Source organism: Hibiscus syriacus, unplaced genomic scaffold (assembly GCF_006381635.1).
Source record: "Hibiscus syriacus cultivar Baekdansim isolate YM2019G1 unplaced genomic scaffold, ASM638163v2 tig00000329_pilon, whole genome shotgun sequence".
NCBI classification, from domain to species: domain Eukaryota; kingdom Viridiplantae; phylum Streptophyta; class Magnoliopsida; order Malvales; family Malvaceae; genus Hibiscus; species Hibiscus syriacus.
In genome coordinates, this window is record NW_024061782.1 from 183,644 (window position 1) to 327,822 (window position 144,179).

Here is a 144,179-nt window from a genome sequence, read left to right on the forward strand (position 1 = left end):
ACACTCTTAAGTGTGAAAGGTTTATTTCTTTCTTGCTCCAAACTTCCTCTGGTATTCTGTCATCCAAAGGAACTGAGGGCCCACAGTTAATCAGGTAAGCTGCAGTGTTGATAGCTTCAGCCTATAGAAATTTGGGCAATCCGGCATGTATCCTCATGCTTCTAGAACGTTTATTCAGAGTTCTGTTCATACGCTCTGCTACGCCATTCTGTTGTGGTGTCATGGGAACTATTGTCTCCATATTGATCCCATTGTTTGCGTAAAATTCTCTGAATCTTCTATTTCTGTACTCTCCTCCATTGTCAGACCTCAACCGCTTAACTTTTAAACCAGTCTCATTTTCCACAATGGCCTTCCATTTTCTGAAGATATCAAAGACTTCTGATTTTTTCTTCAGAAAATAAACCCACACCTTCCTTGTAGAATCATCGATGAAGGTGACATAATAAAGTGAGCCTGCAAGAGATGGAACTAGAGATGGTCCCCATACATCAGTATGAACCAACTCTAACTTTTCTGCCTTGGGTGTCTTGCCAATCTTTGCAAAACTGACTTTCTTTTGTTTGCCAAAGATGCAATCCTCACATAGTCCGACATCTACATTCTTTAGATCTGGCAGCTTCCCTTTTGACAAAAACGTCTTCATCCCTTTCTCGCTCATATGGCCGAGCCTTTGGTGCCATAGGTTTGATTTTCCATTAGCATCTGCGGTTGTAATGATATTCTCTAAATTTGAGGTTACATAGAGAGGACCAGTCTTCTTACCACGAGCAATGACGAGTTCTCTTTTGGTAATCTTCCATTCACAGCCTGAAAAGGTTGTGCTATATCATTCTCTATCAAGTTGTTCAACAGAAATCAAATTTCTTTTGAAGCCAGGAATATGTCTCACTCGCTTCAGCGTCCAGGTGGTCTGGTTTGGCAGCTTTAGTCGGATGTCTCATTTTCTGACGATCTTCAAGGTTTCATCATCAGCTAGATGAACCTTCCCAAAATTATCACTGACATAGTTCTCTTTTAAAGTGACCCTTCTTGCCACAATTATAACAGATATAATCTTTCTTTCCCGTTCTGGATTTGGATCTGCCACGATTTGAATTTCTTTCTGAAGTTCTCCCTCTAGACTCTGTGTGCAAGGTTGAGGAGGTTGATGCTTCACCCGATTCTCTCCGTCGAATTTCTTTTCTCAATACCAGATCCCGAACATCGTCGAATTTGAATTTGTTGTTTCACAACGAGCTGCTAACTGCTGTAACAGTAGCATTCCAACTGTTTGATAGAGATGCTAAGAGTATTAAAGCTCGAACTTCATCACCAAATTCAATTTCCACGAAACTAACTGGGTTGTGATTGTGTTGAGTTCATTTAGGTGTTGAGCCACTGATGCCCCTTCTGCCATCCGCAAATTGAACAATTGCCTCATCAAATGAACTTTGTTTGAGGCCGATGATTTCTCATACATATTGGAGAGAGCCTCCATAAGACCCGTCTTGGTCTTTTCCTTTGCTATGTTGAAAGTAATATTGTGGGATAATGTTAGTGGGATAACTCCGAGGGCTTGTCTGTCGAGAAGAGCCCAGTCTTCATTCTTCATGCCCTCTGCTTGCTTTCCTGAGAGAGGTTGTTATATATTTTTCTGGTACAGAAAATCTTCAATCTGCATCTTCTAAAAGCCAAAGTCTGCACCATCGAACTTTTCAATTTTCACATTCCCTTTGTCTGCAGCCATCGCTCCCACTTGAATCTGGCTTCTTTGGATCGTTCTGATAATTTTTCGCGAACTGTCGTGTATTAGAACACCTCCGTCGACAAATTCGTATCGCCGAAAAAATTTCACTATTTACGAAATTCACTATTCACGTGAATAGTAATGAATAGTAACCTCACAAAATTGACAAAATTCACAACCAAAAGCTCTGATACCAGTTGTTGGGAAATAAACTGAAAACATGTAATTTCCCTATAACCAGATTAGTGAGAATGCGAAATAAAAACGAAAAAATAATACCCGAAATTGATAACGGAGTTCAGCCAATTTTGCCTACTTCTCCGGACTGCTGCAGATCTTTTACTAAAAGGAGAAAAATTACAGATGTTTACAAAACACTCACTACTCACAAGAAAGCTCTCTAGTATTAAGAGAAAGAAATGATTTTGAGATCTTGGGATGATTTTGAAGCTAAATGGGCTAGGGTATTTATAGTTGAAGCTTAAAGACTAATCTTGTAAATACCCTAAACTGTGCAATGGCTAAAAATTAATTAACCCTATTACATTTTAATTAAAAAATTAGGGCACCGAATTTTTGTTAAAAACGTGCATAGGCGGTGCCCCTCCCACCATTATTGACTTTATAATTGTTGAAAAATTCAGCCCCTGCCCCCTTTGTTGAAAATCCGTGCTGATGCCTTTGTTGAAAAACAATGTCCCCACTTTCTAACTTTTACTTTCAATAGATATGGTGTAAATGGATTAGTAAGTGTATATCTTCGACATCTATTTCGGTCTTGGTAAATGGAGTCCCTACCGAGGAAGTTCCAATGGCCAAGGGACTAAGACAAGATTGTTCTCTTTCTCCTATACTATTTAATTTGGTAGGGAAATTACTTAATTTAATGTTGGCTAAGGTGGTCTCTAAATGTCTATTTTGTGGTTTTTCGATCGACAGTAATGAGGAGTCTTTTATGCTTTTACATGTGTAATTTGCGGATGATCTAATAATTTTTGTGTGTTTGTCGATCAACCAAATAAAAAATGTGAAGAGAGTTTTGTATGTGTTCGAAGTGATGTCGAGACTTCAGTTGAAGTTTTCCAGAAGTAAATTATTTGGGATTAATACAAATGAAGAAGTGGTTAAAGAATGTGCGTAAAATAATTGTTATGCAGTTGGTACTTTCCCATCTGAATACATTGGTCTCCCACTCGAAGCAATGAAAAAAATTGAGCAACTTTGTGGGAACCAATTATTTAGAAATTCCACAATAGATTAGCTGGCTGGAAAGTAGCAATACTATCCTTGGCTGGAAGACTTGTTCTACTAAAATCGTTCTATGTTCTCTTCCAACATAGTACTTATCGATTTTCAGAATGCCTTCGAGTGTTCACAGGAAGTTAATTTCCATAATGGCTAGATTTTTAATGGGGGGTATGGGGAGCAATGAAGGATAGGGTTCATTGGATAAAATGGTCAAAAATTTGTAAGTCAAAAAACAGTGGGGGTTTAGGAGTTATGGATCTTAATCTAATGAACAGAGCTTTAATTGGAAAATGGTCTAGGAAATTATAGAGATTCTTAGTGGAAGAAATTGATTTGCAGCAAATATAATCTTAAAAGTAACGCCTTGATGCTCAGAAATAAAAAATTCGGACATGTTTCTTGGATTTGGAAGGGAGTTGTTAATAATCATTTTAAGAATGATAATTTTGGAACTAGTTTTCACAATCTTCTTCAAATTAAAGTGGGAAATGGAGAAGATATCTTATTCTGGCACAATTTCTAGATAATGGAAATTCCCCTAAAGAGTCTGTTTCCAAGACTCTTTGCCCTTTATGTCAATCAAAATAGAAGAGTAGCTGAGTTTAGAGAGCGTGGAAACAGGGGTTGGGTATAGAACGTTGAAATGAAAAGAAACTTGAGTGACTGGGAGCTGAAGCAATGGGTTGAATTAATGTCAATGATAAACAACTTCATATTTGTGGGAAATATCAGACTGTTTAATTTGGAGAGGAAATGGTGGAGGAGTATACACAGTTAATTCTTACATCTGGGCATGTTTAAATTCTGGGAAAGCATACCATTTTTGGAAAATCTATCTTTGCAAGGGATTGGTTCTACCGAGGGTGAAGACTTTTATATGGTAAGTAGTGCATCAAAAGCTGACTGTAAGGGCAAAACTTATTAGGAGAGGTATTCAAGGGATAACAAACCCTCTCTGTCCTATGTGTAAGCTTGAAGTGAAAATTGCTGCGCATATATTTTTTCTTGCAGAATATATTGGATGTTGTGGAATAGCTTTCTGCAAAACTTGAAAGTATATGTAGTTCTACATGAGAACATCTTAACCTTTCTACTAGCTTAGGAGGATTTGATGTTACGATCATCTATTGAAAGGTTTATCCCTGGGGTTGTGTTATGGACGATATAGAAGAGACGTAATGCTATTATTGTCTTCGAAAAGGAAGAATTAAATACAACTCAACTATTCTTCATAGCAAAATTTAGATTAGCATCTTGGTTTTCGGCTAAATTCCCCAAAATTCTTATTCTGATGGACTCCTTCATTGATGACCCTTCTATAGTGAATCTTTGTTCAACTCCAAAGGTTCAACCACCACCTCTTTTATCATGGATCCCTCGACCTAATGGTTTCTTCAAATTAAATGTGGATACAACAGTAAATAGCGATCGAAAAGCAAGCGGAATATGACGTATTCTCCGAGATAACTCTAGTTTTGTACTTGGGACTTTCTCGGAACCTTTAGGGCCAGGTCCCCCTACCTTGGTGGAATTGATGGCCATTAAAAGCAGACTTTGTTTCTTTGATGCCTCTAGCTCTATGGGACAATTGATCATAAAAAGTGATTGTAAAAACTTTATGGAGTGGATAAAGAATTTAGATGGGTATCCTAGTATTTATGTTATAATTACAAAGGAAATAGCTAATAGAATTAGGAATAAATAGGGTATTCTTCGCTGAATAGTTAGACCAACAAATTTAGAAGCAGACACTTTAGTTAAGGCAAGAATTGGTTGATAGAGAGGTCTTTTTAGGGTTAAAGGAGATGCTGATGTAGAGTTATAAGGTTTTTATACACGGGGATAGGTAATCTGTTACATTAAGCCTCTTATACTATTTTTTGTTATTCAATGAAACTTAAGTATTCTTTTCTTCCTTCTGCTTTTTGCTAAAATACTCCTTAGTGTTTTAGTAATTGTGAAGGGTTTCTTTTAATGAAACTTCCAATTCTTATAAAAAAAAAATAATTGAGGTGCCAAACATGTAGTTTATCTTTATTTCTTATTGATAGTGCATCAAATAATACTTTATAAAGTAATTTAGTATATAAATTTATGTTAAAATTAAAAAAAAATTACAATCACTAAAAGTAGTAAGACAATAATAGCATAAAATGTTTAAATGAATGAAAATTTTAGAATTTTGAAGGATTGATGGAAATTAAAAATCATTATAAATTGTTGTTAAATGTATTAATGTTGCAATTAAAAGAGGTTGATTTTATAGTTAAAAATACAATTTTATATACTATATGATATTCATAATAATAAATCTAAAATATCAAAGGTGTTATCTTACATGTGTATTTCACTTGTAAATTAAATTTAGTATCATTAATGTTTTGGCATCTCTGAAAAAATTTAATGATATATCGTTAAAAATTAAACAGTGATGTTGATATGTCACTATAAGACATTGTTATATTATTGTTGAAAAAAATAAAAAGTATCACCTTAACATTACTGTTAATTTTTTAACAACAAGATATCAAATTGAAACATAAACTAAATATTAAGTATAATTTTGAAAACAAATAAAAAATAAATATAAAAAAGAACAAAAATAATAGTTTAAATACTAAACTTATAATTTATCCCACAAAATGTGCGGTTTGTGGATAGTGCGCGGCAGCAACCACATATTATTTTGGGTAAATTACATGTTTAATACTTAAACTCAGTTTTGGACCGTTTAAGTATTTAAATTTTTAATTTTTTTTAAAACTATACTTGACGTTTATTTTTGTTTCATTTTAGTACCCATGTTCAAAATTTAATATTAAGTTTTGAATTTTTTTGAAAGTTTAGGTATTAAAACTGACCAAAATTAATAGTTTAAGTATTAAACACATTAATTTTTTAACAATGGATACTAAAATGAAACAAAAACCAAACATGAAGTATGGTTTTAAAAAATTAAAAGTTTATATACTAAAATGGATCAAAACTTATAGGTTAGGTACTAAATGCATAATTTACTCTTTGTTTTCATATGGACGTCAACGAAGCACGACGTGGAACCACACATTCTGGTTCAGTAAACGACAAACCTATCCACCAATCACCATCGCTCTATACTTAACTTCAAACTTGATACTGAAATGGAACAAACTGCTGCTGCTGTTCTCAATTCTCTGCTACTATGAAATTCTGCGTATGCGAGGCTTCTTCCACTTTGACTCTACCTTCATGTTCATTCCCACTGAACAACAATCTCTCCAACAAATACCATCGCATTGCCTTTTCCACCCCACCCAAGACTTGTTCCCTCACAACCACTCACGCCAAAAGAGCCGCTCATCCCGGTGGAAACCAGGAGGAAAGAGATAATAAACCACAGAGGAACAAGAGGGTGCACTGCGAACTGGAAGTGCTTTCTTGGAGGGAAAGACGAATCAAAGCCGATATTTCGGTTTCCGCTGACATTGATTCCGTCTGGGATGCTCTCACTGATTACGAACGTCTTGCCGATTTCATCCCTAATCTTATTTGCAGGTTTTTCTTTCCACCCATTTCTCGCCTTCATCCTTCCAGTATATTGAATTATTGATCATATAATGTTCTTCTCACAATGGACCGAGTTGGTGCGGATGGGACTGTCACCTTCTAAAAAATTTAAAAATTTATATATTTTATATATTTTATTTGTATTTGTTATTGAAAATTTATTTTTGTCACCCTAAAATTTTGTAAGTTCCTCAAATTCATCCTTTAACATAGAATTTTGCGTTGGTCATTGGTTGTTCTATATATTCTATGCCGCCATTGTGAATTTGATGAATACCAAAGATTTAAATTGGGATTGCAGTCATGTTGCATTCATCCCTGTTGCATATATAACGGGATGATATTTTGGTCTGATCGTGAATTCTTTTTAAAAGAGTGGATCTTTTCTAAAAAATAAGTTATTTTTTATTAAAAAAATTAGAATAGCGGAACAATAGCAACAATAGTAGCCTGTTATTGCCGCAATTAGCCGCTACCTCATATATTATGGCTGCCATCCATCGCCATTGATGTAATTTTCCTTCACACTGTTATTTTTTGCAATAGTGGTTTCAGCCCCTGCTGCTATTTTCTGCAATAGCAGTTTCAGCCGCTGCTGCTATTCTATTACCCGGCCGCTATTTGAATCCAAGATGAATACCCTATATATGAAGCCCTTGAAATCTTATAAAGAGAATGCGGTCTCTCCTTGAACTGTGCTCATAGTGTACATAGAAATTCAGCTCCCTTTTTAGAGTATGAATAACTCAGTTGTAGAACATGAATGCTTCAGTGCTGTGGTTATGTACTATTATAGTTTAAATGAAGTGCTGTATTTGTTAATTTTGATTAGATAATTTCTTTCACTTTTACTCTTGTTGCATGCCATAAAGCATTGTGAAGTGTACACGAAATCGGTTTCCTACAATCATTAGCACTCCACACCTTTACTTGAAGTTAATATCAGTTTGGATCAAAATTCTTTCTTATCTCCGTCTCATTCCCTTGTCTTTTTCTTGCTGGAATGAACTTTTTCTGGTTGATAGTGGACGGATTCCTTGCCCACATCCTGGACGAATATGGTTGGAGCAGAGAGGTTTGCAAAGGGCATTATATTGGCACATTGAAGCGCGTGTCGTTCTTGATCTCCAAGAAATTTCCAATTCAGTAAGCATCCTAAACCTTATAGTTCATGTTGTTGAACTTGCAGTAATACAAATGGCTGTTGTTTTTTGACCTATTTTATCACTTATTTAGTTTTAACACATTTGGTTGCATAATTGGCCACAAGGCCTTGCTCTTCTCAAATTTTTACCTTGTAGGCTAGAAGCTATCCTTGTATAACATCTTCCATTTCCCATGAATACTGCTATCTCCATGAGTCCATGTTATGCACATGAAATCAGTAGAAGTCATGTCTGCAGCTTTTTCACTATAGATTTTTCTTCACACCTATCATCATGATTATGTTTAGCTGATGGAAAGGAATGAATCTGAATTTTGGAGAAAATATTTGGGATCTGCTTGGCTTAGGAGTAAACAGAGGGGGTTTGTCTATGCCATCCTCTATGCACTGACATTGTGTGGTCTTTAAGCTTAAAATTAATAAAAAAAAAATTAATAACACCTTGGATTCCTCTACCACTCATGAATCCTCGATGATTTCTTATATGATATGCTATCCATGAAACATTTCAAGCTCCTCTTAAGTCATAATATGACAAATTTTGAGAAAATATAAAATTAACTTATAACAATGTGATAATGCATGGACTTTGAGTGAATAACGAAGGATGAAGAATGCTCATGAAGGAAAAGCAAAGCTTAAGCTCAATCTGAAATTTTGGAGAATGCTAATGCTCATTATGCCACTAAGTTGATGGTTTAGTAAGTGACACTACTTGAAATACGAAGTAGGATATTGATCTGAAATTGGATCATATTGCAAGTTTTCTTCCAAAATTTATTGATAGAAAGCTCTGACTTTTAATCTGTGCAAAGCATTTTTCTAAAGAACTATATTGGAGACCCTTGAACTGAATGAGGTGGTTGGCTTTCATGAAAACATATGGATATGTTTTTGGCTTCTATGTGTGTGAAATGCTGTGTGGAGTAGAGATATATGTAGATTTATTTCTTTGGATTGTTAGTTCTGCAGAACTGAATTTGACCTCGTTTCATTTGTCTTGGTAGCTTTAATTTTCACAAATGACTTTCTGTATTCTTTAATACCTACAAGCTTTACAAGTTGTTGCTTGTAATTCAGTCCAATGGTCGTGAACTCCATTTTTCCATGGTTGATGGAGATTTTAAAAAGTTTGAAGGGAAATGGTCGGTCAAATCTGGAACAAGGTAGCATCAATGTTCTCTATTTCACAGCCAAAATGTTTTGGAATTCTTGCTTTTACCATATGATGTAAAATCCATTGTTCTCTTTGACATTATTGTAGGTCTGGTACTGCAATTTTATCATATGAAGTTAATGTAATTCCGAGATTTAACTTCCCTGCCATATTCCTGGAGAGGATTATCAGCTCTGATCTTCCTTTGAATCTTCGAGCCTTGGCTTGTCAAGCTGAAAAGATTTTTCACGGGAATCAGAAAATGTCAATAGCAAAAGATTTGGTTAGAGCATCTTATCCTGTTCTTTCTTCACCTTCCATGGACTCGGATGGTGCACTCTTAGGAAAGGAGAAACCACCACCAGTAGACCTAAAAATAACCGGATCTCTACCGTCTTCAAGTGAGTTGAACAGTAACTGGGGTGTTGGGAAAGTCTGCAGAATTGATAGGCCTTGCATGGTGGATGAAGTTCATCTTCGTAGATTTGATGGCTTATTGGTAAATAATTGATTCAAGACTGTTCTCATTAGGCCTGTAAACGAACCGAACATTCAGTGGACGTTTGATGGGAAGCTATCTTATTTATTAAACGAACAAACTTGAACAAGATTTTTTGTTCGTTTAATTAAATGAAAGAACACAAACACAGGGCTCATTCGCTCATTTATGTTCATGAACGTTCGGTAATCCGTTCGTTTATATTTCGTTCAAATTTTTCTCATATGTATTTCTTTTCATTTCACGATAGATTGAAAAAATACCCTAAATTGTTTAAATTTATGTTTGTTTATGTTTGTTTCTGTTCGTTCGTGTCCATTTATGTTCGTTTATCATTTTAATGAACGAACAAGAACAATCTACATTCCTTAACGAACGAACACGAAAAAGAATTTTTTTTCGTTTAGTTGTTCGTGTTTGTTCATTTGTTCGGTTAAAGTTAAACGAACGAACATGATAATACCCTCATTCGTGTTCGTTTGGTTCTTTTACAGGCCTAGTTCTCACAGGGTTCCCTGTTTTCTGGAAGCCACTTTCGTTTTAGCTATTGCTGATATAATGACTTATGTTTTAGCTGTTCCTGATAAAATGCTTTTGGGGTGAAGGAAAATGGAGGCGTCCATCGTTGTGTTGTTGCTAGCATAACTGTAAAAGCTCCTGTTCGTGAAGTTTGGAATGCTTTAACTGCATACGAGAGTCTTCCAGAGTAAGTAATTTTTATCCTTTTCCTTGAACTCCAGTCTAAGGATCTAACTGCTTTTTTCTACCTGAACTTGTTATTTTTTGTTTTGAAAGCAACTGAACTTATTTTTAAATTCCCAAATCTAGTGGCATTAGTTACATTTCAGTCCCAAAAGCTATAGGCCGTAGTTGTTATAATCTGTTAGTTTAGCAGCTTATTACACTTAAAAAATTTCATTCAATAGTTTTGTTAATTAGGTCTTGGAACTCCACTTTTTAGCACTACTATTTCAATGTTGGTTTGAGGCACAAATAATTAGAATAATCTAACCTAGAAAAGTCCAAAGTGATGTAGGACACTTGGGGAAGTACAGAATAAGGATGTATAAAAGGTAGGTGCAGAAAACTAGGGATATTCTACCATAGGGTTTAGGGTGGGAAAGAGATGATTTTAAGGAAAAGCATGCTGGAAATATGGGTGGCAGCAGGGCTAGAATAAATCTGTGATGAATTGTTCTGTTTAGCAAAGATGAAAGAAGGTTATGCATACCGTCTTGTGTTGTGAACAGTAGCTAAAGTGTCCTAGATGTAGAAAGAGGAGAAAAAGGAGAAGAATACAAATTTGTATTTGAAACGCATATGTTCTGTTTTTTAAGGTAATTAGAGGGCCTTTGGAGGATCATGTTCCTATACTTATGTTTGATATGTTGTTGGACATGATTATTTCATGAAAAATGAAGAGTTTGAGCAACATAATTTCCATTTGTCTTGGTAGAGTTGGAAAACTATACTGATTGGGTTATTGGCTAATTGGTACTTGGCCATGAGAAGAATCATGAAAACTATTATTTCTTTTTCCTATCTTTGAACACATTTTTTTCATCTTTAGAAATATATGTAACTATTTAAGTAGCAACTAAAGGAGTGAACAAGGCTCGGATTATTCCAGAACTTCATGGAAGTGATGAATTACTGTAGCATTGACAAGGGATTTAAATAGCGGTTGGGTAGCGGAATAGCGGCCCGTATATAACAGTAGTAGCGACGGCCGAAACCGCTATTGCAGAAAATAGCGGTGTGAAGTGGAAGCACACCAATAGCAGTGGATTAAGGTCGCAATTTAACAGGTAGTGGCCGATTGCAGAAATAGCGGGCCACTATTCCTGCTTCCACTATTCTATTTTTTATGAAAATCAACTCTTTTAAAAAAAAATTCATGACCGCGATACCTGCAATGACCGCAATAGCATCCGTTATGTCTACAACCACAATAAATGCAATGCGACCGAAAACACGACTACAACCACAATTCAAATCCAATTTAAATCCCTGGCATTGACTTCTAACTACAAGGTACAATTCCCTTAGACCAAAAGGACTTCTTTCTAGAAGAAGAATTCATGACTTTGGCCTTTTTCACTCTGAATAGATTAACTAAGAATACCACACTATTATCATGACATGATAATGTTTTCTCCTAGCATTCATTATCAATTTAGGAATTCACTACTAATAAAGGGAGAAATGGCATTGAAAAAGATCACATATATTTATATTCAAAGCTGTATTTCATTTTGTATGTGAACTAAGCGACCTCAATGGTAAAAGAATTATTGTTATTCCTTGAGGTCTCGGGTTCGAGTGTTATGTATGCCTCGACTGAATTGAAGGCAATCAGAGTTGGGTTTCTGTTCTTCTTATCGTCAAAATGGGGGTTAAAGGGTCGTTTGATTCTGGAAAATGATTGCAGGAATGCTTTGGAGTGGATTAAGAGTCCTTCTTCGTGTCCCACTTGTTTTGAGTCCATTGTTATGGAGATCGTGTCTTTTGTAATGATTCAAGAGGTGTTATTTTGTCTTATCCTGAGAAGTGCTAATTTGGGAGGTGGATGAGTTAGCAAAAAAAAAAAAAGTGATTGGCTGATGTTAGGGAATAATTTGGTCTAGTCTAGGTGGTTTGATTCTTGTAATAGTGACTTTTATGATATGGTTGTATCTTCGTGGGTTGATTTAAACCCGTTCTTTTAATAATACTTGAGGTATTCTTTTCCTCTTACTCTTTTTGTCGGTCTACTTTTATTGTATATTGACAACTATGAAGGGTTTTTTAATGAGACCTCCAATTCTTTTAAAAAATTTATCTTAGGAGTATGAGATTTTAATGTCAAATAGTTGAGAGTATTCAACATATTTTATCTTATATTCACCCCAGATTAAAAAGAAAAAACATCATTCTTTTTTGAAGCATACATTAGCCACAGAACTTATTAGTTACCAATTACTACACGTTCTCCATTGCTCCTAGATTGATGATAAAAGAGAATAATTTAGATTAAATAAATCCACAGCATTCAATTATTTATATCATTCTAATAGAATAGTTCTTTTGTGTTCCTGTTTTTTTCCTCAATAAGTTTCATTTTGGCAGGATTGTTCCAAATTTAGCTATCAGTAAAGTCTTATCACGCGAAAACAACAAAGTTCGCATTCTTCAGGTACGAGTAAGATTTATTTATGAAACGTTTTCACTTTTAGGGTGCCATAGTAAACGCTTTTAGATTCTTGAAGTGCCTGTTAATCCTCAATGTGTTTGCTTTGATCTTGTTGCATTGGTTATCATCTTCCTAGCCTTAGATAAACATAAAGTACAAATCAAACCACTTTCTAGTTTTTCCTTAATTGTCTGCAAATCTTAATGTGCTTGGTTTGATCACGTCACACTTTTTATGAGCTAAATTAATTGCAGATTTCTTATTATAGTAGGGTGTCACACAAAGTAAGTCACTGCTCGGAATACAGGGCTTGCGCTTCAGCAAGCCACTGCATTTTGCTTCTTATTTCAACACATCACAAGATCTCCCCCGAGGAATGTGCAATATCCCGAAGTTGACCTTCTATCAACCGCCAATCCACCATAATCTGCACTGGTGTAGACTTGAAGTTGTAAACCTCAATTTATTTTCAACAAAATGGCTCTCCCTGATGTGCTTTAGATACTGTTAGACGTGGGGAAAGCTACTTGTACATGAACTTATTTTGGATTGTACATAAACTGGCCTATCAAACTAACTGCATGTACCATATCATATTGTGTGTGAGACAAATAAATGAGTTTTTCTACCAGACATTGATATATCACCCAATCCACTGTAATAGCCTTTTCTGCTTCCCTAAGTTCAATATTAGGATCAATGGGAGAGCTTGCTGGTTTGTATGCAGTATTACCACTTACCAGTATCCTTGAGTAGATCGAGTACATAACTTTGTTGAGAAATGAAAACTTCCTTCTTGGATTGAGCAGCCTCAATCCCAAGGAAGAAACTTTGTTGAGAACTGAAAACTTCCTTCTTAGAGTGAGCAACCTCAATCCCAAGGAAGAATTTTAGTCTCCTTAATGCTTTAATCTCAAACTTCCCAGCTAACCTATTACTCCTTATTACTAGGTTACTCCTCAGCTAACTTCTAGTTACTACTTACAATGTCTGATCTATTTGACTTTGTTTGTAACCGTGGCTAACATAGCTCTTGCAAGTCTCCCAAACCGTGCTTTTGGTGATTGCTTGAGGCTATACAACACCATTTTGAACTTGCACACGGTATTGAGTAGCCACGTTCTTATTATATGCTGGTGGATATGCATATAAATTTCCACTTCAATTTCACCATGCAAAAAGCATTTTGGACATCACCATACCTTAAGTATGATGTATTTGTCGTAGTTCTATATTTAGGACCGCTTCAGCTTTGGCCTCGTAACTATGGTGCTTTTAAGAACCATCATGAATTTGGAGATCTTTATTAGCTCAACCGAATACGAAGCAAGTTTAGTCTCTAGCCTATTTTATGATGTAACCTATCCTTTTTGCAGGAGGGATGCAAGGGATTGTTGTATATGGTACTTCATGCTCGGGTTATTTTAGATCTGCATGAACAACTTGAAAAAGAGATCAGTTTTGAGCAGGTTGAAGGGGATTTTGACTCCTTTCAGGGAAGATGGCTTCTAGAGCAACTTGGAAATCATCACACACTACTGAAGTATTCTGTGGAGTCAAAAATGCACCGAGATTCCGTTCTTTCTGAAGCTCTCATGGAAGAGGTATGTCAATTATGCACTTGTACTGTATTCTGCTTTCCTATTTTCATCTATTGTGTTAGATTCTATGGTTAATGTATCCATAATCTTCCCTTAACATATTTGGCTTTTTGTTTCTTTATTTGTACTTGAATGTTTGTCATTTACAAATAGGAAAGAATCTGCTAACAAATAAAAAAGGTTTACTCTTCTAACCTCGTAGGTTATATATGAAGATCTACCATCCAATTTATGTGCAATTCGAGATTATGTTGAAAAAAGAGAGGCTGAAAATTCCTTGGAAACAGAAGAAGATCGACTGCTTTCAGGGCAGCAAACTTCCTCCTCCAGCAATGGCAATGAAACAACATGTAGTGATGCTGCTCAGTCGGATGCGGGTTCCAGTGGTGCTAATTCACTTAGACAAAGACCCAGAGTTCCGGGCTTGCAAAGGGATATTGAAGTCCTCAAAACTGAGCTCCAGAACTTTATATCCGAACATGGACAGGAAGGATTCATGCCGATGAGAAAGCAACTTCGTTTGCATGGAAGAGTGGATATCGAGAAAGCAATAACACGCATGGGTGGATTTAGAAGGATTGCATCTTTGATGAATCTCTCCCTTGCATACAAACAACGCAAACCAAAGGGCTATTGGGACAACCTCGAGAATCTGCAGGAGGAGGTGAATTGTTTTCGATACTAATTCATGTGTTTTTCCTTAAACTCAGCGTTCTAGCACTACACACACGTCCAGCAATCAACCAAATGAAAATTCAGTAAAATATCATATGGCTGAAAGTTAATGCAATACAGAATCATATGTACAAGTTAATGGTGAGGAACTATGTAATTGTCCTGTTTTACCCTACAGATTGATCGATTCCAGAGGAGCTGGGGGATGGATCCATCATTTATGCCCAGCAGAAAGTCATTTGAGCGTGCAGGTTTGTTGAAATTCATTCAAAGAAGCTTCACTGTTAATATGAAATATATATATATATATTTGATCTTATGAACTCTGTTGTATTATGTATAGGTCGCTACGACATCGCACGTGCTTTGGAGAAATGGGGCGGCCTGCGTGAAGTTTCTCGTCTATTATCGCTCAAGGTGAGAAAGAAGCACCGGAGCAGACAGGCGGAAACCAGTGCCAAGGAAAAACCGATGGAGAACATAGCAGCAGCAAGTAGTGGCACAGAAAGTGAAGAAAAGAGTGGGATATTAAAACCATACGTTTCGCAAAATACACAAAAGTGGCTCACAAAGCTAAAGGATTTGGATATTAATTGGGTTGAATAATTTGTATGTATTTCTCTACTTTCATTTTCTTCAAATACATAATTAATTGAGCTGAGCAATCTTGATGGTGGGGGAAGAATATTCTCCTTATTAGCCTCTTGTATACACCCAAAGTTGAAGTTAAACTATGCGTTTGAATTTAAACTTGATCATAAAAAGTAGGGTAAACTATACGTTTAGTATCTCAAATATTAATTTTATTTTGTTTTGGTCAAATAACTATTTTTTCAAAATCATTTCTAACATTTAGTTTAAGTTTATTTTGATCATTAATCGTTAAAAATTAATAGCTGCTTGCATGATTTTTTTTTTCAATGATGATGTGATATTATCTTATGATGACATAATAATATCATTGTTATTTTTTAGTAGTTTGTGATCAAAATAAAGTTAAAACTAAACATTATGTATTATTTATAAAAATTAATGATCAAAACAAAAATAAAAGTAATAATTAACGTACTAAACATATAATTTACCCGAAAAATAACAATATCAGGATCATCTGCCTGTTAACTTCTTTTTATCAAAGCTTACTTTTATTATTTCAAAAGGGTTATATAGTTATGAAAGCACACCTCTCACACGTCTTAGTCGCACAAACCATGTACGCCCATAATAGGCTGGCACTAGCTGTCAACCACTCCCTTTAACCAATTCACAATTATCCCTCAACTTAGGTCACTGCTCATAACAATATTTTTATTCAACATTCACCCTACTAAGGGGCTGTTTGTTTACGTAAGAATGATTAAGCATTGAATGATTCAGAGACTCTCAATGGTTTGGCTCTGAATGTGACATGTTATTTAATAATTGGCTCTGAATGATTCAGAATGTACTTCTGTGCTGAATCATTCAGCACTGTTTTGCTGAATCAGTCAGCACTGAATCATTCAGAGGTGCGAAACAAACGCGTTGAATGCTGAACGGTTCAACATTCAACGCTGAATGATTCCATTAAGAGGCAAACAAACAACCCCTTAATCAAAGCTCAAGAGCTAGTATTGCTAACAACATTTAATTTTTACTGAAAATAGGAAACTAAGACTTGAAAAGTGGTTTAGTAAAGCCATCTGCCAGATGAAATCTACAAGGAACATAATTGACATGATTCGAGTATTTTCAATTTTTTCTCGAACAAAATGAACATTAATTTCAACGTAATTAGACAAAGCATGAAAAATTAGATTAGCACTCATAACTATCATACTTGTTCTATTACTCCAAACAGTTGGAATATCACCACAAATAATCCTCGTATCGCCAAGTAACGCTTGCAACCATATTAGTTCGGACACCACATCACCCACCCCACGATATTTAGCCTCTGTTATAGATCGAGAGACAAACTTTTATATCTTCGAGCACCGAGAAATCAAATTATCACCAATATATATACAATAGTCGGATATAAACCTCATACCATCGGAATTGTTTGTCCAATCAGCATCTGGAAAGACACGTAACACAAGATCACTCCCAGAAGAATGAAATAATAACCCATAATCTATTGTACCACTCATGTAACGTAAAATACATTTCGCTGCTAACCAATGTAGCTCACATGGTTGAGACATGTATTAAACAACGCAACCAACACTAAACGAAATATCAGGCCTGGTATGACTTAAATACAACAAACCACCTACCACACTTCAATATTGTTGAGGATCGTCAAGAGGACGACCGCTATCACGAGATAACTTAGGCATGGAAAGCATTGGTGTAGGAGCTGCTTGAGCATTGCCCATATCCACACGTTCTAAAAGCTCATGGATATACTTGTGTTGACTTAACAACAAAGCCCCGTCACAACGATCAACTTCAAGACCAAGAAAGAAATTCAAGTCACCAAGATCCTTTAATGGAAATTCCTTGCCAAGAATACACACAACATATTCAATTATATTATCAGAATTTTGCAATGATAACTATATCATCGACATAAACTAGGATGTACACACAACGAGCACCATCTCTTTTAATAAACAAAGACACGTCAGCTTGAGTACCAACAAATTCAATGCTAACTAAAAAATTTAGAAGTTTAGAGTACCAATTTCAAGGAGCTTGTTTCAACTCATAGAGAGTCTTATCTAATTTGCACACCAAGTGTTCCCCAGTAGTCGACCTTTTTTCAAAGCCGAGCGGTTGCACCATGAACACATCCTCAAACAACTCATCATTAAGAAAAATATTATTCACATCCACTTGTCACAATTTCATTTATTTTGAGCCGCCAATGACAACACCACATTCACAGTAAAAGATTTAACAAACAGACTAAACATATCACGAAAATAATGATCGGGAACCTGAGAAAATCCTTTTGCAACAAGCCGAGCTTTGTAAAGAGCCACCAAGACATTCGAATTTCACTTTATACAAAATGACCACTTACAACCAATTGGTGTCCTATATGTTGGCAATAAAACAAGCTTTCATGTGCCATTATGCATAAAAGCCTCATATTCGTCAACAACTGCAGACTTCCAGTGTGGTGAAGCAAGTGCTTCCTTGATCGTGGTTGGTTCTACCTCTTCACGACGTTCCTTCATTGCACAAAAAACATGAGGTTTGAAAACCCCAAGCTTACCCCGAGTAACCATAGGGTGAGTGTTTACCATCGCCCAAGAACGATCAAAATCATTGAGCTCCGTTTCAGTCACCAAGGGAGTTGTTGCCTCATTACCCAAACTTGAATGATCTTGACCACACTCCAACAGAGGTACTTCCACCGCACCAGCCTACTCGCCATGAACAATCTCAACACGTTGTTGTGCAACCAATAAGGGAGTTGTGTCCATATACTCACCATGCACAGTCTCAACACATTGTTGTGCAACCAAAAAGGAAGTCGTATCCAAAAGCTGGCCAAATCCCACCGAATCTGCTGGTAGAACCCTAGCAGGCCTACACCACCAGACCATTGTCTAAGCACCAACGAGGATGCAGACATCGGCCCAACCAGTCCACTAGTCCATCATTATTAAGATCATGTCTAGGGAGAGACACACCCAACGAAATAGTGGGACAACAACCTATGTCTTCATTATTCGCACAAGAGGGATCCCCAACATCACACTAATTTATTCCACATTGATTCCCAGATTTCAAACTTGGTATTGTTGAATTATGTTTTGATATAACAAATTTAAGGCAAAAATGTTTTTGGACTTGAATTGAATTTATTCAAAGTTTTAAAAAAGTTTAAAAAATAATTCAAAGTCCATTAAATTCGGATTTGAGCAAAAATGCTAAAGTGTATGGATACACCCTACAGTGTATCCATACATTGGTGTACCAATACACCATGCAGTGTATCCATACACATATGACTATTCAAACAACGAATGTAATTAGTGTACCGATACACCCTGCAGTGTATCCATACACTGGTGTACCGATACACTCTGCAGTATATACATACACCCTGTAATGTATCCATACACCCTAGGTGCAACGGCTAGTAACGACTAGTTTAATTTGAATTTAATAAAGGTGTACTGATACCCTATGAAGGGGTATCGATACCCCATGTTATGGGCAACCTATTTTTGCAGAAAAATCATCCTCAAACGGCTCTCAAACATCCCCAACGGGTATATATGACTTCAAACACATTCCAAGCTATAAATACAAGTTGAGGACACTTGAAGAAACACAAGAGAAGAGTTTTTCATTCTTATTTCATCTTTCTCTTGAAAATATTTCTGTTCTTGTGAGCTTAATTCTTTTAAACACCTACCTTAGAGAGGTTTTCTTGTTTACATTTCCTTTCATTGTAAAAAGGAAAGGTTCTAGCTAAGTTCGTGTAAAGGCTAGGGAAAGGTTCTAGTTTATCCCGTGAAAACTAGGGAGTTGTAAAGGTTATCTCTTTGTCCTTGAAAAAGAAAGAACAAATTAGTGAATTTGTTGGAAAATCCTTGGTGAAGAGCTAAGGTAGTGGATGTAGACTTGGTTGAGAAGTCGAACCACTATAAATCGTTGTGCAATTTTCTATATTTCAATCTCCTTATTCCCTAAACATAGAAATCATTCCGACCCCTCTTTGCAAACCTTATCAGTTGTCGATTCGAGCTTCCACAAATCCCAACAATTGGTATAAGAGCTTGACTCTTTAAAAGGCTTAACATCCTTGAGACAATCCTCGAAGAAGCTCTACTAATTTCCGACGCAACCGATAAAAAGATGGCTTCAACCTCCGGTGCCTATTACATTGACGATTCACCTATTATGGATTCGTAACCGGTCAACAAGCCACATTTCTTCAATGAAGAAAATTATGCATATTGGAAGAATAAGATGATGTACTTTATTTGAGCCTATTATCTAAGAGCTTGAAACTCAATCATAGAGGGTTACTCCACTCCACCCGGTGAATACGACGATTGGAGTAATAAAGAGAAGAAAAAGTTTCAGCTTAATTCTAAGGCTATCCATATTCTATTTTGTGCTTTAGGCCCAAATGAATATGAAAGAATCTCATCTAGTTCTAGTGCCAAAGAGATTTAGGATAAGATCTAAGTCACTCATGAAGGAACTGACGAAGTGAGGGAATCAAAGAAAAGTCTTATCCACCATAGCTACGAGAACTTCAAGATGAAACCCGATGAAGACATCAAAGCTATGATGGATAGATTTTCTGTGATTGTCAACGATCTCAGGGGATTTGGAAAAGTAATCCCTAATGAGAAGCTTGTAAGGAAGATGATTTACTCTCTTCCAAGTTCGTGCCAATCGAAGTAGACGACTATTATCGAAGCTAGAGACCTAAAGTATCTCACTCTCGATGAATTGATTGGTTCCCTTCTCACTCATGAGATAATGTTAAAGGAATAGGAAAAATATGAGAATAAGAAAAACAAGAAAAAGAATGAGGTAGACATTACATTCAAATCCACCAATGAAAGTTATCAAGATTCAAGTGATGAAGTAGATGAAGAAAACGATGAACAAGAAGATGAGATGGTCAAGCTCTTAAAAGATTTAAAGAGATTCATGACTTCCAAGGAAGTAAATCATGAATCAACCAAGAAGAAGAGTCCTCCGGTGTGCTTTAAATGTCAAAGAACGGGGCATGTCAAATATGATTGTCCCCTTCTAAGAAAGAAGGGATCATCTAAGAATAAGGCATATGTGGCAGCTTGGAGTGATGAAGATGAATCAAATGATGATGAAGTAGTCAACCTATGCCTAATGGCCACTCAAGAAGATTTCGAGGTATCTTCTAACTTAAATGAATTTAATTCAATTACTTTTGATGAGTTACAAGATACTTATAATATGTTGTATTTGGGATTTGATACCATGAATTCCAAATATACGAAATTAATTTCAAAACTCAAAATTGAAAATAAATCAATTTTGAAAGCAAAACTTGATTTTGAAAATCAAAATGAAATTTTGAAAAATGATTTAGAGCTTTCAAAAATCAAAATAAATGATTTAGAAAAAGAAAATTTTGATTTAAAAGTTAAGCTTGAAAGCTTAACAAAAGAAAAAGAATTAATTTCTAAAAACAACTTATTATGTTTAAAAATGGCAAAATGCTCACATTGCTATTATCATGGTAATAAGGAACATACTTGTCCATTGAAGAAAGGAAAACGTTTTAAAATTAGACAAGTATGGATTCCTAAGGGAACAAGGGGCAGTGTACCTAACGTCCAAGGATCCAAAGCAATTTGGATACCAAAATCGAAATGAATGTCTCTTGTAGGTGTGTGGGAGCAATGGTGATGGAAATGATGATATTCAAGATGCTCTAGCCACATATGAAAAAGGAATGGGTAACCTCTAGGCTTAATGCTTTTAATTCTGGTTATTTGGTTGCTCATTTGATTTTAAGCATGCATGAGTTTTGGTCTTAAATGATTATGCATAATTGTTTTATTCTCATGTATGTTAGTTTTATGATGAACAATTTAAAGTTTTAATGATTTTTTAGAATTTTTCGTTCATCATAATAAAATTTTGGTCAAAATTGGTTTTAATGCAAATGATATCTCTCTAACAATTGATATCAATTTTTCAAATGTTTTGATTTTAAATATTTTAATTTTTTTACCTAAATTAGGATGTTTATGCATGTGGTTTTAATGAAAATGATATCTCTCTAACAATTGATATCAAATTTTTCAAATGCACAACATTTTTGAAAAGCTTTATGCGTATGACTTAATCTCAACAATTGATATTGCATAAAGTATTTTAGACTTGGATATATTGAATTTCATGAGCTACTAACATGTTTATTATTCTATGTTGAAATTCAACTTTGTTTAAGTGTCAAACTCTAAAAGTTTAATTTTGTTTGGAATACATTTATTGAAGGGGAGCTTTGATTTTTCAAATGATTTTTAAATGTCAAATTTACTACTTACTCTCCAAAGTTATTTTGAACTTTAAATATTGAATTATTTTTGATATAACAAAAAAGGGAGAAGTTTGGTTTGAAAATTTCAATTTCTTAATGAAAAAAGATGAGCTTAACATTTTCATATATTTTCCAACAATTGGTATCTTCTTAACAATTGGTATCCTTTTGTTAACAATTGGTATCTTTTTCATTAAACATTTTATTAAGGGGAGTTTTGCAAAAACCTATTTTTCAAATGTTTTGTTATATAAAAAAAGGAGGAGATTGTTGAATTATGTTTTGATATAACAAATTTAAGGCAAAATGTTTTTGGACTTGAATTGAATTTATTCAAAGTTTTAAAAAGGTTTAAAAAATAATTCAAAGTCCATTAAATTCAGATTTGAGCAAAAATGCTAAAGTGTACCGATATACCATGCAGTGTATCCATATACTGGTGCACCGATACACCCTACAATGTATCAATACACCTATGACTGCTCAAACACCGAATGTAATTAGTGTACCGATACACCCTGCAGTGTATCCATACACTGATGTACCGATACACTCTGTAGTATATCTATACACCTTGGCTGCAACGGCTAGTAACAACTAGTTTAATTTTAATTTAATGAAGGTGTATCGATACCCTATGAAGGGATACCGATACCCCATGTTAGGGCACCCTATTTTTGTAGAACAATTATCCCCAAACAGCTCCAAAACATCCCCAACGGGTAGTTATGACTTCAAACACATTCCAAGCTATAAATACAAGCTGAGGACACTTGAAGAAGTATGAGAACAACTATCCAAGCAATCAAACACAAGAGAAGAGTTTTTCATTCTTATTTCATCTTTCTCTTGTAAATATTTCTGTTCTTGTGAGCTTAATTCTTATAAACACCTACCTTAGAGAGGTTTTCTTGTTTACATTTCCTTTCATTGTAAAGGAGAAAGGTTCTAGCTAAGTCCGTGTAAAAGCTAGGGAAAGATTCTAGTTTATCCCGTGAAAAACTAGGGAGTTGTAAAGGTTAACTCTTTGTCCTTGAAAAAGAAAGAACAAATTAGTGAATTTGTTGGAAAATCCTTGGTGATGAGCTAAGGTAGTGGATGTAGACTTGGTTGAGAAGTCGAACCACTATAAATCGCTTTGCAATTTTCTATCTTTCAATCTCCTTACTCCCTAAACACAAAAATCATTCCGACCCCTCTTTGCAAACCTTATCGGTTGTCGATTCGAGCTTCCGCAAATCCCATCAGGTTTACCATAGAAATTAAAAATATACCTTCATAATAACTCGGAAGCTTCGGAAAAGATGACTCTTTGTCACAATTAGTGGCGAACGGAAACACCAAGTCATAAAAAACATGTCATGACAAATAAACTTTCCTATCGTTTGCCAAAGAAAAATACCATTTGTGTTTCGAGTTATACCCAAGAAATATGCAAGACTCCGAGAGAAAATTAAATTTATGAGAGTAAAATGGTCGAAGACACGGAAAACAACGACAACCAAACACTCTCAAATGAACATATGAAGTCACAACACCAACCAACTTCTCATATGGAGACACAATATGAAGAACGTTGGTGGGTAATCGATTAATTAAATGTATCATCGTCATAACCGCATATGACCAAAACCTCAAGGGTAGTGAAGCTTAAGCCAACAACGTGAACATCATATCAATAACATGTCAGTGTTTTGTGCTCAACAATACCATTCTGCTGTGATGTATGAGGACATGTTATTAGATGAAGCACTCCACTATTTTGAAGAACATTTAACAATGATTGAAATTGACCACCCCAATCACTTTGAACGACTTTAATGGACACACCAAATTGCACATGAATCATGCATTGAAATCGAAGTAAAACATTCAATGCTTGATACTTATCTCGTAACAAATAGACCCAACAAATGGACCCAAACATATCATGAACAAGCATCCACAAACAACACATAATATTTGAAACCATTAGAAGAGATATGTGGAGGTCCCCAAAGATCGGTGAACACTAATTAAAATTGAGCATCATAACGAGATTGAGATTCAACAAAAGGTAACCGATGACTCTTCTCTATTTAACAAGCAATATAATTTTTTTATTCAACTCATTTGGAAGCGCAACATTACATGTTTTACTCACTTTCATCAACACCTCATATGAAAGGTGTCCTAAACACTTATGCAATACATCATAGTTCATACTAGGAGCACAAGTCAAATTAGCTTCAATTCTATGACTATTCGATCTAACCTCACTTATATAAAACTCATACAAGCCACCATCTTTATGTCCTCCAACAAAACAACCCCGATACCTTCGTCGCGAACAATACATTTCCGAGCATATAACTCCAAGAAAATGCCTGTAATACCCTAAACCCAAATGAGCCTAAAGTGCCACATTTGGCTACCGAGGCAACCCCTGATTTTTAAAATCAGTTCATTTATTTTCTTAAAAAAATATTGTATGGTATCATAGATAAAGCATAAATAATGTATAAAATCATTTTCTTAAACCCAAGCATGCTGAGGATCTGGTACTAAGCAGTAGGTCCATGCATGATCTAGTCAAGTGCTACCTACTTAAGGCTTAGCTATTATATTTTTGAAGTATGGGTCTCTAACCCTAATGTTTGTATTTGTTATACATTATCAGGAAGCCATGTTTATTCTACTGTGCATTACCTGAATGCGATACTGAAACTACTGTATATTGTCTGAATGTAAGATTAACTCTGATATGCATTATATGAATACAAGATTAACTCTGGTATGCATTATTTGAATGCAATACTGATTTTACTATACATATACTAATATATGATACAACACAAAAAACAATAATTTGTGGCTGACACGATGGTGCAACTAAGGGATTTTGCATCTTGGAGCTCACGCACCCTCTAGCACTGTCGAAGCACCATCGGGTACTCCTGGGTGAGATCCAGAATTCTGCATCGAAAACGTAAAACCACCAACTTACTCCATCGAGTTTTGGGACATTTGGCGCCCAGTCGGTAATGAAGTGTCGTAGCACTGACTTGGATCCACTGACTTGCAAACAAGATAATCGCCCTATTATTAGAGTAACTCGGGTGCCCTCGCTGTTTCCCGAGTGTCACACAAAGGCTAGTTTTACGACATTCCTAACTGTTACTATTTTAGTTGTTACTATTACTGATTATGTTTCTAATTCTGTTTCTATTACTTAGTTATTACTGATTATCTATACCGATCTGGTTATACTCTAATGGTTGATATTTTAGCCATTCTCTAACTCTAGGGAAGCCTCTACACAATTTGAGACTTCAAGACGATTACTGCTTTTACTGTTTACTGGCTAGGGTTTTGATTGGCCCAATATCTGACTCAAGTTTGTTTCTGGGTAGTGATGCTTTAATCGCTAATCCTACGCTTCCCCCTAATTTTCCCTCGAATTAAAGGAATATATGAACGTCCAACATTCTCAGGCACTCTTGTGGTATACGACACTATTGTCGCATAGTTTGATTACCTATTCATACCTCTCATCGGTACAACCTGCACACTGGTCCTTCAACTATATCTGTCTGATATGTGATCACTGAAGATGCTTGGACATGTTATACTTACTGTGGTTACTCTGGTTGTAATCCACTTTCACGAGTGTATTTGGGCCCCTTTGGCTATTTGTATCCCTCACGGACTAAGTCTTATCTTTACATACCATCCCAAGCTCTTACGGACCTTAATCGGATCGAATCTCATCATTTTGAGTGTGTAGTATCGATACTCTAGGGTAAGCTTCGATACTCTTGTAAATTATCAATACTAAAATGGATTCTGACGCGGAAAGTATCGAAACTCTTGGAAAGTATATATACTATTGACCTGAAATCCTTAAATTTTACCCTAATTCATCAGTATCAATACTGTTCATCCCAGTATCGATTCTCTTACCCAGAAATGGGTATTTTAGGCTCGGGAAACACTTGAAATTCACCCCAAATGACTTTGTTTGAGTTCTAAATTGATTAAGAAGTTCTAGTAAGTTATTTAGGGTCCTTAGGTGTCTTAAAAACATATTTTTAACACCTAAAATGTGATTTAAATGAGAAATCAAATATGAACCCTAAAATCCTCAACTACTCAAATATTAGCAAAAACTTGTAATTTATGGAATATAAATACTCCAAAGGATTAAAAATACACTACCTTGATGATTGAACCCGAAATTGAGCTCATTAAGCTAGAAATCACCCCCACCAAGACTTGAATGATAAAACCCTCAACTTCCACTTGCTAACAAAGAACTCATGGCTTGAATGGTTAAATCCATGTTGCTTAAGGGGTTAAGAACGAAAATAAAACTTGAAATAGGCTAAAGAGCTTACCTTTGCTAAGAAACTTGGAGATGAGGGAGGAAGAGAAAATGAGAAGATAGGAAAATAAAGAGAAATAGAGATGGAAAAGATAAAAAGTCTCAATCTTTCCAAAGGGAAAATTACACTAAATGTTCTTCCTCATATTTATGAAATTCACAAATCTCAATTTTATGCTTAATTGGGCTCCAGTCTAATCCAATTAAGCCCAACAACTAGAAATATAAATTATGTGGGGTCTACTTAGTTCTCGGATAAACCCGAAACTACTAGCCTGGAATTTGGGACGTTACAACACCATTATCTCTAGCAAGCTTAGACAGTGAAAGAAGATTCTTAGTAGTATTCAGAACATGAAGCAAAGAATTCAATTGCAAGGCATGAGAAGAAGTAGCTAGAGTAGAATGACCAACACAATTAATACGTAACCCATTATAACTAGCTTACCAGCACCATAGAACTCCGAGCTATCTTCAACAATCGTAGCATCGATCGTAAGGTGACGTGTAGCACCGGAATCAACACACCACTTTGACCGAGACTTATCACCCTTACAAACCGAACCATATTCAACAACAAGAGCGGTAGACGAAGACTCGTTGCAACCACAACAACGAGTAGTGGAATTGAACATAAACAAATTTACCGATAACTCTCGAATATCACCACCCGAAGAACCAGTCGTAATAGTCGCATCACCAACACCTGAAAACGATTGATTGAACCTATACCAATAATGATCAACAAGATGCCTAAACTTCCCACGAAGTTGGCTTTGAAACCAATTTCGACCACGACCTCATCCACCAGGCGAACTTGAAAAAGCTCGTCCCTGACCAGAGAATTGACCACGACCAGCATGCGAGCCATTGGGAGAAGGTAGATCAACAACACCTTGATAAGAATCACCAGGAGAATTCGTAAGCGTCATTTTGGCCATTTTGGCAGTAAACTGCAGACCATCCAGTTGATCAAACGTCTGCTGTTGAATCTTAGTATCAACAAGCATGGTAGTAACACGTGCAAGGGAGAAATGCTCTTGACTGGTCATGATAAACACAACAAATGATCAATACTCCAATGGAAGACCATTAAGAATCATCACAACCTATTCGTACTCTGACACCAGAGCTCCACAGGCAGCCAAGGGCGCCCAAGGCATCACAAACCTCCTTGACTTGAGTAATATACGAACGCATATTATGATCTCTTTTGCAAATCAAATTGAGCTTATAATGTAACCTCATAATTGTTGTAGGTGATTTGCTCGCAAAAAATGCAGTCTCCCTCGACCAAATCTCCCCCATTGTTTTTGCGCTGACAAGATGAGTAAGGAGCGAAGGGTCGATCGTCGACAAGAGCCATGATGCAAGAGCGCTATCCTGGACGGCCAATGCCTCATACTCATCATTGTCTACCACATCACCTCCATCAAGAAACATCATCGCACTTGGCGGATGGACGCTGCCATTCCAGAGCTTTTCCAGCTGATGACTTTGAACAGAGAGGAGGATCTGTTGCTTCCACAAGAGGTAGTTAGATTCGTCAAGGATAGTACTCACTCTCTTATTAGTGAACATATTGCCACAGGGAGCAGCGCCAAAGGTGGCCAGAGGTGACATCTGCATCATCGGAGAAGAACAAAAAAAATCTTCCAAGAATGTTAACAACAAGCTGATACCATGTTAACTTCTTTTTTTCAAAGTTTATTTTTATTATTTCAAAAGGAGTACATCAATATGGTACAAAACCCACCTTCTTATAGTTATGAAAGAACACCTCTCATATACGACTTAGTCACACAAACCATGCAAACCCATAACAGACAACCAGCTAGACAATCACTTCTTTTAACTAATTCACAATCAACCATCAACTTACGTCACTTCTCATAACAATAATTTTATACAACACTGCCCAAGTCAAACCTGAAAATGGTCTGAACAACTTGATCATGATGAACAACGCTAATTTTATGCATAAATTTAAATGAGAAAATAACTTCAGTGATCGAAAATACCTTATAATATACGATTTTGATCAAATTTTTTTGGATTTGCGAAAATAACCAACAAATTCACAACGCGGTTCTCCAAAATCGCAACGTGATTCTCCAAAATCGCAACGTGGTTTTTAAATTCGCAACGCAAATTTCGTTTTCGCAACGCTAATTACCGATATAGGTAAACACGCAACTCAATTTCCAAATTCGCAACGCGATTCTCCAAAATCACAACGCGAATTTAGCAACACTAATTATTGATATAAGTAAACACAACTATTTGCAACTCAATTTTCAAATTTGCAACGCGAATTTCATTTTCACAACTCGAATTCACCAATTTCGTAACTATATTACCGATATAGGTAAACTCGGTAAAAAAAATCTGGTAAAATTGGAGAAACGCGAATTTAGAGAATCGTGTTACGAATTTGGAGAAAACACGAATTTAGATAATCGCGTTGCGAATTTAAAAACTGAGTTGTGAATAGTTGCGTTTACCTATATCGGTAATTAGCGTGGCGAAATTCGAGTTGCGAAAACGAAATTCGCGTTGCGATTTTGGAGAATCGCGTTGCAAATTTGAAAACTGAGTTGCAAATAGTTGTGTTTACCTATATCGGTAATTAGCATTGCGAAAACAAAATTCGCGTTGCGATTTTGGAGAATCACGTTGCGATTTTGGAGAATCGCGTTGCGATTTTGGAAACTGTGTTGCGAAACTGGTGTTCGTGTTGCGAATTTGTTGGTTATTTTCGCAAATCCAAAAAATGTTGGTTAAAATCGTATATTATAAGGCATTTTCGGTCACTGAAGTTATTTTCTCAATTTAAATCTACTAAAAAAATAGATGATCAAGTTCAAATCTACTTAAAAGTAAACATATTATTCATTTTGTAACCCAGAGTTAGATTCGAATATACAAATCTACAATATGCATCTATATAAGTATGAGTACTCTACAACAAATAATGATTTAATATTCGAATTTATAAATTATTTAAATCTATATTAAGCAAATCTCTATAAATATCAGAATTCACAATCTAAATTTTGGTCTCTGTCTGAAACATTTGAAGGGTTGAATAAGCTGTGACGTGACTATATAAATTTAAAAGCAAAGATTAAGCTGATCATCGTTGGTTGGACAAAATATTAACATTGCACCATCCACATAAGAATTTGTAATTAAGTAAAATTATAGTGATGATTAAGAATACTATACTCGAGTAAAACAATTGAAGTAACTAGACCTAGCTCATATTTGTTTAGCAGGAACTTGAGTTATGCTGTTGAGTTTGTTTATCAGTAAACTCGTAACTAGAGATTTAAATTTCGATTGTAGTCGTGTTTTATGTTACTTTGTATTTTTCGTTATTACATACATATCGAGTGCTATTACAACCATGCAATAATGGTTATAACAACTTCTATTCCGATAAGGACCCATATTTAAATCCTTACTGGTAACAACAATCATGGTACTTATCGTCTCTCTGTTTGCCCATTCATGAACCCTGATATAAAACTCAACAGCTGCTATCAGAAAATGAACACCCTGAATCGGACTCAATACATGGATCATGGCTTTCAGTGTTGTCAATCGAAGCTCATCGGCCCTCTGCAACCATAGTACTAAATTACGGCCATAACGCAGCGTAACGACCGCATTGTAACATTTTTGGAGTTTATCGCGATACAATATTAGCGTAACGCGTTACGTAATATTTTAGAAATAGCGTTTTTTTAAATAAATCACACCATCAGCAGCCGTTACGCGTTACATAACGTCCGCAGTGTCCGCAACCGCATCCGTAACAAACACTGCAATAGCAATTTGATACACCATAAGAGTTAAGTGTTCACTCATCACTTGTTATAAAGTTGTCATCAGCCAAAACTAATAGTTCTTTGTCTTCACACTCCTCTACTAAACCGAACTCAATTGATTTTTCAGAGTTATGCTCTTTAAATTCTCTTTTGATTTTATTTTTATCATCGAGGAAGGTGCTTTAAACTTTCTATGAAGTGCTATAGATGTGGACCTTCGGCGCATATAGAAAGGGATTACCCTAGTTAAGATGGCGATATCTAAGTTCAACTTGGGGGAGCAGTTCCAGTGGTTCAGCTTGGCGGAGAACCTACCCAGAGGGGCGTTGGTTCTATACTTGGGCAGGAGAGTAGAGGAGTGGATAGACCTATTCCTGATTCGACTGTGCGTGATTCTGATTGTCAGATCGCAGAGAGGCAAGGTCAGGCTGTTGATGTGACAAATGAGATGCCATGTATGTTCTCAACTATCTCAGTTTTCATGTTGCTTCAGTGGTGTCAAGTGAACTAGGTAGGAAAAGTATTTGTGTAGAAAATCCAAACGCGAGTATCCAAATGCCTAGTCGGTGGGTCTAAGTGGAATAGACAAGGTTACATTAGTTATTCTTTGAGCGCTTGGGTCAGACTCGATAGTCGACCTAAAGGAAGTTGTTAGCAAAAGTGTTGCTTTGACCTTAGGATTGCGGGTCCAAATATGGAAGAATATGTGGTTATTCATTGTTGAGTTAAAGGTCAACTCTAAGAAAATATTGAGCCGCAAAATCCTCCACCCTTATGTGTTTCCTTAGGGGAATATATGTGTGGGTTGTCTAAGTTAGATATGAGACTTTAAGGATGTTTTTGCATTGCAAGTAGGGAGTTTGTGTGATCGACCCACAGGGATTTAGTAATTCCAAGTTCAGTATTGGAGATAAGGATCTCCATAAGAGTGTTAAGAATACCCAGTTTACTCTTGCCAGTATAGCGATCACCTTATTTGCGAGAAATATCATGATATATCTTAGCTAGTGCCAATACACTTCAATTGCTAACTAGGCTCAAATTCCCCAAGTACTCAAGAGGAGTAAGTTAGCATGGTATATGTTCCGATGCAATAGTTCTAGAATTCCACTCTAAGTACTAAGGGTACTATATGTGAAGGGATTGGTGAAACTGTGTGCATCTTGTCAATTTGGCAAGGGTAATGCACATAATAAAGGGTTATACACACTGGTACTTATTATGGGGGTGTTAAGGATTCATTTGAGCATGGATTTGTATAAAAATGATTATGAATCGATCTTTATTTTTATAGATTAGTTTTCAAAGATGACACATTTCATCTTTATTTTACAACTTCTGGTGCTACCTATATTATTAAGTTGTTTTTAAGGAAGTGGTGAGGTCACATGGTGCTCTTACATCTATTATTTCTTCTAAGTATGTTAAATTTAAAGAAATTTTTCGTAGAAATGGAAATTCAATCGATTTTTTTAACACTTATTGTCGTAACCGGTTTTCGTCCGGGCACGAAATATTATACTTTGGCGGGAAAATTGATGTGAATAAATAGTTTTGAAAATAATTTGGGAGTCGCCATCGGCCTTTTGGATCAGGTAGGTCGAATACCTAAAAATTATTTTTTTTTAAAGAGTTTTAAGAAAACATCAATAAAAAAATAACTGATCTGCGTTTAACCAAAAATTCGTTCTTTTTAATAATAAAAGGGATTCGTGGTCGGTTACGTTTAGGGAAGGATTAGCACCCCTACAACGCCCAAAATTGGTACTTTTTAATTATAAATTGTCTCTATTATTAAAATTTTAAAAATTCAAAAATATATTTAATTTATAATCCTATTATTTCAAAATTATATAAAAAAAATATTTATTTATTTAAAAATATCAGAAAAGAACTTCTATGTGCCTTAAGACAGCTCTTTTCTTTGATATTGATAAATATTAATTTAAATAATATTGTTTAATTTTAAAATACCAGAACAGGACATCCAGTTGTATTAAGACTGTCCTTTTCTTCGATATTAAAAATAAATATTTAAAAATTTAATTACTATTTATTATATATATATTATGAATACATAAAAATATTTAAAAATATTTAAAAATATAAACAAATAAAATAAAAATACCACTAAAACAATATATTTTAAAAGCAGTAAAATAAATGAAAACATATAAAATAAATGACTAAATTACAGTGAAAATAAAATTAAAATCTAATTCATAATTAATCGAAATATTAGGGATTAAACATGCTATTTCTTATTTTATTTATTTAATGACTAAATAAAATATCTAAATTAGGATATATAATAAAATAAATTAAAATATAAACTAGGGATTAAAATATTATTTATTAAAATTAAGGGATTAAATCTGTTATTTATCCTAAATATATTATTTTAATAAAAAGGACTAAAATAAATAAAATTAAAATTTCGAGATCAAATTAAAAGTATTATAAATTCAATTTAGTGACTAAAATGTAAAGTTTACAAGTTAGGAGGACGGCGGACGGGGTTTAACTATTATCTAATTACACGCATAGTCCTTCCCGAAACGACGTCGTTCGGGAAGGCCTATATAAGGTCCAAAACCGAAGGGCCAGCTTCATTTCTTCATTTTTCCTCTCTCTCTCTTCTCTGAGAGAGAGAATTTTTCTCTTGCTTCTCTCTAAACAGAGAGAAGCCAGCCGGCCGGCCACCGTCAACCGGTGTTCTTCTGCCGCCGGCCACCGTCAAGTCCGCCGCCGGCCACCACATCCGGTGGCCGGAATATTTTTTTTTACATTGAAACGTAGATCGGAACGTCCTAATGACGGTTCCGATGATTTTTTCCTTTAAATGGCTCCCGATCGGAGCAAATCTAAAAAATATACCTTCGGTTTTTCGAAGGTTTGGTGAGATCCAGTGGTCGGCTTCCTCGGTAGCTTTTCTCCTCCTTTTTCTTCTATTTTTGGTTGCTGGTTGTGGGATGTTGACTGAGATCGTTGGTAGTAGTTTGAAAATATATTGTTTCTCTGTTTTTTTTTCTTTCTCCGGCTCTGTGTTCTTCTTTTTTTCTGTCTTCTTTTTCTTTTTTTTTCAGGTTCGGGTGGTGGCTTTTATAGCCACCACCGGTGTGATCCTCAGACCGGTCCGAAGAGTGAGTCTCGGTGAGTCACCGGACTACCAGTGGTGACTCACCCCTTAGCCATGGTGTATGGAGGGCAGCTGGGTCTTCTGGAGTCTTTATTTGGGACGTGGCAGCGGCGGAGGTTGCGAGAGTAGCAGCGGCGGCCGCGTGGCCCTAGGGTATCATACCCTAGGATTTATATCTGGAGCCATCTGGACCGTTGGATCCTGCCAGATCCAACGGCAGCAAGCTGAGGTGGCTGGGATTAGGGTTAGGAAACCCTAACTGAAACCCTAAATGTTTTTTGGGTTTCAGTTTGGTTTGGGCCAGAAAATTGGTTTGTAATTAATTATTTTTAATAATATTTATATGTATTTAATATTTAATAATAATAATAATGATAATAATAATAATAATAATAATAATAATTAATTAATATGGGTAAAAATTAGTATCTTCAGCTGCCCCTCTGCTCTTCTTGTGTTAACAAGAATAGGGCAAAGATGAAAAGATAATAAAAATTTTTTATCCATTTGGCTTCACTTGATCATAATGGAGATATTGAATAAATTCTTCTCTTTCTTCAGATGAGTTCTTCTCATTATGAACTTTCTGCTGGGGATGATGTTGACCTTTCTTTCTGTGATAGAGTCATTCAAAAGGTTGAATAAGCTTTTGATGAGTTCTTCTCATTATGAACTTTCTCTAGAAAGGCTGATGCTAATCTATCTCCTTCTGTGATAGAATTATGCAAAAAGTTGAACAAATTCTTCTTATTATGAACTTCTTCTTTCTTCTTCAGATGAGTTCTTCTCATTATGAACTTCTCTGAAAATGTGATCCATCAATTGATGAATTCATGTAAAAGGTTGAACAAGCTCTTCTCATTATGAACTTCTTCTTCCTTCTTCAGATGAGTTCTTCTCATTATGAACTTTCTCTGGAAAAGCTGATCCATCTAATGATGGATTGAGCAAAAGGTTGAACAAGCTCTTCTCATTATGAACTTTCTCTTCCTTCTTCAGATGACGAGTTCTTCTCATTATGAACTCTACCTGGTAATGTTGATCCATCAAATGAATTCAAACAAAAGTTGAACAAATTTTCTCATTATGAATTTCTTCTTCCTTCTTCAGATGAGTTCTTCTCATTATGAACTTTCTCTGGAAATGTCAATCCATCAATGATAGATTGAGTCTTTGCTAAAATCTTTGAAATTCCTGTTAAAAATTCAACAAGAATAAAATGAATGAAAATGCATCTATTTTTGCAAATGCCTAATATGATGCATGAATGTTAAGTTGTTTGATTTCAGATTGGTGAATTGAGTATTTCTTCAATTGTAAAAGCCCAATAGATCTTTCTTCTTCAAATCAGAGAATCTATCCTCTTTGACAAATGTAGATGTAGATATTATGTCACAAAACCTCTTGAGAATAAAACTAAATAGTATAGGCTCTTGAAAAGCTTGTATTCAAGCAACATGTTGATTCTGATAACAACTCATTTGATTATGAAGTGACCTTTCAAGATGATTTCACAGATATTGATAGTTCTTTTAATACCGAGAAATCTTGAATTCTGATTCTGATGAGGAGAATAAACTGTTATACTTGACAAAATGGGATTCTCAAAGGCTGAAGCTTCAATAGCCATGTAGAGAAGTGGTCCAGATTCATCATGTGCAGAATTGGCAAATTTTATATGTGCTGCTCACATGACTAATGTTACTGACACATTTCTTCCGGTACAAGATGGGAAGCCATTATGCAATGATCCCAATTACAAGAAAAGGCGAAACTTGGGCTATGATTTTTTGGGAAAGGAATAAGCAAAAAAGCTTGAAAAGAAACTTCTTAATGAAGACGATCAGGCAGTTCATCTTTTAATTCCAATGATTGGTTCTGTAGTTCTTACCAAACCAGATCAAATAACTCAAAGAACACTTCTAGAAGATGCTATTGGCAAATTCATCTTCTAAATTCAATGATTGTTCTGTCCAACCAGATCAGATAACTCAAAGAACACTCCAGAAGATGCTATGGCTAATTCATCTTCTAAATTCAATGATTGGTTTGTCCAACCAGATCAGATAACTCAAAGAACTTCCAGAAGATGCTATTGGCAAATTCATCTTCTAAATTCAATGATTGTTCTGTCCAACCAGATCAGATAACTCAAAGAACACTTCCAGAAGATGCTATTGGCAAATTCATCTTCTAAATTCAATGATTGGTTCTATCCAACCAGATCAGATAACTCAAAGAACACTTCCAGAAGATGCTATTGGCAAATTCATCTTCTAAATTCAATGATTGGTTCTGTCCAACCAGATCAGATAACTCAAAGAACACTTCCAGAAGATGCTATTGGCAAATTCATCTTCTAAATTCAATGATTAGTTCTATCCAACCAGATCAGATAACTCAAAGAACACTTCCAGAAGATGCTATTGGCAAATTCATCTTCTAAAATCAATGATTGGTTCTGTCCAACTAGATCAGATAACTCAAAGAACACTTCCAGAAGATGCTATTGGCAAATTCATCTTCTAAATTCAATGATTGGTTCTGTCCAACCAGATCAGATAACTCAAAGAACACTTCCAGAAGATGCTATTGAGTCTCTTTCAGTTAATGTTTGGACTAGGATATCACAATACTTATTTGATGTAGAGCCAGAATTTGTAGATTCGAAGCATTTCCATGCTGCTACACTAAAAAGGGCTATATTCATAATTCTGCCAATTAAGAACAGATTTTCTCTTATTCTGCTTCCTCCATGTGCTGATGCTTTTCCATTGACAAAGAAATGATGGCTTTCATGGGATCCAAGAATAAAGTTGAACTGTTTATAAACATGTACAGGAAGTGCCAAATTGACAGAAAGGATCTGTAAGGCTCTTGAAGCTTATGACAATGAGCCACCTTCGAGTATCCAAAAGTATGTTCTTGATGAGTGCTGAAAATGGAATCTAGTATGGGTTGGAAGGAATAAAGTTGTTCCACTTGAACCTGATGAAGTGGAAATGCTTCTAGGTTTCCTTAAAAACCATACACAAGGATATGTATAGAGACATGTTTCCCATTGATATCAATGTCTTGTCTTTTTACTGGAATCAATGCTACAAAGGTTGCCTTCTATTGTCTTAGTATATCTTGAAAACAGATGTGCAAGAACTGAATGGTGATCGGTTGGAGCAATTGATGAGTAGATTTGTCAAATTCGACCTTGTTGTCGGTTATATCTAGCATAACAACCTTATTGTTCAAGATGGTGATGATTTGCTTACTTTGTATTCCATGTATTTAAAAGATTAACATAAAGTGATATTAAGAAATCTTTAAATTATTTCAAAATTATGTTAATTCATAGAAGAATAAATTGAATTTTCGAAAATAAATGAATCTCAAATAAATTGGACTTGAAAATATAGAATTGTATTCAAAGTTATGGCAAGCATAAGAATGATAAAAATTCAAATGTCTCAACAAATTATAAGCATAAGTATTTCTAAAATTAATCAAGTTGACACAATTTAGAGAAATGATGTAAGCTTTGTCTGGAAAATCTCAAACGTTGTTGAAATGCTTGTAGATGTGAAGTTTCTCTCAAACTGTCAAAATCTTAAGAGGGTTCAATTGCCAGATGCCTAATATCAACTTGCATTTGAGCCGCCTTTTCAAGTTTTCAACTCAAATCCTTCCTTGGTTACAAGATGCCCTTTGCGGGTTTTCACCTTGACCCTCCTTTTCTTTTTTCTTTTTTCTTTTTTTCTTTTATTTTTTTCTCTTTTTCTTTTCTTTCTTTCTTCAAGCATAATTTCTTGACAGAATCTGAGTTATTGGATTTCTCAGAATTTTTCCATCCATTTCTGCCAAGATCAACGCTCCTCCGGAAAAGGCCTTTTCACAACGTATGGCCCTTCCCAATTAGGCATCCATTTCCCACGGAAATCTTTATGTATAGGAAAAATCTTTTTTAGTACTAGATCACCCTCTTGGAATTCTCTTGGATGTACTTTTTTGTCATGAGACTTCATCATCCGTTTTTGATACATCTGTCCATGGCAAATAGCTTTCAATCTTTTCTCCTCAATAAGGTTCAATTGATCAAATCTTGCTTGGATCCATTCAGATCATCCAATTTTATTTCTCTCAATATTCGAAGCGATGGAATCTCAACTTCAATTGGTAAGACTGCTTCCATCCCATAGACTAAAGAAAAAGGCGTTGCCCCAGTAGATGTTCGAACAGTAGTTCGGTATGCATATAGAGCAAAAGGTAACTTTTCGTGCCAATCTTTGTAAGTTTCAGTGGTCTTTGTAATGATTCTTGATGTTCTTATTTGCTGCTTCAACTGCCCCATTCATCTTTGGACGATATGCCACTGCATGTTTGATCTTAAACTGTGCACAAAGTTCGGTTATCATTTTGTGTTCAAGTTCAGAGCATTATCTGTAATGATCCTTTCTGGTAGGCCATACCGGCAAACTATCTCTTTCCTTATGAATTGCAGACTGTGGATCTTAATATTGGTATATGAAGCAGCTTCAACCCATTTGGTAAAATAATCAATTGCCACAAGGATGAAACAATGTCCATTCGATGCTTTGGTGTGATTGCTCCAATGACTCTATTCCCACATAGAAAATGGCCAGGGTGCTGTCATTACATGTAAAGGAGATGGGGGTACATGAATATTGTCTGCATATATCTGGCATTTATGACATTTCCTTGCATAATGCAATCTGTGTGCATGGTAGCCCAATAGTATCCATATCTCATTATTTTTCTGGCCATGGAAAGACCATTTGCATGTGTTCCACATTCCACTGTGTACTTCTTCAATGACATTTCGAGCTTCGCTGGTATTTAAATCTCAATAGCATTTGATCATTGCTTCTTCTATACATAATCTCGCCATCAAGAAAATATCCAGCAGCCATTCTTCTCAAGGTTCTTTATCAATTTCTGATGCATTTGGTGGATAACTTTGATTTTTGATATATTGCAAGATATCATGATACCATGGTTTACCATCTACCTCTTCTTCCACACTATAACAATGTGCAGGAATTTCATAAACTTGCATTTTGATTGGCATCATATCAACTTTCTTAGTTGCTTGAAACATAGCAGCTAATGTAGCCAAAGCATCTGCCATTTGATTTTCTTCTCGAGGGAGATAATTGAAGGTAACTTTCTCAAATTCTTTCACTAATTCGAGGGTAAAATTTCGATATTCCAATAATTTGGGATCTTTTGTTCCCATTCTCCTCGTAATTGATACACCCACTAAAGATGAATCTCCATATATTTTGAGACATTTGATTTTTCTTTCTATAGTGCTTTCAATCCATGACACAAGCTTCATATTCCGCCATGTTATTGGTGCAAAAGAACTCCAGTCTACTTGTAAAGGGATAATAATATTTTCTGGAGAAATTAACACTGCCCCGATTCCTCATCCCAAAGCATGGATGCTCCGTCAAAGTAAAGCTTCCAAGTTGATAATTCATCATTTGTTTGACTTCTTCATTCAGGATATGCACAACAAATCTTCATCGGGAAAATTGAAGTTCAAAGGCTGATAATCATTTGATACACGACTGGCCAGAAAATCAGCTATTACACTTCCTTTTATTGCTTTTTGGTTGACATATACAATATCAAACTCAGAAAACATCTGCCATCTAGCCATTCTGCCTCTCAGAGCTGGTGATTCCATTAAGAATTTCAAAGGATCAAGTTTTGATATCAGCCAAGTAGTATGGTATAGCATATATTGTCTGAGTCTTCGAGTAGTCCACACCAAGGCACAACATAATTTTTGTATTGGTGGATATCGAATTTCACAATCAGTAAATTTCTTGCTCAGATAATAAATAGCTTTTTCTTTCCTTCCAGATTCATCATGCTAGTACACTCCCATCGAATTTTCGAAGACCGCAGTAGAGAATTAATGGTCTATCAGGCATTGGTGATACTAAAATTGGGGATTGGATAAATATTTCTTAATAATATCCAAAGTTTCTTGACATTCTTCATTCCAGACTTCAGGATTGTTCTTTCGAAGTAATTTGAACACTGGATCACATTTGTCAGTTAATTGAGAAATGAACCGAGATATAAATTTAATCTTCCCAAAAAGCCTCGAACTTCTTTTGTATTGGGTGGTGGAAGATCTTGAATTGCTTTTACTTTATCTGGATCAATCTCGATTCCTTTTTTGCTGACTACAAATCCCAAAAGTTTCCCAGAAGTTACTCCAAAAGTGCATTTAGCGGGGTTGAGCTTTAATTGATATTTCCTCAATCTCTGGAAAAGCTTTCTCAGATTTTGAATATGTTCTTCTTCAGTTCGGGATTTGGCAATCATGTCATCCACGTATACTTCAATCTCTCTGTGATCATGTCATGAAACAAAGTTACCATGGCTCTTTGATACGTTGCCCCTGCATTTTTCAATCCAAATGGCATCACTTATAACAGAATGTGCCCCACATGGTTATAAATGTTTTTTTTTCCATGTCTTCAGGATTCATTTTTATCTGATTATATCCTGAAAATCCATCATAAATGAAAACCATGCATGTCCTGCAGTATGTCCACCAATGTGTCTATGTGGGGTAATGGAAAACTATCTTTTAGACTAGCTTTGTTGAGATCTCTGTAATCCACACACATTCGAACCTTCCCATTCTTCTTTGGTACGGGCACAATGTGGCTACCCATTCTGGATATTTAGATGCCTGTAGGAAAACTGCATTGATCTGTTTCATCACTTCTTCTTTGATTTGTAACAACATTTCTGGCCTCATTGTCTGAGCTTTTGTTGGACCGGTTTATATTCTTGATTGATTGGAAGCTGTGTATCACTATATCTGTGCTCAAACCAGGCATATCTTGATAAGACCAGGCAAAGATATCTTTGAACTCTTGAAGGAGATTTATCAATTCTTGTTTTATCTGGATTGTCAGAGTAGTACCAATTTTCACCTCTTTTATTTCTTCATCTGTTCCCAAATTCACAGTCTCAACCTCTTCTTTGTGGGGTAGAATTTGTTTGTCTTCTTTTTCTACCAATCTTAATAGTTCAGTAGGAACATCACATTCCAGTTCATCCTCACACCCATTGATTTCTTCCAGACATATAGGCTGCTCTAAATTTATCACTGGATTAAATTTAGGAATAAACATGCTATTACACGGTGACACCTGCAAATTTAAGTCGGACATATTTCCGAAAGAATATAGTAAATTTATGAAATAAATAAATGTAATAAATGTAAAGAATGATTGCCATCTGAAAATTTTAAAGAAAATTCCTTATATTTAACATAATTTCTTTTACAAGATAACAAAAAGTTTTCATATTTTTGAGCTAAACATAAAGATTAGTTCTGAATATTACTCTGCGTTAATATTAAAAACTATAGGAAGATCTTCAGTGGTCCAATTGGTGAGTGTTTCTCCAGGAAAACATGGGCGAATCCTATCCAAGTATTTGCCAGTCTTGTTGTCATTTATGATCATGTTGATAAATAATCCATTCATAGCTTCTTCAACTATGTCCTGATCTTTCGTCAACTTTTCTTCTTTAAAGGCTTCAACAAGCTGCTGTTCTACATTAATTGTTCCCCCTGATCTGAATATGGTCTTCAACTGTGGGAATGACATGTGTTTCCAAAGGATTTCTCCTCCTTTCAATTTTGCCTTTCTGTCTTCACATCTTCTTTTCATCTCTTTGTTCTTTTGCTGAAAATTGGGCTTAAACCCCAGCCCAAAACGATCTTTCTTCATCTTTATACTGATAGGAACTGAAATCCCTTGAAGATTCTTTCCTAACCCTTTCCCAGCTTTAGCTTCGATGCCTAAAGTTTGTTGTACCGTCATCCTGGTCCAATCAGACAATCTGGGATATGGAATTTTGCTTCCTTCTGCAATAAAGGTTGCATTTACAAATTCAAGAGCTCGGAAAGAGCATTCAAGAGCATCATCATTGGTTTCGATATATGGAACATCGCTTGTTACAGATGCAATGATTTCTTCTTCAGCACCTACGCATATTAGTTGTCCATCAACAACAAATTTCAATTTCTGATGTAATGAAGAAGGAACGGCTCCTGAATGAATCCATGGCCTCCCTAATAGACAATTATATGTAGGGTGGATGTCCATCACCACAAAGTCAATATTGTACACGAATGGTCCAATTAACAACGGTATTTCCATTTTCCCAAGCACCTCTTTTTGAGTACCATCAAATGCTCGCACTACATTCTGATAACTCTTCATGTGTGATTGATCCAAAGGCATTCTTTGAAGTGTGACTAGAGGCATTAAGTTGAGAGCGGACCCATTGTCAATCAATACTCCTGGCAACACATGACCATGACAATGTGTCGTGATGTTCAAAGCTTTTACTGACCCCATTCCGCCTTCTGGTATTTCATCATCCGTGAACGTTATGTAATTGTTAGCGGCTATATGTCCCACAATTCTGTCAAGTTTATTGAGGGATATATCTTCAGGGATGAATGTTTGATTGAGAATTTTCATCAAAGCATTTCTATGTGGTTCTGAATTCATCAATAGATCAAGAATAGAAATTCTCGCTTGTTGTTTGTGTAGTTGTTCAACCACACTATACTCACTATGTTTCAAGAATTTCAAAAATTCTTGAGCTTGTTTTTCTGTCACAGACTCATTGAATGCTGGAAGGGATTCATCCTCAAATACCTTCTGAGGTATTGACATGGCTTTTCCTTTTGCTTTCACTTGTTCTGAAGCATTGGATGTTTCGGGAGAGTAATATCTCCCACTTCTCGTAAAGAAACCGACTTCGCTCACTGCTTCAGACTTCGATGTTGTACCCAAACTCTGTATTTTCTCTTCTGTTTTTTCTAGAGAATCAGATCCTCCTACCATTGAAATATTGGTAGAATAATTCCAAGGTACCCTGCGGGTATCTTTGTATGGAAATGGTAGAGGAGTGGTGATAACTACTTTCGGCTTTATTGGTGCAGGAATCGTCGTAGATGATTTCACATTAATGATCACAGGATCATTTATTCTTTGATTAGGTTTAGAATCCTCTGATGAGCAAACATCATCTTCTTTTTTCTCTGGTTCTTCTTCAAAGAATTCTATTTCTCTGTTGTTCATCAATTTTTGCACCAAATCCCTAAATTCAAGACATAGTTGGATTTTATGCCCTTTCTCCTGATGATATTCACAATAATTCTTGCCTTCATTCTGCTTTGGCCTGAATTGTTGTGGAATTATATCGGCTAAAGAGAGTTGTTGGAATACCCAAACAAACGGAGATTTAATTTCAGAAATGTCACTTTTTGCTTTCTTTCTGTTCTCTTCCTGAATTGCATTCACGTTTTTATCTTCATGATTTGGCAATGGATGATTTAATGCAGATGGTGTATTGAATTCCAACTTCCCAGTGTTGATCAAATTTTGAACCACCCTTTTGAATGCCAAACAGTTTTCAATAGAATGACCCATGATTCCTTCATGATAAACACAGTGTGCCTTTGTATCATACCAAGGAGGGAATGGTGGTTGCATGGGAACCAAAGGATAGGGCCATATGACATCTGCTTTTAACAGTGAATCATAGATCTCAGCATATGGTACTGGTAAAGGTGTAAAAGACAACCTTTCATTTTCCTTTCGAGATCCTCTGGAATCTGCTCGATTAGTGTTTGTTTCTTCTTTCTTAACCCTTGGCTGGGTTATTGTAACACTTTTCGATGAATCCTTGCTGTAAGAATTGGCATTGTTGACTTCGTTCTCTTTTTTCCGGTACGTAGGTCTTTTGGAACTAGACCCTTCATTTGATTCAATTTTTCCACTTTTCAAGACATTTTCAATGAGTTCTCCAGAAATGACCAAATCTGCAAAATTTCTGGTTGCATTCCCCATTAGATGATTTAAATAAGGAGCCTTCAATGTATGGACAAATATTACTGTAGCCTCTTTTTCTGACAAAGGTGGTTGAACTTGGGCTGCTGTATCACGCCATCTCTGGGCATATTGTCTGAACGTTTCATTATTCTTTTTCTCCAAATTTTGGAGAGTCCATCTATCAGGGACCATGTCTGTTACATGGCGGTACTGTTCTAAGAATGCTTTAGCTAGATCTTTCCAGGATCTAATGTTGGCTTTGGTCAATTGAGTATACCATTTTAAAGCCGGTCCTGTCAAACTATCCTGAAAGCAGTGAATTAACAATTTCTCGTCCTTCACATATCATGACATTCTTCGACAAAACATAGTAATGTGGGATGAAGGACATGTAGTACCGTCATATTTATCAAATTCGGGGGCCTTGAACTTGATGGGGAGGATTAGGTCTGGAACCAAACTCAACTCACTAGCGTTAAACCCATAGAATGATTCAGTTATTTCCACAGATTTCATTCGTTCTTCTAAGCTCTTGATCTGTCTGGTCAGTTCTTCATTTACTTTTTGTTTCTCATTCAGCTCATTCAAATCTGGGATCAAATGCTCAGTATTAAGATCCCCTATTTTCACATCGGATATAAGCGGATTTTTGCTTGAAGATGCAGGATTCACTTGTTGATCTTCATGTGGTTTGGCTTCTTGTAATGAAGATGTACGAGCATTGATTTGTATAGGTGTAGTACCAGAGTGATAAATTGATTCTGGTGGAAAACCTAGAGGATATATGGGTTCTTGGTTTAAAGATACAGGATTTTCATGCATTTTTCCAATGATAGCCTGCCTTTTAAACATGTCCTCTATTTTTTTTCATCATACTGTCTGTGAATTTGCAATACTGGCTTCAATTTTTTTCCAACTTCATTCTCATTTCTCTTCTTGTTCTTTATGATGTTGTTCCTCAATACGCTGTATTTTATCCTCCATAATTCTCTTAGTAGCTTGTCTAGTGCCGTAGTGATGTTGTTTCTCTTTTGGCCAGAATAACTGTGATTGAAAAATCTTTGAATATTATTTTTTCAAATTTTAATTAATGAATTTTATCTATAAAATAATTCATAAAGAAAATTATGAAAAGAATGATGAATGTATGCAAAATGTATGTATGCAAAAAAGGTATTGATCCCAAAAAGTTAACTGTCATAGAACACTTTCATCGGCATACAAAAGTTTCTTTATAATAGTTCATACTACAGATAGCGTAGCTTTCCTATTAAGCTCTATAACTTCTTTCATTAACCATGACACCTTCTTTCCGCACTTAGAAACTGGATCAACGTGATGCTCAATTATTTTGGCTTCAACAGCTAATTCCCCAACATATCTAGCAACTTCGCTCATTTGTACCATGGCCTCGAACACCATATTACTTCTTTCTTCACTTCTTTCAACATAGAAATCAGTTGCTTTTTCCATTGTTCATTCGTTCCTTCAAGAGTTTGCTCTAACTCAGTGATTCTGACTTGACAATTGTGCAGAATTTTTCAAGATCTCTAATGCGTTTTCGCAGTGAAGCATTTTCCTCATTACTTTCTTTGAGATCATTAGGTCCTAGACGAACCTTTTCTTGAAACAATGATTCTTCAAGTTGCAAAATGTAAGCATTAAACTCTGAGTTTTTATTTCTAGACTGATCCAGATCTTCTTCAAGTTTTTGTTCGTGCTTCTGCGTTCTTTGATTAAGCTTCTGGATTTGAACATTCTTGTTTCTGCATCTTTGCATCCAATTGCTAGCCACTTCCTGCTCTCCTCAAGTCTGGTGTTGAAATTTTTTCTTTCCAGCTCCCATTTTTCTTTTTCAACATTGGATTCCCATCTTTTGGCCTCTGACTTCAATTCAGCAATCAACTGGTTCATTTCAGATTCAAATCCCTTGAACATGATATTTTCTCACCTTCAAATTTATTAAAGATGTCATTCTTCATTTCTTCTAAATCTTTGGCTCGATCCCTTCTCTTTGCATTTCATTCATGATCTCGCGATGCTCAGCCTTGTGTTTTATAATTCGCTCTCTTCTGTCGACCTCAAAATCTTCCATTTTTGCTTCCTTTCTCAAGGCTTTTGAGTAGACGGCTTCTTTCTTTCCTTTCAGATCTTCACTCATCTTTTCTCGATGTTCAATTCTCTGGTCATCTGTATTGTTGCTTGGCTTGATCCTGATGCTTTCCGGGATTTATATAACTCCTGTAATTTTTCTGTAATGCTCTGAATTCATCATCACCTTTTTCTTTATCTTTTCTCAACATTGCACATTGTGATGAATGAAAGTCAATGTCAACCCCCAACATAGCTTTATCTTGTCTCATTTGCTCTAATTCTTTCGACCAGCCTTCTCTTCTGCTTCAAACTCACGCTCTCAAGATTTCAATCTCTGACGAACCACCTTAATGCGATCTTCCATAGAGATATCCTCATTTTGATCTGGTAGAGGAATATTTTCGTTTTTCCTGACAGATCTCCATTCTTCATAATCAGGAGTTAACATTTCTTTTGCTGCTTTAGCTCGGATGCAAAAAGTTGTTTTCCAAGCTGTAACAGCTTCCATGATACTTCTTTTATAATTTTTGCTATGGAATGCGAACTCAGATGACTGTAATCCAGCAGTGACAGGTACAAATTGACGACCTTCATACTGTCTTATAACCAGAAGTGGTGCATATCCAATTCCTCCCCATAATCCGAGTAGCATTATCCATTGTAATCTCCACATCTGTAAAAGAATTCCCTTTGGATTTGCCACGGGGCTCGCCAAACAATGTCATTGCTTTGCAGATTTCGAAAGGCATTAATCCACATATCTTTCTTAATTTCTTTCGGCCATTCCTGCTCCAGAAATTCTTTTAATGGTGAGTAATCCGTATTAAAGCGTCGGTATGAAACTTTTTATGTCCTCCAGAAATGACTACGGATCCAAACATATAACAACTGGGTACATCCTGAGAATCGTCCACCTCCTAGCTTTCTACAAGCATTTAACGATCTGAAGGTCTCTGCTAGGATTGCAGAAGCAGGATTAATCTTTTTCGGTAGCTGTTCAAACAAATCTACCACTGCAGCTTCAACATATCCCAATACTTTTGGGAAGATGACCATACCATACATACCCAGAGCAAATAAATCGAACCGTACTTTAATATCTGGATGACTCTGAATAAGTTCTTTAATGTTGGTCCAAGCAATGCCTTCGCTTTCGCCTTTTTGTTTTGTACGGGATGCCACCCATTCTTCTCGTACACCGGCAATCTTTGCTAATTTAACTCGAAAGGGTTGAGTTTTAATTGATTTTGAATAGATTCGATTCTCCAAAGCCCCATCTATATGTAGCAAAGTTGTGTACTCTTCAATAGTAGGGACCAAATCCTCTTTATTGAGAGTGAAGCAATTGTACCCTAGATTCCAGAATTGAATTAGGGCTCTGAGTAATTCATCATCAACTTCGACATAGAGCAAATATGGGATGTCTCCGTAAATCTGATAAAACTGCAATTTTTTGTTTGAATCCCAACTTTCCCAATGCTTCGCAAATCTTGCATATCATTTCTTTTAGCGAAACTGGAGCATAACTGGCCAAGTCAGATACATAATCATCCTGCAGACTGTCTCCTTCTTGTCTTTGTAAGTCCTCAGCCCACTGTCTTACTTCTGAGTTCAGAATTACTTGATTTGAACATTTTTTATCCATAGATGAAGGCTTTCCAATGAGACAATTAACACAAGGATCAATGTCTTTTATCCTGTATGATGCTATGCAAACAGAAAAATAAAGAACACACAAAAAGAAAATAAATTAGTTTACATAATAAAGAAATTCAATAGTAACATTTACATAAATATTTTTTATTTAAACATGCTTTTCTAAATTTAAAATAATTTAAATATACATGTAATTTAATCAATAAAGAAAATAAATAAACAAGAAAGTTAGAATTCATTTCTCCTGTGTGTACCTATTTTAGACAAAATTTGGCATGACTTCATCGGCAGAGTTTCTAAGGTTTTTTATATGCAGGGTTTCAGATCTAAGAATAAAGGTACCCGAATTGTCCTTGTTAGTGCCCCCTTGGGTTGCTAACCCTCAATCCTAGTCCATCACAGACTAAAGTGGATCGAGTTCAATTCGAGGGGATACATTTCTCTATGCCTGACACGGAGAATAAATTCTCACGAAGACATAGAGCATATGAACCCCGAAAGTTACTTGCTAGGTCTGACACGGAGAATAAATTCTCACGAAGACTCGCTTTCACTCTCACTTAAAAGGGACAACTCAATTATAGAGCTTTATGTTATGCAATGCAAGTGTTTGTGTGAGGAGAAATGCTCAAACCTTTGACAGAAAAAATAAATAATGAAATAAAATACTTGCAAATAAAAAAACATAAATATTATGAAAATAATAAGTAAAAATTTTGAAAAAGAATTAAAAATTAAATATATGAACTTTTAATTTTTAATTAATAGAGACAATTTATAATTGATTTTAAAGTTTGACCGTCCCCAGCGGAGTCGCCAAGCTGTCGTAACCGTTTTCGTCCGGCACGAAATATTATACTTGGCGGGAAAATTGATGTGAATAAATAGTTTTGAAAATAATTTGGGTCGCCATCGGCCTTTTGGATCAGGTAGGTCGAATACCTAAAATTATTTTTTTTAAAGAGTTTTAAGAAAACATCATAAAAAATTAACTGATCTGCGTTTATACCAAAAATTCGTTCTTTTAATAATAAAAAGGGATTCGTGGTCGGTTACGTTTAGGGAAGGATTAGCACCCCTACAACGCCAAAATTGGTACTTTTTAATTATAAATTGTCTATATTATTAAAATTTTAAAAATTCAAAAATATATTTAATTTATAATCCTATTATTTCAAAATTATATAAAAAAATATTTATTTATTTAAAAATATCAGAAAAAAACTTCTAGGTACCTTAAGACAGCTCTTTTCTTTGATATTGATAAATATTATAATAATATTGTTTAATTTTAAAATACCAGAACAGGACATCCGTTGTATTAAGACTGTCCTTTTCTTCGATAAAAAATATATTAAAAATTTAATTACTATTTATTATATATATATTATGAATAAAAATATTTAAAAATATAAACAAATAAAATAAAAAACCACTAAAACAATATATTTTAAAAGCATAAAATAAATGAAAACATATAAATAATGACTAAAATTACAGTGAAAATAAAATTAAAAATCTAATTCTATTAATCGAAATTAGGATTAAACATGCTATTTCTTTATTTTATTTATTTAATGACTAAAATAAATTATCTAAAATTAGGATATTATAATAAATAAATTAAAATATAACTAGGGATTAAAATATTATTTATTAAAATTAAGGGATTAAATCTGTTATTTATCCTAAATATATTTTTTAATAAAAGGACTAAATAAATAAAATTAAAATTTCGAGATCAAATTAAAAGTATTATAATTCAATTTAGTGACTAAAATGTAAAGTTTACAAGTTAGGAGGACGGCGGACGGGGTTTAACTATTATCTAATTACACGCATAGTCCTTCCCGAAACGACGTCGTTCGGGAAGGCCTATATAAGGTCCAAACCGGCTGCCCTAAGGCCAGCTTCATTTCTTCATTTTTCCTCTCTCTCTCTTCTCTGAGAGAGAATTTTCTCTTGCTTCTCTCTAAAACAGAGAGCCAGTCGGTCGGCCACCATCAACCGTGTTCTTCTGCCGCCGGCCACCGTCAAGTCCGCCGCCGGCCACCACATCCGGTGGCCGAATTTTTTTTTTTTTTACATTGAAACGTAGATCGAACGTCCTAATTACGGTTCCGATGATTTTTTCCTTAAATGGCTCCCGATCGAGCAAATCTAAAAATATACCTTCGGTTTTTCGAAGTTTTGGTGAGATCCAGTGGTCGGCTTCCTCGTAAGCTTCTCTCCTCCTTTTTCTTCTATTTTTGTTGCTGGTTGTGGGATGTTGACTGAGATCGTTGGTAGTAGTTTGAAAATATATTGTTTCTCTATTTTTTTTTTCTTTCTCCGCTCTGTGTTCTTCTTTTTTTCTGTCTTCTTTTTCTTTTTTTTTTCAGGTTCGGTGGTGGCTTTATAGCCACCACCGGTGTGATCCTCGGACCGGTCCGAAGAGTGAGTCTCGTGAGTCACCGGACTACCAGTGGTGACTCACCCCTTAGCCATGGTGTGTGGAGGGCAGCTGGTCTTCTGGAGTCTTTATTTGGGACGTGGCAGCGGCGGAGGCGGCGAGAGTAGCAGCGGCCGCGTGGCCCTAGGGTATCATACCCTAGGTTTATATCTGGAGCCATCTGGACCGTTGGATCCTGCCAGATCCAACGGCAGCAAGCTGAGGCGGCTGGGATTAGGGTTAGGAAACCCTAACTGAACCCTAAATGTTTTTTGGGTTTCAGTTTGGTTTGTGCCAGAAAATTGGTTTGTAATTAATTATTTTTTAATATATTATATATGTATTTAATATATTTAATATAATAATAATGATAATAATAATAATAATAATTATAATAATAAATAATTAATTAATATGGGTAAAAAATTAGTATCTTCACTTTCATCCACAATAGATGGACTTGAATCACATGTGCTTGTTCCTTTGTCACTTGAAACAGGAGAGAGTAATGATGAATAGTTTTTTTTTTTGGATCATATATGATAATTTAACTTATAATTGACAGATTTTAATGTGACCTAACTTAATAGAGACCGTTTTTTAAAATAAAATAAAAAAATTGGATGCGAGTTAGATTTAGGTCAGATTTTATATGGTTAGGCCGTTCGGACGACGGGTAAAAAACCTCCAACTCGATTCAAGGGTATTGTCTAACTTTTTCATATAAATTTATGAATAATTCTTATAATACCCCTTACTATATAGTTTTTTTTTAAATTAAGTCATTATTTTATGCCAGGTCTGTTCGATTGGGTTTATACTTCAAAAATTCGAGTTGATCAAATTTATGGGAAAATATACTTTCGGTCGGATAAAAGGTATATATTTTTTTGGGTTGAGTTAGATTTAGATGAAGGATATATATTTTTGAGTCGGATCGAATTAACCAAAAAATAGATACAATCTGACTCAACCCGACCCGTTGTCATCTCTAAAAGCAAACAGTGAGAGCTATACTATGAAGCTAATCTACATCGTCGATTAAGTTTTCAAGGAGAATTAGCTCCGTTGCATTCTAGACACACACACACAAAGTTTCCCAAAGCTCTTATAAAAGTTGAAGTCAAATTTTGGGCCATGTTTGGTGTTGGAAAAATACTCTCTATGGCTTGTGTAATCAAGTTGCCTTCAAATTGTATATCATCAAGATTTTAATGTTTCAAATTGTGTACTTTTAATATTTGAAATGGGTAATCAATATAGGTGTTTTTTTATGAAATGGTGAGACAAGTGAAAGTACTTGGATTGCTGAACAAATGCAAAGAATTGATCTAAAAATTTGTGTTGAACTGATGACAGTTTCTTTGTCAGAGTCCAAGGGAAAATGACACAGAAGCTTAATCTAAATTTTTTTATTTTATAATTTCAGTTTTATTTTAGTTAAGTATTAGATATGTTGAGCATTAAAGGTATTGGTTTTCATGAGGATTAAATTTAAGGTTAAGAATAGGACTTGCAAGGAAAGTAACTTTGTATGCAAATTTTTTTATAATATATGATAGTTTAAAAATTTTAAGAAGTGATTTCCCTTGGTCGCCCCTTGGATCCATCCTTGGAGGTAGAGTTGGTATGGATAAGGCATTTATAATAAAGGAGGTTTCCAAACAACATGTAGTGTGTTGAGTGCCACCCCCATATTTGCATAGGAACCATAGTGCTCTTATCTGTTTTGCAGCAAGCCAAGCCATCATACACCAACAAGTAGTGTGTGAGTGCCAACCCCATATTTGCATAGGAACCATAGTACAAAATAAATGTCATATAACCTTATTCTTCCTTGTCCTCAATCTATCACCCCAAAGATAACTTCCCTATGTTAGATGCAACCTTGCATGCTCTCGATTCCAAAGTATTCGAGCAATCCAATAGATCTAGAATAAATCGAATCAAGTGACTTTGTAGTTAAGGGTTGTTGTCATCCCTTAAGGTCTCGGGTTAGAGCACCACTTATACAAAGATGTATGAGCGTTCATTATAAAATGATTGTGTCTTTTGAACATATATTACCTTGTAATATAATTCCTTATGCCAAAAGCATATCAAGGTACCGCACTGGTAATTTATCATGCTTAAGCTAGTACAAGAACAAATGTCATACACAATAGTGGATCCATATTTGATTTTTTTTTCCTCGGCAAATATAATTTTAAGGATTTAATCAAACTATCCCCAAAATCTAAGTTTTGTGTCTCGTTAAAGTCCCCCTAAATCTATATGGAAGAAAATAGTACAACACAACTAGATAAAACACAACTCAAAGAAATACAAATTTGACATCCATCGTCCAAATAAAAAAACACCCTTAGACATCTAACTCAACCGGCAACAATAAAAATACTTCAACAACAGAATCGCCCATAACACATTTCATCATAAGTTGGCCCTTTTAAAGCTTTAATTCCTCCACAATAGCCTCTGCTCATCAATTCCACAAGGGCATATACATTATTACTCAAGGAGCAAAGCAATTCAACCAACGATAAGCTCCATTATCCAGTAAAACACTATTTCGGATACACTAACCTCAATCTAAAAACATACTCTTGATCCACTGCCCCCTATCAAATGCTCTGCGATCTTAAATTTGAATCCATCATATCAATTCATATCTTCTTAAAATACCTCTTATTAGCACTCTTTCTTGGTTTTCTTTGATGTTTTAACAAAACTCAATATCAAATGCCCATCTTCCACCACTGCTTCTAAACTCTTGGAAAACAATCTAAATCTTCTAATGAGCAATTATCTCCTAATTCAATGACAGTCCGGAAAGCATGTAAAATCAGTTGTACCCCAAAAGGACTTCTTCATTACTATATACAATGTTTTATATTTGACATCTCAGTTTGGCTAACCTAACCATTTATTCATATTTCATTATGTCATAAATACAACTTACTCATAATTTTTAGGGTGAACTACACGTTTAGTATTTAAATTATTACTTTTGTTCCATTTTTGATGCCTAAACTTTATTTTTTTTTCAAACCATACTTAATATTAGTTTAGGTTTCAATTTGTATCCCACCATTAAAATTAACAAAACTATGATGTAGCATTTTTCAATGATGACGTGACATTAGTTATGGTGATACGTCAACATCACCGTTAAGTTTTTACGGTGAGGTACCAAAATAAAACATAAACTAAACGTTAGGTATAATTTTGAAGAAAAATAAAGTTCAAGTATCAAAACGGAACAAAAGAAATAATTTAGGTACTAAACTTGTGGCTTACCTTCTTTATTCGAAATGTCATATATGCACATGTTTACATCAGTATGAATACATTGTGGGAGTAAAATTTTGACAATTCCAAAATCACCATTAAATAAAAAAATATTTATTAACCCGGAGGTACCATACTAGCATATGATTTGAGCTGACCATATGAAATACAGAGGAAAGGCTAAGCATGAATTTTTCAATGTTCAACGGTTTTTGTAACATGCATCATGGTTCTCTCCAGTTCCTACGTTCGGTTTTTTGAGTAAATACCGTCTTCATTTAAATACTAATGGCATTAAAAGCACGTCATGTTTCATAAAATAGAATTCGTCAAAATAGAACTAAAAGGATTGATCCTCTAATGAACAGACAACCATATTTGGATAGCAGTTGGTACAAGGATGCTTCTAGGGCAACACTCTACCTGACTGTTGCTTTATAGCACGTATACCAAGGTATGCGTACCAGGACATTCCACCGATGGCCAACGCACCAAAATACTGGTTGTGCCAGGATTTGAACCAAAACATAATAGTTTTCCAAGGAGGATCACACAAGTTTTGAATTGTCCAAGAACAACAGAGGAGATGGCAGATGTAGCCCTTCAAAAATAAGAGCACACAACAGATGAAGTTAAAGAAAGAAAATTGCCTAATATATAGAGTATAACTACTCACTCCTATGGAAAATAATTCTCCATCCTTTTTAACATATTTGTGGCAAAATTGCCCCCAATAAGATGGTAAAAAGAATAATTGGCTGGTCTGAGTACATGAGAAATTATTTTCTCGAGTGGGTTGAAATGGACAGTGAATGGGGAAGATATCTGGAACACCTGACGTCTTCAAGAAACGCATGAAAAATGGGAATATAGCAATTCCTTTCTCTGGCTCTTAGTTTCTTTTATTTAGACCGCTCTATTTGTATAAATTAAATTCTAAACACTACTTTCTATAAGAGTGGAGCTCTTCTAGAAAGTATTCTTTTTATATTTGATAAATGTTTTCTGTTGTTAGAATTTCATTTTGATTATGTTTTTTCAAATAGAAATTTTGACATAAATGTTTAAATATTGAATTATTAAAATAATACTATTTAATTATTAAAAAAATAATATTGTTCATAATTAAAATATTATTTCCAATTTTTTCAAATATAAATATTTGTTCAATAGTATTCAAAATAGAAATACTGAAAATTACAATATTAAATATTTGATATTAATATTTACTTTTTTTTTAAAAATTTGTATTAGTATACTGATATTTGGCTAAGTCAAGTCTCAATCTAAAATACTATGTTAAATCCAGTTCAACTGTTCAAGTCGAACAAAGTTTACGGTTCCGAGAGTAGTCTCCTCATCACCTCTTTAATCTTTAGGTAAATTATTCGTTTAATACTTAAATTCTTTTATTCTTTTTAGTTTTTAGTACTTAATATTTTTTAAAATCATGCTTAATATTTAACTCATATTTTATTTTGGTACCCACTGTTTAAAATTTAATAGTAATATTGACATGTCACCAATAAGATAATGTCACATCATTATTAAAAAATAAAAAAATTATCATATCAATAATTTTGTTAATTCTTTTAATGACGATGTACCAAATTGAAACATTAATTAAATTACGTATGATTTTAGAAAAAAACAAATTTAAATACTAAAATAGAACAAAAGTAATAGTTTAGGTACTAAATGTATAATTTACCTTTAATCTTTTCAAGAAAAACTTAATTTTCAGTTTAGTACAAAGGAAAAAGTTATTTTCCTTAACAATCAATTTTCTGTCAAATGAACTTCAGAAAATGCAAAAATCATTTTCCCAAAGTTATTTTTGACTTTGACACATTTTAACACAGATTTGTTGACCTAGCCAGCCATGAACACTAGTTTTTGCTTTCAACTTTTTCTGTGTTAAAGGCAACCCCATTAAACAAAAGAGATGAAATCAAAGCAAGTCCTAAACATCTATGAGAGCAAGCTGTAGCATGGATCAAACAGTTAATAAATTACGGGTAGCAAACAATCATCCCTAGGGCACTGCTTTGTTGAGCCTCCTGATTATTAAAAGTTATAAAATAATCTTCCTACCATAAGACATTGCTTTGTCGAGTCCTTCAACTATTAATGTAATAAATGATCATCCCGACTATTCTATATTTTAAGCTCGTCTTTTTCGTTAAAATTTGATGACAGTCTAAGTTTGACGTTAACCTGTTAGCTGAGATATGATAGTTATTTGAGACTTTGAGATCAGATTTTATTATGTCAGTCAATATGTTAATGCCCAACTCAGACTACTGCAAATTTTAATAGAAAATGACAAGTTTAGAACATATGAATAGTTGAGTGACTATTTTATAATTTTTAATACTTGAGAGACTAAACAAAACAATATCATATAGTCAATGGATCATTTCGTAACTTTTAATATCGGATGACTTGATAAAATAACGCCTTATAATCGACATTTGTGTATTTTACCCTAAATTTAAAACGTAGCTTAGTTGTAACTACCCAAGTGTCAAGCACTTGACCACTGAAGTAAGAAGCCGAGAAAAGCAGACATGAGAATACTGATGTATTGCTGAAGCTCCAATGGAATGCAAGCACACCAGGAGGATCCAAGAAAGGAATCATAAAACCAGAAAAGCAAAGTGATTGGTTGTCTTCCACATTAACCTGTAAAGCAAATTCACAACTTCCGGTGAGAAATTGTGAAAAAATTCAGTAACATAATTAATATAATGGAAGAGAACGATGGACCGTAGGAAGGGCGTGCGGGGACGGTTACTCTATGAAAATTTTAATTTTTTTTACTCGGTAAAAATATGATTTTATTTAAATTAAAAGACCGAGATAGGGCCCTCATTAAAACCTCCTAATCCTAAGTGAGGAAAAGTACACCCTATCAAGGCAAGATAACTACAACACAACTCGAAACATAATCACCCAACAACAAAGCTCAACAGCAAACAATAACAAAAACTATTAATCCTCCTCATGGCAATCACGCGAGCACGAGAACAACACTACTGACTCAACTTCCCTTCTTTCGCCAACTGATCCGCTAACCTATTCCTTCTCATGGGACATACATAACCTTCACCTAGGAATATTGAGACAGTTTATCAAACTCATCGAAAGTATCTCACCAACGCCAAGGACGGGTTACAAACCATCAACGCCACTTGGAATCTGTTCAACTTACTTATCCTTGAATTGAAAAGAGTTAAGCAATTCACCTTGAAAACAGGCTCACTTAGCGGACAAAGCATTTGAATGAAGTGTGTAGCAACTCCAAAAATTTTCATCTTCCAACTACATTGTTGCATTCGAACAACAAAAATAATGTTGACACTATTCCCCAATAATTCTTCAACTTTCAACTACACGCTGCTTAGACTTCAAAGAAAAACATCCTCAAACCCCCAAAACCAGCTTCAACAATGGCTACATGATCCACTAATCCCCCAATAATCCACCCGCTTCAGCTTTGGCTTACTCCATAGCAGCAATCGACCCAAAACCAGCTTCAGCAATGGCTACATGATCCGCTATTCCCCAATAAATCAACCCACCTCAGCTTTGCTTACTCCAAAGCAGCAATCGACAATTAAAAATGCTACAATTACCACATAACCAAAAAACCACAGACCACAAAACCTCAATATACAAACTTACCCTCAACACTAAACCCCAACTAAGAATCCTTACACACTTTTATCACTACACCACCAGAATCGACTTTGCTGACAAAACAACCTCTTGTCAATTGAAACATCTTTAGAGCCTAATAAATCTCTTCAACAACAAAAGTTCATTCCAAAGCATTACTTGCTCAGAAACGATACACAGTCCGAATACACAAAAAGAAGGAAACATACCAATTTAATGCTAAGTTCCCTGCGCTTCCAACAGAACTTGATTCCTAAATTAAGAAACGATATCCACCCAAAAGCGACAAAAGCCAGACTCGTTTAATGCCTCAACATCACACTCATGTAGCAACACATCTCTACTCTAACTCCTACAATAACAGCATCAAACAATATACTTTCCTCCCACCTTAAACGACTAACAACCTAGAGAGGATTATCATCACAGAACTACTAACTGCCGGACCCTAACACCATTCAAACCGCTTTAGTTTATTTTTAACAATGCTAATTTCTTCACCACGTCAAGCTCTTCGCGATTATTGGATTCCTAGATTTTTTTCCCAAGCCAAAGTTTCCTCGGCTTCTTTTGTCATGGTCCTAGAAGGGGAATTAGGGATTAGGGGTGAAGAATTAGGGATTGGTGATGAGAGAATGGGGGATTGAGAAATGGGGAATTCGAAATTACCTGGCTCTTTATCTGGTGCTAGCGTGGGCAATTGGACTAAGGAGGATACTGGGCTAAGGAGGACATCTGAGCTGAAGGAAGTTAGAAACAATGATGAAATCGGGCCATAGCTGAGCTGGACAGGAACGATTATTTTGTTAGAAAGAATCTTACAGCTGTAACTAAATAATTGAGCAAACTGAGCAATATATAGAATGTAATGGAAAAAAAATTGAAGATTATGAATGAAAATACTGGGAACTTCTTTCTGTAACCTACTTCTTTTCTCTATTTCTTCAACCCTTTCTCGCCATTTCAGGTGGAAACCTGACATTTGGTAATCAGATTCTGGTTAGTGATCCTAAGAATTTTTCACGCTGGGTAAGACAAAGAAAATGCAGAAGACTGGAACCACAGAGACACCAGAACAATCAGTGGAAGCTGGGAATGAAGAGACCTTACCATCTTGGTGGGCTGGTCAGAAAAGTGAGCTGGAAGCAAGGATACAACATTGGAAACTGGAGTGATTGAGAATAGAGATATTTGCAGAGAATTTTGCATGGTGAGCCAGGCAGCTGAGGAAAAGGATCACCTTTGTCTGATAAAGGTCGATTGGCAAGCAGCTGTAGATCAAACTAAACAGGGAGGTAAGCAACCATGCTTAATAATAGTTCTTATGAGCATGAGAAATACACTTTCAAGAAAGATGAACCTGGAATATTATCATCTAGACCTGCTGTTATTCCTCAAAATTGTGAAAGCTACTTAATAATATTATGGATGTGCAAAAGTTGAAAAAGAAGAAATACAGTGGACTTAGGGAGTCATCTATTGGTGGAGAGGGTCAGTCAATTATGTTTTCAGGCCTAAAATAGAAATTCAGATGTTTGATGGAACAAACCCAAGAGGTTGGGTAAGAAAATGTCAGAAATATTTTTCCATCTTTAGGTACCTGAATTCAGAAAGTAAATATATACAATGTACTTAACTGGAAAGGCTGAGACTTGGTTTGATGGTTATATAACCCAGAAGCAAAGGTGAACTGGCATGAGTTTACAGCAGATATATGTCATCAGAGATTTTGTGATCAGAATTGTAATGCATTGTGGAGAAGTTTAACAATGATCAAAAGAACTCTGTAGAAGAGTATCATGAGAAGTTTGAGGGATGAGATCTTATATGTTTAGTACAGCCCATTCTTGGAGGAGGGTATTTTGTTTCTAGTTTCCTGAGTGGATTGAAAGAAATTAGCACAGGGTTAAAATTCATAATCCCACAACTTTAGCCACTGCTTTTAGATTGGCTAAATTAGTTGAATTGACCTGGGAAGTGGAAAGCAGAAACTGAGGTTTCAGCCTAGAGCAGTATCTACAGGACAAACCTCACTACAAGGTCCCTACTACTAATTGGAACCAATCACAAAAAGGTACTGCCCAGAATTTGAATCAGAGTAAACAATCATTGGTAGAATATAGAAGGACACATGGACTATGTTACAAATGTGGAGAAAATTTAGTCAAGGACACCAATGTAAGGTCAAGCAGTTAATTTAATGGAGAGTCAGAGGATATAGGAGAGTTTGAAATTCTGGAAACAGGAAATAATGAGGCTATGGCAACAGATCTTGTAGAAGAGCTGGAAATTTCTATAAATGCTATAACAGGGCAGACAGGCCACCATACATTGAGGATTCTAGGGCACATATCTGGTAAACCTCTAACATTCTCATAGATAGTGGAAGCACACACAGCTTTATAACTGGTCAATGGTCCAAAAAAAGAGTGGAATTGGAGCAAACTCATCCTCTGACCATTACAGTTGCTAATGGTGAAAAGTTGTACAGTTCAGCCATGAGTAAAAAGTTAAAATGGGGAATGCAGGGATCTCAATTTGAACATGACTTCAGAGTTCTAACTCTAGAAGTGATATGGTTCTAGGAGTGGATTGGATGAAAGGTATAGTCCATTACTTATGGATTTCAATAATATGACCTTGAGTTCTAAAAAAGATGGGGAAGAGATTACTTTAAGTGGAAAACACAATTCACCTACTGTCAAAGTGATATCAAACAGTAAGTTGCTGAAATTGATGGGAAAAAACAATGATATATCAGGGGAAATTTTTATGTTAAGTGGAGAAGTTAGTACTAATATGGTACCTGTTGAATTACATAGTTTATTGGAGGAGTATTCAGCTGTTTTTGAGGAACCAAAAGGGATGCCACCTCCAAGAGAACATGATCATTCTATTACACTCAAAGAAGGTACAGAAGTAGTGAACATTAGGCCCTACAGGATGCCCTACCATCAGAAGTCAGAAGTGGAGAAACAAATTAAGGAAATGATGTCCTCTTCCATAATTCAGACAAGTAAAAGCCCATTTGCTTCTCCTTTCTTGTTGGTAAAGAAGAAGGATGGGAGTTGGAGAATGTGTATTGATTATAGGCAATTGAATGCCTTGACTATAAAAAACAAATTTCCAATTCTTGTAGTGGAATATTTGTTGGATGAGTTGACTGGAGCAGCCTATTTTTCTAAACTGGATTTAAGATCAGGGTATTAGCATATTAGAATCACTTCTGAAGACATTCATAAAACAGCATTTAAGACTCATCATGGACACTTTGAGTTTAAGGTTATGCCTTTTGGATTAACAAATGCCTCAGCCACTTTTCAGGCATTAATGAACAAGTTATTTGGTCCTTATTTAAGAAAATTTGTATTGGTTTTCTTTGATGATATACTCATATACAATTCTGATCTAAAGAACCATGTGATGCATCTTAGAACTGTTTTGGAAGTCCTCAAGCAGAATCAGTTGTTTGCTAAAAGAACAAAGTGTTTCTTTGGTCAACAGGAGGTGAAATATTTGGGCTACATTATTTCTAAGCAGGGAGTGGCTACTGATCCAGCAAAGATACAGGCAATGCAACAATGGAAGCTGCCAAAAACTCTTAAATCCTTAAGGGGTTTCCTTGGGTTGACAGGGTATTACAAGAGATTTATTAAAGGTTATGGAGAGATTGCTAAGCCTTTGACTACTATGTTAAAGAAGGACCAGTTTCAATGGACAGAGGAAAGTAAAGCTGCTTTTGAACTTTTAAACAGTGCAATGTGTCATGCTCCTGTCCTAGCATTACCTGATTTCCATAAAAGTTTCTGTTTGGAGACAGATGCAAGCTCTAGAGGGATAGGAGCAGTTGTCTCAAGAAGGCAGACCAGTGGCTTATTTAAGCATAGCTCTGAGGCCTAAACAACTGGATCTATCTATCTACGAAAATGAGTACCTAGCCATACTCATGGCTATTTCTAAATGGAGACATTACCTAGAAGGAGGGTCATTTATTATTAAAACAGACCATGAAGCTCTTAAGCATTTGCTAGAACAGAAATTAACTATTTCAATACAAAAAAGGGGCTTACAAAATTATTGGGACTGGATTATGTTATTCAGTACAGAAGGGGAAGACACAATTTGGCAACAGATGCATTATCTAGAAGAGATGAGGAGGAAGTAGAGTTACAGCAAATAACTGCTACTGTTGTCATTCCTACCTGGGTTCAAGAGGTTGAACAGAGTTATCAAAGTGATTCCCTGGTTGCAGAAATGGTGACTAAGTTAGCTATTTCCAGCCAAAAGGCAGTTGACTGGTCTTATTCCAAAAGTATCCTAAGATACAAGGGTAAGGTTTATATTGGGAACACTGGTTCTTTAAGACAACAGATTCTACAAACTCTACATGACTAACCTCAAGGTGGTCATTCAGGTATACAAGCTACCTATCATAGGGTGAAATCTTATTTTTATTGGAAAGGGATGAAAAACATGGTTAAAAACTATGTGCAACAGTGTGATATATGCCAAAGAATAAAGGATGAACATGTGTTGAAACCAGGATTATTACAACCTCTTCCAATTCCCCAACAAGCTTGGGAATTTGTTACAATGGATTTTATTGAAGGTCTCCCTACTTCTAACAGGTATAATTGTATCATGGTTATCATTGACAAGTTTACAAAGTATGCACGTTTCCTACCCTTGGTGCATCCCTTTACTGCAACAGATGTAGCTAAAATTTATTTGGACCAGGTTTATAAACTACATGGGCAACCAAAGATAGCTCTATCTGATAGAGACAAAATTTTTACCAGCCTCTTTTGGACAGAATTAATGAAGCTCCTAGGAACTACTGCCCTATTTACTACAACTTACCATCCAGAAACTGATGGTCAAACAGAGAGATTAAATCAGTGCTTAGAACAGTATTTGCGTGGGATGTGCTTTATGAAGCCTACTAATTGGAGTAAGTGGTTATCACAAGCTGAATGGTGGTATAATACAAGTTTCCATACTGCCCTGGGAACAACTCCATTTACAGCTTTGTATGGATATATTCCCCCTACTATGACATGGCTAACAGACTCTAAAGTGGCCAATGTACAACAATTACTACAAGAGAGAGATAGTATGAATACGTTCTACAAGACTAGCTAGATAGGGCACAGCAACGCATGAAACATTATGCTGATAAAAAGAGAAGTGATAGAGAGCTTCAAGTTGGTGATGAAGTTTACCTCAAATTACAACCTTACAGACAAACCTCGGTGGCCCTCAGAAAAAATTTGAAGTTGTCTGCAAGGTACTATGGACCCTACAAAGTCATCGAAAGAATTGGGTCAGTGGCTTATAAACTGCAATTGCCTGACAGTTCAAAGATACACCCTGTTTTTCATATTAGTTTGCTAAATAAGAAGATTGAGAACAAGGTATTTACCTCTCGAGATCCACCAGAGGTCAATGCGGATGGACAGCTTCGTGTTTATCCATCTCTGGTATTGGAAAAACGAATGATGAAGAAAGACAAGAAAGCAGTAACTCAATTGTTGATCCAATGGGCGAATTTGGGACCAGAAAGTGCTACCTGGGAAGACTTTACAGTGTTGAAGTCACAATTTCCTGACTTCGATCCTTGGGGACAAGCATCGACTGCAAGAGGAGGTATTGTCATGGTCTTGGAAGGGGAATTATGGATTAGGGGTGAAGAATTAGTGATTGTGATGAGAGAATGGGGGAATTGAGAAATGAATTGGGGAATTCGAAATTACCTGACTCTTTATCTGGTGCTAGCGTGGGCAATTGGACTAAGGAGGATAACTGGGCTAAGGAGGACATCTGGGCTGAAGGAAGTTAGAAACAATGATGAAATCGGGCCATAGCTGAGTTAGACAGGAACAGTTATTTTGTTAGAAAGAATCTTACAGCTGTAACTAAATAATTGAGCAAACTGAGCAATATATAGAATGTAATGGAAAAAAATGAAGATTATGAATGAAAATACTGGGAACTTTCTGTAACCTACTTCTTTTCTCTATTTCTTCAACCCTTTCTCGCCATTTCAAGTGGAAACCTGACATCTTTATACGCAGCCAACCATCTTCCTTTTAAATCTGAATCAGATAACGACCTTCCTGATAAATCTGAGAACTCCAAATCTTTTATCTTCAATTTGAGCTTCTTAATCGCTCAATCCCTTTTTCTTCTAGTTTCAATAGAACTTGATCTTGTAGTTTCAATAGAAACCCATACCTTTTCGATTTTTTGTTTTTTCTCCACTGCTCTAATTCTTGAAAGATATTATCCAAATCATCCGTGACAAAATCAACTTTGCTCGTTCCCGCCAATATAGAATATTTAGGAAGATTTTCTTCAAGTCTTTGATTCTTCAACTCATCACATTCTGAAACCCACAAATTCTTCCCAATGACTTGCTTGTCGTTAGATTCCTCACCTGCCAAACCCACGAAGCCCATGCCCTTTATATCCTTAAGAGCTCTCGATTTGTAATGGTCTATTATTTCTTTTTCGTTATCAATTGGACCCACAAGTTTGTTTTTATCTTTTGGCCCAACTGAACCAACAACCACCTTTGAAGTCGCACCAGCCACTCCTTTTAGATTCCGCACGTGATTCATAACAACATTAGTTGCAGAAGAAACTGTGCCTCTACCCATATTGAAACCAGCGTCTCCAATTTTCAAGGCACTAATCTCGACATTCTTGCCAGCTTCTCGATTGTTTTCAAAGGTCTTCTCAAGAAAAGCTTTAACCTTCCTTATTGAACCTTCGACTCTTTTTGCTTCAGCTTCAAAAGGACAGCCTGACTCCCCACCAGACTTGGATCGATTTTTGCTACCAAGTTTTTCAGTTGAAAGCCCTTCTTCAGAAGCAATCACTTCGTCGACCCAACTTGAATCTAGCTCGGCCAACCCAATCTTGTCTTCATCCTTTGACCTCTTTATGGATTCTCGATTTCCATCAGCTCGAAAAGTATCCTGAGCCGCCATAATAATTCAGCCACCACTCAATTCTGTTTCATTCGATGGCGTGTTTTCTCGGGTGAATGAAGGTCATCATTTCTATTAAATTCATTCCCAAAGCAACACGTGGTTAATGTAGCATCCCTCACCTCTTCAGTTCTCTCAACTTTAGCCGATGACGAGCCAGAGTTATCCTCTTCCGATGAGCTCATTTGGATACCCTCCTTTTGATCATTCAAACCTCCCTTCATGTTTTGTTTGATTCCCCATTGATTTGATATTTCGACATCATCTGAGATGCCAATTTCCAATACACGAATCAAGTGAATATAACTTCCAATTTCTATCTCCAATGTTTCATCAATCCTCTTATCTTGGATTGTAGGTATCAGAATCGATACATTCTCACAATCGATGGAATGATCTTCATTCTCACCTAAAGATTCAAAATTTCCCATAATTCCTTATCCTTTAGAGAATAATATGATTCCAGCATTGTAATGGGACACCCGAGGCCTTAATCCAGGTCGCCCTCTCTTTCTTATCCATCTATTCTGATTTTAACATGAAAATTTTAAATTAATATATATTTTAAATATTTTCTTTGTAATTTCAATTGATAATATGTTTTGTCTCCTAGAATTTTATAAGTTCAACCGACTATTAAAATTTATAAAATGATCATCTGATTATTTATATGTTCTAAAATCATCATTTTCTGTTAAAAAATGGATGATTTTTTGAGTTTGACTATAACATGTTGACTGAGATATGATAAAATCATATTTTAATAACGTATACGAATATTGTTATTGCCTCAAACACTAGCTCTATGACATAATATTTCAAACACTGGCTCGACGACATAATATAAGCGAACAGTCGATCTACAAAATACAACTCAAATATTTTTGAGATCAAATTTTATCATATCACAGTCAACATATTAACGTTCAACTCAGACGACTGCCAAATTTTTATCGAAAAATTATGAGTTTGAAATATATGAATAGTCGAGTGATCATTTTGTAACTTTTAATAGCCAGTGACTCAACAAAACAGTGTCCTATAATCGAGAGACCGTTTTGTAACTTATAATAGTTAGATGATTCAAAAAAGTATCGTCCCATTGTCGAGGGACCAATTGTGTACTTTACCCCTTTTTTTCTATTTTCCCCCTCTTCCCCTTTCTCGCAAGCTACATTTATTCTTGACATCCCTCTCAATTTAAAACGGCCAAATAAGCTAAGAGGGAAATGAAACATACGCCAATGCCGTCCAATTTTGTTGTTGTTGCACATTGGACCAAAGTATTTTATTGACTGCACTAGGTATTATCCATGCCAATGCTACACAAGCACCAAAGAGGCTGAATTGCAAATCAGCGACGGTTGCAATGGCAACCCCAACTGATACAACTGTTAATGCAATCACCTGAAAGATTTCATCGGAGGAAATTTTAAGATAGAGATCAAGAATTAGCTTCTCGTTTCATATCAAGAATTAGAAACGGAAAATCACCTTTGAGAAAGCGATTCTCTTCTTGTACCATATAAATTCTGCTAGGACAATCAATGGAGTAATGGCAATCTTAGCCATCTGATAAAATCCCACACTGAGGAAAGCAAATGAATTCATCTGTAAACTCAGTGTCACCCAAGAAACTGAAATTCGTAACTTAATATTTCGAGTTAATTGTATCATATGTCCTAAGTTTTAACCCTCATTTTAAATTAGTCTTTAAATTTTTGGATATTCTAATTTTTCTCTAAATTATGATTCATTTTAAATTAGTCTTTAAACTTTTAAATATTCTAACTTCATCCCTAAACTATGACCCTCTTTCTAAATTAATCCCCAAACTTTTAAATATTCAAATTTCATCCCTAAGTTGATATGTTTAAAAGTTTGAGAAATAATTTAGAATGATAGTCATAGTTTAGGAATGAAATTGGATCATTTAAAAGTTTAGAGATCAATTTAAAATGAGAGTCATGCTTTAAGGACATGATGCAATAACTCTAATATCTCACCTATTGTACTTCAAGCTGACATTAGCAAGGCCAGTGGACACAGAGTTAACCAAGCCGAAAGCAAACAAAGATGAAGGGGTCAACAGTGATGAAGGAGATGCAGGAAGGATAGAAAAGAATTTCAAAGTCGCCATTAATGCCCAGCTCACACCATAATGAATAACAGTCAGAAGTACCGGGAACTGGAACCCAACATTTTTAAGAACCTGGATGAACAAAACATGGTGGAGCATTGAAATGTTAGAATGCTTCTACATCTATAACATACAATGCAGGAAAAGACTTATCTTACATACACAAAATTAAGAACACAGACCCATTTGTTCATGAAAATGATGCCAACAGCAACCACTAAGTTGAAAGTAAGAGCAGCAAGAGGGCCACAAATCCGTCGTTGTTCATGCTTTACACTTCCGGATGAAGGCAACGTCTCATACGAAGAAGCTTCACTGTACTTTGGATATCTACCTTTTATTCCAAAGGCAAATATATTGAAATGTTCAAAGATTTATAATTTATAAATTATAGAATTTACAAATGTTAAAAAGGTGTTATTACCTCCGTTTAGGGCTGCAAATGAGACGAGATAGATCGCAAGTTATGCGAGATCAACTCGGTCATAGTCCGATCAACACTCGAATCGAATTGACTCGATTCGAACTCGAATTTGACTAAAATTTTTAATGAACCAAAACGAGTTACTTAATACTCGACTCGAAAAGCTCGCAAGCTACTCGAAAAAATAAAATATTTAAATTTTACATTTTTAAATTAAATTATTAATAATATAAATTTAAATGTATTTTTATATAAAAATAAAATATAAGACTTTCATGTATTTGAGGTTGAGTTCGATTTCGAGTCGAGCTTCAAATTTTTATTTCAAGTGGAGCTTGAAACTTTTAAGCTCATGAGCTTTCGATTTGAGTTGAGCTTCAATTTTTTATTTCAAGTTTGAGTCAAACTTGATAATTTTAGACTCGCAAATTTTTTAATCGAGTCAAACTCAACAATACTCGAACTCAACTAGGATTGTTTACATCCGTACCTCCATTGGCCAAAATGTAACAAGAGTGGGGATATGAGGTAACGGTTCCAATGGAATATGTTGATAAATAGAGTTCTAAACACAGAATGGGACTATTGTAAAGAACAAATATTTGTGTTTTACATATCAAGATGGGAGAACTAAATATGCTTAAGCTACAAATAAAGGCTAAAAGAAGACTGAGCCATACATGTAGTAACCAAGCTTACAACATTTCATCCAAAATTTCGAAATCATATAGGGTAACGTACATAGACATTGATTAACTATATGACTATTCAGACGTTCCAAATATGTCATTTTCCATTGAAAATACAATTTGATCCCAGAATCATTTTATTTTGTGGATTGACTATTCATTTATATTATGTCATCGAGTCAGTGCTCGAAAGCAATAACAGTACCAATAGATATCGTTAAAATATAATATTATTATATCTTAGTCAAAAGACTAACATTCAACTCAGACAGTCTCTAATTTTCAATAAAAAATAATAAATTTAAAACATATAAATAGTCGAGTTATCACTAGTCGGTAGTCGGAGACCAAATAAAACATCCATCTATAATCAAAAAATTATTTTATAATTTTTAATAATTGGAGAATCAACAAAGTAACGGCATATAGATAGTGAAGACTATTTATGTACCTTATCCAATTAAATAATGTAAATACTAAATACTAACAGAGTTGTCGATGGAAAATCTAACAAAAACAGAAGAAACCAAAACTGGGGGAACTAATAGCTTAACAGAAAGCAAATGTCCAAGTGAAAAGGGGAAAACGAAAGTGAAAACATAATAGTGATGTAATTACCTGGTTCGGGGTTTTGGTTCTTCACGTCTTTACCAAAGAAAAGAGACGAAATCTGATTAAGGCGATGCATATTTGGGGTTGAAGTTTTGGGGCGAAATTTGTTTTGCAAGGAGAAGACATGGAGCTGATTACCATTGCAGTGGAATTCAAAAACAAGGAATTGTTTGGAAACTGTGTGTTGACCAGCCGGCCGAGGTCTTTGTTTTTTCTTATTTTAAAACTAAAAATACCTTTTGCTCCGGCCCTTTGAGTCGAAATGTATATAATAGGCCAAAATACATAAATGATCGATTATATGGTATTATTTTGTTAAGTTTCTCGATTATTAAAAATTATAAAATAGCCTCTTATTGTATAACATTACTTTATAAAGTCTCTGACTATTGAAAGTTATAAAATTATCACTCGATTATTCATATGTTCCAAACATGTCTTTTTTCGTTTAAAAAATGAAGGTATTGTGATTTTGGACGTTAACCTCAGGTATGATAAAATATGATCCTAGAATCTCAAACGATTATCATATCTCAGTCAGCATGTTAAAATCCAACTCAAACGACCGTCAAAATTTTAACGAAAAAAGACAAATTTAGAATATATTAATAGCCAAATAATCATTTTATAACTTTTAATAATCGAATGACTCAACAAAACTACACACAATAGTCAAATGACTATCTTGTAACTTTTAATAGACGAGAATCAACAAAATGACACCCTTAGGCGAAGACCATTTGTGTAGTTTTCCCTATATATATATATATATTGAGCACTGAAGCATTGATCGCATCTATCCAGCAAGATTTAGTTCAAATTGGATAGGCTCTGCATGTATTGAGTGCTAGAACCTAGGTGGGGGGGGGGAATTGCAGGCATTTTGGGGAGTGTTGGTTCCATTGATGGCAACATGAAGAGTTATTTAGTAAATGATGGAGTAAATGATTGGAAGCATCTTAGTGAGAGATTCGAATAACATGAAAATAATATTGAGCATATGACTAACATGAATATTTGGAGTGAATTAAGAGTGAGATTAAAAACTAATTAAACACTTGATAAAGATTTACAGCAAGGAATTTCAAAAGAGATGGAGTAAATGATTGGTTTCATTTGTTTTTGTTGTAAATTGTTTACAAAGCAAAACAATAAGATTTATTTAGCAAATGATGGAGTAAATGATTGGAAGCATCTTAGTGAGAGACTCGAACAACATGAAAATAGTATTGAGCATATGACTAACATGAATATTTGGAGTGAATTAAGAGTGGGATTAAAAACTAATCAAACATTCGATAAAGATTTACAACAAGGAATTTCAAAAGAAAAAGAACGTTGAAGGCAAGTTTTAATAAGAATAGTTTTTGTTGTAAAATGTCTTGCTAAAAATAATTTAGTTTTTCGAGGATCTAGTGAGAAAATTTACGATGAGAATAATGGAAACTTTTTAGAATTAATTGAAATGATTGTTGAATTTGATTTGCCTATGCAAGACCATATTAGACGTATTCAAAATGAAAATATTCATTATCATTATCTTGGTCATAACATTCAAAATGAACTAATCTCTCTCTTGGCCCATAGTATTAGAACTTCTATTTTAAAGATCATCCATAAGGCAAAGTATTCCTCTGTTATTCTTGACTGTACCCCTGATGTAAGTCATCAAGAACAAATGACTCTAATAGTGCGATGCGTAAATATGTCAAACAACAAAGTAAAAATAGAAGAGTACTTTTTAGAGTTCTTGAAAGTGGATGATACATCTGGATTGGGGCTTTTCAATGAATTAGTAAATAAATTGCAAAACGTTGATGATGTGAGGGGCCAAGGATATGACAATGGTTCTAATATGAAAGGAAAACATATGCTTAAATATGTTTTCGACATTTTTGATATTGTAATGAATTAATATTTATTTAATTTAATAAAAACTAATTAAAATTTTATATTGCATATTTTTTTAATTTTCTTTTAAATTAGGCCCCACTTTTTAAATTTTGCCCCGGACCAAGAAAAAATCGGGACCGGCCCTGATTGATGCACACAACTTTAGCCATGAACTTAATCTCAACATGACTGATCAGTTGAGGAGAACTAATGATATAATTCTGGTGCAACGTGTGAGGAACATTTTCCCGGTAAGGGTGACGGTGATCGAGTATGGTCGTCGTTGTTGTTACACAAGCCTGAGTCGGAAACATGAGCAGATGGGGGAAGTAAGTGGAGGGAAAGAAAGAGCAGTAAATGGTTGTAATGAGGAATGGCGAATTGTAAGTTCCAATGATAGGGTTGGGGAGTACTGTGAACTTATGGCATTGCTCCACAAGGAACGCTCGGTGGGAAGCAGAGGCGGAGGAATGACTAGAATGTTACCTCATCCAACAAACTAATCTTTTCTAGGGTAAATTCCGTACTTAGTCTCCCAACTATTCTCATGATTCTATTTTGATCATTCAATCGTTTTTATTTCAAAATCATAATTAAAATTATGCTTTTATTATCCGTCATAAAAAAATTAACAGAATTACTGATGTAACAATTTTTTTATTTTCAGTGATGATGTATTATTATCTTATGATGACACGTCAATATTTAGCATTTTAACAATGGGTAGTCAAAGTATGATATTAAATAGATTGAAATTGATAAAAACATCAAAATTAATTGATTGTTCATCTCGAAGAAGGGAGAGTAAAAGCTTTTAGGTCATCAAAGAGAGACTAAATCCTTAGGACTCATTATAGAGACAAATCTCTTTAGAGTTCTTTTTAAATATAGGGTTTTGTTATATGTCTCTTTAAATAACTACCAACTTGTTACTTTAAAGAGAACCTATTCTTTAAAGGAAAATACCAGATTGATCTCGAGTCCAAGTTCCTATAAGATCGAATACAAGTTAAATTCAATTATTACATTATCAAATTCAATTCAAGTTCGGTTCATTCTCAGATCGAGTGTAAATCGAGTTCAAATCCAAAATTAGGGATATTCACTTATTGATTTTAACCGAGTTAACCGATTGAATCAAATTAATACATTTAATTCTATCAGCCACCAAATTAATTCAATCAAAGAACAATTAATTTTCTTTTAATATTTGATTAATGGTTGTTTTGGTTCAAAATCAGTTACTCAACCGAAAGTATTAAATATATTATACACTTTAAATACATATTTTAAGCTCAAACTCATTAAGAATTAATACTCAAATATTTTTTAACCACACTAGATCCATTAAATTTTCATGACCTAATTAAATTTTAACCCAAATAAAAAATATATCTATTACATATTAAATTAATCCAACTAAAAAATTCGATTAATTTGATCACCGATCAAAGTAGCCGAACGTTGTTCAATTCAATTAATATTTTCAAAAAAATTGAGTTCAGCTAACGGTTAAAGAAAAAAAAAGGAATTAACTCAATGGAAATTTGATTCTATCAATGACCGAATTAACCGTTTGAACAACTCTCCTTGAGGCTAATTGCCAATGCACAAAATGGCCATAGTTGCTCTAAACAACCCAAGAGGACAACTTAAAAAAATCTCAAACTTAGGAATTTTATATCCTACTGCTAAAATGTTCAATGAAGTATGATCAATGGGAATGCATCAAAATAACTTCAGACAGCTTTAACAAAGTAGTCAGGGATGAATAAGGCAGTTAGAGCCTGTAAATTTGTGCTAATTACAAATCGCATAAATGACACGAAAGATGCATAAGCAGACTAAAATTAAAACTAACCTCAGATTCCTGGTCCAAATGCTACAAGAGGTTGTAGCCTCCCAACAAATCTTCAAAGCAAGTGCTCCCCAAGGTTCTCATTGTTAAGACTCGAGGTCGCATCCTGGTTACACGTTCCTAAATCGTTCTTCATAAATTGCACCGATGGCGGGACGTGCATGAGTTCAAAATAGACGACAGGCTTAAATTCAGATGCTAATTACCGACTACCTCTGTCAATGCATCTGACTTGTTTTCAACGGCGTCAACCATAACAGAAGCATGCATCTGGTGTCTTCTCAGTTCTTGAGCTTCTCTTCGGTTGCTTTCGAGTATAATCATAAGAGCAGTAATGTCTGCTGGACTAACCCCACCCACTCTGCTCGCTTGACCAATAGTTTGCGGCCTGACCTGTTGGGATTAAAATTAAATTTCAGTTACGATTGAACAAGTCTAATCTGAGGAGAATCAATCTTCACAAACATTTTAACAATTTATCCTGGAAAATTCCCTCTACTGCAAACTTCTTAAAGTTTTCTATTCAATGCAGTCTGGCACAACAGGAAAAGAAATATAGTATTTTGCTGTGAAATACTTCGAAGCGCACCACAAACGCACAGACAATAACAATCATTGCCAAGTTACTCTCAACTGGCTGAATGCATAAACATGATCCCCAAAAGTAAAGGATCTCCACTACAGACCTTGGAGAGTTTTTCACGTGCTTCAAGGGACAAAGTTGTCATTGCATAGTAATCCAAGTCTTCTGGAAGTCGTCTATGCTGTTGATGGACCATCTGCAAGCAAGTAGTGTCGGATTTGACAAATAAAATAAACAAATCAAAGAAATATTGATAAATAATTTCCTCCCTATATATATATATATAGAGAGAGAGAATTAGGATCCACTTACACAGTGTAAAACTCTTTTAATTTTACACAGATTTAGGACTATTAGATAAGTGAAAATAGACTGTGGATGATACTGAATTCTTAATAAAACTGAGGCAGGAGCGGATGTACATGACTCTCTAGGGAAGACATTGCACACCCATTATTTTGAGAAAAGTGTTAAATTTAGTTTAATTTGTTATAGAAATAGAAAAAAAAATAAAAAAAATCGCATAGCCAATTTTTTTAGAATAGGATATTGAAATTTTGGACACCTATTTTTTAATTTCTAGATCCGCCACTGAATTGAGGTACTCTATTCCTCCTTCCTATGTTCATGGAGATACTTTATAGTGTTTCTTCGGATACGAAGGGGGTTTTTAATGAGACCTCCCATTTCTATCAAAAAAAATTATCTCCTTACTTTTTTTTCCAGTGAATATCTTCTCATTTTCGACTGTTAATCTCAACCGTCTATTTTCACTCATCCAAGTGTCCTAAATATGTATAAAACTAAAAAAAAATTACACTGTGTAATTGGATCCTATCTCAAATATATATATTGATGCAAAGGCGTGTTGAAAGTGGCAGATACATGGAGAGCAATGATGGCATAGAATGATGTTTGACTCTGCAACTCTAGACTCATACCTGTTGGAGCTGGATTTTTTGGCGATTAATGAAGCCTTCATACTTTATATCTATTTCGACACATTCTTTCTCTGTTCTTGATAACGATTCGTTTCCAAAACCATGCTTATCAAGAAGTTTATATTCAATGTGTGGCTTCTTTAGAAGACTCTCTAGTGTTGAAGATTCCTTCACAGGTTGACCGGAGAGATGAGAAACCTCAGCAGTAAAGTCTCTTCCTGGAAAACAACCAAAAAATGTAAGCATTTTTTTAATTCCAACAAATCACAGACTTCTATCATTGCTTCTAATACTATCAAGGCTTACATCAAGCTGAAGTTCAGATTAATGACGAAATTTGATGCAAAGAACAAAACAATCAAGCAAAATAGAAAGATGAGGCCACTGACAACATGCATGAAATTTGGCCAAACTTCCAATTTATAATTGTTTAGGAACAAGATACTCACACTAGTACGGCAACTCTATTCAATTTGGCTGGGGTTAAATTTCTCTTTTGCATTAATAAGTTCTATCATGCAAGTTCGAGAAAATTAAGGGCCAACAGTTTCATGGGAAACAAATAAAACGGTAAAGAATAACAATGATCCATAACTATATTGGATTAATCTTAGTCTATCATACAAAAAAAAAATACCACAGAAAAACAAATGTTCCCCGTGTAAGAAACCGGATCACTTCCATAAAAGTTTTCCCCTTTCCCAACTATTTATTAGTATTAAGCTTCTTCCTGATTATAATTAAAAATAAAAGTTCCTGATATAAGATGTATAATTTGCAAGCTGCAGGCTGTCGAGGGGGCTACAGATAATACAAACCTGAAACCCTGACAGTTTTCAATCGCTTTTTTTCCTCTGAAATCCTTGCTTGTTTGTCCTGGTATATTTTCCAGCGCCTATCGTTTATCAACCCAATCTCACGCCCCAAAGGTGTGAGACGACTATCCGCATTATCAGATCGAAGAAGTAACCGATGTTCTGAACGGCTATAGAAGGGAAAAGAATGAGACACAAATAGACGTGATAAATGCTAAAATCTGTGTCAATCAAACTACCAAAAGAAAGAAAAAAATGGATGATACAACTTCATAAGAGCATCACTTATAAACTAAATTGGAACTTATGAGGGAACCAAAAACCAGATTGAAATGTAGTATTGAAACTGCTTTTAATGGCTCTGGTTTGGAGAAGAATGAAATATATTCATTTAAGTTGAAACAAAAGCCAAAAATCTAAAAAACAATTAACCAAATTTATGTTTTACTGATATAAATGCTAATAATTCTAATTTAAAAGATGAATATGTAAAAACATTACTATTATACCAGTAAAAATCAAGCAGCCAAACCAATCCAAACCATGAGAATCCAGTTTGGTTTTATAAAACTTTTTACACAACTCCATTTGGTTTTGGTTTTTCCCCCTTCTTATTTCTATCCACCGAAAAGCTAAATTCTTCAATTTCGTTTGAACATAAGAAAATAAAATAGAAAAGAAACAGACAAAAAACAAACAAGCAAGTAAACCAAACCTTATACAGCTTTATTGAAAAGGATTTAATGTCAACTCAATAAAACTCTTTTAAGAGACTAATTAGGTTTTATTTGAGTGCTGACTTTAATTGTTCTCTGATTATTATCAAGTGCACTGGCAGTGGATATTTTTCCCACAAGTGGGATTAAAATGGTGACAAGTTCCCCATTCTTTTATTTTTTTAATTCTTAAATTTACTGCAAAGACACTTGCCATTATTCTATCACTGCTTGTGAAAAATATTTTACATTGGTATTGCACCAAATAGTTGTCCATAGCATTTTACATCAAATAAAAAATGATTAAATACTTTTAAATCATCTCAAACCAATATAATTATTAGCTAGGAAAGAGCCCACGAGATAATCTTATTGTCTTTTGGCCTAGATCAAGACTAACTGGTGTCGGTACATGTCCCGGTTAATTAAAAGGAAAGTTTTAAGGTTTCCCCATTCTTCTTTGTTTTTTTCAGCACCACAGAAGAATTATCTTATCTTCTCTTTTCTTCCAGCCAGTTGATAAACAAACATGGAGACTTTCCCTCACTTTCTCTATTCTTCCAGATTCAATTAAATCTTTCACAAATGAAATTTTTGAAAATTTGGATTTTGAAAGTGTCCTCATATCCACAATCATTTCCACGCATAAGTAAATTCAAATTCCTGGACTCAGCATAAAGAAGAATGTCTAATTGCCCTACCTTCAAAACTAGAGCAAACAGCAAATGGAAAAAGCATGATAAGCATAGATAACTATCATAACCAGGGATTTAGATAGAGTTCGCGGCTGCATTTTCGGTTGTGTTGCGTTTATTGCAGTTGCGGACATAACGGATGTCATAGCGGTCACTGCAGTGTCGCGGTCGTGAATTTTCTTAAAATTCGCACAACTTATCCTAAACCATAATAATTATAATTATAATTTTAAAGGGTCATTTTTAACAATTTTTAGAATGTTTTCTAAACGAAAATAACATATATATAATATAGTTTAATCATATATTAACTCAATGATAGGATAAGATAATTAATTAATAATAACATTGTGAATACATTATTATTTAAAAGAAATAAGACTATCAACATAGGAAAAACTAAAAAAAAAAAAAATAGATAAAAATAAATTACCCGTTATTATTCACTTACCAAAATCAACATATTGTAACTTAAAACTCATAAAATTAAAAATAAGCCTTTATTTATTTTTATAAAAAAAGCCTATAACATAAGTAAATAAAATATCAAATCCCAAAAATAATTAACTTATTATGTTTGTTTTGGTCCAAACCCAAAACATTAAAAGTACAAAATTAATTAACTTATTATTTGGTCTGTTTTGATCAAACCTAAAAGATTAAAATTAAAAAAATAATTATTTAAACATAAAATATAACTAAAAAATTATTAAATCCCTTCTTCTTCTGTATTGTGCATGAGTGAGAGGGGAGGCAGAAACGTAGAGCAAATTTTGTGAAAAATAGAGGTTTTTGTTTTGTTAAAATTCGTCCCTTTTCTTCTTTATTTTTTTCATGTTCTTAAATTTTCTTTGCTTGCTAGTTTGATTCCTACCAAAAAAACCTTACTTTACTGTTGCATGTTACACCAAAAGAAAAGCAAGAAGAAAGAAAAAATAATCAGGTACTTCTCCTCAAAGTGAGACTTTTTTCTGATTTTGTTTGATTTTGAGTTTGGAGAATAAAATTTGAGAGAAAAATTGAAGTTTTATTTTGAGTTTGCTGTTGATGTAATGGAAAATAATGGGAATAAAGAGCCGTTATCGCCGGGATAGGCCGTTACCCGTTAAGTTAAGGCCGCTATCGGCCATTATTGGTGGCATTCCCATGTCACACTGATTTTTTTAACAATATCGGTTTCGGATGGCGGCGCTACCACGAAATAGCGGCCGCAATAGCGTTTTCGTTCCGCTAATTGAAACCCTGGTCATAACCGACTGAATCTGGAGTTGCTTACCTGGTTAACATTCGATAAGGCTCTCGAAGATCCTTAGTGACCAGATCATCAATCAATGTTCCAACATAACTGCTTTCCCTCTCAAGAACAATAAGGGGCTTCCCATCCGAATGTCTAGCAGCATTGATACCAGAAATGATTCCCTGTTTAAAATATTATTTTAAAAAACTGAAATAATAGAAAGAGCCAAAAGAATTTCTTGCCATTTAATACAGAAATTTTCAAAAAGTGAATAGAAAATCTGTTTTGAATTGAGGAAGGCACCCTAATGTACAGAAGAAAGTTAGAAAATTAAAAATATAAACCTGTGCAGCAGCTTCTTCATAGCCAGTGGTTCCATTTATCTGACCAGAGAAGAATAAACCTTCAATTTTCTTTGTCATAAGAGACCTAGAGCACTGATGAGCTGGTAGATAATCGTATTCAACAGCATATGCAGGTCTTAACATTGAACAGTTCTCAAGTCCAGGCAAAGTTCTCAAGAGTGGCAACTGTAATCTTTCTGGTAAACCAGTTGAGAAACCCTGTTAAGTTGATTAAAAAAAAATAAACCATTTATGTTAAAGAGAAGTACAAGAATTTACTTGATAAGCACATACTAAAAAGCAACATGTGACTATTAATATGATAAAATGGACAATTCAACACATCTGCAGCATGTTTAAACAATGAATACAACTATAATAGAAAAAGAAAACCTGAAATAGAACAATTATAACACAACCCAATGTAGCATTCTAGTTACATGAATGAAAATAATTTCAAAACCTTGGTAGAAAAAGATTTTTCAAATAGAAATATTTTAGTCAACACTTCCAACTAATAAAAGCAATGTGGAACAAACATAAGAATTTCCTAGGATACCCATCATAGGACAGCCCAACATAGAAACTAAGATACCCTTCGTACGAAAGCCCAAAATAGAAACAAAGCATATCGTAGTGGAGACCTTATTTATTGTGTGGACACTTCCAAATACGTATTGACCACGAGAGTTTGAAGTATTTTCTTGATCACAGAATTTCTTCTACTGAACAACAGAGATGGGTTACTAAGCTATTAGGCTCTGATTATGAGATTCATTATAGGAAGGGAAGTGAAAAGCTTGTTGCTGACGCACTTTCTCACCTTTCGGAGCAAGTAGAACTGATGGTAATATCCACTCTCACTTGTGATACACTTGAAGTAATCAGAAGCGAGTGGCTGAAGGATACTGAAATTTTTACATGTTCTCAAAAAGTTGGAAGATCCTGATTTGGTTCCTAATTATAGTTAAAATTCCATAGATTTGCACCATAAGGGACGAATTGTTTTGACTTCAAAATCTTTGTCAGAATCTTACCCTAAAAGAATTCCATTCGTTCCCAACTACAGGTCTTTCTGGCTTTCTTCGAACATATTGATGCATTAGACAACTTTTTTACTGAAAAGGTAAGAAGAACACCATTGAGCAGTTTGTTGTCGAATGTGATGTTTGCCAACGTAATAAAAAAGAGAGAGTTGTTACTTCTGGTTTACTTCAACCTCTATTGATTCTTGAGGAGGCTTAGATTGATATATCTATGGATTTCATTGATGGTCTTCTGATATCTCAAGGAAAAAAACTATTGTCTTTGTGTTGTGAATCATCATAAAGTATGCTTGTTTCTGAGTTATTCGACATCCTTATACTGTCGCAACAGTTGATCAAGACAAGGTATTTACCAGTACATTTTGGAAAGAACTTTTTCACTTACAAGATACTCAAGTGAATGAGTATTGTTTATCATCCACAAATTGATGGGCAAACAGAACTATCTTCGATGTTTCGCAGGTGACAAGCCAAAAGATTGGCTTAAGTGACCACCATGGGCAGAACGGTGGTACAATATCACATATCACTCTTCCATAAGGCTGACTTCATTTGAAGCAGTTTATAGTTGACTTCCTCCTATGATTGCTAAATGCATGTTCGGTTCTTCTAAAGTCGATCAAGTAGATGGGAAATGTGTGATAGAGATAAGGTGATCAAACTTCTAAAAGAAAATCTAGTTGTTGCACCGGCTCGAATGAAGGAAGAAGCAGATAGATACAGAAGTGAACGGTTGTCATTTGAAGCGTATTGTGAAACATCGCAGATATTCCACTACTGAAATACTTGTTCAATGGACTAATTTAACGGTTGAAGATGCTACTTGGGAGTCCTACAAATCGTTGAAAGAGAAATATCCCGTGTTCGTGGCTGCTCACTGTTTTGAAGAGACGAGGAATGATAGGATCCTTGATTTTAGGAATTTATTATTTTAAATAATTTTTTTTTGATAAGATTATTTTAAATAATTGATTCCTTAATCTTATGAATTTATATTAGAATATTTAATTTCCTTAAATGTTTTCTATTTCCTTGTTCGAGAACCCTAATTCTTGGTCATCAAAGATTATAAATCCTATAAATATGGAATGCCCAATGGTTTTTTTCTCAAGCAATAAAATATAACAAAAAAGCTTGTGGAAACTTTTTGGAGGTTGATCTTCTTGAATTGATCAATTTTTTTATAGAACCCTATGTTCTTATCAACTTTCCTATTAATAAAGGCAGCGTAGAATAAAAAAGAAATAAATTTTCATGACACCCTTCGTTACTTTCTCAACCCATTTTCCAGGCCCAAGTATCTATAAAGGAAAACTCCCCAAGTAAATGAGAAAAGGGAATCATCACGTCAAAAGGCATAACTAAGCAATCATCCACTAATTGACCCCATATTATTTGTAAATGAGGCACAAAAGCATTACCTGCACATAGAGCTCCGGCACAGTTCGACCCTCTGGTTCAAGAAAAATCTGATGAGACTCTTTGTCTTGAAATCTCACAATCTAAAGAACAAATGCGAAACATGTAAAACAAAAAAAGAAACTAAATTACATTATTTGAAAAATTCTAATTCAAATGCAAACAGAAATGGCTTCTTTTCTAATTTTCTTGAAAAATGTTATCAGCAAATAAGATTGAGCCAACAATGCAACAGCATACTAGGAGGCATAAACTGCAACAAAACGTTGTGGCGTGGTCCTTATGGAATAAATTTTTGAGTTTTTGGGGAGTTTGTTCAGTTTTTCAAGCCAATGCTCAAAGTTTTTGTTTGCTTGGGAAGACTAGGTACCTAATTCTAAAATTTGGTCCTTCATTCCGGGAGTGGTTTTATGGACAATTTGGAAATGTAGGAATGCCATTGTGTTCAATGGGGGGAGGTTAGATCAGATTGATCTATTTTTTATGGCAAGATGCAGGTTGGCTGCTTGGTTCTTAGCTAACTTCAAGGATGTATCTATTCCTATGGACTCTCTCATTAGTGATCCATCACTTGGGGATTGTTGCTCTTATTCAAGCTCTCCTATCATCAAAATTCTGTCTTGGTCTCATCCTCCAAAGGGCTTTATAAAGTTGAATGTGGATGCGGCTGTGACTGCAGATTGGAGGAAAAGTGGTGCTGGGGACATTCTAAGAGTTGAGGATGGCTCGGTGGTGGGTTCTTTCCAAGAGGTTGCTGGTCCAGGTCCTCCTATTTTGATAGAGCTTAAGGCAATTAAGAAGGGCTTATCCTATTTTGCTTCAATTCAGCAGCGTTTTAAGGAACGTTTAATCGTTGAATCTGACAGTAAATTAGCAGTGGATTGGGTCAAGAACAACGATCGCTGTCCCTATGTCTACATAGACTTGGTGACAGATATTGTTGCTAAGCTTAGAGGTTTGAATGGTATTATTAGATGGGTTGCTAGGTCAGCCAATGTTGAGGCTGATAGTTTAGCAAAGACTGGTATTGGCTAGATACTCTATTTTGGTTCGGTTAAGTTATCATTTAGGTCTTGGGTTGGTTATTTGTAAAGGGAGACCGTATGGTTGTTTTTAAGTTTTATGTAACTTGCGGTTATCAATGAATTTTTAGGCACTATTTTCCTCCTTCCGCTGATTAAGGAGCACCTTGTGATCCATTAATCATGAAGGGGGTTTTAACGAGGCCTACCATTCCTATCAAAAATAAAATATAAAATAAAAAGAATCATCCATGTATTATAAGAGCCAGAGTTGCATCATAAAATAATGGGTTAAAGCTAACAATCCATGCTGTAGTATAGAATTAAATAAATAGAAAGAAGAGTTATGTGTCAATCCAGAGTTACAGCATAACTCCAAGTATGCTGTTAATTATCCATATTTGTATGAGAAAAGAGTTTTGTTTTTTACCAGTGAAATGCTGACAATCTATGCAAAATAATGGGTTGATCAAGTAAAAAAATTAAATATAAAAAAAGAAACAATTTGAATGGTATAAAGAGCTAGAGTTACACTTCCAGATATACTATCAGAATAGCATATTGTCAACAAATAAAAGTCTCATGTGATAGCCAAAATCTTCTCTACGTGTGCATATGTGTGTTAACAGAAACAGCTTGGAGTTCTGCCACCTATATCATAAAGAAATCTTTGCACTAACTTTAAACCGAAGCACTTGAAAATTTACATTCTCATAGCATTATGAACACAAGTCAAGATATAGCTCTTTAAAGTTTTAAGTATCAAGTAAGCTATCACGCCGAACTTAAGAAATGCATGGTAGAAGTGAAACAACAAGGGAGAAGTGAAGCATCATGGACAGATAAATGCACTACACCGCATAGAAAGACTTCTCACTACAGGTTCAACCATTTGATATTCCAGAACATGTCATCATCAATACATATGGGAGGAAGTTCATGATCAAAATTAAGGTTGGATGTGTGGAGGATTTTTTTCCTGAGTTAACAGACATGGAGGAAGAAGAAGTTGCAGAGGATCCATGGGAGGAAAGTTCTTTGGATTGGAGCAATGAAGAAGTGCAAAATAGGCAGGAAGAGCAGGTGGGAGAGAAGGAGTTGTCAGAATCCCAAAATAGGGTTGACGAATGGGTTAGAAGTTCCCAACAAGGGATAAACACAAATACCGAGGGGCTTTGAATTTAAACAAAGGTATGGAAAATACGTTTGACCTGTGCAAAGAAGTGACCGAGGCAGGTGATGTCTCTATCCAGCAAGAAAAGTCAGGAGAAGTTAATGAAGGGAGAGAAAATGGGACATGTCTAGGAGGTCCTCCCATTGAGCATGAGAAAGTTGACTGTGGAAGTGGGCTTCATAGGGGCCCGATAGAACATGTGAGTGGGTTGGATCAAGAGGAGAGATTAAGCAAGGATTATTGTATTACTACAACAGGAATCAATGTTGTGCAGTATCATACTCCCCTGCAGGTGGGGCCTGTTTATGTGAATTCTCAAAAAAATTCTGGGAAGACTATACCTGGGAGTAGAGTGGGAAGGGGTAAGTACAAACGTGTTTATTCACGATCAAGGAGGGGGGGATCTAGGAGCCGTATTGGTACAAGTTCGGAACATGCTTATAATAATGAGGAGGTGGATGGGGTAGAGGCTTTGGAGTGCTGGAACGTAAGTGAATTATTAGGGGTCACATTTAGAGGGGGGAAAGAAGCTTTTATGAACAAAACGATTCCCTTGATGAAGGAGAGAGAAGTACGTGGGGGTAATTAAGGGGTGCTGGAATTCAAGGTTATAGTTGGATATTGATGCTAGTTGGAATTTAATGTCTTGGAATATTAGGGGTTTGGGTAGGAGGGTAAAGGCTAGAGCTGTTAGGAGGGTTGTGGAGGAGAGAAAGCCTTTATTTTTATTCATTCAGGAATCGAAAATGGAAGTGTTGAATCAATCGGTAGTGAGGAAAATGGGAGGAAATTTGTTGACAGCTACGGCAGTTTCAGCAGCTGAAGGTTCTGCAGGAGGTCTGATTACTTTATGGAATGAAAAAGAGTGTCAGGTTCAAGAGGAGATCATTCACAGGAGATTTGTAGCAATTAAGAGTGTTATTGATGAGGTACTAGGGTCTTGCTGGTTTATAAATATGTATGGACCGAGTGTGGATTTAGAAAAGGAGGCGTTCTTTGGGGAGCTGCTTTTATTTTTGGAAAATTTAGACAATCCAGTCTGTCTCGGAGGGGACTTCAACGTGGTTATGTCACAGGAGGAGAAGATTGGAGGTGCAGTGAATTTAGCTTCAATGTTTGCTTTCAGAGAATTTGTGAGCAAAGCTAATCTAGTGGATTTGCCTATGGTTGGAGGTCGATTTACATGGTGCAACAATAGAGAAATTTCAACTTATGAGAGGCTAGATCGATTCCTAGTGGATCAAAGTTTTTTATCAGTGTTCCCCATGATAACACAAAAACTCCTAGAAAGGTCTGTTTCAGATCATAACATCATCTAACTGGAAAATAGGAGATGGAATTGGGGCCCGAAACCATTTAATTATTTAACTATGTCATGGAAGAGGATGTGTTTTGTAAGATGATGGAGGGAGAGTTGCACAAGCTATGTAGAGTGGAGAATAGACAACCGATCTCTACCGTACTAATAGGAGTGCAGGAAGCAGTGAAGAGATGGTCTAGGAAGAGGTATTTAGAGATTCCTGGGAGAATAAATAGGTTGGAGAAAGAAATTCATGAGAAGGAACTTCAGTTGCAACAAGGTCTTCCCATGGTGTCTATGAAGAACTTGGTGGAAGCAAAGAGAGAGCTGTGAGACATGTATAAAAAAGAGGAATCAATTTGGCTACAAAAGAGGTCTTCCCATGGTGTCTTTTTATTGCATTTTTTCAAGGGGTTGTTTAATCAGGAAAATACATTGGAAGTGGAGGAGCTGGACCTGGATTTTTTACAACTCTCGGAACAACAGAGAATGGCTCTTGAGAAGCCTTTTTCTGAAGAGGAAATTTGGGGTGTAATTGCTAACTCGGATAGTAACAAAGCACCTGGCCCGAATGGGCTGAATTTAGGTTTTTTCAAGAAGTTCTGGTCAAGTTTAAAGGAAGTTTTGCTGCTGTCTTTTAAGGAATTTTATGAGGGTAAGGACTGGGATAAGGAAATCAACCACTCTTTCCTCTCTTATTCCTAAGAAGGTCAATCCGGAGGGGTTAGAAGATTTTAGGCCAATTAGCCTAGTTGGGGGTTTCTACAAAATTCTTTCAAAAGTACTAGCGAGAAGGTTAAGCTTGTGTATTAGTGAAGTTATTAGTCCATCACAATTTGCATTTATACCGGGGAGAAACATTTTGGATTGCTCGTTTATAGCAAATGAAGGCATTGTGTAACATCCTCAATACCGGGTTAGTGACTAAATTGTAAAGTCTCAGAATTTGGTGGTTAAAATAAAATGAATGAATAGTATAAAGATTTACATGTAAATTATTGTGTAGCATGGAATTGAAAGGAAGAAGGAATGAAAGGACAATAGAGTAATTGCAAGGAAAAATAATTAAAGAAGGGATAAGTATGTATATATAAGGATACACGTGGGTGGAAGGGGAGAAAACACCCAAGGCTTTCAGAGTTCTCTTCTTCTTTCTTCCTTGTGCGTGTGAACCAAAGCAAAGGTAAGATTTCTGATTATTGAATTTCTTGTTCAATTTAATATTGGGTTTTGATTATTAGATGATAACTAAGCTTAAGGAAAGCTTAAGTTATCCTAACATCAAGGATGATGGAGTTAGGAGAGATTTAAGATTTGAAGTTCTTAAATGAAATCTTGGAATAGAGTTCATAACTAGAATTGAAAGTTAAATTTGACTTGTCATCAATCTAGTTAAGATATACGAAGTGTTAAAAGTGGAATTCAATCATGTTGAATTATTGATGTAATTCTTGAATTACATATGAAGGATAGAATTTGGATGTTTAAGATGAAATAAATGAGTATAAATTGGTTTAAGGATATGTACTATAGTTAAGAATGAAAAAGAGGAATAAACATGAAGGATTTAATCCAAAATGAATGAATTTTCGAGTTCAAAAAGAGGATTCTGGGCAGAGTGCATCGATGCATATTCATAGTGCATCGATGCATCAAGGTTAAAACCCAGAAAGTGTTTGAAGGTGTATTGATGCACAAGTAGTGAATCGATGCACTTTTTTAAAATAAAAAGATCGAATGCAATTAGTGCATCGATGCATATTTCATGAGCATCGATGCATTGCATCGATTTTCATTAAAAGAGGAAATTGACATTTATTTATTTTTTTGACAAAAAAAGCCTCATTAAAAACCCACTTCATACCCTACATGTTATAATAAACATAACATGAAGGGCATAGGAAGAAGGAAAAGAGTGTCTCTAGCTTTTATTAATGAGAACCATAATACACCTCCACACCTACATGACTAACTACTAACAACATAACCTTTAAGCCACAACTGTGGATACATAACGCACCCTAATAACTCCCTTAAAAAACAATCAAGATATAACACCTCTAACCACAATAGAAACCCAAAAATCAACCTATACCAGCTTTTGCTAATTCATCCGCTTCCCAATTTGCAGCTCTCGGAATATGCCTTGTAATAATACCCTTCATTTCCACACGAGTAGCTATATCCGTCACCAAGGATTTAAACAAAGGAGTACTAAGGTCCGTATTTTTAATCCACTTTAGAGCATTAGTCGAATCTGATTCCAAAATAATCCTCTGGCTTGGACTGTGACCAACTTCCTCAGTAAGAATCAACCCTCTTTTGATCGCCAAAAGCTCTGCAAGTAAAGGAGGACCTCCCCCTACCTTCTCTGAAAACGACCCAAGCACCGAACCACTCCCATCCCTAATCAATCCACCAATTCCCCCCTTATCCCAACCTTTGACCATTGCACCATCAACATTTACTTTTAAAAAACCTTCCGGAGGAGGACTCCAACTAGAAGGAGTCCTCTTATTAAAATTACCATTACAGTCTGCTAACAGGGCTGGGGGCATCTGCTACAGTTCAGATCGGATCTATGGAGGTTGTATAGGATTGAAGAAAGCATCTGGTTCCAGAAATCAAGGGTGAAATGGATTAAAGATGGGGATAGAAACACTAGATTTTTTCATTTAACTGCTCTAAACAGGAGTAGGAGAAATGAAATTACTAGTTTGAAGATCAATGGTTCTGAAGTTGCTGATCCGCAATCTATTAAGTTGCATATTGCGGCCTATTTTAAGGAATCCTATAGTTCCAAGTCAACGCTGGGTGTAGAGGATTTATCCCTGGAGTTTGCTATGCTATCAGGGTTCCAATCTTTAAAACTTGAGGAGCAGTTCACGGAACAAGAAATATGGCAAGCGATAGCTTCTTCGGATAGTTCTAAAGCACCAGGACCGGATGGCTTTACCATGGGCTTCTTCAAGAAATGTTGGCCAGTTTTAAAGGAACATGTATTGAAGTTTTTCCAGGATTTTTACAAAGGTAGAAAATGGGAACACGGAGTTAATCACGCGTTTATTACACTTATTCCGAAGAAGACTAATCCGGAAAGTGTGGAGGATTTCAGACCAATCAGCCTTGTAGGTAGTTTATACAAGATTCTCTCAAAAGTATTATCTAAAAGGTTGAGTGGCTGTGTTGGGGACATAATCAGTCAATCCCAATTTGCTTTTATTCCGGGGAGACAGCTATTGGATTGCGCCTTCATTGCGAACGAAGGTATTGATTTCTGGAGAAAACAAGGATTACAAGGGTAGTTTTTAAAGTTGACTTCCGAAGAGCATACGACACTGTGGAATGGCCTATTTTGTTTAGAGCAATGAAAGAAATGGGATTTGGAAACAGATGGTCCTCGTGGATTTCTCAATGTCTGTCTACAGCTTCTATTTCGATTCTTGTTAACGGGTCACCTTCTGAGGAGTTTGCAATGGAAAAAGGTCTTACACAAGGCTGCAGTCTTTCTCCACTTTTGTTCAACATTATAGGCGAGATGCTACACTTGATGCTTTCTAAAGCAATCGAGAGGGGTTTATTCCAGGGTATTATTATGGGGAATTCTGGAAATTCTACCAGGCTGTCCCATCTACAATTCGCCGATGATTTAATAATTTTTTGTCAAGCCTCTATTAATCAAATCAAGAATGTAAAAAGGGTGCTGAGGATCTTTAGCATTATGACAGGTTTACACCTCAATTTAGCAAAGAGTAAGCTGTTTGGTATCAATTTGGAAGAGGGAGTGTTATCGGATTGGGCAGAACAAGTGGGTTGTTCAGTTGGTTTTCTACCAACAGAATACTTGGGACTTCCCTTGGGAGCTAGGAAAAACACAGAGGCTCTATGGGATCCGGTCTTTAAGAATTTTAGTTCCAAACTTGCGGGGTAGAAAGCGTCATGTCTGTCTTTGGCTGGGAGGACAGTTCTGTTGAAGTCGGTGCTAACCTCTTTGCCGATTTTCTTTCTATCTCTTTTCAAAATGCCGTGCAATATCGGAAAGAAGCTTAATTCCTTAATGGCTAACTTTCTTTGGGGTGAGAAGGGGGATAAGCGGAGGATTCACTGGGTAAATTGGAACACGGTCTGCAGACCTATGAACTGTGGTGGACTAGGTGTCCTTGATTTGAATCTTACTAACCGGGCTTTACTAGGCAAGTGGGTGTGGAAATTTGCCAATGACAAAAACTCTCTCTGGAAATCTGTGTTGTGTAGTAAGCAAAAGGTCAGCTGGAACATTATGTCTATTGGAAAGGTTACTTCTCCGAAATCTTCATGGATCTTGAGAGGCATTGCTAATAATTTTTCTAAGACTGATTCGGTAGGGAACTTTCTTAGATCGAATTCGAAGCTGCAAGTAGGTAATGGGAAATCAATTTCTTTTTGGAATGATGTTTGGGCTGATGAGGTCCCTCTTAAAATAATTTTTCTAGAATCTATGTGCTTTCCATTAATAAAGGGGGGAAGATTGTTGAGTTTGGCAGCTATGGACCGAGTGGTTGGGAGTGGAATGTCCAAACTAGAACGAATCTGAGTGATTGGGAATTGGACCAGTGGTTGGCTTTGATGACAAAACTTAAGGATGTCAAACTGTCAGAGCTGGTGGAGGACTCCCTTTCTTGGTCTGCTAGCGGAGATGGACTGTTTTCGGTTAAATCATGCAGGAAAACCTTTGGCTCGGAGGTCGGGAGTAATGATTTGTGGCTACAAGGAGTTTGGAAGGGTTTTGCTCCACCGAGAGTGGAAGCTTTTCTATGGCAACTTGCACATCAGAAATTGCCAGTTAAGGCTGAGTTGGTTAAGAGAGGAGTTTCTTTAGGGGAAGATATACAGTGTCCTTTTTGCAAGATTCAGGAGGAAACAGTTCAACACTTATTTATTTCCTGTATTGTTGCTTGGAATTTGTGGAATAAAATAGCTAGCTTCTGGGATATTTCGCTTGTTCTTCCTCAAGACCCTCCTGTTTTGTTTAGTTCCTGGGGTGAGTTGAGGGGAAACTCGACGATATGGAAGTTTATTCCGGGTGTTATCTTCTGGTCAGTCTGGAAAGCCAGGAATGCTATAGTGTTCGAAGGTTCTAACCTGGACAGCATGTCTCTGTTCTTTACAGTTAGATTCAGGCTATCAAAATGGTTTTTAGCCAAGTTTCCTACGGTTAATATTCAAGAGGATTTGCTGATTGGTAATCCATCTCTAGCAGATGGGTTTTCTCTAACTTTAGCAAAAGTTGGTCATAACCTGCGTTGGATTCCCCCCCTGTTGATTTTCTTAAGATGAACGTTGATGGAGCAGTTAGGTTTGGAGGCTCGGGTGGAGGTATAGGAGGTATATTGAGAGATTGGGAGTGTCGCACACTTTTGACTTTTTCAGAGAAAGTTGACCAAGGTACTCCTCTAGCTGAATTAAAGGCTATTAAAAGGGGTATTGAAATTTTTCTGGCTTCAATTTGGGTTTCTGTTGGGAGATTGATTGTTGAGAGTGATTGCAAGTCGGTAGTGGAATAGATTAAATCACCGGCTTTGGCTCCTGTTTTCTACTCGTCTTTGGTTAATCAGATTTTGACACTTTCAAATGGCAAGGTCCATTCAGTGAGGTGGATTCCAAGAGCGAGCAATGGAGAGGCTGATAGCTTAGCTAAGAAAGGGATAGGTTGACTGTAAAGCCCTGTCACTGGATTTTTTGGTCCAGCGTGACGGTCTATTAGAAAATTGTTGTTAAGTTTTATGGGATGTATTGTGGTGTAGTGTTTAAATATTATGTAAGATTGTATTATCAATAAAGTTTTTAAGGCACTCTTTTCCTCCTTCCGCTGATTAAGGAGCTTACCCTAAGCTCCTTTAATCAAGAAGGGGGTTTTTAACGAGGCCTTCCATTCCTATAAAAAAATGATATTGTGGAAGCGTGAAAATGAAATAAATATATTGAAAGATCTATTCAGCGATGATTCCAAAGATAATCTCTGAACAAGAATTTTGGTATTAAAGAGTAAATACCCTGGAAGGGTAATGAATTGACCAGTCGATAAGTATCAGTTCTGGGAGATATTTAGCTCGAGTTGTTCGATATTCTGATAGATTGACACAAATCATAAATGTTCTGAATCTTCGTTTTTTCCTTATCATCTCAATTCACATTCTGAATAACTGATGATTATGTCAGTTAATGAACTGTTCCAATAGTAATTCTAAATTCCAACATTCTATTGACATACTGAAGATCTTTGTTTCTCTGTCTGATAAGATTATCCAGTAACTCTGAATAATATATGTAAACTCTTGTGTGTTCATTAATCATATAAATATTTTATCTGATTTCTGACTTGAATTCTGTTCTGATTCATGACCTGAATTCTGTTCTGATTTCTGATCTGGATTCTGTTCTGATATCTGTTTTGATTTCTGATATCTCCGTTTACTGACGGAAAATGTTTTCATTGGGGGGATATTGTTGAAGGAAGTATTTCTGCAAGTTCCTCGGCATTGTCAGGGTCTTACAGGTTGTGTGGGTTGGGTGTATGGTTTTGGGGAACCTACACAAACAGATATTGAAAGGTTGGGGGTATATATATATATATATGTTTTAAAATAAAAATCTGTATCTTTTTACTGGTTTTACGGGAACACACTAGATAACCTATTCTGATCTCCTGAACTTAGTCATCCGAAATATTTCTCTGAAATGAAAGTTAATTGTCCGTTACCACCTGAAATACCAGTAGGATCTCTGCTCAGCATAAAAATCTGTAAATGTTCGGAAATAATAAGGATATGTATGTTTATCTGTATCTGCACGTTCTTCAGCATCATCTGGTAGTTCTGTATTACTAAGCTTTTCGAAGCTCACTCTGTTACTCACCTTTTCAGGTTAAAAGAATTGTACCAGTGCATCTATCGACTTCAGTAAGGGAGTTCTTCCGGCGTTGTTGCAGAGTATGGTACATGTAATTAGGGGGCATGTAATTGTATTTTGATTTATATACGAGTCTGGAAATCTGTTTTATTTTTAAATAGTGATAACTGATTTTATTAGTTTACATGTACTGATAAAAAAAGTTTTAAATTTTCTGCTATTTTCACAGTGGGTCACTCCGGTGGCCCAAATGTGACACCCCGGATCGGATCTGGTTACCCGCATCGGTCTGAGGGGTTACATTTATCATAAGGCATATTTCGAGAGCTACAAATTGGGAAGCGGATGAATTAGCAAAAGCTGGTATAGGTTGATTTTTGGGTTTCTATTGTGGTTAAAGGGATGGATATTTATTTAAGGCAGATCATGAGGGCTATCAACTGGGAAGCTGACAAATTGGCTAGAGATGGGATAGGCTGATTATTTGTCTTGTGGTGGCTGCGTTGAGGTGTTGGAATTGTTTCCATTTATGTAGGGAATTCTGTTTTCAGTCCTTTTGTGTTTTTTGTCTCATATTATTTCGATTAGGGTGTTTTAGCAGGAGGTTAGGGTTCTAGTTATACTGCTGTTGTTTGTATCATGTGTGTAAATCCTATGTAAAGCAGTATATTATTAGGAGTTGGTTGTACGTTATGATTCAGAGTAATAAAATTCAGAGGTGCTCTTTTCCTCTTTCCTATGTCCATCATGTTATTGTTATAACATGTAGGATATGAAGGGGGTTTTTAATGAGGCCTATTTCCTATCAAAAAAAATAGATGCCTATGCAGGAATGAAAACTTAAAGTGAAAATTACTTCAACTAGTGATAAGTTAAACACCATATATGGCTATAACACTAAAGTAAATGCTAGTTCAGCCAACAAAAGCATAATTCAAACAATAAGAAGTTACCTTATCTTCAATTGAAGGGCAGTATCTAGGCCCCTTAGCTTCAACCCATCCTCCATAGGTAGGAGTTTCATGCAAATTATTCTTTATAAGCTGGTGGGTATTCTTAGTAGTCCGTGTCAGATAACAGCACATTTGTTCCCTTACAATGTGGAAATCAGGATCAAAACTAAACCAGCTGACCTGAAAAATATTAAATCACATATCAAAATTATCATAAGAATCAAATATACCAGAATTTTTTCTCTTTTTTTCTTACCAGAATAAGTATCAGTAACTTATTGGTAGGAAAAGGAAGAATAAGACTTAAGCAGCTTACAAGCTAATAGTATTGCATCATGTAATCTTATGTTATTATCAGGTACATTCTGAATGACAAAAACCAGAAATTTTCTACACCCGATTACCCATTTCGCTGTGTAATTGATATTATAAAATTCTTACAATGGTGAAACTAGAAACTTTGCCTCTTTCACTATTTCGAATGTAAGAAAATTACTATATGGCCCAAAGATTTTTCAAACTATGCACCCTCTGTTAGAGGGTACCAATTTTTGAAGCATGATTTAATATCTTAAATTTTACAATATTAATCCACTGAACCTACATATGAGATTAAATGGAAGGACCTCTTCATCTCCACGCTGAGGCTCTAAGACAGAGAAATCAACAGTACGACAGTCCACTCGTGCCGGGGTTCCAGTTTTTAACCGATCAGTTTCAAATCCAAGACGCTGCAAGTTCTCTGTCAGACCATGTGATGCAGACTCACCAGCTCTTCCAGCAGGCAAAGAAGTTCTACCAACCCATATTTTACCACTCATAAAAGTTCCAGTAGTCAGTATAACAGCAGGGGCGTAGAAGTTCATTCCAAAAAATGTGCAAACACCTTCACATTGTCATTCTTTCCAAGCAAAATATCTGTCACCATTGCCTCCCTAATTGAGAGATTTGGAGTGCTGAAAATAAAAGCAAACCCACAGGTTAGCAAAATAAACCGTGACAGAATAGTCATCCATGAGTGTCGGCATGTTAGCATTACGATAAACATTGTAACAAAGTAGGCAAAAAGAGGTGAATCAAGTATATATGATCTGATTTTAGAAAATTAAGGATCTCAACTGCTAATAACTGTTAGCATACAACTTTATTTCCCTGAAAAGCAATGGACCAATCAATATCGGTAACTCAAGTTAAACTGCAAATTTGAAAAATGAACACCTCAGGTAGTCAAGGTGTTGAAGCAAGTGATAAATCAACCACAAGAGAGAAGAAGCACCTTACCCACCTTGGCTCGGTAAAACCCAAAGCACGCTTATATGGAGCGCAATAAGTGGTCAAAAACAACGTTTCAATAACCAAATCAAAATTAAAGTTGATGGTGCTGAGGATTTTTTCCCAGAATTAACAGATATGGAGGTAGAAGAAGTTGCAGAGGAACCATGGGAGGAAAGCTCTTCGGAGTGGAGCAAGGAAGATGTGCAGAATAGGCAAGAAGAGCAGGTGGGAGTACAAGAGTTGTCAGAACCCCAGAATAGGATTGAGTGTTGGATTAGAAGTTCTCAACAAGGCAAAAACACAACTACCGAGGGAGGTTTGAATTTAAACATAAGTATGGAAGATACTTTTGTTTTGTGCAAAAATGTGACAGAAGTAGGGGATGTCTCCATACAGCAGGAAAAGTCAGAAGACGTTAATGAAGGGAGAGAAAATGGGAAAAGTCTGGGAGGTGTTCCCATAGAGCATGAAAAAGTTGACTGCGGAAATGGGCTTATTAGGGGCCCGGATTTACATTTGAGGAGTGGGCTGGATCAAGAGGAGGAAAGATTAAGCAAGGGATGTTGTTTTGAAACAACATAAAATAATGTTGTACATTGTCAAACTCCAGTGCAGGTGGGGTCTGTTTCCTTGTCTTCTTATAGAAATTCGGGGATTGTACCTGGGAGTAGAATGGGAAAGGGCAAATATAAACATGTTTACTCAAGATCTAGGTTGAGGGGAACTAGGAGCTGTTTAGGTACAAGTTCGGAATATGAATATAGAAATGAGGAGGGGATGGGGCAGAGGCATTGGAGAGCTGGAATGTAAGTAAATTGTTAGGGATTTCATTTAGAGGGGGAAAAAAGCTTTTATGAATAAAGCAAATTCATTGGTTAAGGGGAGAGGAGCGCATGGGGGGAATTAAGGGGTGATGGATTTCAAGGTTATAACTGGATATAGATGACTAGTTGGAATTTACTGTCTTGGAATGTTAGAGGTTTGGGTAGGAGGACTAAGGCTAGAGCTGTAAGGAGGGTTGTTAAGGAGAGAAAGCCTGTAATTTTATTCATTTAGGAATCGAAAATGGAAGTGTTGACTCCGCTGGTAATGAGGAAAATGGGTGGTAATTTGTTGACAGCTTCGGCAGTTTCAGCAGCTGTAGGTTCTGCTGGAGGTCTGATTACTTTATGGAATGAAAAAGAGTGTAAGATTATAGAGGAAATCATTCATAGGAGGTTTGTAGCAGTTAAGGGTATTTTTTTTTATAGGAATAGGATGCCTCATTAAAAACCTCCCTCATAGTGGTCCTCTGCCCTAAGGTAGGACCAACTAGCGAAAGGAGGAAAATAGTGCATCAATTTATTGATAATAAACCAGATACATAAGGCTTAAAAACAGTCTTGCAAACTACATAAATTTAAAAACAGTCCTGAGGGTACTTTGCTCTTAAGGCTTACACAACTGCCTAAGCAAGGACAAAAATTACCCAATTCCTTCCTTTGCTAACTTATCGGCCTCACAGTTACACCATCTAGGAATCCACCTAACAAGAGCCTGAATAGCAGAAATAATAGACACAATTTCCTTGACAAAGTTTGACAAAAAAGCAGGTGCAAGAACTTGGTCTTTAATCCAATCCAATGCTATCTTTGAATCGCTTTCAATAATTAGTCTGCCCTTCGAAGCCCATTGTGATGAAACAAATAGGTCAATTCCTTTTTTGATAGCCTTCAGCTCTGCTAGGATAGTAGGAGAAGGACCGACACTTTCTGAAAACGAAAAAAGAATATCCCGATTCCAATCTCTGAGAATACCCCCTATTCCAGCATACATACCAACCGTACTGACAGCCCCATCCACGTTCAACTTAAAAAAATCCACTGGAGGAGGACTCCAACAAATCGCCTTCCTATTCATGCCAATGAACTCTGTTAGATTATCAGCCAAAGAAAGGTCAGCAATTAAAGAATCCACCTGAATAGGGATAAGTGTATATTTTGCCAAATACCATTTGGCTAACCTTAACCGCACAGTGAAAAACAATGATAATCTATCCAACTTCTTTTCCTCAAAAATGATCTCATTTCTAATCTTCCATATTGACCACAAGACTGCCCCCGGAATAAACTTCCACATAGCAGATTTAGGATTCGCATCAGCCCAAGAACTAAGCAGCGAAAGAGGGTCTGGAGGTAAAACTAACCGAAAACCCAGTTCCCTATAATCTTATACCAAAGTTCCCACGAAACTCGACATGAAATGAAAAGATGCTGGATTGATTCATCCTGCAGGTTACAAAGTGGACAAAGAATGTTTTCCCCTAAAGGAACCCCTCTTCTCAACAATTCAACTCTAACATCAACTTTTTGATGGGACAATTGCCAAATGAAGGATTCTACTCTAGGAGGAACTAAGCCCGACCATACACAGTTACTCCAAAATAAAGATTCATCATTAAAATTATAAAGAGCTTTCCTGCAAGCTTTAACAGAAAACAGCCCGACATTCAACCCATTCCACAACAACCCATCATCCAATGACTCAATAAGTTTAACATTTTTCAGCCTATCCAACAGCTCTACCAGCTGCTCCACCTCCCAATCACATAGATTCCTCCTAGTCTTCACACACCATTCCCATCCGGTTGAATCAAAACTCCCAAAGTCTGCAACATTACCCATTTTATTAGTAGAAAGGGCAAAAATTCTTGGAAAAAAAATTTTCAAAGGAAACTCCCCAAGCCATGTATCACACCAAAAGGATATAGATTTCCCATTCCCAATTTGTATCTTTGCATGAGATCTAAGACAACCTCCGATGGTATCATCCTTCATGAAGTTATTAACAATTCCCCTCCACATCCAAGAGTCATTTTGAGAAAATAGCCTTGTTAATATCCATGGTCTGACAGCTGACATTGTGTTTACAACATAAGAATCTCTTCAACATCGAATTTTTGTCATTTGCAAATTTCCAAATCCACTTACCCAACAAAGCTCGGTTTGAAACATTCAAATCAACAACGCCTAAACCACCACCACTCAACGGTTTGCAAATTTTATCCCAACTCACCCAGTGAATTTTCTTCTTTCCATCCCCTCCACCCCATAAAAAATTCGACATCATGGAATTTAACCGGTGAGAAATAGTAGAAGGCATCTTAAAAATGGATAGGTAAAAAATAGGTAGGGAAGATAAAACCGAGTTAATAAGTACTAGCCTACCGGCCATAGATAGAGAATTAGCTTTCCAGCCTGCCAATTTCTTGCTGAAATTTTCAATGACCGGTTCCCAAAGCTTTGCCGAGTTCTTTTTCTCCCCTAAAGGTAGACCTAAGTAAACAGTCGGGAATGAATCAACAGAGCAGCCAATATCCCTAGCCCAAACATCAAGGATGTCACTCTCCACATTAATCCCATACAGCTTGCTTTTTGCTAAATTCAGTTGGAGCCCCGTCAATAAACCGAAAATCCTCAAAACTCTTCTAACATTCTTTATCTGAGTAATTGAATCTCGACAAAAAATAATTAAATCATCTGCAAACTGCAGGTGAGACAAAGTAAAAGAGTTTTGACTGTTTCCAAAAGAAAACCCCTGAAAAAGACCCAAGTCCACTGCTTTCGACAGCAACAAATGTAGTAATTCCCCAACCATGTTAAACAAAAGAGGAGAAAGGCTGCAACCTTGCCTCAAACCTTTAGCAATAGGGAACTCTTCAGTAGGAGAACCATTCACTAGAACCGAGATAGAAGCTGTTGAAATGCACTGTTTGATCCAAGAACACCACCTCTCGCCGAATCCCATCTTTATCATTAACTTTTGCAGAATCTGCCACTCCACAGTGTCGTAGGCTCTACTAAAATCCACTTTAAATACAACCCCTTTAAGTCCTTGCTTCCTACAAGAATCAATACCTTCGTTAGCCAAACATGCACAATCTAACAATTGCCTTCCCGGAATAAAAGCAAACTGTGACAGACTAATAATATCATCGATACACGATATTAGTCTCTTGGAAAGAACTTTTGACAGAATTTTGTACAGGCTGCTCACAAGACTAATAGGTCTATAGTCTTCAATACACTCAGGATTACCTTTCTTAGGAATCAAGGTAATAAATGCATGATTAACTCCATGAACCCACTTCTTTCCTTTATAGAAATCTGAGAAAAACTCCATGATCTGATTCTTAAGAATTTTCCAGTATTTCTTGTAAAAACCCATGGTAAAACCATCCAGTCCAGGAGCTTTAGTACTATCCGAAGAAGAAATTGCTTGCCATATTTCTTGTTCCGAAAATTCCTCCTCCAAATATGGGCATTGAGATGTTGTTAACTGTGCAAAATCCAAATTCAAGTCCTCTGCCTCCAAGGCAGAATTAGAGTTGTATGCAGACTTGAAAAAATTATACACACTTTCTTTTATTTTTCCCGCATCCGAAATTAAAACTCCATCAATTTTCAATGAATGAATGGAGTTTACTCTATTCCTTCTCATAGCACTTAGATGAAAGAACCTAGTATTTCTGTCTCCACCCTTAATCCACCTACTTCTGGACTTTTGATACCAAATGCTCTCCTCGATCCTAAACAACCTCCACAGCTCATTTTTGCAGTCAACCCACTGATCCCATTCACCCTTAGATAAGATTCGACATTGAGACTTTCTTTCCAATTCATGTATCTTCCCTTAAAGCATCGAAATTGAATCTGACAACCCAAATTGATTACCTCCAGGCCATCTTTTAATCTGTTTTTTAGCAGCCTGTAGCATCCTAAAAATCCCCCCATTATTCCTCTTCTTCTTCTCAACAAACACCAAGTCTTCTACCCATCCATCAAAACCTTTTTCCTCTAAAAGATAATTAAAAAATCTAAAAGGTTTAGGGCCCCAATTGATACTAACATCTTCCAACAAAACTGGATTGTGATCAAAAATAGAATTTGATAGAAGGGACTGTGATATCTTAGGAAAATTGTTTAGGAAACTACCACTAATTAGGAAGCGGTCTAGTCTAACCCATGTAGAATCTTCTCTATTGCTACACCATGTGAAAGTCCCTCCTGACATCGGCAAATCAATAAGATTTGCCTGTTGCACAAAAGATCTGAAAATATCAATTGTATGCCAATTCTGTGATTTCCCATTTTTTTCTTGCGGATCAAGATACGCATTAAAATCACCCCCTATACAAACCGGTAGATCCAACAAACGAACAAAATCTAACAACTCCCCATAAAATTCATCTTTTTCAGATTCAATAACAGGACCATAGACATTAATAAAAGCGAATTCCTCTTGGTCATTCATATAATTTCCCACCAGTGCCAAGAACCTATTGTGCACATGCTTATTTGTAACTTTGAACACATTTTCATTCCACATAGAAATCAAACCACCCTTTGACCCGTGCTGGAGACACCATCACCTCCTTTAGGAAATTTCCTCCAATCTTCCTAGTAATCGATACATGACATTTTTCTAACTTTGATTCTTGGATAAAAAGCAGAACTGGTCTAACCTTCTTTACTAGCCTTGCAACAACAATATATTTTTCTCTCCTCCCTAACCCTCTAATGTTCCAAGATAAAATGTTTAATCTATTCATCAAAAAACAACACTCCCACAACCAAAAACCAACTCTCCAAACAGCAAAAAAGTGAGACTCTGCAAATCATCCATCCCTTGCTGAGTCAGACCCATCTTCCAGGCTTAAAATGTTTTCTATGAAAGTCTTCTTACCTTCCTTGAACGAAAGGCCTAACACCTGACAAACTTCCCAAGTAACCATTGCTTCCTCCACCACCTTCGAGAATTGAGGTGAAAAGACAATAGGTGAATTAACCAGATCCACTGCTTCACTAGTTAAAACTCTTCTCGCCTTTCTTTTAGTTCTTTCTGTCCCTGTAGCAGGAATAATACCTGCTTCCACAACCTCTGAGGAGCTATTCCTAATAAATGGTACCACAGAAGAGTTCTGATTATTAGCAGAATTAATAGCCTTTTCCAACCCACTTCCCATTTTATCTGAAGAAAACTGCTGAAAGTCTTCTTTTCTAGACAAGAGTTCTTTCTGTTCATTTCCAACCCAGTGATTTCTCACCCTCGATCTACTATAAAATCTTCTATAGCTGGCCATTCTCCTCTCTATTGGCACACTTTTAGAAGAAAGAAATCTTCTATGCTGAATCAACGTTCTGCCTCTTGAAGAAAACTGTGAGGATTCCTGATTAGGAGCTGACTGCATTAAATTAGGATTTAAAGGCTCAATTTCTTCACAGTCCTCGAAATTCACTGAATTCTCTTCTTCTCACAAAAAGAAGAATCACTACCCGCATTGAGAATCACTTGATTGACATCCTTAACCATTCTCAACTTCTTTTGAACAGCTCTATTGTTATCTATAGCTTCATCCCTCACTACATCTGTATCTTGCTCTTGAAAATCAACAAAGGCTGATCCTTTTTTTTATTTATTGCCCTGGCCCAATTCAACTTCACAGCAGGGCCCGCTGGGAAAATTTTTGTTATAGGAGAAAGAGACTCCCCATTTGAATCAGAATGGGCTTGGATACTCTGGTCCACAGCCTCTCGCAGCCCAATTCCTGCATAGTCCCCACAATAGTTAAAATCAAATTCAAATTTGTCTGACACCCCATTATCATTGGGCAGAGTGACAGACTTCTTTTTCAAATAATGTTCCCCATCTTCTTATGACATCCTTTCTAGACTGGTCTGAAGCCACGTGTCTACCTTTGACCGAAATCCTTCTTCTAAATTTTCCCTGTTGTCTTCTTCCTTCTCTAAGTTTCTACCATCGTCCCCCTTTGACACATCGTTATTGCAGCTGTTATGTGAAAAATTCTGCCTCACGACTCCAAAATCTTCAGAGATAGGATTACACCTGGTACCCACATTAATTTTAACTTTAAAGGATCTGCCATAAGAACCCACAATAACCGATTCTTGTACATCAAAAGGGCTTGCAACCCTTAACAGCATTCTAGCCGAAGAAAGATCATCTCTATTTCTTGTTTCCTCCAAGATACTCACAACTTTTCCCCATTTTTCACCAAGCTTCTCCAAAAAAGGAACACTCCAACTAAGAAGCGGTAAACCAACCAACTCGACCAAGCAATAAGCCAAAGGAACTCCATCTTCACTCAACAACGGATCTACCCAATCAAACCAGCAGTATAGTTTCTCTCGGAGACTCGACCATGCCTCTAAAAACTCTTCATTTGTGTTGAACATAATAATGCTGGCGTTCCTGATATATCCCCACCTTATTATCTTAACCTGGAATCCCTCCTTTGCCAAAGCTCTCTTCACCATATCAGGCTGAAAGGGATCTTTGATAACCCCTATTAAGGAGTTTTTCTCCCAACAAAAATCATCTGATGGGATATGCATATCCCAAACATTTCTTATTCCATTTGCATTCTTCTGACCTCCCTTATTCACCATATGACCTGGATCCAGGCTCCTACTGTTGACCACATTCACAACCTCCTTATACGATCTTTCATCTCTCAAACTTCTCGGTTTCTCCAACTCAGCCTGCAGTTCACCATTAACCTCTCTACCCAGCTTAAAACCATGCAACTGATTTCTTTTTGCCTCTGCTTCTCTTTTTCTGCCCCATTAACTCAGCTTGATCGATTCCTAGTGGATCAAAGATTTTTATCATTGTTCTCTATGATAACTCAAAGACTCCTTGAAAGGTCTGTTTCAGATCATAACAGCATCTTGCTGGAAAATAGGGGCTGGAATTGGGGCCCTAAACCGTTCAAATTGTTTAATTATGTCTTGGAAGAAGATGGATTTTGTAGGATGATGGAGGGAGAACTGGTCAAGCTTTGTAATGTGGAGAATAGACAACCAATCTCCAGTGTACTAAAAGGAATGCAAGATGCAGTGAAGAATTGGTCTGGGAAGGGTTATCTTGAGATCCCCGGGAGAATAAATAGGTTGGAGAAAGAAATTCAGGAGATGGAACTTAATCTGCAACAAGGCCTCTCCATGGTGTCTATGAAGAACCTAGTGGAAGCAAAGAAAGAGCTGTGGGACTTGTACAAAAAAGATGAATTGATTTGGCTTCAAAAGTCAAGATTGAAGTGTAGTTTGAATGGGGATAAGAACACTAGATTTTTCCACCAGTGTGCAAGAGGTAGAGGAAGGAGAAATGGTATCAAATCCATCAAAGTAGATAATGAAGACATCTCAGATCCAAAATTAATTAAAGCTTCGGTGGTGCACTTTTTCAAGGGGTTGTTTAATCAGGAAAATACATTGGAAGTTGAGGAGATGGACTTGGATTTTTTACAGCTATCGAATCAGCAGAGTATGGCACTCGAGAACCTTTTTCTGAAGAGGAAATTTGGGGTGTAATCGCTAATTCGGATTGCAATAAAGCACCTGGCCCGGATGGACTGAATTTAGGTTTTTTTAAGAAGTTTTGGTCAAGTCTGAAGTAAATTTTGCTGTTGTTTTTTAAAGATTTTTATGAGGGAAAGGAATGGGACATGGAAACCAATCATTCTTTCCTCTCTCTTATTCCCAAGATGGACAATCCGGAGGGGCTTGAAGACTTTAGGCCTATTAGTCTAGTTGGGGGTTTCTACAAAATTCTCTCAAAAGTTCTGGCTAGAAGGTTAAGCTTATGCATTAATGAAGTTATTAGTCCTTCACAGTTCGCTTTTATACCGGGGAGGCACATTTTAGATTGCTTGTTTATAGCAAATGAAGACATTGATTGTTGGAGGAAAAAAGGATTGCAGGGAGTTGTTTTTAAGGTGGATTTCAAAAGAGCTTTTGATACGGTTGATTAGAGGATCTTGCTGAAAATAATGAGTCAAATGGGGTTTGGAGCTAGATGGAGTTCTTGGATGTACAAGTGTGTTTCAACAGCTTCCATTTCAATTTTGGTAAATGGCACACCTACGGAGAAAATTCACATTACTAGAGGGCTAAGACAGGGTTGCTCGTTATCCCCTTTGTTGTTCAATTTGGGAGGGGAATTGCTACATTTAATGTTGGTAAAAGCAGTGAATAAGGGGCTGTTTTCGGGTTTTGAATTAGGCTCTAATGAACGTTCTTTCATGTTATCTCATTTGCAATTTGCGGATGATTTAATAATTTTTAGTAAGGCTTCTATTCATGATTTGGTGAATATTAGAAGGGTACTTTTAATTTATGAACTGATGGTGGGTTTGAAGTTGAATTTGTCTAAGAGCAGAATTTTTGGAATTAATGTGGGGGAGGAGGAACTAGTTTCATGGGCAAAGGAAATAGGGTGCATAAGGGGAGTTTTTCCTTCGGAGTACTTAGGTCTTCCATTGGGGGCCAAGAGGAATTCTTTTTCCCTGTGGGAACCGGTTATACAAAAAATTTATAATAATTTGGCTGGTTGGAAGGCCAAGTCTTTATCTCTGGCTGGAAGGGCTGTCTTGGTCAAATCGGTGTTGTGCTCTATTCCAATCCACTATCTTTCTATTTTTCGGATCTCTATTAGTGTTCTCAACAAACTAAACTCTATCATGGCATCGTTTCTATGGGGGGATCATCAGATAAAAAGAACATTCATTGGATTAAGTGGATTTGGTGTGTAAGCCAAAGAAGTTGGGGGGTTTAGGGATTCCGAATCTGCTGCTATTAAACGGGGCTCTTATGGGGAAATGGGTGTGGAAATTTGCTGCAGAGAAAAATTCTTTGTGGAAATCAGTTGTGTGTTGTGTTTACAATATGGATCCTAATTCTTTGATGATCCGAAATACTTGGACAGCTCGTAGTTCTTGGATTTGGAGAGGAATTGTTATGAACTTTTCAAGTGATGCATTTGGGGACTGTTTTAGGAGAAATTTGTGTGTTAGGGCTGGAAATGGAGAAACTGTTCAGTTTTGGCATGATGTTTGGTTGGGTTCGACTCCTCTAAAAGATAGGTTTCCAAGGTTATTTGCTCTTTCGAATAACAAAGAGGGTAAGGTAGCAGAATTCATATTGCACAATGATTCGGGTTGGGTTTGGGATATTCAAATGAGAAGGAATTTGGTGGATTGGGAGGTTGAGCAGTGGCTGCAAATTATCTCTCTGTTGAATAGCTCTTCTTTGTCTCTAGTAGAGGAAGATTGTTGGATTTGGTTGGGAAATGGAGAGGGTTGTTTTACAGCAAAATCATGCATGAAAACCTATTTTGATAGAGAGGGTATTGATCAATTAGAAAGTAATTGGGAACGGTATGTTTGGAAAGGAGTAGCTCCACCACGTGTGGAATCCTTTGTTTGGCAACTTGCTCATCATAGAGTTGCGGTGAAAGAGGAATTGCTGAAGAGAGGAGTTTCTGGGGTTGAAGACTCTGTCTGCCCTTTGTGCAGGAAGTACAAGGAGTCGGTCTCTCATTTGTTTCTTCACTGTGAAGTGGTATGGGTTTTGTGGGCTAAGTTTTTAAAGTTTTGGAGTGTTTTCTTTGTGGTTCCTGGTTCGGTGATGGACTTCCTAATTGCCTGGGATGACTTAGTGTCGCGATCCAATATATGGAAGTTTATTTCAAGAGCAGTGTTGTGGTCTGTTTGGAAATGTAGGAATGAGGTGAATTTCCAGAATGGGAAGGTTGATTCAGCGCGTTGTTCTTCATTTCACGTTTCAGAACTGTTTCTTGGTTTGAAACATCAGTTAAGGATGTTCATTTTCATTTTGATTCCTTGATGGGGGATTTAAAACTAGCTGATCAACATGTCAATCTGAATAAGAGGTATCTTCCTTCTTCTAGGTGGAGTCCTCCGATAGGGTTCTTAAAAGTTAATGTTGATGGTGCAATGGTCAAAGGTTGGGATAAGGGTGGAATAGGTGGCTTGACTAGAGATGGCAGAGGGATGGTGCTTGGGTCTTTTTCAGAGAAGGTAGGGGGAGGTCTTCCCTTACTCGCAGAGCTTTTGGCGATCAAGAGAGGGTTGATTCTTATTGAAGAAGTTGAAGCTGATCTCTTTTCAAATCAGAGGATCATTTTGGAATCGGATTCTTCTAATGCTCTGAAATGGATTAATAATCCGAACCTTAGTACTACTTTGTTTCATTCCTTGGTAAGGGATATAGCTTCTACTGTGGAGAGGAAGGGTATCATCACAAGGCTCATCTCGAGAGCAGCAAATTGGGAAGCGGATGAATTAGCTAAAGCTGGTATAGGCTGAACTTACGTTTTGTGTAATGGTTAAGGTGTTATGCCTTGGTAGTTCCTATTTAGGAGTTTCAGGGTGTGTTTTGTTTTCAGATATATGGTTTTCTGTTTTGTAAGAAGTTGTTAGCTGTTGAGGTGTGGAGGTGTATTATTGTTCTAATTAATAAAAGTTAGAGGCACTCTTTTCCTCCTTCAAATGTCCTTCATGTTATGTTTGTAACATGTAGGATAAGAAGGGGATTTTTAATGAGACCTTATTTTATCCAAAAAAAAAAAACCAATTGTTGAATCCATGGGGAATACTTACGCCTTCAGCTTGATGCTTAAGACACTAGTTAAAAGACGAATGGTTAAGGGTTCAAAACTTAGCGCACACAAATATTTCGTGAAGTTAATTAACATATAAACTGGCTAAACCCAGAGGTTGACTGGTTTTAATAGGTTTGACAACCCTCTAGCTTAACTGCCCCCTTCTACTCTGGATAGGCCTCCATTTCCCATTTAAACCGTTCGAACCACCAGTTTGTTCTGGTTCTTATAACACTGGCCAAATGTCACACACTAGATTCATTTTGTTTTAAGCATTTTATATTTTTTAGATACATTGGAAATTTTTATGTTTGAATCTAAGGCCTTATTTTAGGATTCCTTTATGATTAGAATTAAGTTTAATTATGGATGTTGAGTTTGTTCTACGTTGAGTTAGTTTCTAGTTGGAGTCTGAGTATTTGTTCAGATCCTAGTGGAACACTGCAACTAAGAATGCTCCATAAGCATAAACAAATTTAATATTTTATTTAGGGATGATAAGCATTTTCCGAGTGTTTTCCAACATAATTGCTACAGTGGCAGTTTTAAAGCAATCAACCTCAGGCATGTATGACTCTCAATGTTACTGGTTATCTTTGTAGTCGATATTATCATTCGTGTTAATTATCTTATTATTATTATTAGTTTATTAATGTTTTACTAAGACAAGTATTAGGATGTCTTATTTATGGGTATCTTATACTATTACAAGTCTTTGTTTTTAATTACTTGCTTAGCAAGTCTTTCGGTTGATATAAGAGGCAAACTGAGAACTGAATAAAACAAGTTGGAACTTTTATCAAGACCTAACAGATCTTGGTCTCTCTTTTAATGATTCCTAAGATTCCAGTCTCCCTTCAACTAGCTGAGAGGGTTCAGTCTCCCTTCGACAATCTAAATCATGAATCTAAAAAACAAGATTCCAAGATTGTAACCAAGAGAATTCAAATCTAGAAGCTACCAAGAGACTAGAATAATAGTAATTATTCTATAAGAGCCACAGAAGGAAAGGGTTTTTCATTAACGAACTTATAAGTTATAACCATCAAGACCTATGAGCTAGCACTCAGTTATGCTCTCTTTATAGTACAAAATGCATTAGAAAAATATGAGGGCCACATGTTGCTTTACATTTATCTCAGAAAAGAGGTCAATACAGCCAAAGAAACATATGGTTATAACAAGTCAAACTCTTAACTTTCTTCAGAATACAGACCCCTCTAAAATAACCTTTCTAAATTCATATACTTGATGCAGCACAAATCATTGTCCTCTTTCAAAAAAAATTATAAATTTGGGACAAGTACAAGGCAGTATCTGTTCAAAGAAAACTCTCAACCTTTTGACATTGAACGCTCACACCCCTGGCATTCATGGTGCTTGAACCCGGGTCCTCAAGAAATAACAACAATTCTTTTACCACGGAGGTCACTTGGTTTGTGTCATTGTCCTCTTTAATTAACATTGAAAGAATGGGAGGCTTTATTTTAAACCAGATATTATTTGCATGGTATTACACTTTTATCAGCGATTGTTTTCTTTTAACTTCAGCCTTAGTGATAAATAGCTACTCTAATAAAAGTCCGGTTATAACTATTCTTTAACTTCTGCGGCAACAGTTCTATTTCGATGTCCCAAACAAAAACAAATCAGTTAAGACTTTTTCTATCATGCCTATGTTTCTTTATCTGTTTTATTATATAGCATAGAGAACTCTATCAATTGCCTTTGAATATAACCGTGCAATCACAAATGCCCATATAAGATATACACCTAACTATAAGCTAGAAATACCATGATACAAAATTTAATCAGCTAGTTTTAATGCTGTCACAAAATCAAGGTTTAGTCCTACTGAAACAATATTAAGTTATTAATTACACCTTAAAAATATGTTTTCGATACATGCTAATTACTAAAAATGGATATTTAAATAGGAATAAAAAGAAAGAAACTTGCCTCTCTACCACATTTTTCATTTCCATCGCATATTCCCTTTTGTCAATTTGTGCACGCAATGCTCGGACAGCAGGACCTCTTGAAGCATTAAGAATGCGCTTTTGTAAATAGCACCTACGAGTACCAAAAGTCCCAATAAGTAAATAATTGGATTGCATTGTTTTGCTTAAAACAAACAAATTTGAAGTAAACAAGTAAGATGAGAGTTATTGCTTCTTCTGGTTTTTTTTCCCAATTATTGCTCAAAAAACAAAATCTCGTCCAATAAAAAAAACAAATGGCTACAAAATGTAACAAAAACATTCAAACATAAATGTTCGGTAAAAGAATTAAATTTATAAAACTTATCAAATTTACACACATTTTACTTTTAGGCTAAAGCCTCCCAAAGCAAACCAACACAATTGGCAAATATAACTACATTTGGGGAATTAAAGAAATTACTTATCCGCAATCTTTCCAATTTCACCACCAAGCGCATCGACTTCATGTACAAGTTGTGATTTTGCAAGTCCGCCCACCGCTGGATTGCAAGGCTGTAAGTAAAGAAAACCAACTTATGCCAGTAAGTATGGACCGAAACCAGGATTTTATGTTAGGGACGAATTTCTAATATTCGAAGGGACCAAAATATATTATCAATATTTTATCAAAAAAATATATATTATCAATAGAAAATATAAATAAAAATTTCAAAATATATGATAATTCCAGGGGTGAAATAACCATTTGACAATAACTATGGAATCCAGATCATCAGGGAATAACAATAATCTCTTACCATGATGTCGTTTAGTTTGTGCACTAAGGAAACTACTTAAATCAAATAAAATGATAAAAGAAAATTAACCAACCTGCCAAGCTATCCGGTCAATGTTTAGAGTAAGAAGCAAAGTTTTGGCCCCCAACCGAGCGGACGCGAGAGCAGCTTCACAACCCGCGTGCCCTCCTCCAACCACAATAACATCATACTTTTCCTCACCAGCTCCCACAGGCAGATTCCAATCTGCAAATTTTTGGAATAGGAAATTTAAATTTGAAAGTCCAATAACTACTCCACACAAAACCTGTTCGATGAAATGCCTGAATAGATAAACATACTCGAATGGGCAGTTGAAGAAGAGCAAAAGCAGCGGAAGGAGAATTTTTTGATCACGGAGAAACCAAAATTGCGGCGGGGAGGAGCGAAGGCGTGGTTATGAAGGCGAGAGGAAGGAGGGAATATGGAAGAGAAAGGGAAGTGGTGGCGCGTGAAGCGTGGGAAGTGGACGGATAACATTGACATTATTTTAGAGTTAGAACTATTGTTTATTTCCTCGGAGCGTAGGTCTTTAAACTGGTTATTGTAAGGCTCTCAGCATACAGGATAACAATCTTGTCAAAAGACCTATAGGTCCCTTTAAATTTAAAATTGCGTAAATTGGTCCTCAACAGAATGCAATTTAGTACCTATCAATTTTGAAAATCAGAAAAGGTAATTATAGTGTTGATATTTTCTACAAATTTTACTTAATTTTGATTGGCATAATAACAAATATAACCATCAACATTTACATATTAGGTCAATTTGGCATTAACTCTAAAAAGGGTAAAATATATAATAGTCACTCGACAATTGACCACATTTTTGTTGAGTCTTCCAATTATGAAAAAGTTATGAAATGATAACTCAACTTAAAAAAATAACAAGTTGGTTGTTTTATATATTAAAAAAAGTAAGAGGATGGCGTCAAAGTTAATAAAATTGATATAATAAGAAATTTAACACCCAACTTTCACAATTTAATTTAAGTTGATCCTAATATTAAAATATTAACCCCAAGATTTAAATATTATTTCAATTTAGTCCAAACACTTTGATTTCATTAGATCCATTGTGAATATGCACCTCCACCGAATAGTCCGACCACTTCTTCGACAATAAGAAAATTACTCTGATTGAACAAATTTAACATTGGCCCAGTGTGTTCAAAGAAATTATCCCCGAATTATTAGAATAAATATTTCCCATAGCTTGTTATTTTAACAGTTTTGGTTGGGCAACTTGGTATTTTAAGGGCATGTAACTCTGTTACAAATTTTGTTCTCAACTTTTAGAGAGAGTTTGTGTATGTACAATTGCTCTTTCATGTATATACATCAAATGTATATACATGGTGGAAATCACAATGGTTGTTACCTAAGTGACTTTCATGTAAATATACGTATGAGACGTAAAATCAATCTTGACATCTGAAACAATAATGGAGCAATAATAGTAAAATCAAATTAAAATGCATGGAGGTCATGTAGATGGGCATAAATACTAGTTTTACAAACTTTGATCCTAGATATTGGATTTTGGTACATTATTTTGAAGATGGCTTTCATTGTTTTGGCATTCTTGGCAGCCTGATTCCAAAAGTCATTGCAAACCATTTAAGGTTCCTGGTGACTACAACGCATCCGAAACTGGTTCCAACAAGGAAGCAAATTCCAAAACCAACCAAAACCCCTCTCCATTCCAATTCTATACCTTCAAAGGTTGAAGAAGATGGAGGAAGCGGGCTTTCCAAATCCTCACATTTTTTGGACAATGGATTTCCACACAGCCCCGCATTCCCATCAAATGAAGTGTTCGGAAACGTATCCATTTGTGTGCCTTGTGGTATTGGCCCACTCAGATGATTGTAAGACACGTTGAAAACTTCCAGGAAGTTGAGCTGCCTTAGTTGCCATGGAATTCTTCCTACAAACTGGTTATGGGAGAGATCCAAAGCTTCCAGGTTTGTCAGAGTTCCCATGACTGATGGAATTTGGCCCACCAGAAAGTTGTTGGACAGATTTAACAATTGAAGCCCTTTGAGATTTCCGATTGATTCTGGAATTTCACCTCGGAATTTGTTGCATGAGAGATCCATGGCCATGAACACTTCTATGATCTTTGTGTATTCCATGTTTATGCCTTTGTTAGTCATTGTCATTGAGTAATTATACTCATCTGGGATGGTTAGTCCAGCCATAAACATGTGATCATACAGATTCGCTTGCATGTATGACAAGTGCTCCACATGAAAACGTTTCATGGCATTCCAGCTTTCCATGTAAGACGACGGCAAAAGGCCGATGAATCCGTTGTTGGAGAGGTCAATAACACGTAGCTTAGGAAACACGGAATCGAACTCTCCACTCTTGATTTCACCCTGGAACCTGTTGGAACGTAATATGAGAATCTTCAATTCCGGAAGATTTCCCAACCAAAAAGGCCAAGTATCTCTGATTCGATTGTTCCCGATGTCAAGAAATTCCAGCATTCTGCACATTACCAGTGATCTTGGCAACTTCCCTTCCAGCTTATTCTGGCCTAAGTTAATCATCTTCAATTTGTTTCCACTCATCCAGGCTTGAGGGATAGGGCCATGAAAGTCATTGACATGCAAATTTAGCACTGACAGGGATGTGCTAACATTGCTTAAACACTGGGGAATGATGTCGGATAAGTTGTTTCGAGATAAATCCAGAACTTGAAGAGAAGCCATGCTGCAAAATAACTGTGGGATTTCTCCGGTGAATGAATTGTTCGAGGCCGAGTAAACCATAATGGAACGGGATGGGATTGGGGGAGAGCCTTGAAACAAGTTGGAGCTAAGGTCCAAAAGGAGTATATTAGACCAAGGGAGAAGAGTGTCAGTGGGAGATTCATGAAATCCTGTTAGAGAGTTAAAAGAGAGGTCCAATAGAAGTAGAGTTTCTAAGCTCATTTCCCATATCCATTTGGGCACCTGACCCTGTATATTATTACGAGAGAGATCTAGATACACCAGCTGGTTCTGGTCCCTCAGCAAGTTTGGGAACTGTCTTAGATTACACGACCCTAACCCCAACTCATTAAACATTGGAAGAATACTGGTATTGGGACTGGTTTCGGATACGGAAAGCAATGTGAAATTGTTTGAGGACAAATACAAAACTTTCAAATGTTTAAGTCTCATGAACTGGTCCATCTCAACTATACCACTCAGTCTATTAGAGTAAATCTCAAGGAGTTCAAGATTCTGGAGCCCAAAAATTGAGTCTGGAAGTGCCCCATCCAACATATTTGACCCAAGAGAGAGAGATTTTAACCAGGTAAGGTTTGCAATTCCTACTGGGAAGCCTCCAGTGAACTGGTTCTGGTTGAGGTCCAACACAACAAGCTGAGTCAGGTTTGCAAGAAAAGATGGGATGGGACCTTTGATTCTACAGAAGGACAAATGCAACTCATGAAGCTTGTTGAAGTTAGCAAACCAAGAAGGGATGGTATTGAGGTTGAATTTGTTGATGCCAAGTGAAAGAAACCCCATCCGAGTGAGGTTTGACAAAGAGGATGGTATATCACCTGAAAAAGAATTATTTTGCAGGGCTAATCCAGTGAGTTTAGTGAGATTACCTAACGACGACGGAAGTGGTCCTCCAAATTTGCAAGCTGTAACATCCAAGAATTTCAATGAATCGAGGCTTCCAATTGAAGCAGGTAAAACATCAGAGAAACTTGTAAACCCCACTGATAAAAACTTGAGCCGCCTACTCGAAAAGGTTGCAGGTAATGTGCCGGTGAGGTGCAAGTTGTTGGACACATCGAGGAACTGGATGTTTGGTAACTGGAAAATGGATGTTGGGAGCTCACCTGACAGCCCACAATGACTGAGATCAAGAGATGATAATGAAGACAAATTCATCAAGATGCTAGGCACTGGAGAAGATACAATGACATGGGATAGATGAAGGTGTTTGAGGTTGGTTAGTTTTCGTATCAAGCTCCTGAAATCCGGACATTCAAGTTCCGCTTCGTTTGATAGATCGAGTGAAGTCAACCTAGAGAGCGATGAGATTTGTAATGGAATTTCACCAGAAAAGACAGAATTAGAGAGATTAAGATATGTCAGCATCGAAAGATTGCCCAATCTTGATGGTATCTCAGAGAAGTTGAAGTGATTGTCGGCAAGATTGAGCTTTCGCAGATGAACGAGATGGAAGAGACTGCTGGTGGAGTTGATGGTGCCATAAAGGAAGCTGCTGCTGAGATCAAGAGCAGTCACATGACCAGTGTTATGGTCACACTCAATACCATCCCAGTGGCAACAATCAACCCCTTGAAATTTCCATCCCTCGGCCTTGGGATAAGCAAATGGATCGGCAGAAGCTTCTTCATCCACATTCAAGCTTTCCTTGAATTGAAACAGCGCAAGTCGCTCATCGCTACGACACAGCGGCTGCACTGAAGAAACACAAGGAGTGAATTGAAATAAACAAATCATGAAAGACACAAGAGCAAACGCCAGGGAACACCCCATTGTTTTCTTCCTTGTTTTATGAAAATTGGAGGCAGAAGAGCTTTTTGTAGACAAATCAAGCATCTGATTCTAAATGCATTACTTTCATGCCAATTACTACAGTGGATCAACGTTTGACTGTTGATTTTTCCAAGTCTTTGTGCCCCTCCCCGCCTTGCACGTCCTATGCATACGACTTTCAACCAAATAGACGCATAATCATGGTTTCATACTAGCCTGTCCAGCTGCATTGAAGTCGATGCTTGTCATTTCACTGTTAAGCAATTGGAATATCTTTTCCTCACCCAATTCTGTCCACTTCTTTTAGTTTTTGGTCAATTAGACAACGAACCAAATGCTAACCTTTCACTGCTATTGAACTACTTGAAGCCCTACCAAAAATAGCATCCAATTGAACTTCAGCAGGGGAGAGCAAACGATTTAAATCATCAGAGCTGTTTATCATATTCTCTTAGTATATGATTAAATATACTAACTCTAACAGTTTACCTTTCAAATAAAACAGAGTTAATTGCATTATATGTCCCCAACCTATAACCCTCATTTTGAATTGGTTCTTAAACTTTTGAATATTCCAATTTCATCCCCAAACTATGACTCTCATATTGAACTAGTCCTTAAACTTTTAAACATTCTAATTTCATCCTTAAACTATGAACATTTTTCTAAATTGATCCCCAAACTTCTAAATATTCCAATTTCATCGCCAAATTCATTCTAATATGTAATTAGTTTCAACCATAATTTGACCTAAATTTTGTTTTTTCGAATGATTTTATTAACAAGAGATGTGATTAGTATATACGTATAATTTGGGATGAAATTAGAATGTTCAAAAAGTTTGGGGACCAATTTAAAATACATTATGCATGTCATAGTTTAAGGGTGAAATTGAAATTTTCAAAAGTTTGAGGACTAATTTAGAGCAATAGTCATAATTTAGTGATAAAATTAGAATATTTAAAAGTTTAAGGAGCAATTTAAATTGTGTATCATACTTTGAGGACATGTGATGCAATTAACTCAATAAAATATTATCTTCCAACTTTCATCGTAGTAAATAGAGAGAATCACTTTTCTTCAACCAGATCATCTTTCCATGTGGGCCATCGCTTTTCTACAACCTTCGTCTACTTGCACTGTGTTGCAGAGCTTGCAGCCATCTGTTAGTTTTTCATGAAATCAAACCAAACCATTAATATTTCATAAATATATCCATGAATGACGACCTTTGTTATGGATTTGCCATACTAAATGGGATTTTATCTAGATGTTACTGTCGTGAGTTGTTTTCTGCACCGTCGGCTCTAATTAAGGAGATCCTCACAGCGCCGAAGGTGGGGACCAGAGTTTGTCGCAGTATGATGCTTGTTGGGAGAAACCTTTGAGCAAGGTTCAAATCTTCTTACAAGAGGAGGAAGATGATGCCGTGTCAGACACTTTCTTTTCCTCCTGAAGAATAAGAAATCGATATTGTGAAGCGCATACGAGACCTGATGTTTAAACCTGAAGGGTTTCTTGCATACACCCCAGCCAAAGAGACGCACTATTAACCCCAAATTTCAGTGAGATGTAGCATGTATGCACTTTTGTCATAAAATGACCCTTCGTTGTGTTTGCCACACTAATTTATCACTCCATTATTTTCATGAACGACACAAATAGTATCAGCTACGACATGAATAGATTCTTCCCTGATGGTATCTTCTCTCCATTGTATCTACACCTCATCAGTAAGTTTGTTAAAAGTATCAGAATCAATGAGGTTAACACTTGGTAATGTTGTTTAAGGTTGTGCTGATTCAAATTAAACACAATAGCAAATGAACTCAGATTTTGACTAAGAGCTCTCTATCTTAAGCCAAACAAATCAGTATCCACAATTTTAGTACCTGCAGCCGCTTAATGCATGAATATTGTTGCAACAGTTAAAACTCACGGCTAAAGATGCCTACATTCCCTCCAAGTCTCCATTTGCTGATCATGTTAAATATCATCCAACATCAAGATACAACACATACTAGACTACACAACTAATTACATAAAGGGAAGGGGGGGATCCTGATGGAACCTTTTAAGTCTATAAACTTCAAAAACAAGTCAACATCGGGTCTGGTTAAAAACAAAACCCCAGCCTCCAGCAACTACAGTTTCCAACAATAAAAGTAAGAGATGCTGCCCCGACACCTTACACTCCCATCATCTTCAAACATTGTACACCATGTCTACTTCCTAAGAGTTCTCGCCCAATGCCTTGTCAATTTCCTCTGCATGATCCCGTAGAGTATTCCACTGAACCAGAAGAAAGCCGAATAAGTAAAAAAAATCATCACAATCATCATGGCAGAGCATAAAGTTCATAATTTATACCTGATCCAGACTTAGAGAAATACCTATAAGGAGCATAAGATGTTAGTTCGCGAATATTAACAAAAGAGAGAAAAATACTAACTATAAGCTTCAGAAACTAAGGTTATCAACAACAAAAATACCAGCGTGCACCAAGATAAGCATGGAAAAAAAGAGAGAGAGAAAGGTGTCAAACTTTTCCAAAACAAAATTTCCCACTAAAAAATTCATGAACAATATATAACTTCTTCAAATAAGGATTTCTCCTTATATAGGATACAAATAACAGGGATTCTTAACTTTAAAAAGTCTATATATGTTGGTTGAAATACACTCACTAACCAAATTAATATTAGGAAAACCGGTGCTTTAATCTCAACAAAGAATACCACTTGCAATTTGGAGTATGCAGTGTCGGGAGATGCACACCTTGGTGCCAAGTCATAAGCAAATAATCATAATGCCCCTTGCCACTTTCAGGCACCTTCAATCAAACAAACACCTTTTCTGCCTAGGCAAACTCTTTTTCAAGGTAAACCGGGTTAAAAGGTTCCTCTAACTTAAGTGCCACTCTACTTTCTTTTATTATAACGTTTCTACAAGTAGTGGGGAAAAAACAATGTTAAATCTCCTGAATAATAAACAAAATATTCATGCACAAATTTTTTTGGAAGATGGCAGTGGATACATAAACTTTAACTGATGATGAACGTTAATAGAGATATTTGAAACTAAAAAGAAATCCAATTAATGTAAGTCACAAAAACAAGACAAACGGCAACGAATAACAAACTACTGGCAAAAACAGGAGTACATTTTTTAATCTAAACTAAGCCAATTGGGAGTAATAAAAAGGACCAATATGAATGAAAGTAAAAAACCAAACTTATTAACACTCAACATTACCTTTACACTTAGATTCAACCATCACTGAAAAATAGACCGACATGCTCAAGAAAGTAAAACATGTTTACAAGAAAGTGGTACTGAATACAACAAAATAACACAAAAATGGAATTCTCCTTCTCAGGCAAAAGTCTAAAAAGCTGTCTTTAGATTGCATCCAATAAAAAATGTTATGTTTTTTTATAACATTCCTCCGATTTTTTTATTTTTAGCCTAAAATTTTAGGTTGTACTGCAAGAACTACCCCTTCTCAGTTAAAACACCCATTTATAACATGTCAGAGATTGATTAAGTAAATCAAACTTCAAATCTAAACAAAATATAGAAACAAAGCACAGTTGAAATCATAATCTTTGGAAATAAAACAAAGAAGAGACCTTTTTTGCCAGGCAATTGCTTTCCATCCTTAATATAGAATTCACGAATATCAACCCAAATTTTGCCATTCCAGTTCCTCACTGAAACTCTTCTATTCCTAGATATCTGCAGCCCAAAAGGGGGGAAATTCACATTTCATTAACTTCGTTCAATGCAAAATTCAGAAAAAATAGGGAGAAAAAACGCTAAATACAAAACCCTAGAGTCGCATATGTTGGATAAATAAAGCCATCAAATTTAAGAGATCGTGGGAGAATGTGGAGAGTGACCTCGCAGACAACGATGTCGTTGGAATCATCGGAATCGTCATCGGCGGTTGAAAACTTGGAGGTTTTCATGGAAGGCGCGTGGACATCACTCGCGTCAGAAGAGTGATCCTTTCTCTTCCCTCTAAACGACATTCTCCCCCAACTCCTTTTCTTCGCAAATAGCTGTTCTGTATTTTGAATCGCTTTTAAAACCTTACCCAAGCCAAAAGGATGCTAAGCTACAAGTAATACTTCACTTCCTTTAAAAATAAAATCAAAGCAAATTATAAATTTACTTATTGAATTTTTATTATATTTTAAATTTTTGTAAAATACATTTAATACATAAATTATTAATTTTAATCTATTTTAATATTTAATTTTTTTAATTTTTTTAATTTTTTTAAAATCATATTTAAAATTTATTTTTTATTTATTTTAAATCTTATTTAAAATTTAACATTATGTTTTGATTTTTTTTTAATTTAAGTACTAATGGGTCACTCAAGAATGGATATTGATACTCTTTTCTATTTTGCCTAAATATGTTTATAGAATTTTATAAGGTATTAATATTGTATGAATATATTGTTGAAAGTCAAAATAACTTTCGGTAGTCTAATTTTCAACAAATTGGTTTTTTAAAGATTCACGGTTATTCGGTGGATTTGGTAGCAATTGTTGAAAGAAAAATAAATGGAAAATTTGTATATTTAATCTTTGTATTTTAGGATATTTACAAGATTAGTCCTTAATCTTCAACTATAAATACCATAACCCATTTAGCTTCAAAACCATCCTAAATCATTATAGTTTTCTCTCAATACTAGAGAATTTAGAAAGTTTTCTTGAGAGTTATTTTCTCATTTTTATCAAGAGAGAATTGTTATTGTTTTCTCCTTGTTAGATCGAGAGAAGTTGTAATTCCTATTTCTCATAGTGAAATTATTCTACCATTGTCCGTGGATTTTACCCTATATTATTTAGGGGGTTTTCACGTAAAATTCGTGTATTCTTTATCTTTATTTTCTCAAATTATCAGTTGCGATTTTGCTCTATTCGATAGCCATATTTCGTAATAATTAGTATCAGAGCCAAATTTGAGTGTGTAATATCTACTTATTATCTTTGTGGTTGCCACCAAAAGGTGGATCCTCCAATATAAGAAAGTAAAAAGATATTACACATTCTTTGAAGGTTCCAGAGAACTATTTCTATCTGTAATATAAGTTATGGCAACGAAATTTGATATTGAAAAGTACAATGGGAGAAATTTCTCATTGTGAAAATTGAAGATGAAGGCCATCATGAGGAAAGACGGTTGTCTAGCAGCTATCAGTTAAAGACCGGTAGATTTCACAGATGACAACAAATGGATCGAAATGGACGGGAATATTATGGAAAACTTTCATCTACATTTAGCAGATAAAGTATTGTCAAGCATCGAGGAGAAGAAGACAACTAAGGAGATATGGGATCATCTAATTGTATGAGGCCATATCGTTGCACAATAAAATTTTCCTTAAAAGGAAATTGTACACTCTTCGGATGCCAAAATCTACTCAATGACGGAGCACTTAAACACACTGAACACTTTATTTTCTCAGCTTACACCTTAAGATGTACAATAGGAGAACAATAACGTGCTGAACTTCTACTTCAAAGTCTACATGATTCGTATGATCAACTCATCATCAACTTGACAAACAGTAATGTCACCAGTCTAGTATTCGATGACGTTGCAGCTGTTGTTCTATAAGAAGAAAATTGGTGCAAGAACAAGGAAGACAAACAAGTAAATCTGCAACAAGCAGAAGCGTTGACAATGATGAAAGAGAGATCAACAAAATGTGGCCAAAGCAATAGTCACAAACATGGTGGATCAATATTGAGAAACAAAAAGAATTTAAAGTTCTACAACTGTGGAAAGAATGGGTCACTTGAAGAATGATTATTGGAGTCTAGGCAAAAACTCCAATCCATAAGGCAATACCGCAAACACTTCAGATGACAGAGATGCTCTATCTTGTGAAGCGTCAACCACCGTGGAAGGCAGAAAGAGATTTGCAGATATATGTCTCATTGATTCGGGAAAAACATATCACATGACCTCAAGAAGAGAATGGTTTCATCATTATGAACCTGTCTCAGGAGGATCTGTGTATAGTTACAATGATCATGCCTTAGAGATCGTTGGCATTGGAACCATCAAATTGAATATGTATGATGGAAAAATTAAAGTTGTTCGAGATGTGCGGCACGTGAAAGGCCTGAAGAAAAATTTATTATCCTACGGATTGTTGGATAATAATGCAAGCAAGATTGAAACACGAAAATGAATAATGAAGGTGTTTCATGGAGCGCTTGTGGTGATGAAAGGCGAAAAGACAGAAGCAAACTTATACATGCTGAAGGGAAAGACTTTTCTAGAAGCAGAAACCTCTGTTGCCTCATGTAGTTCAGATTCTACAATGTTATGGCATCAGAAACTTGGACACATGTCAGAACAAGGAATGAAAGTCCTTGTGGAGCAAAAACTACTTCCAGGCTTAACAAAAGTATCACTTGCTTTGTGTGAGCATTGCATAACAAGTAAGCAGCAACAGATGAAATTCAACACATCAAATTATAAAGGCAAAAGTGTTCTAGAATTGGTTCATTCTGACGTATGGCAAGCACCAGTTACATCCCTAGGCGGAGCAAAATACTTTGTCTCATTTATTGATGACTACTCCAAGAGATATTGGGTATACCCTATTAAGGAAAAGCCATATGTGTTTTAACTTTCAAAAACTTCAAAGCATGGGTGGAACTTGATTCTAGAAATAAGATCAAGTGTTTTAGAACAGATAATGAAGGAGAATACACAAGTGAAGAATTTGATGACTTTTATAGGAAAGAATGCTTCAAAAGACAGTTCACAGTAGCGAACACTCCTCAATAAAATAGAGTGGCAGAGCGGATGAACATAACCTTATTAGAAATAACAAGAGCAATGTTGAGTGCTTCAGACCTAGAAAAATCATTTTGGGCAGAAGTAGTCAATACTGCATAATATTTGGTGAATCGAGCTCCATCAACTGTAATAGAGCTGAAGACACCAATGTAGATGTGGACTAGTAAACCAGCTGATTATTCAAACCTCCATGTATTTGGAAGTATTGTGGACGTGATGTACAACTCCCAAGAAATTTCAAAGTTGGATCCAAAATCCAGGAAATGCAAATTCTTGGGGTATGCTGATAGAGTAAAGGGGTATCGCTTGTGGGATCCCACTGCCCGCAAAGTGATCATCAACAAGGATGTTATTTTTGTAGAAGATAAACTACAAAGAAAAGAAGACGATAATAGCGCTGAAAAGTCAAAGACTACACATATACATGTGGAAAAGGAGTTTGAACAAGGAGATTTTTCTGAAGCAGAACCAGCACATGATGAACTAGAACCAGAGAGTTCTGAAACTCCAACAACTCGTCAATCAGATCGTGTGAAAAGATGTCCTAATTGACATTTAGATTATGTTATAGAAAAAATATTGCATAATTCCTTTTAATAGTTGGCGGTGAGCCATCAACATTCCAGGAGACAATAAACAGCTCAGAGGCTTCACTGTGGATGATGACGATGCAAGAAGAAATCAAAGCCCTTAATAAAAATAATACATGGGACCTTGTGTCACTACTACAAGGAAGGAAGCCAATTGGTAACAAATGAGTCTTCAAAATCAAGCGAAATGGTAACGATCAAGTGGAGAGGTATCGTGCAAGACTGGTGGTCAAAGGATATGCTCAAAAAGAAGGTATTGATTTCAATGAAATCTTTTCTCATGTGGTTTGACTAATAATAGTTCGAGTAGTTTTGACAATGTGTGCTACATTGAACTTACATCTAGAGCAACTAGATGTTAAAACATCTTTTCTTCATGGAAATCTTGAAGAAGATATTTATATGCTCCAGCCTGAAGGTTTTGAAGAATACGAAAAGAAGAACTTGGTTTGCAGGTTGAACAAATCTTTGTACGGTCTAAAGCAGGCGCTGATGTGTTGGTATAAGAGATTTGATTCCTTCATTATGTGTCTTGGATACAACAGACTTAATGCAAACCCTTGTGTTTATTTCAAGGGGTTTGGTGATAAAGATTTTGTTATATTAATGTTGTATGTGGATGACATGTTGGTTGCAGGACCCAACAAAGATAACATTGAAGAATTGAAGGCACAACTGGCTAGGGAATTTGAATGAAGGACTTGGGATCAACAAAAAGATTATGGGGATGCAAATTCACCGAGACAGAAGTAATAAGAAGATTTGGCTTTCACAAAAGAATTACCTGAAGAAGATCTTGTCACGATTCAACATGCAAGATTGTAAGTCAATTTATACCCATTTTCCTATTAACTTCAAATTATCCTCCAGTATGAATCCTAGCAGTGAAAAAGAGAGGATGGAGAAGTCTCGAGTACCGTATGCATCGGCAGTGGAAAGTTTATTGTTCGCTATGATATGCACAAGACCATACATTGCACAAGCAGTGGGAGTGGTTAGTCGGTACATGGAGAATATAGGCAAAGCGCATTGGAATACAGTAAATAAGATCCTGAGATACATCAAAGGGACCTCAAATATTGCATTATGTTACAGAGGATCAAACTTACTTATCAACGGGTATGTCGATTCTGACTATGTAGAGGATTTGGATAAAAGCAAATATACTACAGGATATGTGTTTAAAAATGTTGGTGGAGCTATAAGTTGGGTTTTAAAATTGCAGTCAGTTGTGGCTACATCTACAACAAAGGCAGAATATGTAGCAGCTACACAAGCCAATAAAGAAGCAATCTGGTTGAATATGCTATTGGAGGAGCTTGGGCACAATTAAGAGTATGTCTCTCTATTTTGTGACACTCAAAGCGCCTTGCATCTAGCAAGGAATCCAATATTTCATTCAAGGATAAAGCACATACGAGTTCAGTACCATTTTATTTGTGAAAATGTGGAAGAAGGGACGATAGATATGTAAAAAATCCATACCAAAGATAACATAACATAGCATATTTTATGATGAAGACAATCAATGCTGATAAATTTATCTGGTGTCAATCCTCTTCTGGCCTGTCAAAGACGTAAGCAACATGATGGTACAAGGTAGAAAGAATGGTGTGAATATATGATTGTTCCAATCAAATCTTCAAGTGAGAAATTGTTGAAAGTCAAAATAACTTTTGTAGGTCCAATTTTCAACAAATTGGTTTTTAAAGATTCACAGCTATTCGGTGGATTTGGCAGTAATTGTTTAAAAAAAATAAATGGGAAAATTACACATTTAGTCCCAATACTTTAAGGTATTTATAAGATTAGTCCTTAAGCTTCAACTATAAATACCCTAACCCATTTAGCTTCAAAATCATCCCAAATCATTCTAGTTTTCTCCTAATACTAGAGAATTTAGGAAGTTTTCTTGAGAGTTTTTTTCTCCTTTTTATCAAGAGAAAATTGTTATTGTTTTCTCCTTGTTAGATCGAGAGAAGTTGTAATTCCTATTTTCTTATAGTGAAATTCTTCTACCGTTTTCCGTGGTTTTTACCCTATATTATTTAGGGGTTTTCCACATAAAATTTATGTCTTCTTTATCTTCATTTTTATTTTCTCAAATTATCAGCTGCGATTTTGCTCTATCTGATAGCCGTATTCCGTAATAATTGGTATCAAGAGCCAGATTAGAGTATGTAATATTTACTTATTGTCTTTGTGGTTGCCACCAAAAGGTGGATCCTCCAACATAAGAAAGTAAGAATGTATTACCCATTCTTTTAAGGTTCCAGAGAACTATTCATAATAGTAAAATTCTTCTACCGTTGCCCGTGGGTTTTACCCTATATTATTTAGGGGTTTTCCACTTAAAATTTGTGTCTTCTTTATCTTAATTTTTATTTTCTCAAATTATCAGTTGTGATTTTGCTCTATCCGATAACCATATTCCGTAACATATATCGATATTAAAGTACAAAAATATCTTTTTATACATGAAAAATATAACAATCTACACCCATTCGAGTATACAATGTTACATGACTAGGGTCTTAATTAACCCTTGTACCTCTTTTGTGACCCACTTGTTAAAAAATTTAACCATTTAATGATAAATAAAACAAAATGTAAGTAATTATCATGCACTTGTCAAAACTTAGCATGTAAAATATGGAACTCCATTATCACATCTATTCGACAAAATAGATAAACAATTTTAAAAGTCTTATACAATAACTAAAATTTCCATGATCGTCCCTGAAACGCCTACATGGATATATTGCCCAACAAAAGAAATCAATAATGTACTCTGAGAGGCAAGGTTGGGATTTCACAAGGATGATGCTCCTACAACGTGAATATACTATTTCGAACCTGAGAAAGAGAATAAATTAAGGAGTGAGCTACAAAAGCCCAGTAATGAACAATAATTCTAAGGAATTCATACATGTAAGCTAATTAACATAAATAAGAAAGTTTCACATTTAAAATCATTTAAAAATTTATCCAAAATAAATATGATTAGGTGATTGCGTGCGAGTCACTCTAATCCTTCGAGACTCCCGTACGAGTCATCCATGATAAATATGATTAGGTGCTTTTGTGCGAGTCACTCTAATCTTTCGGGACTCCTGTGCGAGTCACCCGAGATAAATATGATTACCATCAAGTTCGTACCTAATAGCCCTTCTTCCTATTATTCTTAATTGCTCCAGTGTCCCATAGGTATTAAAATTTTATTCGAGATACCAATTGTTAATCCATTGAAAAATTGTTATTTTTCAAGTCAAGTAATATCGCTACTGAAGGTGAAGTATCAGTACTGTACGTACTAAAGTATTAGTACTGAGGCTGATATCAATACTAAAATGATATTTTGGAATTTCAAAATTTTCCAAGATACGATATAATATCGATATTATTAAATTTAGTATCAATACCCATTCATTGGTAGCGATATTGAGAGGAACAATATTGATACCGTGCTATTGCTTTGTACCTAAATTCTCTAGAAGTTTTTAGGGTATCAATATTATTCTAACAATATTAACACTACAACTCAGATTTTGTGTCCATGAAACTTTTCACGTTATCAAACTTGTCACAAATCAAAACCGACAGTTATTACTTCGTATGACCGTCCATTCTAGCTCATCATCATTTACTTGCGACCATCTGACTACACAAAGAACAAGAGTTCATTACCTTTAGCAAAATGATTAGATGTAAATCCCTTCTTCTTCAAGCTTTCTCCTTATTTTTTGAAAGAGACAATCCTCTCACTTCTTGCTCTACAATGGAAAAAAATTAGACCTCAGAAAAAACAAAAAAAATGTTATCAAGCATGTAATCATTTCTTAAACCCATTTAACCCTAAATTTTTCAACTCTCCTCAAATCACGAGAAACGCCTACTCCCATGATCTAAGAATATTAATATAAGAAATCATTAATTTAGTCTTACCTTGTTCGAAAACTAGAGATTTAGAAGGTCATAATCCATGAAAAAAATAAAAAAGAAAGAAGGTAAAAAAAGTTGAAGATTAAGTGAAAATGTTGAGTGCTCTATAGCTTCCCCTCTACTCCACTGTAATCTCCTACAAAATAAAAAAATCTACTTACTTATTATCTATTATCTAATGGGATAATTATCCTCTAGGTCCTTGGTTTTTCTTGGGTCTTAAACTCATATCTTAGACTTATTACTTGGGCTCCAACTATAATTTGATTTTTTCGATCAACATCATCCCATCGGGCCCAAAAAGGATTTTAGAATAAAAATTTAGGTTTTTACCCATCCCCAACTTTTCTTTAGGGATCTACAACATTTTCTACAGTGTCGAGTGAGGTGATGAGTTCCTTAAAATATGATTTTTTATGAACCCAGATGAGTGAGTCCCACGTGGGTCATTAATTTATTGTTTTAAGCGGACTCACCACATCGAGATGACAAGTTTGTAAAAAATTTATTATTGAAAAAAATTTAAAATTAGAAATGGAAAAAGGGTAACTCATCACCTTGAGGTGATGAGTTCCTTCGAATTAAAAAAACTAATTGTTTTATAGCCATTAGTTAACGGGTAGCTACTACGGTGACTTGGCAACAGTCACTTGAAACTCGTCACCTCATGGTGATGAGTTCCACCAAATTGTTACATTATATTCGTTGAAATTTGGGCTATAAATAAGGGCTTGGGGTTTTGATTTTTCATAAAAACCCTAAATCTAAAAAAATTATAAAAATCTTACTTTTTGTGAAAATCCCAAAAAATGGCTTCCCAAGCATACATGTTGTGCCTCTACAACATCCATATTTTGTCGATTGAACATTTTTCGAAAGAAGAACGAAGTATTCGTTGGCACGGGATGACTTCGAGAGATCCGCATCAGCGGATGTTGATATATCTTCAACAATCTGGTCTTTTTCTAGCCATATTTGTACGTGGCTTCAAGGTGTATCTGGCGTTGATTGAGGCTCTGATTGAACGTTGGTAGCCATAGACGCACATTTTCTATTTCCTGAGTGGTAAAGCGACAATTACTTTAGAAGACGTTGTTTATCAACTCGATGTTCTTGTGAATGGAGCCCCCGTGGCGAGGTGGAACAATTACAACCCCAAGACGTTGGTCTACAAAGTTTTGGGAAAGTTGCCACCATCCAAGTTATCGATGGCTATCGGGTACGAATAACGTGGTTATAGTCTGAATTCCATGTAACAGCAGACTTTACCGAGGATGATGTTATTTTTGCGTCCCGAGCATATCTTCTCCAAGTGTTTGGAGGGGCATTATTACCAGATAAATCCAGTAATTTGGCATACACTCACTATCATGGAATATTAAATGACTTCACTAAGTGTCGCAATACCAATTGGAGCTCGGCGATTTTAGCCTTCCTATACCAGGAGCTTTGCAAGGCGGTAATTATTGAGCGGGGTCAAAAAGACGATGTAGCAGGCTGTCTAATATTGCTACAATCCTGGGCTTGGTATCATATCCCATTTTTTACGCCGATTAAAACAACCTCAGTCAAGTTTCCTCTTGCTGAAAAGTAATTTTTTAAATTTGATTAACTTAATTAATTTTTTTATCTGTTTTTAATCTCTTTCTATTTTTAAATATTTTAGATGGTGCCATAAAATAACCGAGACAAAGTTGTCGGGTGTCACTGCAAAAGATATACGGATGAGAATCGACATCGCCAATCGATAAGCTATATACATTTAATCTTTTATTATTATTATTATTTTTAAATTTTTAAACTTTATCTATATTAACTTTGATATTTAATATTTACAGTTTTCTTGGCTTCCGTATGCTGACGACGAGATCTACTAGTTATTTCCACCATAATTTTTTGAGGGGTCCGATTTATGGTGTGTCGTGATCATTATTACATTTTGTGATTGTTGAGTGGCACACTGCTGATAGAGTACTACGACACTATGCATCACATCAGCCAATTCCTACGTAAATCGGTGAGATAGACGCACTCCATATAATTGATACGCGTGGGAAACACATCGAAAAATGGTCGGTGAAATACACTTACTACTTGAGCTATGGAATCAGTGTCACCTATTGCTCCCCTCGTGGTACGAGATTACACCGCTGGACCTAGATTTCGACCATTCTCTCTATCTCTGAAATTTCAAAGCAAATGGGAAACTATATCTCATGACACCACAATAGAGGGGAGAATGAGAACAACATCACGCTAAATTCCCTAAGTCCAAGAAGAAATTATCGACGTCTTCTTCTTCTGCTTTAATACTTGCAGCTAAAGATTATTATTATGCATCTCAAGCTAGTTTCGGTTTCTATTATGCATATCATAATTCAACCAAAACTCAGCCGACTTGGGTTGGAGGTTCATGGGATGTAATGCAACACACTCAAACAACTTTAACAAAACATGCAGGTGAATGGGATCATATCGTATATGGTCAACAACCGTCAAGTTGATTCAGTAACGACAATGATGGCGTCAAATACCATAAGCTCATCATCATATTTCAAATATGGATCTCAGAGTGTGATAAGTACACCCCCTTGGCAAGATGAAGACAACGACGATCAAGTTTGACGACCCCGATGAGCCCTGCACCATTATCATTCAACCACTCCTCGGCATCATTAAGAAATTAAAAAATATAAATACATTTTATTAATTTTTAAACAATGTTATTTTAATTTTTATAAATTTATTTTTTTAATTTAACTTGGGCGAACTTGTCACCTCGACATGAGGAGTTCCATTATGACCGATGCACAACTACTCGTTGATCAATGGCTAAAAAATAACTTGTTTTTTTAATTCGAATGAACTCTTCATCTCGAGGTCCATTAAAAAACTACAATAAATCAATGGCACATATGGGACCTGCTCATCCAGGTCCATTAAAAAATCATATTTCAAGGAACTCGTCACCTTGAGGCAAAGAGTTCGCTCGATATTTTAGTAAATGTTGTAGATCCCTAATTAAAAGTTGGGATAGGTAAAACCCTAAATTTTTATTCTAAAAGCCCTATTGAGTAAAAAAAACCTCCCCTAGATTCAGGTTTTCCTTAACCGTTACAGAAAAATCACACAAACTTGACTTAAAATTTTAAGTTTGACGCTCTAAACAATCTCTAAAGCTCATGGTACTTTTCATTAATTTATGCATTTATATCAAAACACACCTATGACATACATTTGACTCATGAAGCATTATATTACGTGATTCACATGAAGTGTTTCAAAGTTCGAGGTGGAATACCTTAAAACAAAATAAAATATGAGTCATTTGGTCATCTCTTAATCTTTTCTTTTCTTTTGATCTTAGAAGGCTCTCCATTCTTTTTCACAATTTAAAAAAATTCGAATGAAATTACATAACACCTAAAAATTAAATGAAAGACAGAACTATTATCGACAAAAGCTACAGTATAGTACTCTGAAGGAGATGCTGGAAGTCATACTGTGACAGTACTCCATGATCAACTCAAGCTACTGACCTGTGAACGAAAAACATTTGAATATTGAGCTTACAAAGCCTAGCAATATAATAACTAATCTAAAGTAGCTTTATGAGTTTCATAAACATAAGTATGCTAAAAACATGATACTAAGAAGTAGGTACATGTATGATTTTAATCAAGTGCTACCTACTTAGGGCTCAATTTTTCTATGATGGAAGTAGGAGTCTCATGTTTCCCTTAATCATCTACTAAGGGTCTTACCATGAGTAACCTCTAAAGGGTCTTTAACTATAATGATCGTGAATACTACACATTATCTGAATACGACACTGACTCTGTTGTGCATTATTTGAAGGCAACACTACTAGTATATTGTCTCACATAGCCATCAGACACTTGTTAACTGAGGGAACCCGATGTCACATTGCATTGGTGAAATTCCCACTAAGTTGTTGTATTGGAGGGGCACCTGGTGTCACATAGCATCGGTACAATTCTTGCTCAACTAAAACATTAGCTCGATCTCACATAGATGCTAAGCCAAGCTCTAAGGTTATATGTTGTATTTGATTGATGCAACTATACATGCATAACTGATGGTACTAAGGTCGCATGATGCTGACAATGCCCCACTAAGGCAACTAAGGTAGCCTGGCTACACTCTAGCTTGGCTAGAGACACTAAAATGAGGTCACTCTCTCACTAACTGCTATCTCGATCGTTTTCTTACCTAGAACGTTAATCTCTCTTATCCTACTTCTCCATAGAATCCCTGGAATTAGAGGAACGACTTATATATTCTAGGTTCATTGACATTCTAATAGCACACGATTTTTGTAATTATTGAATATGACTTAATTATTATACTGCTTGTCGGTGCATCCTCTACAATGATCATCGTTCTTAACTATTCGATACGTGCTCGACTAAAGATAGTTTAACATATTATGCTTAGTATGGTTACATCGATTGTAACCCATTCTTACGAGTGTTTTTAAGTATCTTTTGGTCATTTATGTCCCTCACGGACTAATTTCTACGATTACATATATCCTTAGCTCTTACAAGCCTTAAAGACATCAAATCTAACCATCTAAAGTGGGTAGTATCGATACCCCTATGAGTATCGGTACCAAAAATGGCTTCTGTTGTTGAAAGTTTGACCTAGTATCGATATTAAGTACCCTGAGTATCGATACTATAGGGGTAATATCGATACTCTCCCCATTAATATCGTTACTCACTGTTGGGAATCCTCAAATTTTATCCCAATTCATCCAATATCAATATTGTTCATCTAGTATCGATACCCAAACTTAAAATTATCTTATTTAAGCTCGGGAAACACCCAAAAATCATTCCAAATGTATTAGTTTGATTCCAAATCATGTGCTAAAGCTTTAAAAGGTTACTTAGGGTCATAAAGTATCATAAAACATATACTTTACATCAAATTCGTCATCTATGACATGAATCAAGTATGAAACCTTAAAATGTTCAAATACACAAATATTAACAATTCATCATGCTTATGAAAGCCTTAACACTCCAAAGTGGTAGAAATATGCTACCTTAGTTAACCCCCCAAAATGAAGCTCCTTTTGCTAGTTTTCACTCTCCTCTAAGACTTGGATGGTAAACCCCTACTTTTTTCTAGCCAAAACATGGAAGCAAGCTTTTGAATCACAATCAACGTTGCTGGAAGATTTAAAGAAGAATTTAAAGTATGAAAAAGACTTAAGAACTTACCTTTGAGCTATGGAACTTGGAGAGGAAGAAGGAGGAAATGAGAATGAAGAGAAATGAAGAGAAATGAAGGAAAGAAGAAGATGAAATGAGATAAAAGCTCTCATCTTTGCAAAAATAGGAAAATTACACAGGTGGTCCCTTCTCATCTTTCTACTAATAAAAAATCCCTTTTTATTAACAATTAGGCTCGATCCAAACCCAATCAAGCCCACACTTGGCCCATTGACTTTAATTACGAACTCCGCGAGGTCCACATACCTTTCGGGTAAACTCGAAACTACTAGCCCAAAATTTGAGGTGTTACAAGAATAAAGACAACAAAAGATAAATATTTTAGTACCGATTAAGAATAGACCAAGAGGAGTTTTGGGGCAGTTACACCCCTAGAAATTTTAAATTCTCATATAGTCTAAGTATTTTCTTTGTATTTCCTATTGATGAAATAATTTTCACACCCTAGAAGTTTTGTAATTTTGCACCTTAAATTTTCAATATAACTTTATAAAAGTTCACACCCCTAGTGTAAAATCATGTGTCCGTCTCTGGAACTAATTATATCGCAAACGATGGTCGATGACAATTGAACGGTGATGAAGAAAGATTACATATATGAGGAAGAAGGTTAAACATTTAGGAAAATTTTAAAAATAATAGGCCCAAAATGCAGTGTTTTGATGCGCATTAGACACTTAACAATCAAATGACCATAACGAGTGAAATTCAAAAGTTCAGTGATGAAATTAATGTTTTTTAAAATGAGTGTATAAAACATAAACAACTATAAAATTGAGTGGTGTAAAAAGTAGTTGGATTGCATTTAACTCAAATTTTAGAAATTAGCTCTCTTTTTTATTTTAATTTTTTTAATAGTACGAGGTGATTGTTCAAAACTTTCTTAACCTATTGACAACGAATATATATTCTACAAACGTAGTTGCTCAAACTCAGGACTCTGAAAAGAACAACATTATATTTTATCATTGAGACATTCAAAGTAGGTCTTATCTATAATGCTATATATATATATATATTCTACAAACGTAGTTGCTCGAACGCATATATTTATATAGTAATGGTAAAACTTGTCTATAATGTTGAGGCGGACAAATCTTATCTATGTAACGAATCTTGTTTTAGTAGGTAAACATCATCGTTGACAGGATAAAAATATGAACCAAACACGTACGTTATCTTTGTCTCATTGTCGGACCTTTTCTCTTTTCTTTATTCTTTTCCATTTTGACACAAATTAACCATATTTTACGTACACAAATTGCTTTAGATGCTCCATCTCAAATGGATCATTTTTGTGGCTTGAATATTAAAAAACATGGATGATGATGATGTCGAACAAATTCACGTTTGTTTGAACATAGTTTGAGGATTCTCCAAATGCCTGAACCAGATCTCGGCCGTATATACATATGGACAATCAGCGGCATTTTATTTGTCTGTGTAGCTATTGGAGCTGGCTGCCTTTTGGTTTATATGACCTCCCCTCGTTCCCCATCGTCGGATTTCCTTCCTATTCTTGGGTTTTTCCTCGTTTGCATGCCTTGGTTGTTTTGGATCATAACAATAGTGTATCGGATAATGTCGAGGGCCTTCGGATTTAGGATGGTTGCCGGTAACTTGTACGGTAATAGTAGCACTACCACCAAGAGTGCTGGCAACGGAAGCACCGGCAGTAGTGGTGATGGCGGTGGTGGTGCAACTGTCGGTAATAATGATATCGATGGTGCGGAAATTCGTGATGCTGGTGCGGAACCTCAACCGAATTCTCCAAAAAAGGGTGAAGCTAAAAATGATGGGCAAGGCATCAAAAAAGGAAATAGGCCCTCCTCCACCGGTTCAAACGATGTGTCCATTAATTCACATGAGAGTGAAATGCCGTTGTCCTCATAAAAGGCATCGTGACCAATGTTTGGTGAACCATTTCCAAAATTAACCAAATTTTAAGAGGATGCGTCATGTATGTATAAAAGGGTTGGGATCATTTGACAAAGGATTTTTCTTTGCTTTTTCTTAATACACACACATTCATGGAATATATATACATGTTTACGAGTGTAGCTTTTAAAATATCTCAAGTTGTTGCCTAAATTCAATATAGACGTAGCCATTTTGATACCTTTTATTGTTTTATTTGTTTGAGTCTAAAATTTTATAAGTAAAATGGAATGGCAGCTAGAAAGATATGGTATTTGCAAAACTTAGGAGAGAAACAAAGTTGATATGTAATTAGGGTTTGTTCCTTTATGTTAACCAAGAATTTCTTGTCCATCCAAGCTGTCATTCCTGATTTTTAACTTGGAAAATTTTGTTTATGCATGCTTTAGTAAATCCAAAATATCTTAGATTTTACAACTTGGTTTGATGTATTATAAAACACATTTCAAAAAGATTTACAAGTATAACTTGAATAATAAAGCTAAATAAAACAATTCAAAATTTCGTTATAAATTAGATTAGGCTCTAAACTTATAAAATTATGTCCTTGTAAATCAATTGACTTTACTCCACCCGTGCATATATTAACTAATGATCCACAACTTTAAGCATTGGCTCTTGATTTTAAAAAAATGGGTGCATTACTTGTTGGGGCACCATTTATTTATTTGGGGTTGTAACTTACCATTGCAATGTTAAGCATCTCCTCAACCAACCGATTACTAAGGCAAATTTGCTTAAGTATGGGACAAAAAAATGAATTTATGTGCAAGGGGTGGTGCAGGTTTTATTTTCTCAAATAGGGTAATTTCTATAGTGCTTTGGGAAGATATTAAGATCACTCCGCGATTTCGGCAGAAGATACATAAAAGACTCGGTGTCTTACCCAATCAAGCAAGGGGAAGATGCTGTGTCTTTCATGCATCTTTCACCAAAGACGTCGGGTAGTTGAAGAACGTGATTCCATGAAAAGTGGTCATGGTGAGTATTTAAAAAACTTTACAGCGGCTTTCACCACATGGATGAAAAAAATATGTGAAGCAGAATTGTTTGGTTTGACAAACACTTGAACCAGTTGATCTCTTGCAACCACATCACCCGGTCCTAATCGAGTTGGGGCTTGGATTTCATCTCCAGTCTTCCCAAATTAAATCTATGGATCAGTGGTGGTGGACATGTTCAATAGATATAACCATTTTACTGCTACGATTGTTTTCAACATTGATGGTTTTCAACTACAGCACTGTCATGGTTTTCCATTACAACCAGGAGACCGGTGTGACAATAATGTTGATACCCCACCATATAAAAATCTCATCAACCCTAGGATATTTGGACATGAAGGTATTTTCAGTGTCGAGAATAGCAAGTAAAGCAAGAGTAGCCTCTATCAAGAAAATCACCCTAAATATACCATCACAACGATATCATCTCCTAAATATACCTGAACTTAGCTTTTCACCAATTCCCATAACTTGGCTGAACTTTTTAACCACTCACGTTCTGATACATTCCTTGTAAACGAAGGGCAGTTCATCGACAAAACCTGTGAACAACAATATATATATAAATGACTTACGAAAAGCTAGAATATTACATGCTCCCTTAAATGTGGGAGAAAGAAAAGAAGCAGGACCAAGGCAAATAGCTGCAGGAAGGAAAAAGGTGCATAGAAAGAGACCTGATCTCGTAACTTCCATAGCGAGGATATATAACTTTCACACTGAGCTCTGGGAGAGTCATCGTTGTTCTTATAAGGGATCACAAATAAATCGAGCAACTCTTTATCTTTACCATTAATCTGACTCAAACCAGCTGATCAGCGGGCTTTTTTCCACATTTATGTCTCGTAAATGAAGAGGAACTGAAATATTGTAAAAGCGCCTTCTTCATTTGGAGAATATTAGACAAAGAAAGGTCTTGATCTTGTAGCCTATAAACAATAAGACCACAGATACATAAGTTACTGTTGTGGATCTTTAACGATCTACAAGTAGAAGAAAATGTACTTGTCTAGCACATTCTTATCAATATGAAACAAAGTTCATGTAGCATTACATTAATCTAAAAACCATGAGATCTGTTTAAGATAAAAAGTAAATGATGGAATCCCAACTTTTAAATCATGCAGAAAAACACCAAATACCAATTCACAAACCTCGTGTATGTCAAGGTACAGAATATTTTTCTTAATAATATGCAAAGAAATAAGTGAAAATGACGCAAGTCAGTAAGCAAAACTTCTAACAAATAATAATCTGCTATTAGCTCCATTCAGGAACTTTTCTTCTTTTTTCCCTCTAATCACTGCATCTATTGTTTTGATGCTCTATCGTATTAGGAATATTGCAGGGGACTCGGGTAACAGGGATCTTTGTAATGCTAGGGGACTAGATAAACTTTCTGATTCTACTGCAGAAAGATGACTTTTATGTGTAGCACTTTGCTGCTTTCTGGACAAACAAAAGTTGCAAATATCCAAAAGAAAGAAAAATATTACCAATAAAAAAAATAATGGTTAATGTCCTATTACCAAGCTGATAGAGAAACAACTTCTCAAAGCCTAATAGTTGTCTTCATAATTAATAACACAAAACCCCGAGCATTGCCCTTAAACTTGATATGTCATAAAGGCAGCAGTGATCATAATTAGGGGTGTAAACGAGCCGAGTCGAGCTAGAGTATTGCTGAGCTCGACTCGAATCGAAAACTCTGGAATGAAGCTCAACTCGACTCGAAAACTCGCGAGCTTAAAATTTTCAAGCTCGACTCGAACTCGAAATCCTGAACTGAAGCTCGTGAGCAGCTCGAAATGAAAAAAAAAAATCTTAAACTTAACTCAATTGAAACCTCAAACTCAAAATCGAACATAAACCTTAAATAATGAAAATCTTACTGCATTTTTAAAAAAAAATCAATACATAAATATTAATATTAATATTATTAATAATTTATTTTTTAAAAAAATAAAAAATCTTAATATATTATATTTTCGAGCTGCTCACGAGCTTTTCGAGTCGAATACCGAGTAGCTCGTTTCGGCTCGTTAAGAACTCGAGTCGAGCTCGAGTCCATTCGATTTGAGTATTTATCGAGCCTTGATCGAATCGATCTCGAGTAACTCACGATCTGTCTCGTCTCATTTATAGCCCTAATCATAATATGTTCCAAGGGAGAGTGGTTTTGATGGTGGTGACAGACCATGAGGGAGTGGCAACATAGTGGCAAGGGTTGCTGAGGTGAATACTATGGAAATAGAGAAGTCGTCATCAGTCATTGATTGTTGACTGTGACATAAAAAATAATAAAGACATAGTATACTACCAAGTTATTGTAAAATGATTCTAACAGAATCATAGAGGAAAATATAACTCACCTTGTATGCACAAAAACAGGAGTACCGATATACGCTTTGGCCTCAGGAGCTTTATCTTTGCTCTCTTTGTCAGGCCCCGATGTAGAGCTCTGTGAATGGAGAGGGGCTTAAGAAGATGGATCAGGAATGCCATGCTTCAATAAGTCAACCTGCAGGGAGAAAGATTAGTATAAACAAGATTTCATTGCAAGAGTTCAAAACATTAAAGAAACATAATCAGCAAATTTTTTTTTTCTTTTTGGCCATAATCAGGTTATTTTTTTAGCATATGGAGAATCAAAAGGAGAGAATTTGGATTGTATTCTCCTCTAATTTAGGGGCCATAAGATCTTCAGAGACTTGCATGCTCTTTTTTCCTTTTCCCTTGTTCTTTTATCTCATTAAAGTGTAAAAATCAGGGTTTCAAATCGCGGTCGCGTTTTCGGTTATTTCGGATTTACCGTGATTGCGGCCGTCGCGGGCGCTATTGCGGCAGTCGCGGACGCTATTGCGGCCGTCGCGGGTAACTCGGACAGCGGCGAAACCGCTATATCGCGGTCGCGGACCGTTTTTTAAAACCCTGGTAAAAATTGCATGTTTCTCCCATCAGAAATCCAAATTAATAAACATAGGCTAAATAGCAGAAACAGAGATGCCAGATATTTTTCTTCAAAGTTTCTGAAGTGGTTATCTTAGACGTCATACGGTATTTCTAGGTATTAATTGGCCACCTTTCAGATGGCCAAATGCCAACAAAACTCATGTAAGGAATAGAGAAAATCAGAAAATTACTAAAGGCTCTCTATTTCATCATCTATATATCCAAAATAAATAAAATATAGAACATCAGCCTTGAAGATTTCTTGATTCGGGTAGTGATCACTATTAGCTTACAACTACAAATCTGAAGCATAGAAATCAAATATTTTATACGAATTACCAATGTAACAGATTACAAGCATATTAAACTGGGAAAGACAAGAATATTACCGTCAGCATCATGTGCCACATTCTGTTATCATGAACTCCATCAGAAACCACGAGCAAAATGTGACATATAGATGCTAGAAGAACACCAAGCTAAAAAGATTCCTTGCAGCATCCCAATAAGAGATATACTATCAGACATCTTACCTCAAGACGGAAAATATAATGAAATGTCGAGCATTAATATATATATAAAAAAAAGGTCCAATGCTTGCGATTCAGTTACCTGGATATTCATAATTTCATGTGCCAACTCAGCAGACAGTGACTCACCACTTAGTACCGAAACTGTGGATGAGCCATCAGGTCTCATAATCTCAGATAAAACCGAAGGACTGAAAACAGACTGCATGTCAAGAAGAATGTACATTGATGACTCACAAACCAATAAAAATCTCACTATGTAAAACAAGAAACATGGATGCAAGACGGGCAAGAAGAATTTAGATTGAAAGTATCCAGGCAACCAACAATACAACAAGTAGAATGATATAGAAAGAAAAACACATGTTAAAGTAAATGGTGTGGACTAATGCTTGAAATTTCTTTTTCAGGAAAGAACCAAGAAATATAAGCAAGGGAAACTGGAAAGTTTCAAAATAAATTAGGTGGTGTTATTTGGCAAGGTGAAAAGTGTAATATATGGTGACAGGAAAGAAAATTTTCAGAACACTTAGGAGAGTCACATTCATGCCTACTTAAGACAAGATTTTTCATTTCTGTAAAGTATACCAGTAAGCTCAATATGTTGTGGAGACTTTCTATCCAATTATGAAAATGACCTCTAAAAATTCATCTTTCATACGGTTCAATGCTGCTAAACATAGTTGACCCAGGGGGATCAATAGTCAATAGAGAAACATCAAAAGTGAACTAGACTTTGTAATAATCTTATAGTCTATAGGAAAGGGAAACGAATAAAGGAGAGTAGTAAGCTTGGAACCTGGGTATCAAGTAGCATAAGTCGTTCAGCGGAAATCCTTGGTTCAATACCTACAGTACAATGCCTTGCCCCGTTGTTCTGGTTTCATCTGATTGTATGGCAAAAGGTGGCAGCATCCCTGCAAATTAGCATGTAAGAGCCATCTAGTGGACATGGCAATGTGCAGATAGATTTGAACTTGCAATAGCAAGGCATTCTAGTATCAACTAAAATAAATGATACACAGCCAGGAGAGATTCCATCAAAACCATAAAGCTCATTCATGATTGTTGACTTGCCTACGCCTGGTGGACCAATGATTCCAACGACCTTAAAATCGGTATTCTCAGTCAAAAACTGCAATTCACAAAAAAAGAACTCAAAACATTTTAGCCGAAGAAGCTATCTGATTCTCTACCTCATCTAAAATACACGTAGTTTAGTCTACCTATGATCAGTACCTTTGCTACAAATATTATCAGAATTTTATTATCTTCCACAAATTAGATTAAAAATCTTCAAATAGCCAAAAAAAAAAAAATCAAATGGATACCTAAAACGGCAAATTATCTAATCCTGAAAGAAATTATTTCCAGAACCTTTCCATCTGAAATTAGGAGTGGGGGTTCGATCTGGTGAAAAGAATTTCAGGTTTCTGTTTAAATTTAATAGTAAATATTTATAACATTACGATACTATTTGATTCCAATTTAAATGATTATTTTACATATACCTTACAGAACATGAAGATCAATCTATTAATTATTAAAAGTTTCAATTTATTCGAGTTGATATTCGAATTACTTAAGTTGTATTTTATAACTTGAATTTTTTCTGAGGAAATTATAACTCGAACAATTCAAATTGAGTTTTCGAGTGAATGAAAAGATCAATTTTTGGAGTCAGAGTTTTGGTCGCCTAAAGTTATTCATACAAAGTTAAAAGGAAGAGAAAACTTCGATTTTCTTTTAAACTTACAGGTAAAAATCGATCAATGTGAAACTCCCAGGAATCAGAAAGAAGGTTGAGGGAACCAACGGGAGGGAGACGAGCCCGATGCGGCGCCGTTTCATCTTCACCACCTCCGCGTCCAAATTTACCAGGGACCGGCCCAACTGATGGCTTGGCTAATAGGATTTTGGGAGCAGAAGGGTTTAATGAGGGATTGGTAGAGGAACCCGCCATAACTTTTTCGCAACGGAAATTGTGTCGTTTTAGTTGTAGCGGAGGGAAGAGTCTGGCAAAGAGAAAAAGGTATCGCCTGAGCCACTTTCAGTACTGCTCCGAGCGGCACAGAGGAGAGGAAATGAGGGTAGATTGTACGCAAAGAGAAAAAAGGAACACAAATGGTAAAACTACTTAATATGGTCATTTAACTTTGAGTGTGTTTCCAGTTTAGCGTTTTAATGTTTGAAATGTTATATTTTTCAACCCTAATGCCAAATTATTAATTTATTATATTTTGGTCACATATTCGTTCGTTAGCTCATATTTAAGATAGGGGTAAGCGACACGAACCTAGTGACTTAGGTGGTAAAGAAATTATTGTTGTTCTTTGAAGTCTCGGGTTTGAGCACCAAGAATGTCAAAGGTGTGAACGTTTAATGTCGAATGTTTGAAAGTTATCTTTAAACATATATTGTCTTGTACATACCCCAAATTAATAAAAACCAAAAAGATAAAGGTGAGTGAAACTCAAGTCAATTTAAAAAATTGTTATTTTTATTCGACTCAACTTAAAAAAACTTTACACAAATTGAATTTTAGTCATAATTTCATAAACTTAATTCAACTCGATTTTTTTAAATTCTAGTCAAATTATAAAATAAAACTTGAATAACTTAAATTTTTTAGTTATTAGTGAATTGATTTCAATTTTGAATTGAGTCCATCAACTTTGTATGATATATGTATATCGGATATGAAAAAATTAAAAGAAATATATATGTATTGTATATGGTTATAGGAAATCGTTTAAATTATAATCAAATAATATCATAATATTATAAATATTTATAATTAAACTTAAACAAAATATTTGAACAACTCGACTTATATTTTATAAATTCGAATCGATTAAAAAATTAAATAAAATTTAAATTATTAAACAAGACTCCTCAATTCAAATAACTCAAAAGGTTTTTACTCAACTCTAATCAATGAATAATGAAATAAGGATGTAGATGTTAAAAAAGTTTTAATATTTAATTAAACCCTTAAATTATAGATAAAAGTATAAATTTCGTACCTCTATATATTTTTTTTGAATAGCATACTTTGATATATCTTTTATACTATAATTTAAAGTAAAAATATGACTTAAGTATATAAAAAGTGTCCAACATATGCTTGTTTTTCCAATGTAATGTCTAACGATTATTTCGTTTCAGTTTGACACCTAACGTTTCATTTCATTACTTAAAATATGTAAAGTCGTGACAGACCGTTAAGTTTAGTCGTCAACCCATTAAAAATACCACGTGACCTATTCTTTTATTATTAAAAAATAATTTCTAAAAATAAAAAATTATTTGGTTCCAGTTTGATACCTAACGTTTCTTTCCCTCTCTTCCCATTCTCCACCCTTTTTTGAAATTTAATTCAAGAACCCTAAATATAGAATCAACAACAATCATGCTAGCTCGAGAATCAGTAGCTACCATGACACCTTCTTTGAAGATGAAGGCAAGTGTGGTGGTTCTTTTTGTAGGTTTCACCATTTGAATAGTTTCCTTTTTAAACCCATCAAATTGCAACACAAAAAATCAACCAACCATCAAAATAAGCTGTGAATCTTTCCCTTTCCAATCATAAAAATGTCACTAATTAGCATAACATATTAACTCACATCAGTAGTAATCGGGAGTTCAAATGATGGAGCAACCGAAAACCTATCGAAAAGCTCACTAGGAAAACTCCAGACCAATGCTGTCGATGCTAGACCAGTTGAGAAGGGGAAGAGAGGGAAAGAAACGTTAGATACCAAAGAACGAAATAAATATTAGGCACCAAATTGGAATGAAATAATTTTTTATTTTTAGAAATTATTTTTTAAAATTAAAAATATGTCATGTGGCATTTTTAATGGGTTAACGGCCAAACTTAACGGTCTGTTACGGCTTGACCCATTTTGAATAACAGAATGGAACGTTAGGCACCAAACTGAAACAAAATAAACGTTAGACACTAAACTGGAAAAACGAGCATAAGTTGAACAACTTTTGTATATTTAATCCTAAAAATATATGTATTAAAAATTTAAAGTTATAAAAAAAATTATTTTTTATAAAATATAAAATAAATATACAAATTTTTAAAAAGTTGTAGAATTTTTTTTAAAAAAAGTTAAAAATACCCAAGAAGAATACATATAAAAGGATTGTATAACGAGGATTAAAGTGTACTAGTTTCTATACTATGAGGAAACTTCACTTTTTGGTAAATAAATGAAAGAAAACTACTTAAGCAGCAAAATGATGCGCTTGGTCTTCATGCAGCAACGACAGAACCATCACCGGAAGATCTATCAACTGGACACACTCGAAAATATTTTTATCGGCCAATGTTATTAAGTAATTCGTTATCTTATTCCCTTTTCAGACATGTTGAAACTGCACCACTCGATTCCATTTTATTAACTTAGCTATGTATGGCATGGTCATTGGAGGGCTGGCTCGATGTTTAGAGAGTGGTCACACAACAGAATCAACAGAGGCTACTGTTTTTATGGAGGGTCTTAGATTTGCAATCGAAAGCGGATAACACCATACGATTATTGAAGGGGATGCTATATTCATCATGAACCGATTTACGAACTGTCATAAATACTTGTCAGTGGTAGGATTGATGCTCAATGACGCGCATGTCCTTGTGGAAGACTCCCCGACACTCAAGGTACATTATATGAGGCTAACAAAGTGGTGCACACTCTAGCGCAATGGGCCTTGTCGATGATCAATTCTTATTTTTTCTTTTTCGATGAACTGGAATGTATAAAAAATGATGTAATTTCTGATGCTATTGGCATTTAAATGAAATTCTTCTTTAAAAAAAACTCAGCTAAGTGAATTACCGGCGTCACCGTACTACGATCAGATTCAGTCACCTTTTAACGCCTCTGTTGCTTCTAGATTATTATCCCCTACGATAATTTGATTACTCCCCTCATCCAAAGCACATAACAGTCCGATATACACACTCCAAATCTTAGTTTCCAGAGCATATCTCTAGAAATTTGGTGAATCCCATCTGTTATTCCCTATCATGATCTCGAACAACAACTCCACACGAGGTGAGTTCGAATTTCTTGTGTCGGGCACCATCCAAGTCACCTTCAGCTAGCCAAGAGGAGGTCGATACCAAGTATTTACACGAGTATTTATTGTCGTAGTCGAAATTCTTTGTTGCAAACACATTAACAGAGTCTGAGTCGTGGTCTCCACAAAACAAATGCTCCGTTTTATTATTGATCCATCAACCTCTAATGGCGAATTGAACATAACCAAGTTGCGATATAATCAAATGTGTCAAACTATATACCTAAACCAAATATCCCTATTCTCAATTTGTCCAATAAACTCTTTGACATTACTGAGATTCATAGCTATCCATGCTTTAATGTCTATTGTTATAAAAGCTTTCAGTTTATATGGCTTCACCAGAGCAACCCATATGGATAGTACAGATGGGCATAGTCGCAACAAATGATAAACGTCTTCCATCGGATCTGGACATGACGGAAAGATGCTGTTAGTAATTAGATTACGCCTCATGCGTTCTACATTTTTCATCACTCGATCATTATTAACCGTCTACAAGAATATTTTTACTTTCAGAAGACCTTAAAATTTATTAATTACTACCCAGATTGCTTCCCTGAATTAATGGAATATCAAACTCATACGTTGATTTAACCATGAAACGACGATCATCACACAAGATCTAACCCATGTCATCCATACCAAATTGTTATGATGGGCCTTTCTTTGATAAAATTTTCAACATGTTTAGTGGAAGATGCTACTCGAAAAGTCAACACCAGTTCCCTTCCTCGTTGGCCATATTTGCAACTGTAACTCGATGCATACGGATCGCTCCAGCTGACATTACATTATTGATTAGCGGTTCGTAATCATCCAACCAAGCATTAAACCAAAAATATTTTGTCTAATATCTGTCCAAATGCATGTCACTCCCTTCCACAACGTAGAACAATTTGATCTTCGTACTGCATCTAAGACTTCCTCATTGTATTTGTAATTGAACCGTAAATTTCACCCATAACTGATTCTTCTTGGCTAAAATGTTAAAAGCAATCTTCATTATAAATGCATTATTTTACTGTTCAAGGTTCCGAAAATCCAAACGATCATGTTTGAATGGACGACAAACATCTAGCCACTTAACTATGTGTACTCCTCTCTTACCACCTTAGATACCCCATACAAACCTTCTTATAATGCTCTTTATTTCGTTGCATTCTTTCCTCAAAATAATAGTTGATTGCATTGTATACACGGGTATCGAGGTAGGATAGATTTTGTAAGCGTAATCCTCCCCGTTAAAGAAAGAGATCACATTTTCCACCCACTCAACCTCTTTCTAACCATCTAAATCAAATATTGATACGATTCTGATGAAACTCGGTCATGTAAAAAAGGTACTCCCAAATATTTTCTCATGTTAGATATCATTCTGTGACCAAAGCCAACATTGATCTCTTCATGTTTCTTTGAAGTAAAATTGTTAGAAAAGAATATTATGGTTTTTAAAACACTCACTTTTTGTCCTGGAGCATTTTAAAATTTCGACAATATTGATCGAATGACCTCCCCTACTCAGACGATGCTTTCGCAAAAAGAAATATATCATTAACAAGATATTTCCAGCCTCAACTTAGACATTTTGAATGGTTTCCAACTAACTCCGTCTACCTCAACTCGGATTGCTTATTCCAAACATTCCATGCAAAGCACAAATAAATATGATGATAATGAGTCACCATGTCGAATATCGTGTGATGGCATAAAAGCTTATGTCATAGCTCCATTCCAAAGAATACGAGTACAAATGGAAGAAACACATTGCATAATAATCTGTACCAAGGCTTCTGGAATACCCAAATTGATTGATATTTTCGATAAATGCCCACTCCAAGCGATCATAGGTCTTGTTTGAATATATTTTAATGTCATCTAACCCTTTCGCCCTACTTTTTTTTTAATCGAGTGAATAACATCCTTAGTGATGATGTTGTTCATAATCGATCGACCAAGCCTAAAACTGGTTTGAGTGTCCAAATTCATTATGGTAACAATGGTTTTAAACGGTTCTCTATCACTTCCAATATTACTTTATACACCACATTACATAGGCTTATTAGTCGAAATTGACTGACTATTTCTAGAGTTTTAACCTTAGGTAGTGTCCCGGCCGTCTTTCGGTTGGACCCGGAATTGGGCTTCGACTTGAATAAGTGGGTTAGAATCGCCATCGATCACTTTAAAACATTTAGGTGGATAGGACACCATCTTACCTGATATGCATTTTACCAGAAATGTGTCGAGTTCGGGAGTCGATTACGATCAAGGAAGGATTAGCACCCTTGAACCGCCCTTTCGGTACCAATTAATTTGTTGGTTGTCTTTAATCGCGAAAATTAAAATTAAATTAAAATTAAAAAATCTGATTCGAATTACTTACCTTTGATCAATTGAAATTACTACTGGAAGAAAAAGAAATGTTAGAAAAAATAAATAAATAAAAAAGAAAGGAAAAATGTTAGTATAATAAAAATAAAAAAGATAAATAAAATAAAAAAATTAAACTAGTGACCAAAATAAATCATGCGTAAAATTGGAAATCGGAAATAAAAATAATGAAAATTAACATCAGTGACTAAAATGTAATCATCACAAGTTTCAGTGACTTTGGATGAGTTTTGTCTAGGACCGAAAACACGCATAAAGTCCCTCCCCAAAACGACGTCGTTTTGGGGAGGATACTTATACCCCTCCAACGGCCCTTTGAGGCCAAGAACCCTCATTTCTAAAAAATTTTTCTCACTAAAAAGAGAGAAAGACTTTTGTCAGACTTCTCTCTAAAACTCCCTCACCGGAGGGGGAGTCGACCACCATTGGTCGCCGCATTCTGTTACCGGCCACCGCCGACGGTCGAAAAAAATCAAAATTTACCCAAACGCCCCTTTACACCCTAAACTCAGTTCTGAAGCCAAAACTTCACAAAAAGCCCGAAAAAGAGTAGATATACGCCCAAAGTCTCGAGCTTTTACCTTTGTTCGCAAAAAACCGTTCGTTTCCCCGGTGTCCCTTCCCCTTTCGACACTCCGAGCTTGTTTCCTTTGGTATTTCGTATATAAATGGGTATTCATGTGTTGTGTTTGTATCGTATTTGTGTGTTTTCTTTTTGTGGTTTTGATATATTTTTTGCTCTCGATTTCTACTGTTGTGGTTCGACGGCTTTGGTACTGTAATGGTTGTGTGTTTTTGTGGCTCGCTGTTCTAGATCTTGCTGTTGGTCGATGTTTCTCGGTTTACTGTGATGGTCATTTTGGTGCCGCGTTGATGTTCGATCCCCCTGTTGCATGGCCTCACCGGGCTTTTATAGCCCCGATTTTGTCTGTTTCTAGCCCCGAAATGGTTGGGGTTGTGGCCGTTATGGGTTGACCGAGAACCCCGGGATGGTTTAGTCCCGGGGATTTCGGCTGGAAGTTCTGCTGGTCATTTGGCGTGTAGCATTCACGTGCGCGATCTGTTCCTCCCTTGCGGCGTGATGCTTGATTGTGTAACCCTAATCTTCAGGTTTTGGTTCTGGGTTGGTTCAGTTCCACTTCCCTCTAGCCGAGACCCCTTGGATTATTTGGACTTAAAACAAAAAAGAAAAAACGAGTAAATAATAAATAAATAATAAAAATAAATAATATATTATAATAAATAAATAAAATATACTATATAATATATATATATATTTAAAAAACTGTTTTAAAACTATATAATATATATTTCAAAAATATTTTTAAACTATATATTATATTTTTATAAAAAGTTTTCAAAACTATATATTATATAGTTTTGGAAAATGATTTAAAAAATATTATATAAGTTTTTCAAAAAATGTTTTTAAAACTATATGTTATATAATTTTTCAAAAAATGTTTTTAAAACTATATATTATATAAGTTTTTAAAAAATGTTTTAAAACCTATATATTATATAAGTTTTTCAAAATGTTTTAAAAACTATATATTAAATCAGTTTTCAAACTATTTTAAAAAACTATATATTATATGTATATTTTCCAAATGATTTCAAAACTATATATTATATAATTTTTAAAATGATTTCAAACTATATAATATATTATATATATATACAAATAAAATAAAAAGATAAACAAATAAATACGGACGAAAATGAGTGTCTACATGTAGTAAAATAAGTAAAGTTTGATTAAGATGGGAATGCCATTGTTCTCCTTAAATAATTTCACGGTTATATTGACACACCACACCGCCCATCACCTGTCAATTTTTTTCAGTAGAACACTACTTGTATCCTATCAATCTCAGGTGATTTAAGCGGTGTCATTCCAAAAACAGTCATCTTCGCTTCATCATCGGTGATAGGCCAACCTAAATCCTCCAACTAAATTCTTAGAACATTCGAAAATAACCCCTCATATAAGCAACCTCCCATCCCTCACTTTAGAATAAACGGCTAAAGAAGGCCACTTCCAGAGCTTGTAAATCTTCTTCGCGAGTGTATCATAACCCATTCTTATCTTTAAGGGACATAATCTTGCTTAATTGGTGTTTCACAATAACTGAAGTGTGAACATATTTAGTATTATGATCATCATGTAGGACTCAATTCGAATAAGCCTTTTTGACTCCAGAAATTCTTCTCTTGCTCCAGCACCATTTCTAATTTTGCTCGAAGTTCTACTTCATAGTCACAAAGGAAATTAGAATGACTATTCCTTAATGCCCTTTCAATCCTCTGAATTCGAGCTAACAATGATCTCTTTCGTTTTTCAATATGACCAAAATGGTCGTTGTTCTATACTTTTGTTCCTACAATAAAATCACTCACATTTGAATTGAAGTCATAATCATAAAGCCAAACTGAATGCATGAATTTTTAGAATTGAGGATGGTCATTCCAAGCAGCCACGTAACGGAACAGTCGATTAGAAACAACACAACTTCCATTGTATGACGAAATAAAATTGGTCTATGATCTTATTCTAGACGATCAAAATAAAGGACTTGAGAATTAAGGAATAAGAAGTTTAATTTTTCATTTGCTAAACAATGATCCAAACATTGATGAAATTTGTCTCGCGACCACGTAAAAGGTGGACCTTGAAAACCCAAATCCATAACACCAACCTCATAAAAAAAATCTGTAAACAACTTACTACCACGAACGGGTTGTCTTGTTCATTATGTCTTTCGTTCGTTGCAATAATAGAGTTAAATCGCCTCCCGTAAACCACAGATCCTCACTCCATGATCAAGAAGATGTAAGGAGGACCGAAGATTATTTCGAATTGATTTATCTTGACCAGCATACACTGCAGCAAAATAAACTCATCCCTGGAAACTCATAAAACCCCCGTGAATAAATTGATTAAAAATAACCAATGTTACAAGGTTCACTATATCATCCTATAACACCCATAATCAACCCCGAAACCCATGCGCCTCCACTCTGAAAGAATCAGGGAAACCTTAATCTTGCTAACACCTTATCCACATTTTTACCGTTTATACAAGGTTCCATAAATGCAACAACTCTCAGTTTAAATTCCTGCACAAAATTCCTAAAGATGCTACGAAAAGTAGGGCTCTCCACCCCTTGATAATTCTAAAACATACGACTAGTCATAGATGATAATAATGTAATTGTTGAACTGAACATGGCTCATACAAGCATCGCATCAATCTGCTTCTCATCTTCGTCTGAAGCGTCTATCGATTCAGCATCATTAATAAGACCAGCTTCCACCATTCGAGCTTCAATATGAGCGTTCAAAGTTGATTCATTCTCATTGCCCATTTCATCAATTTGTTACGAAAACTGTTGAACACAATCATTTGAAGGTGAACTGTTAACCTTTTGCTCAACTTTGTTAACCACTTTGGACTGAGTGGAAATCTTAACACCTGGATTACCTTTGACACCTTTTTCTTTTTCCATGATAGACACTGCAAAATGATTTGCGGTCACATGATCCATGCGGTGAATAATTAAATTTGGAGTTTGGCCCTCCACTATAGGAATAATATTCACACCCTCCACTCCATTTAGAGCTTTCTTTCTTCTTCTTCTTCTTCTTCTCCGGATTAGAAGCTAAATATACTAAAAATGGAGTAACCGAATTATTCCCTTTCTTGACATTCAATCGAACCCT

At 35.6% G+C, this 144,179-nt stretch overlaps 6 protein-coding genes and 2 pseudogenes across 6 annotated transcripts; 2 read left to right on the forward strand and 6 right to left on the reverse strand.

Moving 5' to 3' along the window:
- Window positions 1–6,139: 6,139 nt before the first annotated feature.
- LOC120168522 lies at window positions 6,140–15,419 on the forward strand. The gene is made up of 10 exons (XM_039177106.1): window positions 6,140–6,511; window positions 7,549–7,669; window positions 8,769–8,854; window positions 8,953–9,343; window positions 9,949–10,049; window positions 12,452–12,518; window positions 13,892–14,119; window positions 14,319–14,780; window positions 14,970–15,042; window positions 15,135–15,419. Exons 1-10 carry the CDS (start codon window positions 6,159–6,161, stop codon window positions 15,395–15,397), a joined length of 2,145 nt encoding a protein of 714 aa, XP_039033037.1. The 5' UTR covers window positions 6,140–6,158; the 3' UTR covers window positions 15,398–15,419.
- A 39,587-nt stretch (window positions 15,420–55,006) lies between these two features.
- On the reverse strand, window positions 55,007–67,197 carry LOC120174870 (annotated as a pseudogene).
- A 3,372-nt stretch (window positions 67,198–70,569) lies between these two features.
- Window positions 70,570–105,950, reverse strand: LOC120168838 (tRNA uridine 5-carboxymethylaminomethyl modification enzyme MnmG-like). Its single transcript, XM_039177144.1, is given in 14 exon segments — window positions 70,570–71,161; window positions 71,455–71,547; window positions 72,293–72,510; window positions 73,111–73,277; window positions 75,795–75,937; window positions 76,100–76,318; window positions 78,567–78,647; window positions 89,902–90,081; window positions 90,528–90,793; window positions 90,796–90,857; window positions 104,599–104,712; window positions 105,043–105,134; window positions 105,453–105,604; window positions 105,700–105,950. Coding segments are annotated over 14 exon segments (2,166 nt in total). The 5' UTR covers window positions 105,884–105,950; the 3' UTR covers window positions 70,570–70,966.
- A 937-nt stretch (window positions 105,951–106,887) lies between these two features.
- LOC120168941 (putative receptor like protein 25) lies at window positions 106,888–107,659 on the reverse strand. The gene is made up of 2 exons (XM_039177214.1): window positions 107,151–107,659; window positions 106,888–107,092 (listed from the first exon to the last, which is right to left on the reverse strand). Exons 1-2 carry the CDS (start codon window positions 107,628–107,630, stop codon window positions 107,033–107,035), a joined length of 540 nt encoding a protein of 179 aa, XP_039033145.1. The 5' UTR covers window positions 107,631–107,659; the 3' UTR covers window positions 106,888–107,032.
- LOC120168682 (receptor-like protein 7) lies at window positions 107,632–109,985 on the reverse strand. Its single transcript, XM_039177119.1, has 2 exons — window positions 107,833–109,985; window positions 107,632–107,780 (listed from the first exon to the last, which is right to left on the reverse strand). The coding sequence occupies exons 1-2, from the start codon at window positions 109,971–109,973 to the stop codon at window positions 107,660–107,662; spliced, it is 2,262 nt and encodes a 753-aa protein (XP_039033050.1). The 5' UTR covers window positions 109,974–109,985; the 3' UTR covers window positions 107,632–107,659.
- A 1,873-nt stretch (window positions 109,986–111,858) lies between these two features.
- LOC120165058 (RNA polymerase II transcriptional coactivator KIWI-like) lies at window positions 111,859–113,990 on the reverse strand. The gene is made up of 4 exons (XM_039174673.1): window positions 113,813–113,990; window positions 113,543–113,648; window positions 112,281–112,303; window positions 111,859–112,202 (listed from the first exon to the last, which is right to left on the reverse strand). Exons 1-4 carry the CDS (start codon window positions 113,942–113,944, stop codon window positions 112,143–112,145), a joined length of 321 nt encoding a protein of 106 aa, XP_039030604.1. The 5' UTR covers window positions 113,945–113,990; the 3' UTR covers window positions 111,859–112,142.
- Window positions 113,991–127,923: 13,933 nt separating this feature from the next.
- Window positions 127,924–128,436, forward strand: LOC120174961. Its single transcript, XM_039181707.1, has one exon. It carries the CDS (start codon window positions 127,924–127,926, stop codon window positions 128,434–128,436), a length of 513 nt encoding a protein of 170 aa, XP_039037638.1.
- Window positions 128,437–129,931: 1,495 nt separating this feature from the next.
- On the reverse strand, window positions 129,932–135,028 carry LOC120165146 (annotated as a pseudogene).
- Between the last annotated feature and the right edge of the window lie 9,151 nt (window positions 135,029–144,179).

What these genes read in the sequence shown, in the direction of transcription:
- LOC120174961 (XM_039181707.1), top strand. Translation starts at nt 127,924, where the DNA reads ATGCCTGAACCAGATCTCGGCCGTATATACATATGGACAATCAGCGGC.
- LOC120168682 (XM_039177119.1), bottom strand. Translation starts at nt 109,973, where the DNA reads ATGCTTGATTTGTCTACAAAAAGCTCTTCTGCCTCCAATTTTCATAAA. An exon ending in GATACTTGGCCTTTTTGGTT is followed by an intron (nt 107,781 to 107,832) that starts GGGAAATCTTCC and finishes AACAGGTTCCAG; the next exon opens with GGTGAAATCAAGAGTGGAGA.
- LOC120168941 (XM_039177214.1), bottom strand. Translation starts at nt 107,630, where the DNA reads ATGCAAGCGAATCTGTATGATCACATGTTTATGGCTGGACTAACCATC. An exon ending in CCAAAAAATGTGAGGATTTG is followed by an intron (nt 107,093 to 107,150) that starts GAAAGCCCGCTT and finishes TGGAATGGAGAG; the next exon opens with GGGTTTTGGTTGGTTTTGGA.
- LOC120168522 (XM_039177106.1), top strand. Translation starts at nt 6,159, where the DNA reads ATGAAATTCTGCGTATGCGAGGCTTCTTCCACTTTGACTCTACCTTCA. An exon ending in TCCAAGAAATTTCCAATTCA is followed by an intron (nt 7,670 to 8,768) that starts GTAAGCATCCTA and finishes CTTGTAATTCAG; the next exon opens with TCCAATGGTCGTGAACTCCA. An exon ending in ACAAAGTTCGCATTCTTCAG is followed by an intron (nt 12,519 to 13,891) that starts GTACGAGTAAGA and finishes TCCTTTTTGCAG; the next exon opens with GAGGGATGCAAGGGATTGTT.
- LOC120165058 (XM_039174673.1), bottom strand. Translation starts at nt 113,944, where the DNA reads ATGTCGTTTAGAGGGAAGAGAAAGGATCACTCTTCTGACGCGAGTGAT. An exon ending in ACGACATCGTTGTCTGCGAG is followed by an intron (nt 113,649 to 113,812) that starts GTCACTCTCCAC and finishes TTTGGGCTGCAG; the next exon opens with ATATCTAGGAATAGAAGAGT. An exon ending in GCAATTGCCTGGCAAAAAAG is followed by an intron (nt 112,304 to 113,542) that starts GTCTCTTCTTTG and finishes TGCTCCTTATAG; the next exon opens with GTATTTCTCTAAGTCTGGAT.